At 35.9% G+C, this 118,010-nt stretch overlaps 6 protein-coding genes and 1 pseudogene across 10 annotated transcripts; 2 read left to right on the plus strand and 5 right to left on the minus strand.

Annotated features, from left to right (window-relative positions):
• Positions 1-7,624, minus strand: part of LOC115990669 — a 13,850-nt pseudogene extending 6,226 nt beyond the window's left edge.
• A 3,646-nt stretch (positions 7,625-11,270) lies between these two features.
• Positions 11,271-14,365, minus strand: LOC115991764 (GDSL esterase/lipase At5g45670-like). The gene is made up of 5 exons (XM_031115668.1): positions 14,031-14,365; positions 12,756-12,880; positions 12,411-12,656; positions 11,853-12,108; positions 11,271-11,733 (listed from the first exon to the last, which is right to left on the minus strand). The coding sequence occupies exons 1-5, from the start codon at positions 14,269-14,271 to the stop codon at positions 11,510-11,512; spliced, it is 1,092 nt and encodes a 363-aa protein (XP_030971528.1). The 5' UTR covers positions 14,272-14,365; the 3' UTR covers positions 11,271-11,509.
• A 29,603-nt stretch (positions 14,366-43,968) lies between these two features.
• Positions 43,969-44,996, minus strand: LOC115988812 (momilactone A synthase-like). Its single transcript, XM_031112426.1, has 2 exons — positions 44,959-44,996; positions 43,969-44,737 (listed from the first exon to the last, which is right to left on the minus strand). Exons 1-2 carry the CDS (start codon positions 44,994-44,996, stop codon positions 43,969-43,971), a joined length of 807 nt encoding a protein of 268 aa, XP_030968286.1.
• Positions 44,997-54,794: 9,798 nt separating this feature from the next.
• LOC115992280 lies at positions 54,795-55,923 on the minus strand. The gene is made up of 2 exons (XM_031116430.1): positions 55,309-55,923; positions 54,795-55,170 (listed from the first exon to the last, which is right to left on the minus strand). Exons 1-2 carry the CDS (start codon positions 55,792-55,794, stop codon positions 54,991-54,993), a joined length of 666 nt encoding a protein of 221 aa, XP_030972290.1. The 5' UTR covers positions 55,795-55,923; the 3' UTR covers positions 54,795-54,990.
• Positions 55,924-59,599: 3,676 nt separating this feature from the next.
• LOC115990670 lies at positions 59,600-60,049 on the plus strand. The gene has a single exon (XM_031114478.1). It carries the CDS (start codon positions 59,600-59,602, stop codon positions 60,047-60,049), a length of 450 nt encoding a protein of 149 aa, XP_030970338.1.
• Positions 60,050-65,562: 5,513 nt separating this feature from the next.
• LOC115992426 lies at positions 65,563-66,742 on the minus strand. The gene is made up of 2 exons (XM_031116621.1): positions 66,085-66,742; positions 65,563-65,933 (listed from the first exon to the last, which is right to left on the minus strand). Exons 1-2 carry the CDS (start codon positions 66,568-66,570, stop codon positions 65,754-65,756), a joined length of 666 nt encoding a protein of 221 aa, XP_030972481.1. The 5' UTR covers positions 66,571-66,742; the 3' UTR covers positions 65,563-65,753.
• Positions 66,743-88,755: 22,013 nt separating this feature from the next.
• LOC115989339 (alpha,alpha-trehalose-phosphate synthase [UDP-forming] 1-like) lies at positions 88,756-106,189 on the plus strand. Of its 5 annotated transcripts, none has more exons than XM_031113010.1 (19): positions 88,756-89,197; positions 89,958-90,366; positions 90,610-90,707; positions 90,914-91,302; positions 94,552-94,666; positions 94,837-94,938; positions 95,496-95,646; positions 97,205-97,293; positions 97,989-98,037; positions 98,775-98,875; positions 101,213-101,400; positions 102,390-102,507; positions 102,636-102,809; positions 102,889-103,011; positions 103,119-103,206; positions 103,326-103,456; positions 103,578-103,676; positions 104,699-105,119; positions 105,907-106,189. In XM_031113010.1, the coding sequence occupies exons 1-18, from the start codon at positions 89,147-89,149 to the stop codon at positions 105,077-105,079; spliced, it is 2,856 nt and encodes a 951-aa protein (XP_030968870.1). In that variant the 5' UTR covers positions 88,756-89,146; the 3' UTR covers positions 105,080-105,119; positions 105,907-106,189. The 5 variants fall into 5 exon arrangements, with proteins under 5 accessions (XP_030968870.1, XP_030968868.1, XP_030968869.1 ...); XM_031113008.1 differs by lacking the exon at positions 105,907-106,189 and adding an exon at positions 105,479-105,819; XM_031113009.1 differs by lacking the exon at positions 105,907-106,189 and adding an exon at positions 105,511-105,819.
• Positions 106,190-118,010: the final 11,821 nt, after the last annotated feature.

Here is a 118,010-nt window from a genome sequence, read left to right on the forward strand (position 1 = left end):
CATCATCAGGTCGGCGTTCTGTATGGGGTCAAACCCGGCGACCCGTGCACTGCATAAGCTCACCTCGGTTGGTATAACTGCTTCTGAGCCGTATATGTCAGGGAAAACGGGGTTTCACCCGTGGATCTCCTAGGGGTCGTGCGGTAGGCCCACAATACACTGGGTAGCTCTTCCGCCCATCTTCCCTTCGCTCCGTCCAACCTTCTCTTGAGCCCGTTCAAAATAGTCTTGTTTACCGCTTCAGCTTGGTCGTTGCTTTGTGGGTACGCCGGGGTTGAATACTTGTTCTTGATGCCAAGCTTACTACAAAAGGTCCGGAAAGCATTGCTGTCAAACTGCAGCCCATTGTCCGACACTAGCGAATTCGGCACCCCAAACCGTGTAACTATGTTTTTCCATACGAACTTTTTCACGTCAGAATCCCGGATATTAGCCAAGGCTTCAGCTTCAGCCCACTTTGTGAAGTAATCTACAGCCACCAGTACAAAACGGCGGTTCCCCGTTGCCCGGGGGAAAGGCCCAAGGATGTCAAGCCCCCATTGTGCAAATGGCCACGGGCTGCTGACAGGGTTTAGCTGTCCTGCAGGCTGATGGATCATTGGGGCGTGCTTTTGACACTGCTCGCAACTTCGAACGTATTCGGCGGCATCCTTCTGCATCTGTGGCCACCAAAACCCTTGTGTCATTGCTCTGTGTGCCAAAGATCGTCCCCCGGCATGCCCGCCGCACACTCCCTCATGCAGCTCGGTCAGAAGCTCTTTGACTCTTTCGGGATGTAGGCACAAGAGGTAAGGGCCTGCGAAGGATCTTCGGTACAATTTTCGGTCTGGAGACAGCCAGTACCGGGGAGCCATTCGTCGAATCTTGTTGGCCTCGGCCTCATCCTCCGAAACTTTATCTTCGGCAAGGAAGTCTATGATCGGGCTCATCCAACTCGGACTAGCCACTGCCACCTGCGCAACCTCTACTCCGGCTTGGTCGGGAACATTTTGTACACGGATGCTTGGCTCCCTTACAAGTTCTACAGTGATGAGCCTCGGCGTATCCTCGGTAGCCAATGAGGCTAACGTGGCAAGAGAGTCAGCGTGCTTGTTTTGTGACCGGGCTACCTGGGATATCTTTGCCGTTCCAAACTGACCAATAATCTGCTTTGCCGTACTGAGATAAGCTTTCATTCTGGGGTCCCGAGCTTCGAAATCCCCAGTGATCTGATAAACAACCAGTCGAGAGTCTGAGTAGATCTCTACGTCCTTTGCGCCCAGATGTAATACTGCCCTTAACCCGGCCAACAGTGCTTCGTATTCGGCTTCGTTGTTCGAGGCTTTGAACCCCAATCTGAGGGAGTGTTCCAGTCGTATACCCTCAGGGGTGATTATGACTATACCAGCCCCGGCCCCCATAGCATTCGATGCGCCGTCCACAAATAACCTCCACGGGCGAATCTCCGCACTACAGATTACCTTGCCTTCATTATTGGGTGTAAACTCTGCGATGAAATCAGCGAGAACCTGTCCCTTCACCGAGCTTCTAGGTCGATATCTTATGTTAAACGATCCCAACCGAGTCCCCCATTTGGCAATCCGCCCTGCGAAGTCCGATCTCTTCAATAGTGACTGCAATGGATACTCGGTGAGGACGAACACTGTGTGTGCCTGGAAGTAATGCGGCAACTTTCTCGTGGCGTGCACCAGGGCCAAAACTAACTTCTCAAGAGGCAGGTACCTTGTCTCGGCATCGACCAAGGTTTTGCTCACGTAATACACCGGCATCTGCACTCCCCGGTCTCTTAGCAACACAGCACTTACTGCATGATCGGTGACCGCGAGGTACATAAACAGATCCTCCCCGGGATCCGGGGCCGTCAACCTCGGCGCCTTTGCCAAATATTCCTTTAGCTCTCGAAAGGCTTCATCGCAGCTCTCGTCCCATCGAAACCCCTTCCACTTTTTCAGAAGCTGATAAAACGGCCGGCAACGGTCGGCAGACTTGGAGATAAATCTGTTCAGGGCCGCTAACATTCCAGTGAGCACTTGCACCTCTTTGGGATTGCTTGGTGGTTTGAGGCGGTTCACGGCTTCTATTTGGTCGGGGTTAGCTTCTATTCCCCGAGTAGAGATCAGATATCCCAGGAACTTACCAGCCCCCACTCCGAAAGTGCACTTCTCGGCATTCAAGCGCAATTTGTGCCGACGTAGTATCTCAAACACTCCCCGGAGATCTTCGGTATGCTGCGACTCAATTCTGCTTTTTACCACCATATCATCGATATAAACTTCAACCGTGCATCCAATTTTTTCTCGGAACATTCTCGTCATCATTCGCTGATACGTAGCCCCGGCGTTCTTTAATCCGAACGGCATGACCTCGTAGTGATAATTTGCATTCGGGGAGATAAATGCTGTCTTTTCTCGGTCTTCGGGCGCCAAGGCAATCTGGTGGTAGCCCTGGAAGGCATCTAGGAAGCTCATCCTCGGGTGCCCGTACGTCGCATCTACTAGCTGGTCAATCTTGGGCATCGGGAATGGGTCTTTGGGACATGCCTTGTTCAAGTCTGTGAAATCCACACAAACTCTCCATTTCCCGTTCTTCTTCTTCACCACGACAGTGTTTGCCAACCACTTCGGGAAGAATATCTCCTTTATGGCTCCGGCATCCTTCAGCCGCTGTACCTCCAGATTTACTGCGTCGACGTGTTCCCTCGACGCTCTTCTCGGTTTCTGCTTCTTTGGGGGGAATAACGGATCCACGTTGAGTCTGTGGACAATGAACTCGGGATCTACGCCGGGCACTTCATACGGGCTCCATGCGAAAACATCCACGTTCTGCAATAAGAACAGCAACATATCTACCCTTTCTCGGTCGTTCATGCTTGTACCTATCTGGAAATACTTGTCAGCATCTGGGAGGATTCTTACCTTCAGCACCTCCTCGGCAACGTCCGCCCCAGCTTCCCCCTGGGGTTTCTGTAATTGCTATGAATTTTCTTTCTCGTTCTCCTCAGTTCGACCGAGCTGTTCCTTCTCCCACCGGACCGCGGCGACAAGGCACTGTCTCGCCACCTGTTGATTCCCTCTTACCACGGCAACTCCATTCTCAGTGGGAAATTTTACTTTTACGTGAAGGGTGGACGGGACAGCCCCCATGGCGTGAATCCACGGCCTTCCCAGGATTGCGGTGTACGGTGCGAATGATCGGACCACTATAAATGTAACTATAACTCCCCTTGACTTCCATGTCCACTGGGAGAGAGATTTGCCCCTCGGGAATTACAACCCTCCCATCAAACGAGACCAAGGGCGTGTCATACTTTGCCAAATCCTGGGTCTTTAACCCTAGCCCTTCAAAGAGATCCGGGTACATGACGTCGGCTCCACTTCCTTGATCAATCATTACCCTCTTCACCAGGAATCCGCCTATCCGGGCTGTCACCACCAAAGCATCGTCGTGGGGTTGGACCGTCCCCTCGAAATCGTCTTCTCCGAACGAGATGGTCAGCCGTCCAACTTTCTTCTTCTTCTTGGATGATTCTCCTTCCGCGCAGGCCACTGTCAATATCCTTTTTGCCGCTGCTGCCCTCCTTGGTGCGGCATGTATGACTTCGATTACCCCCAGGGGTGGTGGAAGGGGATTCCTTTTCTGTTGGGCGCCCTGCCCGGTTTCTCGGTCAACGGAATCTGCTACAAACTCTTTCAGGTACCCGGCCCTTGCTAGCTGTCCGAGATGATCTTTTAATACCCGGCACTGCTCGGTTGTGTGCCCCTTGTCTCTGTGATAGGTGCAGTATAGGTTTTGGTTCCTCCGAGATGGGTCGCCCCCCATTTTGTTCGGCCACCTGAAGAATGGCTCGTTTTTGATCCGTTCCAAGATCTTGTGCACTGGCTCTTTAAACACCACATTGACCCCGTCGATTTGCACCTCAGGTCCCTGCATTCTGAAGTCTCGTTTCGGTTTTGTCGGCAAAACGCTTTGCCGAGATCTCCCCACTAAAGGAGCTTTCCCCCTGCTCTGCAGCCGGTCATCTTCCAGCGTTTGTACTCCTCTATGCGTCTCATCAGTTGCCTCATATTCTCGGGGGGTCTTCTCGTCAGTGACTCCCGCAATTCAGAATCCTCAGGGAGCCCCATCCTGAAGGTGCTTGCCGCAATTTTCTCGTTTCCTCCACCAATCTCGTTGTAGAGTTCCCAGTATCGGCTGGCATAACTCCGAAGGGTTTCCCCGACCCTCATCTTCATGGAAAGTAGTGCGTCAACCGGCTGTTGCACCCGGCTACATGTCACGAAACTGCTGCCGAATTCTTGAATCAGCTCGGCAAAGCTGTGTATAGAACCCTTTCCGCAACCCATTGAACCATCTGAGTGCAGTGGAGCCGAGACTAGAGGGGAAAACTTTACACATCAATGCATCGTTGTGCGCATGCAAAGACATCATGTGGATGTAATGACTAACATGCTCCACGGGGTCTGTCCTTCCCTCATACGAATTGAATGGTGGTCGTGTGAATCTGCTCGGCATTGGGGCCCGTTCAATTTCATCGGAGAATGGTGACCGGGCCGCCATCCGCAAGGCCCGGCTCATTGCGTCCATGGAGGCATTGTGGTGCAGTCATTCCTCCGGCGATTCTGATCCTTGGTGATCATAACCATGCGACCGTGAACGGTTCCGCCGATGGCGTGGTTCCCGTGATTGCCGGTGCGACTCTTGGGAACGCGACCGGTCTCGGGATCGATGCGTATTAGACCGGCTGGAGCCCTCGCCCTGGTTTCTCCTTTGCTGGGGGTTGCGATTCCTTTCATCTCGCCGACCCCTTGCTTCCAACTCTAAGTCCATTACCAGTCTGCGTAACCGTTCCAGCTCTCAGTCCCTTTCGTCATGCTGCTGATGCGCCGAGACGTCCGAAACCGTCCAGTGTGTCTAAGCCGACCCTTCTCCCCGTCCGGACCCTTCCTCCCTTCTCGAGTGCTCCCTATCTTCCCGCCGTTTTTGCCTTCTCTCCCTCCATGTTGACCCCCGAGAAGATCCCACGGAGCCGCTTGGTGCACGCTCTCCTGAACGCTCCTCAGACATTCTTGTCGTTTGAGTCTCAGTCGAACCACAGCTTTGTAGGACTGCCCCACGGTGGGCGCCAATTGTAAGAACCAAGTATAAGACCTATGGGTCTTAGATCACTTTGGGCTCACAATCTATTTGTAGTGGGTTTGAAGATTTCCTACTATGGGTCGTTCTCGGCAGAGAGACTCAAAACAACGCCCTGTGGATATTCACTCCTTAACACTTTTCCCTCAAATTTTCTGAACCCCTTTCTTCTCCCAACTTTCTTCTATTTATAGCCAAGGTTAGTGGGGAGATTATGATTACAGCCACCGTTAGTGCTACTGAAGGTCCAATACTTTCTGATTAAAGTGGAGGTTCAGGTGGGAGGGCGGTGCGGCATTTATGATCTTGGAACTTGGCTCCATCTTGCCCGAGTATGTTCAGCAATTCAGTTTCCTATGCAAATCACACCTTCCCGGGGACGGGTTATATACATGGCCGGGAACTTTTGTCCGACCACCACCTGGACCCCAATACCTTACACTTGTTTGTTCATCAAGGAAGCTTCAAGAAGGGCTCAGGAGAATTGGACCTTTCTAATGGGCCCATGCCTAAGGCCGGCATAGGATCGGGCCTAGGGCCTGTATGGGCCTGTGCCCAAGGACGGCATGAGGCTGGGCCCAGGGCCCGTATGGGCCAGGGATCTCGGTGCCGTACAGATACATAGGTGAATTATATGTATATAACACAATATGAAGTCATATTTGCTAGTTAAAAAAGACAGTGCATCAAAATAGTTACCAGTTGCTGCCCAGTTTCCTCCCTAATTCCAGCAGCTGCAGAAGCATAATTCACTCCTTTCAAAATGTCTTGGCCACTTGCACTTACATAGGGAGGTATATAATCATCGAAACCCAAAAGCTGAGCTGTGTAGATATGGAAAAGTATTTTTAGATTCCCAACATGGTGTATACTCAAATATTATGAGTTCAATTACTAAGCTTGGTGTAATTTTTGATTAAAAATATCTTATCCAAATTGCATGGTAGCAACCTTACTCCCAATTCACATAATTATTTCTTAAGTAATGTTTTTGTGTTAACATACGTTAAGGACATTTTTTATGAATCATAATTTAATGAATACAGATCTGGAAGCAAAAACTTTCCCTATCAAAATTTACTTTTTTTTTTTTCCCATAATATTTTTGTGAAGGAAAATAAAAGAGAACATCTATATATAAATATAATCACAAAACATTTGATAAAAAATTTCATAATTGCTGATGTGACCGTTGCTCCAAATAAAACTTTAATTTCATATTTAATGCATGTACAAAAATCATGTGCAACGTAACTAGGCCGGCACACAGCTCAAGATAGGTACAATAAATTACTAATTAATTTGGGACAAAAACTACGATTACAAAGGAAAATAACATATGCTTTTATCAAAGGATTATAATCAATGCACACATGTACCCGAATATTAATTCATATATGGCTGACCATTATTTTCTATTCTAACTAATAGTAATTAGAGTAACTAAAAAAAGACAACCCAAAATCCTCTTCAGGCCAAAAAATAACAATAATAAATAAAAAGGAACCAAATTAGGACTTATGGGAGCAAGATATACTCTATGAAGTCAGTTGAGATACTGGAAAAAAGAAATGAGGAAACAATTTGACTGCTTCACTCGATTAACTCATTGATTTTTTTTTTTTTTTTCTCTTTTAGCAATGAATATAAGCAATCATATATGCCCATGACAATGGTATTTTTTTTCTTGAAAAATATTCAGCATGAAATGAGTTTGAATTGTCACCATGTGTCCCCTAGAACATGACAATCTGCTCTTTACTAAAGACAAGAAAACAAAAATAAATTGCTGTTCTCCTAAAAGGGAACTGTCATTTTTACCAACAATAAACCTAAAAAGACAATTTTTTTCCCAACTAATGAAATGGCATGTTACATTAAGGGTTCGTTTGGATACAACTTATTTTGTAGAAAACTGAAAACTGAAAATAAAAAATAATAATAATTAAAAAGTTACTGCTCATTGGCCGGGTACTGTTTATTGGCCTAAAATGCATTGTTCATATCCCATGAACAGTGCAATAGGCACTAGTTATAAAAAAAAAATAAAAAATAAAAAAAAGGCTAAAACATATACACACTGCGTTTCACCCAAACCCCAAACGCTACCTAAGTACATAAAAATTATGTTAGTAGTAAACCATATAAAAATTGATATTGTTCTAATCACAACTTATCAAGAAGTTGATCGCTTTAGTGGCTAACTAACAAAAACGTTTTCGTTTTTAAGCTAAGTTTAAAGAAAGAGAGGGAGCTCACCAATCACATCAACAATGGTTTTCCCATTGGAAAACCTTCCGGTCGGTCCACTAGGTAAGTAGATCCCATAAGGCAAGTAGTTTGATCTAGCCAACGATTTGAGTTGATTATTATTGCCATTATCCGCTAATGAGTCTCCAAAAATGAAATAACAAGGTACTTGCGGCACTCCATGAACGTGAAGTTGCAGGTTTAAAACCACCACAAGAGCAGCAAATACCAGTTCCCTCATTTTCATCTTGCCCCGCAATTGTGAAAGAAAATGGGAGGGTTTTTTTTTTTTTTTTTTTTTTTTTTTTTTGAGAATCTAAAAAGAAAATGGGAGATGAATATATATGTATAGACAAATCCAGAGTGCATCTAAGGCCGACGGTTTCATTGTAGAAAATGATAAATTTAGAAAGGCATACATTAGGCTGATAATCTGTTTTAATTTTTTTAATTCAAAACAGTGCACGACAACCTAGATTTGGTTCTTGGCAAACTATTGTTAACTTTGACTAAAATTTAATTGAGCCAAAACTTCCTTTCTTTTTTTATTTTTTATTTTTGATCAATGATACATGTACGGTTCTCATCTGAACTCACTAATAATATCACATTTTACTTTCCAATAATTTCCCACTGTATTAGCTATTTGTGTAAAACAATTGGTGTCTTTAGCAATTTCCTTTATTTGTTACCCATATTGAGACTAGCTCTATGCTAATAAAAACGCAAACAAGGAAGCAAGATAATTTTGGTAGTACTATATCTTAGCAAAAGAAGAGAAACATTAATTTTCTACGTTTTTTTTACCGGTCTCACCAGCCAATTGGGGATTTCTATGCGCTACTAGTGTGGATCTATAGGTTTATTTGGTATTCTATACGCGTGTACGGTCACCATGCTTGGTAATGAATGTATGTGGTTGTAGTCGATTGTGCTGGTTATGGCTTTGGGAAATGGCATGGTAGCAACTCTATCTGTGTGCATGGGTGATTAGTGAAAGAGTGGAGTTGTGGTGAGAGATTGAGAGAGAGAGAGAGAAAGAAAGAAATAGTAAAAAGAATATTTAAATGGAATAGTGAAAATAAATAGAGAGTTTGAAGTATGTAAAACAGTAAAAGTGAAGAAGGAGCTTGCAAATAGGGCCTAGTTTGCACCAAATTTGTCAACCTAACCCAATGCTTGAAGTTGGGTTTTGCGTGGATTGATGGGTTGTTTGGAACTTTTTTTTAACCTTGAGTTAGGTTGGGTTTGAGTTAATAACTTTTCCAACTCATCTAACCCAACCAAATTAAACATGTATATGACTTTATTTTATAACACTTATTTTGATAATTTGCTTTAATTTATATTGGTATTTTGATTAATTTAAACTTTTGTAGTATAATTTAGCCATATGAGTAAATTGTAACAAATTATTGAAAAAATTGGCACAAATAGTTAATGAATTTTTTTTTAACAATTTATTTTCACCATCTATGAGTGTTCTAGTTATTGGTTGCTGGGAATCTTTGGAAGTTTAAGCCAAAAATCTAAGTTTCACTTAGTGACTAGCGGTTGGTTGCTCAACTCGATGAAGTTAGATGCTCGCGAGAGCTCAAAAGGCTCAAGTACTTAGGGAGATGTAGGCTTGGAGCATCTACTTCAATATTGTACTACATCTATTCTACAATGGATTTCCAATTGTGTAAGTCGACAAAGAGGTTTTTTTTTTTTTTTTTACTGGGGGCTCCAATTTTCTCTTCTAGAACACACTTTAGTGTTTTTGTGTGGTTTGACCACTTTTTTTTCCTTCACTTTAAATTGCTTTACATTCAATTTTAATTACTTAAATATGTTTGCAATGGAAATTGGTTAATCACTTACATTGGACATCATTTGTTAAGTAGGTTTAAAAGTGGTTAAGCCATAAAATTGTTTGTCGGGGGTCTAAATATTGTGCTAGTTTGTGTTAGCATATCTTTCAATTTCCAAAAAAACCTTCCCTGAATTCTTATATCAAGTCAATCATCAATGTCATGATCAAAAGCATGTCAAGAAAGACGATAAAAACAGATATGCCCCTCTTTTACAAAATAAATATATAAATCTACAGTCACCAACTGGTCATGAAATTATCTGATCTGCTATATCATGGATCGTGCTTCTTCGCGTGCTTTTTTCTTCCTCAGCCTTGTCCATCGAAGCCAGATTTGACGTGTAGCTATATCATATTTCAAGTTGCATTTCATTATTATATCTTCTTTTCTGTCAATATTAGCTTGGAATTACTCTTCACTAGCTAGCAACCTTTTTCACCTAAAACACTTTTTTTTTTCTTGCACAATAGGATAGGCTCAGACCTACATTGGGAAACAAACGAACAAAAGATAGGTACAACCCAAATGAAATAATTGAACATGTTGCATTTTAGTGGGGACAAGTAACTGTTTCATTCATAATCAACTATAAAGTATATCAAGCATATCTTCTGGTATGCCATATTGATGTGGATAGAATTACTTTGGCAGTGGTATATGGCTGAAATTGTTGAAGATTGAAGAGTGAAGCATAATTTGAACATTATTTGAGGACATAAATCTGGACAATGCAGTATGGCCTCTAAACAGTTAAAATTAACAATTGAGGAAGATATTCATATCACTATATCTACATTTTCCAATGTATTTTATTTCCTTCACATTTCAAAATTCTGAGACTAACTAACTAGTAGGAATGATCTGGAGCGCACAAAGAAACAAATTGTGAGACATCAAAAGGTTCATTTCTGAGAATATATAGCATAGTTAATTAAGAGTTAATATAAGACACCAATCCAAAAGTTAACCATTTTTTCTTCACCAGGAAACTAAAAACTCAAATAAAGCATAAGAGAGAAAATTCTGATTTTTTCACTTGGACGAGAGTACAAGTAGACAGCAATTTCGAGGTTTTTTCTTGGGTTTTCTTGGAGAATCAAGGATAATCTGTGAGGCTTGGGTTGTAATTCTCTTCCTCTTCCACAATATCATAACTTCATTGAATCAAAGATAATTTCTTGGACATGATGACTTCATTGAATCAAAGATAATTTTATATAGTGTTTCATGTCATGTGGATCTCAAATATTGGGTATAAACTTGAGAAAATCTATAAATCTGTTTATTATAGAAGATTTATTTGGAGTTGGATCCTTTTTTTTTTTTTTCGTCATTGAAACAATGTTTCATATCAATCTTTGGTATTCTTGTGTGTGATTGATGTGTTTTTTTTTATTGGTGTGACCAATAAGAAAACACATCAATCACACATAAGAATTGGTTCCGAAATTTTTCAAAGAGATAAAAGAATGAGGAAGATTAACAAAACATTAACCCAAAAATACCAAAACTTTTGAGCTAGAGATAAGATGGTATTAGGAGGAGAAAGAGAGAGCAAAGTATAATTTAAAATAATAAAAATAAAAATAAAAAACTCAATGAGGTTTGGATCAATTCAAAACACACACACGTGCTATCAATTTTGTATAGTTGACTGTTGAGGTCTAGGAATTGACTAAATTGTCCCTTCCCTCAAAATTTTCTCATCTATTACTCACAGAAGTGGTCGTGTACGTGCACTACACATGACCATTATATTACTATAAGCAAATCATTTTTTCATTAAAATTTAATATAAGTCAATTTATAATGCATGACATGTGCGTTCAATTGATCCATCTCTGACAACTCCTTTGGCTTCTCCCCATCTCTGACAGCATCATCAGCATCTTCTCACAACAACTAAGGAGTTGGTTCTTTTGTTTTGTTTTTTCTTGTGTTGTAATGGGATTTTAGTTGATTGTGATAGTTCCTATTCTTCTATTTGTAATATTCCAAGGTGTCATTGAAAAGAAAATGTAAACAAAGAGCTTTACTACAGGTCGATATTGAATTCAATCTTTTTAAAAATTTCCATACATTTATATACTCCGCATACAACAAATTGAATGGGGAGATAATGATATTATCATTATAAACATCTTACACTCATAGCAACTTATCAATAAAAAAGAAAAATATTAGACTCATAGCAACAATAATAGTGATACAGAAAAATATAACAAGAACTTTCTATCTTATTGAGCCAGCTGCACCCATTAGATCCATCTCTAAATCTGGGCTAATCGGCGGATATCAACCGGATAAGCATCTGATGCAGCTTGAGCACTATAAGCTCTCTTGCCCACAATTGCATTCCCGGCCTCAGTTGGATGAAAAGCATCCCAAAACAGATATTCATTCCTATTTTGACATGGAGTTTGCAGAGGTAGGCATGTAATTTGCCCATTGTTCCTCCCTACTCCACAGCATCCGGCATTCGTAACCTTGAAACCTAAAATTTACCAAAGAAAGAGAACCATGAATATTTTGTCATATTTTAATGACAATTAAAAGTCGTACTCAGTGCACCAAATTCAAAAAGTTTTAACTAAAAGAGAATTATTTAATTACCATAAGTTAAAGGGGTGTTTATTATATCTTGGAAGATCCCATAAGAGTCTATAAAGATAAATCTTGCATCTGAGAGATTGTTGTTGAGTGTATTGACCAGAGATTTCAACCTGCTGTTGAATATTTGGTTGGCTGAATTGATTCTTTGTACGCATGTCTTACCATCAGGGCTATTTTGAGCCAATTCACTTGGGCTGCAGCCTATTTGACCAATTCCAAACAAGACCATTTTCCTTGCTCCATAATCATACAAAGCCTGTAACATAAACAAACATTTCGGAGTGTTAGATAATTTTCTTAATATATTTTGTGAATTAAAGAAATTTTCTTCTAACAAGAACTATCATAAAGGGTGCACATTGAGGTAGGCCTGAATGAGGCCCATTTCCTCAAAACCCAATAAAATATAAATGGCTGGTGAAGCCTATCTTGGACAACAATAATGGCCTTTTCCATTATTCCCAGCATAAAAATAATCGGCTTTTGATATGTTAATAGAGTATATGGATAAATTAAGGAAAATTATCTAAAATTAAATTAAAGAAATATAGTACTGGCCTTGAGTTGCTGATTATATTGATCAATTAGGACATCAGCATATTGTTCAGGTGTATATTGGCTGCTAGTCGAGTAAAATGTCGGCATGAAATAGTTGTTAAGATAGTCATTGCTGCCCAATCCAATTGAATATATACACTTGCTCAAATAATTTGCAGCTGAGTCTTCATTCCCTAGCAAGTTTACCACTTGTGAGACTGTGTTTTGGTAGTTTTTCACTTGCCCACTGAAGCTAATCCTACCTCCCTACAAAGACAAAAGGGATACATAGGTGAATTATATGTATATAACACAATATGAAGTCATATTTGCTAGTTAAAAAAGAGAGTGCATCAAAATAGTTACCAGTTGCTGCCCAGTTTCCTCTCTAATTCCTGCAGCTGCAGAAGCATAATTCACTCCTTTCAAAATGTCTTGGCCACTTGCACTTACATAGGGAGGTATATAATCATCGAAACCCAAAAGCTGAGCTGTGTAGATATGGAAAAGTATTTTTAGATTTCCAACATGGTGTATACTCAAAATTGCATCCAAATTACTAAGCTTGGTGTAATTTTTTATTAAAAATATCGTATCTTAATTGCATGGTAGCAACCTTATTCCCAATTCACATAACTATTTCTTAAGTAATGTTTTTGTAGATTCTCATAAAAAAAAAAAAAAAAAAGTAATGTTTTTGTGTTAATATACGTTAAGGACATTTTTTATGAGTCATAATTTAATGAATACAGATCTGGAAGCAAAAACTTTCCCTATCAAAATTTTTTTTTCCCCTTAATATTTTTGTGAAGGAAAATAAAAGAGAACGTCTAAATATAAATATAATCACAAGACATTTGATAAAAAATTTCATAATTGCTGATGTGACCATTAGTGCTCCACATAAAAGCTTCAATTTCATATTTAATGCATGTACAAAAATCATGTGCAACGTAACTAGGCCGGCGCACAGCTCAAGATAGGTACAATAAATTACTAACTAATTTGGGACAAAAACTACGATTACGTACAAAGGAAAATAACACATGCATGCTTTTATTAAAGGGTAATAATCAATGCACACATGTACCCAAATATTCATTCATATATGGATGACCATTATTTTCTATTCTAACCAACAGTAATTAGAGTAACTAAAAAAAGACAACCCAAAATCCTCTTCAGGCCAAAAAATAACAATAATAAATAAAAAGGAACCAAATTAGGACTTATGGGAGCAAGTTATACTAATATACTCTATGAAGTCAGTTGAGAAGCTGGAAAAAAGAAATGAAGAAACAATTTGACTGCTTCACTCGATTAACAATTTGACTTTTAGCAATGAATATAATTAATCATATATGTGAATAGTCACCATGTGTCCTCTAGAACATGACAATTTGCTCTTTACTTAAGACAAGAAAACACAAATAAATTGGTGTTCCCCTAAAAGGGAACCGTCATTTTTACAACTAATGAAATGGCATATCATATTAAGTGTATAAAAATTATGTTAGTAGTAACCATAGAAAATTAATGTTGTTCTAATTACAACTTATCAAGAAGTTAATCACTTTAATGGCTAGCTAACTTAAACGTTTTCGTTTTTAAGCTAAGTTTAGAGAAAGAGAGGGAGCTCACCAATCACATCAACAGTGGTTTTTCCATTGGAAAACCTTCCAGTCGGTCCACCAGGGAAATCGATCCCATAAGGCAAGTAGTCTGATCTAGCCAACGATTGGAGTTGATTATTATTGCCATTATCCACCAATGAGTCCCCAAAAATGAAGTAACAAGGTACTTGGGGATCCCCTTCTACCCCATACCATAAACTCGACATCAACACTACTGCACACACAACCCACATTTTGTTATACTCCATTGCAAAATAAGCAAGCACCTAGAAATGTAAAGCAAAAGAATGGAGGAACTTAATAGTTCCCGTGTGTTTGAGCGTGGAATTTAAAAAGCTATGGATAAGTATATATAGAGGGGAGTGACCAAAAAAAAAGTGAACTTGTTTTTGGTATACAGTTAAGAGAGTTGGTTAGAAGCATTTATTTCACGCGGATATAATGTGAGACTACTGTATAGCAAATAATAAGGCCGCGCGGCGCTGACACCTCTCTGCTCTAAATTTTTTGTGGGAAATGAAATATATTGGATTTGGAATTTCAAACTTCGAAGTGTTGTAAATAGTAAAAATGCATTGTCGGTTATCAGTAGTAGTCTTTGCTAATGAACCTTTAATCAATTTATCATTATCTTCTTAATCATGCATTAATAATGGCCAAAGTAATCACTATGAAAATGCATTTTCTTTTATATACAAGCGCATGAGTTCAATGAGGTTTTTCGCAACTGTCATGTTATTAAGTTTTTTTTAGGGGTTTTCTTCTCCAAAAAAAAAATGTGTATATATATATATATATATATATGTATATGGATTTATCATTTCTTTTCATGTGAGATTACTTACTCAGCATTATAACCTCACAAGTGGATTTCAGTTAGTTCAACTGATAAAATCTCTGATAATTAAATAATAAATCTGGGGTTTAATTCTTGCCTACACCTAAAACTGATTAATATTTTGGTTTGATGATAAAGTACTATCATCAAAAGTGGATGTCATAGGTTGAAATTCTTTCAAAAATAAAATTAAACATTACAACCTCACCGGATTCTATATAATTGTGCAAAAAGTTGCATACATTTAGTACCAAAAGCACTGTAAAATTTTCCGTCAGATTACTAGAGTTGTAACATTAGTAAAAGAGTAAGAGAAAGGATACTCTATAAGAGCATTCTCATCAACCATTGTAAAAATTTTAGTATTTATAATCTCAAAACACTTCTTTTACAATTTTAACAACTCATTTTACAATATACCAAACATCAAAACTTCTATTTTTTTTACAACTTCATTTAAATATTATTTCTTTATAATTTTTTATTCCTTTTTTGTTTTTATTTTTTTCATCCTCTCTCTCTGGTCTTTCCCTCTCTCCCTCTTGATCTCACTGTCTCAACCCAACAATCATACCCACTACTGGCCACTAACCACCACAATTCCAACGACCACCACAACGATCAGAGACCAATGCCGATCAAGTCAATGACCCACGCCGATGAGACCGATCAAGTTAACAATCAACGCCGATCAACTCAATGATCCACGCCGATCACGTCGATGATCCACAAACGCAGACCCACAAACCCAGACCCATGAACCTAGACCCACAAACCCAAACCCATGAAATCAGACCCACAAACCCAAACCCACAAAATCACCGGAGCACATCAGACCACCACCCACGACCATCGCCAGAGCACAATCATCAGTAGAACACACTCATTAGCGAACCACATCGACGAAGCATAGAGAGAGAAGAGAGAGAGCCATTGAGGTAAATAAAAAAGAATTTTTCTTTTACAATCCAACTACAGTACATTCTCAAATATGAGATTGTACTGTAGGTAAATCTTAAAAATTTGAAGATTTAGCAGCCTTAATGTAGAGGCATTTTTATCTCAAAAATGCTAAAAAAAATAGCATTTTTAGCATTTGAGAGCTTTATTGTGAACGCTCTAAGGCACAACTGAGTGGTACTGGTAGCAGTGCATGCATTTAGTACCAAAAGCACTGTACAAAACCTTCCGTCAGGTTACTAAAATTGTAACATTAGTAAAAGTGTAAGAGAAAGGATACTTTAGAAAGCAGCAGTGCAAGCATGCCTCCAAAACGTTGAGTCATTTGTCTCAAATTATTCGTTTCCTGATGATGAACCGGGATGATTTTCTAGATATGGCACTCATCAATACTGAGATGGAAAATCTACTATTAATGTTTCTCTAGCTGCTGAAGTGGGGTTGTATGTGTTTACGTACATTTTCACTCTGCTTTGTGTGGATTCAACTTTGCTCTTGTACTAGATCTCCAATATCAATCTAAGTAGAGCCATTGACATGCCCATTACATGAGCAATACGTGAATTAAGTTCAACTCAACCAGTTAATATCACTATTGAACAAGAAAAATTTCCTATTAATGAATTAGGTTAGCACATCCTTAACATTGTTAATTGTATTGATGAATGTGTTGCAAAAACGTCAGCTAAAATCAGCTACCCAATGCCTACGTACAAGAGCTCACACTTTTAGACCAATTGTTTGTATATATCATATATGGGCCCTGGTGATCTGTCTATTGCATGTGAAAAACAGAAACAAAAATTTAGACTGTTCAACCACTTGGACATTTCCCACCAAAAGCAAACACACACCACTTTAGATTCTCAGAAAACAATATCCTTTGGATTATTACTTAAAACCAATTTAATTAGAGTGGAAAAAGAAAAATCAAAAGCCCTCTTTCTCTTTATGTATTTCATTAATTATATAATGATTATGTTTTTCTTGTTTTTCATCTCACTTCACTTCTTTTTCTTTTCCGGTAAAAAGTTTTTAAAAATATCTCCTAATTAAACCAATGCCATTTAGGAGATATTTTATAAACTTTTGTGGAAGGAAAAAAAAATTAGCTTTGATTTTATATTTTCCATGAAAATAATGACAAAACTTTCTTTAAATGACTTATTAATAATTGTTTTAAATACATCAGTTAACATAAAACTTACTAAGAGCATTAGCATTGAGGGTGTAAAAACCCAACAGTTGCTATTTTAGCAATCAAGATACTAAAAGAGGGCTTTACCTTGGTATGGGTAATTAAAATATTTTGCCAACTGTGAACAATAATGTTCTATTTGTATATGTTCAACCCTACTGTTCATGGGTTGTAAAAATAAACACATATTTTAATGGAGTGAGAGCGGAAGAAAGGAAAAGAGGGAAGAGAGAGATGGGAGCAACAGAAGAGAGATAATTGATTTGTTTATATTATTTGTTGGTATAGTTTATATTATTTTAATAAGTTGCATGTAATAGAAATTAGAGTGTTAAAATACTTAGTATTCTCAAAAGAAATTGGAGTGTTAGGTGAGCTGTAAAATGTGATGGTAAAATAGATAAAATAGGTTTTGAGTATGTATAATAGACATTTTTTTGTATTCCCGGGATGTTAATGCTCTAAAATGTCTTGATTAAGACGTTACATGATGATCCACCAATTCAATTGAGCCCTAACAATAGACTGACTATATAACACATTTCACATTTTTTTAGGTCAATGAATATAACGCTTCCTCAACTACCGTAGTCAAGTGGGCGCTGGTCCTAATCCCTTCACTCTTTTTCTATTAAATTTCTCTCTCTCTCTCTCTCTCTCTACAATGAATTTTAGAAAATGGGCTAGGAAACTAAATTATGCCCATTAAAGGGAAAGCTCCAATTATGGCAATTAACCTTGGGGCATGGAGAATTCTACAGTCTAAGCTAGCATCGTTTTGTATCAACGGCTGAGGATCAAAATGGAGGTAGACAAATCCACCAATTAATGTAGAGCTTAAATCTAGCTGGTACGAACCATATACCATAAATGCGAGTTGGTGAAGCAAATTGAATGCTTGGGCTAAGTCAAACACCGAGTAACATGGATCTAAGTGCAGTTAAGGCCCCCAACACGTTTAAGAAGAAGAAATGTGTAAGGTAGTAGTTGAGTCTTATTCAAGCTGTCCTTGACCTCTACGCCTACGCCGCTAAAGCGTCGGTGATTCGCTGGCTACAACTTGTGGGGTTCTTTTGGCTCGATGACTTTGAAAATTATGTGATGCTTCCTTCAATATATTAACGTCGTGATCCCCATACACTGATGTCGATGCTAAAATCAAAGTACTGAAATATAAGTCTCTTTGAACAAATCTTATACATTGATGAAAACAAAGTTCAAGAATTATTATTAGGCTGTCTGTATTCATTGTTGGTGTAATTCCTTTTCATCCATATTCTTGAAAATAGAGAATTTTTTTATTTTTTTATTTTTTTATTTTTTTTAGACAAGATAGAATTCTACTCTAACCTAATCTAAGTGTATATGTGTGTAAAGTTCCCTCCTGAAAACTTAAACTTTAGCCCTTACCCCCCCACACCACAAACACTTATACTTATGGAGTGACTATTGCACCAAGAGTGTGCGGTGGTAAAATAGAGAAATTTTCAACCAAAAACAAATTAACATATCCTATTTATGTAGTTCACATATATTATTTTGACAAATCAAGGCCCTGTTTGGTAGAGCTGTTAAACAACTCATTTTCAGTTTTTAAACAACATTACATATATTTCCACACACTTTTTCATCCACATGTATTTCAAAAATCTACAAACAATATTACTCAAACTCCTCTACCAAACGGAACCTAAATAATTAATATCTTATATTACTTAAATATTTCGGTGATACAGGCAATCCAATAAAATAGTCCTACTTAAAACTCTCCCATATAATAGAGGCAATCATATCTTATATGTCTCACATTTTGGCTCAAATGAGCGTTTAGATTTTTAAGCCCAAATTCTAGTCCATGACCTTAAGTATGTAAATATTCGTATAAGCATGACAAAATAAGTCTAAACCTAGCAGCCCAAATTGATTCAAACAAATCACTTGTGGATTGGTTTAGGTATTGGTTATTTTAGAACTTGCGGATTGTGTTGGATCCGTGGTTTTTCAACTTGATGTGGTCGGTTTCAATTAACAAAATAAAATCCGTCAAGACAAGTTCATGCACATTCCTATATAGATCGATTCAGTTTTGAAACAAGCTAATTAAACAAAACACAAGACCAATTCAAAATTAAAATCAATTTATCGAAGATTAGGTTAGAACCATTTTACTTAACATGCAGCATGTCTAAACTGAGTCCAAAAAATTTTAATTTGTTTAGTTTTAACTTGTGTAGATAGACTATATATTTAGGTGTGCTACATATATTATTGAGTCTAGTCATTAAGTTGGCAAACTGTGAGCAAAACGAGATTTATATGTGGTTTTAGAACCTTCTTGAATGGTCAAGATTGCTGCTTAGGTGCTGCAACTCAGTTTGCAAGAATTCACATTCCAATAGCTTTCAACAATTGTTCCATCAACCAAACATGCATTTTTTCTATAAATCAAGCTTAAGTTGGATTGACCAAACTACAATAGATTGGATTTGTTGATTCAAACCCATTCATCCCATTTTGTCACTAGGGTTTCATTTTTTACTAAACTTGTGATATAAAAGAAAACTCTAAAGGACGTGCCTAAGATTTTTGAGGAGCTTTAGAAAGTAGGTGGAGAGTACATCTCAAGGTTGTTGTGCCACTTACTCTCTATGTCCACTACTGATGATCACACTTGACGTACATCTAGATTTAGAGTGTTTGAAGATGCTGCCAATTTCGGATTACAAGTGCTGGAGTAGAATCTCCAAGTGGATACTTGAACTTATTGATGTGATCATTAGGTTCACGTGTAACATCTTCATACCTAAAAAGAGTCAGTGAATTTTTGGAGTTAGGTTGGGTAACAATAGTAAGTTTTACTAAGAATATGATTACTTAGGTTGTAAAACTTCGATTCAATTAATGGACTTGTTAGAAAGGGTCATTATAGAAAAATGTAAAATGTTTTACCCATTTCTTAAGTGTAAAAACATTTTACAAGATTTTGCATAGCTCTTGTTGTTTGATTGAAAATATTTTTAGTTGGCCAATATTTTACCATGAAACAAATACGGTAAAATGTGTAAAATATTGTAAAATTGTATTCTAAAAATTTTTAAACTAAAACAATGGGAATGTCCAATAAACCTTTCTTTACAAAATAAAACACAGAACAAAAAAAAAAAAAAAAAAAAAAAAAAAAAAAAAAAAAAAAAAAAACAAAAACAAAAACAAAACAAAAACAAAAAAAACAAAAAAAAAAAAACAAAAAACAAAACAAAAAAAAAACAAAAAAAAAACAAAAAACAAACAAAAAAAAACAAAAACAAAACAAAAAAAAAAACAAAAAACAAAAAATAAACAAAAAATAAACAAAAAAAAAAAACAATAAACAAAAAACAAAAAAACAAAACAAAAAAGAAACAAAAACAAAACAAAAAAAAAGTTATTAAACTAACTGCTACCAAAATTTTATGAGAGAGAGAGAGAGAGAGAGAGAGATGGTTTCATTGGGTATACAAAAGGTACAATTTGGTTGTTAGTGATGTTGTTTCGGCCTCCAATGACACCGCATGCCATCATACAGGACAGCTTCACTAAATTAAATAATGTGTAATTATGGTCTTTAAAAGTTTTAACTCTTAACTACTAGGAGCTCTTTTCTCTCTCTAGTAGGTGTCTTTTTCTCTCTGTATGATGTGAGTTTCTTCCTCCCTTATGCCCAAAAGCTTAAGGGTTTCACTTTTCTCTCTTCAAACTAATCCACCTCATTCGCCAAACAAAAAAAAAAAAATCTCACCATATATCTATACCTATATCCGGTATGGAACAAGCCATAGTTGATAGTCTAAATAAATTTCAGCTTACAAAAGAAGAAGAGGAAGATATTTTCATATCAACCAAAAGCATGCCAGATCTGATTAAGGAATGTTCACTTAGTTTATTTGGGAGGCTGCTAGCATATCAGCAGCAAAATCTGAGGGCACTTAAGAGTACTTTGAAAGCTGCCTAGAAGATGGGGTCTGATCTTAAAATAGTAGAGGTTGGTAATAACATACTTCAGTTCAAGTTTAGTTCAATTTGCCAACTAGAGTGGGTTGAGAAGAGCAGCCCATGGATTTTTGACAATAATTTGCTCCTTCTATGTCATTGGAGGCATGGGTTATCAACAGCTAATATAACTTTTTCTCACTCTCCGTTTTGGGTGCAAATCTGGGGTCTACCCTATGAGCATATGACAAAGGAGGCAGGGAAAAATATTGGAAGTAAGCTTAGGAGAGTTATTGAAGTGGATAAGAGGTCAATGCAAGTAGACCATGCAAAGTTCCTAAGGGTAAGGGTTGACTTACCCATTGAAAAGCCTCTTAGGAGGGGGTAGGGGTGGTAATTTTTATCTATATCCATGAACCCACCCATTAACCACCTTATTTGGATAAGTCTTAACCCAACCCATCCCATTTGAATATTTGGGTTAAATGAGTAAAGACTCATTCGGTTATTTAATTAGATGGGTCTAAATGGATAAACCCACTAATACCCATTAAACCCATCTAAAATTTAAATAAACAACATAAAATCTAAATTTCTAGAAAATGACCAAAATGTCCATGAAACTTAAAAAATGACCAAAATACTACCAAAACCCAAAAAATGACCAAAATACCCCCAAAACCAAAAAAATGACCAAAATACCTCTGAAACCTAAAAAATGACCAAAATACCTTCAAAACCCAAAAATGACCAAAATACCTTCAAAACCCAAAAAACGACCAAAATTCCCCCAAAACCCAAAAAATGAGCAAAATACCCCCAAAACCCACAAAATGACCAAAATACCTCCAAAATCTCTAAAATGAGCAAAATACCCCCCAAAACCTCTAAATGTCCAAAATATCCCCAAAACCAAAAATAACCAAAATACCTCCAAAACCCAAAAAATGAGCAAAATACCCCCAAAATCCACAAAATGAGAAAAATACCCCAAAACCCACAAAATGAGCAAAATACCCCCCCAACCTCTAAAATGACCAAAATATCCCCAAAGCCCAAAAATTACCAAAATACCCCCAAAACCCAAAAAATGACCAAAATGCTTCCTAAACCTAAAAAATGACCAAAATACCCCCTAAATCCTAAAAATGACCGAAATACCTCTGAAACCTTAAAATTACCAAAAATACCCCCAAAATCAAAAAAATGACCAAAATACCTCCGAAACCTATAAAATGATTAAAATACCCCCCGAAACTTGAAAAAATTACCAAATTACCCCGTAACCTAAAAAATAGCTAAAATACCCCCGAAACCCATAAAATTACCAAAATACCCCCTAAACCTAAAAAATGACCAAAATACTCCAAAACCTAAAAAAATGACCGAAATACCCTCGAAACCTAAGAATTACCAAAATAAACCCTAAACCTAAAAAATTACCAAAATACCCTTTAAACCTAAAAAATGACTGAAATACCCCTAAAACCTAAAAAATTACCAAAATACCCTAAAACCTAAAAAATGATCGAAATACCCCAAGACCTAAAAAATGACTAAAATACCCCAAAAACCTAAAAAAATTACTGAAATACCCTCAAAACCTAACAATTACCAAAATACTTCCTAAACCTAAAAAATTACCAAAATACTCCCTAAACCTAAAAAATTACCAAAATACTCCATAAACCTAAAAAATGACCGAAATACCTCTAAAACGTAAAAAATAACTAAAATACCCCCGAAACCTAAAAAAATTACCAAAATACCCTAAAACCTAAAAAATGATCAAAATACCCCCTAAAACCTAAAAAATGACCAAAATAACCCCAAAACCTTAAAAAAAATAAAAAAAAATAAATAAATAAATAAATAAAAAAAGATCGATAAAAACCCCTGAAACCGAAATTATGACCAAAATACCCCTAAACATGAAAGATGACCAAAATACACTTGAAACTTCTAAAATTACCGAAATAGAGGTTTAGGGTATTTTGGATGTTTCGAGGATATTTTTGACAAATTAAAGGTTCTAAGAGTCTTTCATTCATTTTATAGGTATCGAGGGAATTTTGGTAATTTTTTAGGTTTCGGGGTTATTTTGATCATCTTTTAGATTCTAAGGGTATTTTAGTCGTTTTTTAGGTTACGAGGGCATTTCTGTCACCTTTTAGTTTTAGGGTTATTTCGGTAAATTTCTAGAGTTCAAAAGTATTTTGGTAATTTTTAGGTTTTGGGGTATTTCTGTAAACTTTTAGGTTTCGATGGTATTTTTGTCATTTTTAGGTTTCGAGGGTATTTTGGTCATTTTTTGGGTTTTGGGGGTATTTTGGACATTTTTTGGGTTTCAAGGGTAATTTAGTCATTTTTAGGTTTCAGGGGTATTTTGGTAATTTTTTGGGTTTCGAGGGGCATTTTGGTCATTTTTTAAGTTTTGGAGGCATTTTGGTCATTTCAAGGTTTTAGGGGTATTTTGGTAATTTTTTGGGTTTCAGGGGTATTTTGGTAATTTTATGAGTTTTGGGGGTATTTTGGTAATTTTCTAGGTTTCAGGGGGTATTTTGGTCATTTTTTAGGTTTTGGAAGTATTTTGGTCATTCTTTGGGTTTCAAGGGTATTTTGGTAATTTTTTTGGGTTTTGGGGGTATTTTGGTCATTTTTTCGGTTTTGGAGGTATTTTGGTCATTTTTTGGGTTTTGGAGGTATTTTGGTCACTTTTTAGGTTTTGGGGGTATTTTGGTCATTTTTAGGTTTTGGGGGTATTTTGGTCATTTTTGAGGTTTTGGGGTATTTTGGTCATTTTTTGGATTTCAGGGGTATTTTGGTCATCTTAGAGATTTTTGAGGTATTTTGGTCATTTTAGTAGTTTTTAAGCATATTTGGTGATTTTAGAGATATCGGGGGTATTTTGGTCATTTTTAAGGTTTCATGGGTATTTTGTTAATTTTAGAAATTTTGGGGATAATTTTGGATGTCTAAGGGTATATTTGTAATTTTGGAAGTGTAGGGATATTTGCATCATTTTAGGTATTTATAGGTATTTTAGAGGTATTTGAGTTAAATGGGTGGGTTACTAATTAAATGGGTTGGTTGGTAATGGATAATTAATTTATATATAAACGGATCATAAATGGATAAATGGGTAATTACACACCCAACCCATTTATGACCCAACCCACCCATTTGCCACTCCTACCAGAGGGGGGGGGGATTATATTACAAATGCTAAAGGTGACAGAGTTTGGGTTACATTTAAATATGAGCGCCTGCCAACTTTTTGCTATGATTGTGGAAAGCTTGGACATGATGGAAAGCATTGTTCTAAGTTGTGTGAAAGCCAACTGCAAGACCGTCAATATGGAGAGTGGCTGAGGGCTAGGAATGTTGCTAAAGGTACAAGTGAAGAGATTAGAGGTGGTGGACGCTGGAGCAAAGAAACATTGAGCGGTGGAGATAGTGGAATAAGGTCTCAGTCTTCGGCGGAGGATGTTGATATTTCCGGCCAAAGTGGTTTGGGCTTTCAAAAGTTTGGCAAGACCTGCAATTCCGAGAACAGGGAAGTGATGATGAAAGAAAGACATGATGGTGGATTAGAGGCTCATGTAGCAAGCTATCAGAGTAGATGGGACAGCTCGGAAAATGTGGAGTTTGAATTAAGAAGCAATACAGAGGCACGTGATGGTCAGGTACGAACTAAGGAAACGTTGGTTAGAGAACTATTCAGAAATGATAAGGAAGGAGTCACAAATGTGGGCCAGACTAAAAAGCCCAACAAAGAAGAGGTAGAAGTCACAAGCCCATTAAAAACTAAAGTGACTGAGGAAAGTAAAGAGAAGGAGGATGGGGAAATCGAGCTTGGCAAAGGAAAGAGTGGGCCTAGCAAAGGTAAGTTAAAAAAGATTGCAAGGGAAATTGGAAAAGCCCATGAGGTTAGTATGAAAGTAGAAGAGCTTAGTGTGGGACAAAAAAGAATAGAGAATATGGATGTATTGCCAGAAAGTGAAGGCAAGGTCTATAAGAGAGTCTGTGAAGGAAGAAATGTTGAAGAAACGACAGTGGCTGTGAGGCAGCACCACCGAGAACAATGATCGCCTTAGGGTGGAACTGTCGGGGGCTTGGGAACCTCCGGATAGTTCGTGTGTTGGGCGAGTTAGTCTAACGATGGGATCCCAATGTTGTGTTTCTGATGGAAACAAAAGTAAAGAAGAAGGCAATGGAAAAGGTTATGGAGAAAATTAAGTTTGTGAATGGGCTTGTTGTGCCTAGTGAAGGTAGAAGTGGAGGCTTAGCAATGTTATGGAAAAGAGAGGTGCAATTCGAAATTATGGGATATTCAAGGAACCATATAGATGCAATTGTCACAGAGCATGTTTCTAGCAATAGGTGGAGAATCATCGGGTTTTGTGGGCACCTCAGAGACAAATGGAGGGTTTTAGGGAGGTAGTTAATATTTGTCGCTTTAAGGATTTAGGGTATAGTGGCCCAGACTTCACGTGGTGTAATATGCAAGAAGGAGACAACCGGGTCTATTTAAGGTTAGACCGAGCTTTTGCCATGGATGAGTGGATACACCAGTTTAAAGGGGTAAGAGTTCCTCATTTGGTTGACTCAACGTCTTACCACTGTGCCTTATTAATTACTGATAAAATTACCCTCAGTCAACCACGGAAGAGAAGATTTCATTTTGAAGCCATGTGGACAAAAAAGGAGGAATGTAGGGAGATCATAAAGTTGGCTTGGGAGGGTTGCCCCAATCAAAACACTCCTGAAGGTATTGTGGCTAGTTTATAGAATTGTACAACAGATTTATTAAGATGGAATGCGTCGGTTTTTGGCTACATCCCAAAGCAAATTCAGAACAAGCAGAAAATGCTCAACGCCTTGGTGTTGCAAGATAGAAATGGAATGATGGGAAAGAGATAAACAAATTGAGGAGTGAGATCAATGATCTTTTGGATAGTGAAGAGATGTTATGGCACCAAAGGTCAAGGGTGCAATGGTATGGGTAAGGGGATCGCAATACTAAGTTTTTTCACTCAAAAGCCACTTAACGGAAAAAGAAGAACACGATTACAAGGCTGTGGGATGAGAGTGGGAAATGGTGTGCGACAAATGAAAGTATTGCTGCAGTAGCCATTAGCTATTTTGAAAAGCTGTACACTACATCCCATCCAAGCCGAATTTCAGAAGTTACTGACACCATTCCAACCAGGGTCACTGATGAGATGAACCAAAGCTTAATTCAAACTTTTACTAGGAGTGAAGTGGAAGCCGTTTTGAAGCAGATGCATCCTACAAAGGCTTCTGGGCCCGATGGTATGTCTGCTATCTTTCTCCAAAAGTATTGAGATGTTGTTGGAAATGATATAACATGCATGGTCCTAAATGTTTTAAATATGAATATGTCTATCTCCAGCATAAACAGAACCAATATTACCCTTGTGCCAAAAATTAACAACCCTTCTAAAATGACTGATTTTAGGCCTATAAGTTTAAGCAATGTAGTTTACAAGCTTGTTGCTAAAGTGCTAGCAAACCGCCTTAAAATTGTACTTCCCCACATTATCTCTGAAAATCAAAGTGTTTTTCTTTCAGAGAGACTCATTACAGCTAATGTGTTAGTAGCGTTTGAATTAATGCACTATTTAGAACATAAAAAGGAGGGTAAGGAAAATTTTATGGCTGTTAAGCTAGATATGAGTAAGACCTATGATCATGTAGAATGGGGTTTTATTGAAAGGGTGATGGAAAAAATGGGATTCCATGAAAAATGGATTAGCCTAATTATGCAGTGCATATCTATAGTATCTTATTCAATGATCATTAATGGTACGGTTAATGGTTGTATCCATCCCACAAAAGGCCTCCATCAAGGAGACCCCTTGTCTCCTTACCTCTTTATCTTATGTGTAGATGGTTTCTCCTCCCTAATAAAGGAAGTGGCAAGGAATCAGTTGTTGAGTGGAATTTCCATTTGCAAAGGAAGTCCCATGGTTACTCATTTATTTTTTGCTGATGATAGCTTGTTGTTCTGCAAAGTTACTGACCGTGAATGTCGAAAATTAGTAGAGATCCTTGAGCTATATGAAGCTGCGTCAGGGCAAAAAGTAAATATGGACAAATCATCTGTATTTTTCAGCCATAATACTCCCCAAGAAAGGAGAAGTGAGGTGATAAGCATTCTTGGTCCTATGTAGAACACTAGACATAACAAATACTTGGGACTTCCTTCTATCATTGGAAGATCAAAGATTGAAGTGTTTGCAGAAGTGAAAGAAAGGGTTGGAAAGAAGCTTGCCGGGTGGAAAGAGAAAATGCTCTCTATAGGAGGAAAGGAGGTTTTGATAAAGGTCGTAGCTCAGGCAGTCCCCACGTATACTATGAGTTGTTTTCTTCTTCCAAAAGGGCTTTGTGAGGAAATTGAAGGAATGATAAGGAGGTTTTGGTGGGGGCAAAGACAATAAGAATCAAAGATAGCATGGGTGAGTTAGGAAAAATTGTGTCAATCAAAACTACGAGGGGGCATGGGTTTTTGTAACTTCCAAGCCTTTAATTTGGCAATGATAGCAAAGCAAGGTTGGAGACTCCTCTCAAACCAAAATTCCCTGTGTGCAAGAGTATACAAAGCGAAGTACTACCCAAATGGGGATGTTTTGAATGCAAAACTAGGCTCAAATCCGTCATATGCTTGGAGGAGTATTTTTAAAGCTTTGGAAGTGATAAGAAGAGGAACCAGGTGGAGGGTAGGCAATGGAAAGCTGATTCATATATGGGTGGATAATTGGCTTCCCACCCCAACAAGCTATAAGGTAATTTCTCCACCTCAACCCTTTGATGATTTTCCTATGGTTTCTGCTCTTATTGATGAGGAAACAAAGAGATGGAAAGTGGATAGGGTGAAGTCATTGTTCCTTCCATTTGAAGCAGAAATGATTTTAAATATTCCACTCAGCTATAACTTACCATAGGATAAAATCATTTGGGTGGGAAGAAAGGGGAATTCACAGTTAAGAGTGCTTACTATTTTGCTCTTACTGTGTTAAACTCTCCAAGGGGTGGGGAATGCTCCCATGATGACCCTAGAACCCCCTTGAGGACGAAGATCTCAAAATCCCACCAAAAATTAGAATTTTCACGTGGAAAGCATGTGAAAATGCTCTCCCCACTATGCTAAATCTAAGGAAGAGGGGAGTGGCCACTGATGGAATATGTCCCATTTGTGGAAATGAAGCTGAGTCCATTTGTCATGCATTGTTTAGATGTAATTTTGCAAAGGAAATCTGGAGCTGGTGGAAGGAGTGTCCTATAAAAATCTGTGCAGAGAACCAAGACTTTGCTGATGTTGCGCTGGGGCTATTATATGCTGGAACAACTAGAGACATGGAGATAATGGTTGTGACTGCGTGGGCAATCTGATACAACAGAAACCAGTGTGTTCATGAGGGTGAAAAACAAGCTGCTGGTCAGATTTGGGACTTTGCTTCGAGCCTTCTTTTGAATTATAAGGAAGCCTCAAAATTTTTCCAACTTGGTCCGGCCTTTTTTGGGATCAGCTGGAAGAAGCCTCCAATGGGGGTCTATAAGATAAATGTGGATGGGGCAATAGCAGAGAAAGGACGGAAGTCAAGTATTGGAATAATCATAAGAGATTACAAGGGGTAGGTGGCAGCTGGCATGTGTAGACTGCTAAATGGAAATTTCTCTGTGCTAGAGACTGAAATGTTGGCGGTGGAAGCTAGTATTTTGTTAGCAAAAGATTTGGGCTTCCAACAAATTATTATTGAATCAGACTCTCTCCAAGTTGTTCAGAGCATCTCAGCAAAGGAAGTCAGTGGCGAAACAGGGCATATTGTTCAAGGAATTCTAAGTAATCTGAACTGTTTTGGCAGTTGGAAAATTCAGCATGTCAAGAGGGATTTCAATAGGGTGGCGCATGAACTTGCCCTCTATGCAAAGTGTAAGGAAGTGTGTCAGGTCTGGGAGGGATGTTACCCGGCCATGGTGAGGCACCTGATCCTTCAGGATCGTCTATGATGTTTGTGTATACTTGTATCCTCTGTTTTCTTGGTTGTTTTAATGAAAGTTGTTCTTATCAAAAAAAAAAACTACTAGTTTCGTTTAGGTTTTCGAATGATATTGGAGGATAACATTTTACCTTTACGCATTAATAAGTTTTTATGACGATAGCTAACCAATTGCGATTTTGGAGATTAATTAAAGGTCTTTTTTTCTTAAGTCAAAAGCTTTGAATTGCATTTAGCTGGGCATTACTGGTTACTACTATGTATTTTAGGAATTTCACATAGCCTTTGTATAATAGATTTGGCTTAGCCTGTGGTGAGCTCGATCGGGTTTCGTTGTTGGTTGAAGTGGCTTTGTGACTTGTGAGGTGGACTTGAATTTTGAAATAGTTTCCTACAAAGAATTGGGTGGGTTTTTTTTTGTCTTTCTCGACTTAATTAGACATGAGAAAATAATTCTTTTTATTTGTAATATGTAAGTTTAATATGAAATCTGTAACTTTTTTTTGTATCTTTTTCTCTTTAGTTTAATATGAAATCCAACTATTTTGTATTTTTTTTTTTTTTTCCTCTCTTTAGTTTAAATTTTAGAGTTATTTTCTTTTCTTTTCTTTTCTTTTCTTTTTATTTTTTATTTTTTTGTGTGGAAAATTTGAGTTATAAAGGATTCAATGGACATTTCCATTACCGTTTAAGGCTCAAAAGTTCCCTTATTGTCTTTACTCTGTAGAGTTGAACAGGAACGGAGCCATTCTTTGGCTTTGGGCGACAATCCCCCTAAAATTTGGGAAAAAAATTATTAGTATATAAGCCCAAGAAAACCCAAGAAAATAAGCCCCATAACAAAATCAACAATAAGGAAGTTACAAAATTTAGCCTAATCTACCAATTTTACCAAAATAAAAAAAGCCCAGCCCTTAAAAATTTTTGAAACAAAACTATTCTGTGAATTTAAAATTTTGATCCTTCCATCAAATTCCCAAAAAAAAAAAAAAAAAAAACCTAAATGAGAGAGACACTGAACTGCAGCACAACTTGGCAGTAGATTAAGCACATTTCTAGCACAACACATATGACAAAGCTGCACTTCAACCTCTAAATCTGGTATTTCTATCTCTCTCTCATTTGAGCAGGAGATAAAAACTTTCACCTACGTTTTTGCAACTATTTAAGTATAGCGATAAATACATGAGGCAGGACCCAATTATGTTAGTAGGTGATTATTATTATTATATAAATTGAATTTGTTTTAGCCACAAATGATACAAAATTGATAAATGGTATAGTTAATAGTGGTGTTTTTGTCTTTGTTGACAGTTTGTTTATACTAATTGAAATTTCATAACTTTCCCAATTTTTTTTCTTGAAATTTCATAATAATTTTCTTTTTATACTACTGCCCCTAACTCGGGATCCTAGCTCCGTCCCTGGAGTTGAACGTCATTGGGGCAAAATAATTCTTGAAGAAATTATAACAAAATGAAGATGACTGGAAATGAACATTTTAATTTGCCACTTATTATAACTCTAGGAGCAAGGACAAGACTGGACAACTTTTGAACCTTCACTTGTCAAATTAACTAAGTACTAATGTTATCCTCTTCATTACAAAGTTTGTTTGTTTGATTTGATTTTTTTTTTTTTTTTTTTGAGGAGTCTTCATTCATTACAAAGTTATAAATGAACAATTGCGACCAATAACATCAAGTTGGCTTTTTGAAAAAAAAAAAATACTGAATACTTCAGTAAAAACTTTAGGCTAGAATGCAAAACACTTCTTCTATTTTTCACCAAAATTCATTTCAATCCTTTAATTTTTCTTTCGTTTTAATCCTCTAAGTTTCAAGTATATTCAATTAAGGATTTTTCATCAACTTTTGTTATATGTTGCGGTTAATTTTCTAATTTTTTAAATTTTTCTTCAAATTTTTTAACTAAAAAAATTTAAATAATGATTGAAAAGTATTTTCCAGAATTTTTTTTTCCAAAAAATTTTAATAAAAGTTGACGAAGAGGCCTTAAATATTGAATAAATCTAAAAGTTAAAGAACTGAAATAAACGAAAGTAAAATTAGAGAACTGAAATGAATTCTGAAAAAATTAAAAATGTCGATTTTGCATTTTAACCAATATATTTGATGTGCTGCATTAATTTAGAAATTAAGAGCATATAGAAGCATGAACTTAAGCATCACCACAAGACTATATACTTTGGTTTTTCTTTCTCTAAATGAGATGGTTTGAGAAGCTAGCAGTAACACTTAAGCCACACCCACCACATGAGCTATTAATGATCAGTGTCATCTATGATATTTCTATGTGCCTCGCCATGTCCTTTTCAGTATCTTATAAGAAACTCTAACGAGGCTCCGAGAGTCTGAGTCATGCTGACCATGCTTAATTAATCTCTCCCTCTTTCCCTTATGTTTTTTTTCCGGCTATGTCTTTTTTCCATCCAGTTATCAAGGAAGTTCTTAACATCTTATGTGCATTATAGAGTCTGGTCAACAATAGTGATTATTGCTAGGAAGAAGGTAAAATGGGTCATCCACCCTTTGCCTCTTCATGAGAATGAGACAGGTCATGGCTTCCAACTAAAAAAAAATTTTGAAAGAGAATGCTAAAATTATTAGCAATTTTACTATAAATTGTTTATAAACTAATGTGATAACAAATGCGATTGATGTTATATTAACAATGTAACAAATAAATTTTTAAATTATTTTTTTGTTGTGTGTTTAAAAATTGACACATCAATTTATTAAATTTAAATAATAAAAGGGGATAATTATAAATTACCCCACCTGAAATTAGGTCCAAATTTCATTTTACCTACTCACAGTTTGAAAGTGTTATTTTATCCACCCAATGTTGCTCTAGTATTATACAGTCGTTACCCATTTCATCACTTTCACCATTTTAAAAAAAAAAGAAAACAAGATTTAAAAGTTAGAATTTTGTTAAAATTGATATCCCAAATTTAAACCCCATCTCCACCTAGCAAAAATCACAAGAATTAAATCATTTAGCAAACTATTAGTCTGAAACTATCGTAAGCTTGGGAAAACAAGTTTGCAGAATTAGTGCGGGCAAAAGATCTCTCTATTGTGTTCATTGCCGAAACATGAACAGATGAAATGTTATGATTGGTGGCTTGAATTATGGTGCATGTAAGTGCACCACATGGGATTATCTCGCATTAATGTTGGACACACTTTTGGAAGCTTACTTGAGATTACAAGTCCTACTAGGACTGCGTAATATTATCTACGTACAAACCCAATCAACTTTGGTATTGATCTCTATCTAGTATCCTAGCCGACTTTGCTCAATATAAATATATATGTTCTACGGCAATTGTGTGTATCAGTGCCGCAATATTAGAATAGGTTTCTTTATTCTCTTTAATTGTATAGAGGTCTAAGGGGTGACTTTGTTCTAGAGATTTTTAGGTTTTTCTAGTCACATGCTACTGGTGATTGAGAGCTCTTTTGGGTGTATTTGGGGTTTGGGTTTTGTGAGAGTGTTTTGGTACCATTTGTAATTTCCTTCTTTTGTTAGTGAAACTTTATCTTCGACACCGCCCATAGACGTAGGCCAAAAGCCGAACCATGTAAATCTTTGTGTTCCCATGTGATTGTTTCTTTTGTCTTTCTATTTCTATTTTGCATAAACCCACTGTTATTTGAATACATACACAACAAATAGATATTTACGCATCCGCTATTCTCAACAAATTGGTATTAAAACTTCCGCTTTTACAACAAACTGGTATCAGAGCCTTGGGTTCTTTGTTTTGGGTTGAGATTGTTCATTAGATCTATTTGGTTGTGTTGTTATTGGTTCACTGGGTTTTTTGGTATGGTAACAAAGGCTTTGTCGACAGCAAGATTTGAGATCGAAAAATTTAACGAGAAGAATGATTTCAGTTTATGGCGTGTCAAGATGCGTGCTTTGTTAGTGCAGCAAGGATTGTGGAAAGCACTAAAGGGCAAGAATGCTTTGCCAGAGACGCTATCAGATGAGAAAAAAGAAGATCTCTTGGAATGGGCACATAGTGCAATTTTGTTGTCTCTTGGAGATGTGGTTCTGAAAAAGGGCTGAGGTTTAGGTCCAGTGCATGTAGTGCACTAGGCCTATTAAGATGGTGACATATGTTCAAAAGTAGACACATGTTATAATCTCAACAGGTCCAGTGCAACTAGATACTGGACCCAAACCTCACCCCTGAGAGAGATTGTAGACAAAGAAACAGCTGCAGGATTGTGGCTTAAGTTGGAGAGTCGGTACATGACTTAGTCTCTTACAAATCACTTGTACATGAAGCAGCGGCTATACACCATTCGGATGAAAGAAGGTACACTTGTTTCTGACCATCTTGATGAATTTAATAGAATTGTTCTTGATTTGAAAAATTTTGAATGCAAAGTAGAAGATGAGGATTAGGCTCTAATTTTGTTATGTTCATTGCCTCCTTCTTTTGAGCACTTTGTCAACACCATGTTGTATGGTTCTAGAAGAGATTCTATCTTGATTGATGATGTCAAAGATGCATTGAATTCTAAGGAATTGAAGAAGGTTTCTAAAAATTGGGGCGATAATTATGCTTATGATCTTGTTGCTAGGAGTAGATCCAATAAAAATGGGTCTAGTAGTAATAGATCAAAATCTAGATCTAGTAAGTGTCACTATTGTAAAAATGAAGGACACTGGAAAAATGAATTCACGCTACTCAAACAAAAAAAGGAGAACGATGGTACTTCAAATACTAGTAATGTAGCAAGTGTTGCGGAGGTTAATTCTGTGGGTGACTATAACGTCCCAATTAAATTTTTTTTTTTTTTAAATGTGATGGTCAGATTTTTACATACTCCACAACACCACTTCCACCATCATTTTTCCGGCAAGATCACCGGAAAATTTTTAAGAACTTATAAGCACCTTCGCATCTTTTTTTGAGGTAAAAATTTCTAATCTTTTTTTGTAGGTTTTACACTTTTACTTGAGGTTATTTTTATCTAAGCTTTAATAATGATACTCATGTGATTTATGAGCATTAGAAGTGATATTTATGTATTTTTATGTATGGGTTTTGTCTTGGTAGATTTATTTGATGAGTGGGTTTATAGTTTTTACAATGGTGGTTATCTAAGTGGTGAAAATTTGGGGGTTTTGGCTTTTTAATGTGAAATAAATGGTGAATATAATTTTTATTAATTATTTGGAGCTAGTTAACTATTCAAATCATTTGTCTTGGAGGATATTATGATATTTGGTATCATGGGTCTCTTGTTGATGTGGTGTAAACCTTGTGGGAAGTACTTAGAAGGTGTTGAGGTTTTGATTTTAGAGATAATACCTTGAATGGGTTAATTTTATAAATTGGAGCCTCCGCCTTATGAATTAATTTGTTGAGAAACTTTGGAAGTGGAATATATTATTGATGAGGTTAAATATTAGGCTTGCCTAATCAAAGTGCTTATTTGGCAATTCCTAATTTGTAGTTAAATACAATTTCCAGTTTTATGCTTATTGTGATAGGTTTGCTTGATATTGTTTAGGTTCTAACTAATCACCTTTGGAGCTTGGAGAATTAGGCTTTTTTTACGGGTTGCAAGGTAAGTAGCTCTTAATGGGATTTTTGGAAAATAATCATGTTGCATAAACTTTGTTTTTGGGTCAAACACATTTTGGAAAATTATTTGTGGAACTATGTTTTCTTAAAAAGTATTGTGTTGTGACCCTATTATATATGATTATATATGTCATGTTTAATATTGCATATGGGGAAATGCATGATTTATTAGTATGGAAGAGATAAGCATCTTTGATATAATTCTTGGGAATGGATTTTATGGATTTATTGCATTAATTGCAAATTCTATAAATGTTTTATCTTAACTTGTGATATTTGGGAAATTGATAGAAAATCTTATTAACAAGAAATGATTTTGGAAAATTTGAGAACCTTGTGAATATATTGGGTATTTCAAAGGTTTTTGTGAAATTACTTGAAATTAAACCATGTTTTGATTTCATGTAAACTGTGAGTTCTTCATGTTTTTACCCTTGGGTTGTGACATGTGATTACTTGGTGATTACCCAACCAAATGTCGTAGTCTTGGTGACATTGGTATCTTGGTACCCCGTCTTTGTAGAATAACTGATGTCTTCATGGCCATAACTTGATATCTTTTTGGCATACCTAACTTCTTTATGGAGGCTTGTCATGTGGCCTTATGTTGGATTTTTAGGTTTTAAATGGGTGTTTTGATAGCTCATAGTAAATAGGACGTAGTTTCATGCTGAAATATTCTGATAAAGTTTGGTGCTACATTCTTTTAATCATTCTTGTCATTTTATTAAGAAAAATGGATTTGCTTGATTTTCATGGAAATTCCCAAATTATAACATGTTTTATAAAATGTTCATTATCATGAAACTTGCATTTCCCCCACCTCCATTAATTATGCTACTTACTGGGCTCTATCTCTTCCCATTATTTTATAAACTTTCAAAGTAGGCAACAATCTTTTGAGACAGTGTTTTGGTGGCTAACAGTAGTTAGACTAACTACTGATGAAGACTGAACTTTTGTGATGAAGATATTAGATGATGTACATCTTAACATAGGCTTGACTCATTCTTTTATATATTATAGTGGTTATGACTTTATTCCCACTAATGGGACAAGCTGATGATATATAACTAGTTATTCAGACCTCTATTCTTTTGTGGCCAATGGTCCTTATAATTATTGCATAGAACTCTGACTTACTTTGGGAGTATCATTAATGAAGTTTTTATGATAATTCTTGATGTTGGTACTTTGATAATGAATTTTGGATTAAATTGTCAAAAAGAAAAAAAAAAATCAACAAGTACCTTTGAGATGTTTTTCTCATGTTTTGGACCCTTTTGGGTTTGGGGCGTGACAATGACGACATAGTTCTATTAGTATCTACTGGTTGCTCCAGTGACGCTTGGGTCCTTGATTCGGTTTGCTCCTGTGAGAGACCGCACCCCCAACCCATTTTTTATGGTGTTGGGCAAAACCCATGTGAATGGACGAAGTCGTGTTGTTGCCTCTCAAAATGGAAGTTTGACTGATTATATTTTCCCCTTTACATTAAGGGTTTTACAATAGAGTCACCACTTATTTAATTATTGGAATAAATAAATAAATAAACAAATATTGAAAAATTTCTCATTTTATTGATTTGCAAATGAATTTACATTGATCATAAGAAATTACATAGTTTTGGTCCTAGATAGAATTTACGATAAAGTACATGGCTTTGTTTCGTAGTTATAATCTAGAAATTAAAAATTACATGGATAACCCTTGATCTAAACTCAGAGGCTATGTTATACAAGGTGGAAATGTGTTAGACACTCACCTTGCCCGATGAAACCGATGTTCTAGACTATGGTGGTAACATTCATATCATATCATCCAATATATCAATCAATTTGCAAGTTGAATTTAATGTGTGTGCATGTGATAAACTATAATTCAATTGATTAAGTATTGCATTTGGATTGAAAATAAATTTAGTGAATGTGTGTGGATGGTGACATCCTAGATTCAATAATTTGAAAGAATTATGAAACAAACAACTTTTTCATATTTTTTTATGTAGATTTAAGATCAAAACTAGTGTTATGCATGAACATGTGAAGAACAACTAAGAACATGTGAAGAACACATAAAAACATTTAAGAATATTCAAACATATTCAAGGAATTTAAATAAACACTAGCATGCTCTAATCTTAAATTAACATTATAACAGCATGAAAAATTAGTTAAGGATAGAGATTATACAGTAGAGGAGGAGACTCTTGGTGGAAGTCCTAAGAGTGAAGGAAAAAAGAAGAACTAGGAGAGAGAGAGAGAGAATGAGTCTCACTCAGTACCTTGAGTCTCAGAAAGACTAAGATATGACAAGACTACTCTACTTCACTAAAACCCAAGAGAAGAGAAGAAAGGGGTTTTTTTTTGTCTTGGAATGAAGGACAGGGGAGGTTTATATAGTAGTGGTAGAGAAAATATGAATAGAATGTCATTTAATAAGGGTTGACAAATGATCAAAAAGAATTATGAACCTAGATCCTATTTTAGACTTTGGGGAAAGCTGGTGCATTAAATGTAGAGATTGGTGGGAGCGATGAGCAAGCAAAATTCGGTTTTCTCGTAACTACTGTAACAGCCTGAAGAGCCAAATTCAAAAAATCATATCTTACTCAATTCTGATCAGAATTGTCTCGTTCTTGTACTTAAATTGAAGCCCCGAATATCTAGTTTCTGGAAAAATTAACATCGTTCATAGATTCAAAATATTCTAAGAGATATCAATAAAATTGTGAGCAGAGGTCATTTGTAAGAAAAAAATTTCAGTACAATTAACATTAATAGGTCCCAAATTAATTTCCAATTAATATTAATAGGCTCCAATCACTACCATTTCAGACTTAATTAGTTCCAAATTTACCCTAATTAAAAAGATAATTACACAAATTACTCGTTGAATAATTAATGTATAACTATCTAATTAATTAAGTGTGTGCAACCTTACCATAAAATGTAGTCCTAGCCAATCAAATTATGACACGTTATTAATCTCAAAATGATTATAATTAGAACCAATTGGAATTAATTGTTCATAATCACACATAGTCGAACTCAATTTGTGATAGTACATCTCAACTATTAAAACTTGATTTGATGATAACTTTCAATGTGATTGTCCGATTAAGACTTATGACCAGTCGATTTGATCATTACAACACCAAGATCATTTTGAGAAAATGAAATTAAGGATCTAATAGCCACAAATAAGATTCCTATTTTCAAGGGGAAATTACCATTTTACCCTCCACGTGAGGTTAAATGCAGGTTACAAAGTGGGGTGTCAATAGCTCCTATCATATGACTCCTAGAAGAGATTGGTTTACTACCTATCAGTCAATTAGTGGTGGTAACGTTCTAATGAGAAATAATATGACCTGTAAGGTCTTGGGGACAAGAATTAAGATGTATGATGGTGTTATTGGGACTTCGTCTAATGTTCGTCACGTGCCAAATTTTAGGAAAAATCTTCTATCTTTGGGTATATTCAATTCTCAAGGGTACAAATACACCAGTGAAGGTGGAGTCTTGAGAATTAGTAAGGGTGGTTTAGTTTTCATCAAGGGAAAATTGGAGAATGGTCTCTATATGCTACAAGGAAGCACAATTAATGTTGGTGCTACAACAATATCTACATCAATAGATCCAAATTCAAACAATAATTGTTTGTGGCATATGCAATTAAGGCATATGAATAAGGTTGGCATGTCAATATTAAGCAAACAAGGTTTGTTTAATGGTCTGAAAATTGAGAAGCTGGACTTTTGTGAACATTGCATCTTTGGTAAGCAGTGTAGGGTCAAGTTCAGTATAGAATTTTTGGTGTATTTTCTGAAATACAAGAGTGATGTTTTTGTCACCTTGAAGCAATATAAGACGCTTATTAAGAAGCAGACTTGTAAAAGGATTAAGCGTCTCTAGGTAGCTAATGGTTTGGATTATTGCTTAGATGAATTTGATGAGTTCTGCAAGAATGAAGATATAGTGAGACACCGCACTATTAGAAGAAACCATAACAGATTGGGGTTGCAGAATGTATAAACAAAATTCTTTTGGAGAGGACTCGTTGTATGCTCTCAAAATTTGGTTTGTCTAAGGACTTTTGGGCTAAAGCAATAAATAAGGCCTACTATTTGGTAAATAGATCTCCATCAACTGTCATTGAATATAAAATACCTTTTGAGGTATAATTTGGTACTCTTGCTTATTATTCTATTTTGAGAGTATTTGGTTGTCCTATTTATACTCATGCGAATAATGGTAAACTTGAGCGGTGGGCTAGTAGGTGCATATTCCTAGGCTATGCATTGGGGACAAAAGGTTATATGTTGTGGTGTATGGATTCAGGATCTCAATGGTTAATTATCAGCGAAAATGTGAAATTTGATAAGTTTGCTATTGTTGACCAGTCAAAATAGAGTATTGAGACAATCAAAGACCACAGTGTTAGTGAGCAAGTGGAGCTTGAGGTTGAAGCCTTGTCGATTGTTGCTTTGGGTGAAGAAATTGTGCCTCTTCAATATTTGAAAGGAATTGCAAAAATTGACTTGGTATATTATAGGGCTTCTACAAAGAGTAATAGCATTGTTGGATTTGTGAATTCTGATTTTACTGGTGATTTGGATAAGAAGAGATTTCTGACAAGTTATGTCTTTACAGTATCTGGTTGTGCTATTAGTTGGGAGGCGATGCTACAATTGACAATTGTTTACTCTTAAATTAGTATATGTTTACAATTATATAAAAAAGTGCTTAGCAATAAATAGAAAACATAAATAAAAATATATTTAATAATTAATAAATAAACATATCTCACCAAACTCATATCCTACTTTTTCAAAAATTACTATGTCCCCGCACCGCACCTGCACCCGCACCCGAACCCGAACCCGAACCCTCACCCGAACCCGAATCCTCACCCATGCTTCCTAGCTCACAACTCAACTCAGCCAAACTTTCGTTGGTCCAGACCAGGTCCTCCAATATTTATCAACTCCAAATTTGCTTCTGCTACTAATGTTGCTTAAGGTACTATTTTGTATTCAATTCTTTATAGTGCTATTTGATTAAACTTTGGATGTCATGGAGTCAAAATTAGTTGACTACAATTTGGTATGTTTGATTCTTCATTCTTTCTCTAACATAACAAAAGCTGTTAATCTATACGTATCAAAGTTGCATCAATGAACTTATAGTTGCAGAGCTTTGTAGTTTATGTTCTTTGATAAATGAGTAATTTTTGGGTTTGTTTGATTAGTTGATTGCACTTGTGCTGAGAAGTAATTGTTCTGAACTTTGAGTGAAGGGTTACTTTGTCCATTGAGTTGTAAATTTGTCTTTCTAGACTTCTGCTCTCTGTGATATTTGACTGCTTTTAGTTCAGTCTTAGAATAGTTTTGATTTTCTTGGCTTTGTTTTGCAGGGAATTACAAAAACAAATACCAATGACCTACACAGAAATCTAAATCAAACTAAATTGTTTTTGCTTCTCTAAGATGTTATAAATTATTAATAACTTACAAATGTAGTAAATCTTAAGTTTTTGTTTGCTTTTATTGTTAGATTAGGTTCATGATCTTCGAGATTGTAGATTAAATTTTTATGTGAAAGGCTATAGCTGTTAAGTTAAATTTTGTCAAGGTTGGATAAATGATTAATATAATCTTAAATAATAAGTCTTGGCATAGTTTCTTCTAATTGTATAAAATGGTAGGGATAATTGTTTTACACATTCAAGAGTAACAGCTTCAATAATTTTATTGTTGTAATGGACTAGGAAAGAATATTCAATGGTTTTATTTTTTTTAAATGAATCGTATTGTTTTTATGTAAAGTAATTTAGAGGATATTACTGGCTTTAAGTCTTCTTCTTGTATGCATTTCCTTATGAGACATTTTGGCTATGTCTTTGTATTTAAGATTGAAGTTAAGGTAGGTAGATTTATTGTTTATTAGTGATCTAGGGATCGAGGTGGATGAAAATTGTAAGTGGCTAAGATAATTGGCAGATACATCAAAGTATGATTTTGATAAATAAACATAACCAAAAAGTAATTACCGGAATTAGAAAATTAAAAAATTTAATAACAACATTGTCTATATAATAGAGAGGCAAATCCAAACCATAATACAGAAACCTAAAAGCAGCAGAATATTAATAACTATTGGGGTACGCGGCAAATGACATTCTGTTTCTCTAAGGGAGAAGAAGGAATGGGAGTTGGCCAAGATGGTAGCACAAAGGTTAAGGTATTGGGGATATTAAAAAAACTGTCCCCACCGTAAGGAATATCACAAATGACTTCGAGGGTTCTACTCTGCAAGTTGCATGAGACAACCTTCGATTGAATCAACAAATACATGATATCCCCATCATTGGGATGAAAAGCTAGCACCGAGATCACATGAGAGCTAGGCCAATTCCGGTTTATATATTCTGTGAGCGAAGGAGATTTTTCTGAAACCATTTGGCTGAAATACAGCTCGTGCTTCAAACACCATTTGCCTCCTGCTCCGCTTCCATTATTTTCATTATCAAAGTCCTTGAGCTCCCAAACGCGTAAACCGGGATGCCCATAACCTGAGACCTGACATATCCTCAGGCAGCCGTGACACAGGCCAAGGCAATCGATTTCATGGAATGGCTCCAATTCTACAGGCTGCTCAATCACACAACATGTGCTGCTGTTGCTGTTGTTGATCTTGAACAGGTCGAACCCGAGAAGACGGCCACCATCAATGGGCCAAAAAAGCAAACCTTTATAGGGGACAGTGTGAATAGGGGTTAAAGACAATCGAAATTCACCCAGGTTGGTTGGACACAAAACCATGGAGTCGCTCCATTCACCGGAGTCAGACGAGAAAACGTGAATGTTAAATTGGCTTAAGTTGTTGCGTGTGCTAAGAATAAGCACCACCCTAAAACTAGAACTGATTTGTGTATCATTACTTTCATCATAGCTGCTGATGATCCCAGCCCGTAGCCGCAATAAACGATGAGGAAGAGGAAGTGGACTTGGAGGGAGCTTGAGACATTGCCTAGTGATTCGATTGATGACAGTGTAAACGACTACACAGTTACTGCTTTCGATCCCTAACAGCAAGTCATTACACGAAGCTTGAATCCAACCACTGTGACGATCGCGTAGATAAGCAGCGACAGGTTCCAATTCACATTCAGACGCAGAAGTTGCCGGTGTTACGATCGTACTGGTGGAGCAAGGTAAAGAGCTGTGGCTGCTGTGAGTTCTGTGCAACAAAGCGGCGAGCAAAATACAGAGTAGAGATAAGAGAAAACCAGCGCTTTGATACCCACTTGCAAGTTAACACAACCGTGCATAATGGCAGTAAAACCAAAATTTCCATCAATACCCAATCCGGAAGGTCGTCCATGGTGCTTGGGCTGCTGCGATTATTCATTAAATGAGACTCAATGGAAGCAAATTCTTCTTTCGCATTCATACAAGTACAAGGATCCATGAGACAACAAACTCTTGAATTATCTCTTCTCTGTTTAGGGTTGGCGGCAGAGAGAAGTGAGAGACTTTGGAACTGCTTACATATTTATATATAGAAGATATATAAGATAAGGTGGTTTACTAAAACCAATCGGACTCAGAGATAGTTCTAGAGTTTGGATTGGAAAAAGCTAATGAAATTGTTTTCAAACACTACTTGTTTTCTAAAACGTTTATTCTTTTTTAGTACCACTTTTTTTCAGATATTTGTTAACTAATGAAATTCCTTTTTTTTTTTAATTATTATTATTAACTTAAACTTTTAAGATAAATTATACTGTTAGAGTTTTTTTTTTTTTCCCCTCATTTTAGTCAATCTAAATTTCTCCTTTGTGGAAAAAGAAAAATATTCATGGTTGATTGATACCTTGCTTCTTCAAATCTTCGTGCATGTGAAATTACATTACGATATTCAATTTTCATCCTTTATGTCGTTTTAACTTGCTTATTTGTATTTATTTAGTTTAACGCTTTTTCTTTTTTTTCATTACATCTCTCTTTTTTTTCTCTTTTTGCATGGCTAAAATTTTCGCCAATGGAAAATACAGAAAAAGATAAGGGTTTGGCTTATACAGAAAAAGTGGGGCGAAATATTTGTTAAATTAAATGCCAACATTTTTTTTCCTTTTTTGGATTGGGATTACATGGCAACATTTGTGTGTGTGTTTTTTTTATGTCGTCTAATTATTTGTAAATTACACAATTGTGTTGTAAATATTTATAACTATAGTTTACCAAGATTTTCATAGCTCAACTATAACTTTTTGGTATTTCCAACGGATATATCTACTTCCTTTGTTAAACTTTCTAAATATTAATAATTTGACAACAGTGAGATCAAGATTGTTAACGATCAACTTTCTACAATGATCTCAATCAGATAATCAATCACTTTGAATTTTGAAAAAATAAATAGAAAAAGGAAACGAACTAAAATGACTTATGTTTATCACTCATTTTCGAAGAAATGTACTACATTTTCTTAGATAATCCACTTAGATTTCTATTTTGTGTTTTCTCAACCCAAAAAAAAAAGTTTCACTACAAACAAAGATACAAATACTACAAGATAAAACTGCTTCTCTGTGAGGCGGTTGGGCGTGTCAAAGTCAAACTAAGATAAAAAATTAAAATCCTTGTTGTTTATAAAAAAAAAAAAAAAGTAAATAACAATAATAATAATAAAAAATATAAGGATTTGGCATACCTTCAATACTTTTTTAACTAGAATCTTCTCTTATTTTAATAAGAGTCTGTCACGTCACTCACTAATTAAATAAAATGTGAAAATTAAAACTCACTACCACTTGTTATTGTGTAATTAAAACAAAAAGACATATCCAATTAAAAAAGTACTGGAGATAAGTCAAACTCAATAATTAACACCAAATTATTCACATTTTAATTATATTTGTGTTTCAAATGTGGCTATATCTTAAGAAAAAGTGTACAACTCATTTTTCCGTTGGGGGTAAGTTGTCAGTTAGAAATATAATGCAGTATATTTGCAACACTTAAAAATGTTTTTTCTTTTTTCTTTTTTTTTGCTAAAAACTAACAAGGATTTTATCTTTTGGGTTTGACTTACCTCAAGTACTTTTTTAACTGGATATGCCATTTTGTTTAAAATAAAAAAAAATTAAAAAAAAAAAAAAAAAAAAACCCCACACTCACATAGTGTGTGTAAAGAGGCTAGTTTTATTTAGAGTCTTTCTACAAGCACGAAACAATACATGGAAAATTTCACGTACCCTCACAAACATTAATTTTCGGTAAAATTCTTTATGCATTTAGAATTCCCATTTTATTCTTTATTGTGGAAAACAAAAGCCCGCATTGTGAATACTGAAGCCTTCGTCTATGAGAAGATTATGTCCACTCACATATTTTGAATCATCACTTGCAAGAAAGAGAGCAGTCTCAGCAACATCCTCTGGCTTGAGAACCTCACCCTTGAGGTTTGAATAAACATAGGAAGCTTCATCAGCATCCATCTTAAAAAATTTCATTGCCAAAGGTGTAGCAACTATATAGGGTGACACACAATTCACACGAATGCCAAAATGTCCAAGCTCCACTGCTGTATTTTTCGTTAATCCATGCATAGCATGTTTTGAGCTTGTGTAGGCAAGCGGTGCACTGCCTGCAGTGGTTGAGGATGCGCTTGCAGTATTGATTATACTGCCTTTGCGAGTCGGGATCATCACACGGGCTGCATGCTTGGTGCCAAGGAAAGCACCTACCAGGTTGACTTTAACCACTTGCTCAAAATCAGCCTGGGTGTTCTCAAGGATGTTGAATTTGGCTTCCCCAATTATACCAGCATTGTTGTACATAATGTCTAGCTTACCATACATGGAAACGGCATGGTTAACAGCATTTTCGACATCAATTTCCTTGGTGACATCACAATGGACAAACGTTGTCGATTGAGGATTTAGTTCTTTGCATATAGAGGGACCCAATTCATCTTGCATGTCTACGATTACAACTTTAGCTCCATGTTTTGAGAATAGTCTTGCAATGGACGCACCAATGCCGCTAGCCGCACCAGTAATTAGTGCCACTTTTCCTTCTAGCCTATCACATTTTTACATTATATTATTTTTCACTTTTATTGGTCAGCAATTTGGAGAGAGGATATTACTCATATAAAGGTTATGTAGCAAAAAAATGTATTAATTATTCCTAACATTACTTACAAAAGAAATTATTTACTCAGAGAGAAGATATTTTTCTTACAATATTGTTCTTTAACAAATTAGACATATAGAGGCAAGATAGCTAAAATTGTTTCAAACCTTCTTGCTTCAGGTGGGAGTACTGAGAAACTTCCCATGGTCGATGAAGTTAGAGTATGTGTTCGAAAAATGAAAATGAAACCCAAAGATTATCACAAAATTGCTTTGTGATCTCTCCTTTAACGTTATAACTAACTTACATAGAGGCAATGTCACACCCCATGCATTCCCAAGTGTGACATAATAGCACTGTTTGCTTACTACAAATAGCATTGCTTCCCACAAGAATTGGTTCAGATCAGGTTAGACTAATTTGGGCCATTTATTTGACTAATTGTATCAAGGTTTGCATCATTATCTATTGAGGAATTCTACTGGATATAAATATAAAAATATATATATATATATATGTGTGTGTGTGTGTGTGTGTGTATATTTTTGTTACAACTCTGACTTAAAATTAAGAGTGGTGGAGAAAATGTTGTGGCACTGGCCCTAGATTAGGACTAATTTTTTTCCAGCTTTTCACAAAATAGTTGCCTATCCATGCGAAAAAGTATTTTATATTAAATGATACCACGTCATCTGTATCAAAATCCTATAAACAAGAAACATATATCCAAAAATAACTACCCACTAATACATGTCTTTCATTTGTTAGTAAGTTATTTATTTTTTATTGACATATCTCACACTTATTGGATTTTGATACCGTTGACATGGTATCATTTGATATCAAATACATTCTCCTATCCATGCTATGCGTGGAAATATATAATTATTTTGTAATGTGTTATAATATAATTTCTTCACTTAAATTTGTTGAAGATAGTTTCTCTCTCTCTCTCGCTCTCTCTCTCTCCATATTTATCATTCTATTATCTTGGGTGTGTTTGATTGATATTATCTTCTTCTTTTTTCTTTTTTTTTCTAACTTCTATGATAGTTTATAATGTTTTTCGAAATCTTTGTTAGTAAATCTATATTTTTTAAGTTTAAAATTTATTATTCAAATTTCTACTTCTCTTAAGGAAATTATCATGAAAATCAAAACTGTTTGTTTTGTTTAGACCCCTTTTTAAAACAGATTAGTTTAACATAATGAATTAGCCAAATAGTTACTTAGGTTAATTATGAGATTTAGGTTAAACACATACAATCATATTATTTAGTGTGAAAAAGTAAAGAATATAGTAATATGATAACCCAAGAAAACCAATGAAACCAACTATTTTATGGTAAAAAAACCTAGGAATGATTTAACCTAGTAATCCTCAAGGTAAACAAAACCACTATGATAGAATGGAAGTTTACAATAGATTTAAATCCTAAATCTAAAGCTACATCTTGTAAAACTTACTAGCACAACCACATGCAATTCCGACTCCATACTCTTCTATCTTGAATTTGCTGAACACAACTCCCACATTTGTGACTTTGAAATCCCACTCAAAGGTTTCAGATCACCATCAATAATACATCTTTATGCAGCAACTTGTTTCCACTAGTTCTTGATTGTAAATCTCATTCCGATAAATGCTTGTACAGATAAAAGGTTACAGAAGCCTCACAGATCTCATAAGAGTAACTATCAAGTCTTCCAAGAGTTTCTAATATGTAATTAAGGTTTTCCTTTTATACCTAATAGTGTTAAACTGAAACCCTAGAAGTTTTCATGGGCTTGGGCCTGATTTAAAATCTATAGAACACGGTTTTCAATCAGTCGAACCTATCTTTCAATCGGTTAAGCTTCATAGTAGCTTGCTTCTTCTTTCTGTAGCTTGAAAATTCTTAAATCTTGACTTGAACAATCTTGAGCAATGTCTAACACCTAATCTAGCCATATTTTTGTTCTCAGTTTGCCAACATATATAAATTTGAAAACTAAACATTTAATCCTAAATATTTAGAACCTAAAAAAAATTCATCACAAAATTACTTTAATTTATTACTCAAACAATTGATAGGTATATTCTGATACATAGCAATCACAACTAATATGAAAATTAACAAACTCATATCAATTTCAAAAAGGTAGAGAAATGTTTTATTTTATTTTTTTTTATAAATCATTTAGAAGTTTTATTGATAAATTTTTTTTTTTTTTTTAAATCAGTATTTTGATTATACAACAGCACTGAGGAATGCTTGGTTGAGTCTCTTCTAACCATATGTGATCATCATTACAATCCCCTACAAACTGTGACTACCATTAGATTTATGAACCATACATAGTTTTTTTGGAGAGAAAAATAAAGTGAGTAGTTGGAAATTTCTACTATACCTATAAATACATTGTTGCGTGGTTATTATGAGAAATTTTCTACTATCCAAAGAAAGGCGAAAATATGTTAGAATAGTTTGGAAAAAATTTTATTACTAATTGACGTAAAAAAGTTAACAATTAACAATCAAAGAAAAAGAGAGAGAGAGAGAGAGAGAGTTAACAATTTAAAACACAAAATTAAATCACATCAACACAAAGTAGTGTTCCAAAGAACATAAAAATTCATCACCCTGAAGTAAATTTAGAAAAGGAGAGAGAAAAAGGGAAAAAAATAACATTTTTGTGTAGAATTAGGAGAGAGAATGACAAATTCATAGTAAGAGGATGAGAATAAGATCATCCAAAATAAAAGATGATAAATGGATAAAGGAATAGTGATATTAAGGTAGACAATAGGGGGTGACGAAAAGGTATACGGGAAGGAGGAATGTTAGAGAAATGAAACAATATTTTAAGAAATTAATAGTAAAAAAAAGAGTTAAAAATAAGAGAGATGTGATATTTTGATTATTAAATAATGGAGTTTTTATTTCACCTTAAATGAATAAATTTCTAAAAAATTATAGGAAAAAAAATCAATTGTCATTTTTTTTAAAAGATTCTCTCTATTGGCAACCTATTATTTTCCCAAATTTGATGATGATTAGCATTGTAAAGTTTTTTTTTTTTTTTTTTTTTCAATTCAGTTCTACTGCCCTTAAGTTAGTATATCCTTAACTATTAGTTTGTTTATGTTATCTCTGGTTTAATATTCTCATTAATTCATTTTTTATAAAAATAAATTAGTCTTCCTAAATTAGCATGTGTTTTGTATTTCATTTTTCTTTTGATGTATTGTAACTTTTCAGAGGACACTTTATGAGAAAATTTTATTTATCTAAATTTAAGTAAAATATTATATGTTTAATTTTTTGAGATAAAAAAATGATAAAAAAATATAAATAATTTAATGATATGGAGAATATGGCTGAATTTAAATGTTGAATAAAATAAGATGAGAAGAAAAAGATTAAAATAAAACATATAGCAATAAACACTAAACTATCTAAGTCATGCTATATAATAGAATAACATTATATTCTTATACACTATCTTTATAAGGCAATAGAATAAATTTTATCAATAAAAAATAACAAAAAATATAACAAATTAAAACACAAAATTAAATCGCATCAACCCAAAGTAAAGTTCAAAAGAACACAAAAATTCATCAACCTAAAGTAAGGATGCAAGGAAAATAAAAATAAAAATAAAAATCCCCAAAAAAATGAAAAAATAAATAAATTTGAGGGAGAAAGAAATAATTTTTTTGTGTGGGAAAACTATGAATAGAATGAGAGGTGAGAGTGACAAATTGATAGTAAAAGGATGAGAATAAGATGAACCAAAATAAAAGAAGAGTAATGTTAACGTATAGATATGTGCTACGTCTATAACATTTTCACAATAAATCATAGGTGGTTAATTGTTATTGGTTCAAATTTGAATCTAAAACTAAGATTACTTTTTTGCCCCAATAATAACAATCAGTAACAACCTGCCACTTAAGATTTGTTGTAAAAATATTGTGAAAATGTTGTGGATATATCATTTTTCTAATGTAAATAGTAGTGGGGAGATAAAAATGCAAAAGGGATGGGGAAAGGTCAAAGAAAATGTGACACTAATTTGGAAAGTTAATAATAAGAAGAGTTAAAAATAAGAGAAAGAAGATATTTTGATTGTTGAATAATAGAGATTTCATGAGACCTTGTCTACAATCTTTTGGAAATCTATATATTCTTTTGGCGGCAGATTATGTATCTAGGATTATAGATGGGTTGAGGTCATAGCATTTAAGGTTAATGACCATAAAATAGTCTTGAAAGTTTTGAGAGAACACATTCTCTCTCTCGCTATTTGGAATGCCTTTGTAATAATGGTAGCCATTTTTGTAACTACCATTTCTAGGCATTGTTGAAAAAGTTTGGAGTGGTGCACCGGTTTTCCACCCTATACCACCCTCAAACTTGTGGGCAAGTTGAGCTTGCCAATAGGAAGATTAAGAAAATTTTAGAGAAAATGGTTAATCCAAACTGTAAAAATCGGTCTCTAAAGCTAGTTGATGCATTATAGACTTACTGTACAACCTATAAGGGACCTTTAGTGTTGGCTTATAGATTAATTCCAATTAATTAATCCAATTACCCAAATTAATTAATTAGTCAAATTACATGCAAATCAAATTAAGGCATAAGCAAATCACCAAACTAAATTAGAGTGTAGCAGAAAATAAGTATGATATGACGATTTTCTTACAATAGGGAAAACCTCACAGGCAAAACCCTACCGGGTGAATTTTAGGTCACCACTCTCGAATAATCCATTAATAAGAAAAAGATGATACAAGCACAAGAAATCTTACCCTACAGGCCTATCTTGAAGTACCTACCTACAGTAGAACCTACTAATCTATATTAGTACTAGCTCCAATTCCCAATTGGATTTGATATTGTAGAGGATTTCTCCTTTGCAAGAATCTCTCATCTGTGACTAACTTCACAACAACCTTTTTTATTGTTGTAGCTTTATAGAGTTCTTCAATCCATGCTCAGATCAAACGAAAGTAGCTTGACACAAACCCCTAGGTGCACAAATGTCACAACAACTTATGTATGCATGTGTCTCTTTATCTCTATGATTAGGGCTATACACAGTGCGGTGAGGCCGGTCTTAGGGGGCTTTTTTGCACCGCACTTACAAGGGCGATTTCCCTCATCCCTAACCGCACCTCACCTGTGAAGGGGTAGGAACTGATCTACATAAGGTGCAGGGCAAAATATTGGTTCAGTGTGGTTAGATCGGTGAATTCCTTATTTTCTCAGAAACCAAACACAATGCAATTAACAACCCCAAACCACATCATACTCATTAAAAAAACCCAAATATTCCAAAAAAAAAATCAAAAGAAAACAAATTCACAATCTTTCTCTCAAACATACCCCATTTCAAATCACAAAAACCTAAATAAAAAAACTAAACCAAACCCATAAAAGATCAAACAAAACCATTGAAAATAAATTACATAAACAAACCTGGTAGAAAGCATTGCATTTGCAAGGAAAAGCATCTGAACTCAGAACCATTACTAGAAACTCTTGAGAATATTGTGGCAAAGAGGAGAGAGTAAAAGGTGAAACTCCAAGAAACGTGGCATCGAGCACTAGATTGCAGTGGCAACAAACGACGGAGGTTGAGGGGAGAGAGAGAGAGAGAGAGAGAGAGAGAGAGATGAAGACTTTTGTTGCTAACTTGCTAGGACAAAGAGGCAGACTAACGAGAGTGAGAGACATAGAGAGGGGTGGGTAAATAAACCTAGGGTTTTAAATTAAAAGGCAAAAAAAAATGTTTTATTTATATATATATATATATATAATTTGTTGATAAAACTACATCATTTTGGAGCTGATATTAAAATTTAATATCAAGTCCTAAAAAGACGTCGTTTTAGTGCCAAACGACGTCGTTTTAGTGCCATATATATATAAAGAAAACCTATCATTGTCCTTAACCCACCAATGTTGTTTTCTTCTTCTTTTTCCTTGCATTTGCTTTCATGTCTTCTCTAGGTTTTCTCCAATCTACTAAAACATAAAAATATAAAATTTTATACATTGATACAATTATTGTGTGTGTGTGTGTGCGCGCGTGCCAATGCGGTGCATTTTCTTGTCGAAGTGTAAAATAGCCACCGCTTGCCACACCGAACATCTTTGGTTTGCTTAGATTGCCGCTGACCACCGTGCCGGACACCTACAGTGGGCTTGGAAGCGCTCAAATCGGTTCAATGCCAACCAATTTCATCGACGCTGGTCGAATCCTAAACAGGACTATCTATGATGACGGCTATAGAATATGTTTTTTATATGCTCTGGAACCCTATTACATAAATTCCTAGAAAGTCAAGTCATGATGAGCCGAAAACAAAACTAAACCTTCAGTTTCTCGAAACTCAATAGATCAAGAGGTGTCAAGCTTGGTATCGAGATTTATTAACTCTCGATAGATCAACAGGTATCGAGCCAAGTATCGAGACTTGCAGATTTAGCTTTTCTTGAGAAATTTATTGAGTAGTCTTAAGTCTTCATTAATAACACTTGTAAGCAACATTATGATAAACTTAAACCTAGACTCAATTACATAAAAAGTTTGTTTTCATCTCAAATATGTCAATACATAAAAATACAACCCTTAAACTTAGGAAAATAATGCTTATTGGGCTATCAAAGCCTTTAACTTTGATATGCAAGGGGCTGAAAATTTTAGGAAAATCCAATTGAATGAGTTAGAGGAGCTTAGAAAAGAGGCCTATGTGAGCACTCGCAATTATAAAAAAATGATGAAATTATTTCATGGTAAAAGCATTGTGTGGAAAACATTTGAGAAAAATCAGCAAGTCCTTAATGATTCAAGACTTCATAAATTTCTAGGTAAGCTAAAGACTAGGTGGGATGCCCCTTTCATTGGAAGGGAAGTGTTTAATCATAGACCTGTAGTAGTTAAGGACCCTAAGGATGGTAAGATTTTGAAAGTTAACGGACAAAGGTTGAAACCATATTTAGGGGGAGTTGTACCAAAGTAGGCAACTATGTCACTTGAGATCCCTACCTATCAAGATGCCATGTAAACTCTCATAGAGTCTTCTGAAGCTATACCATATTTGTTTTGTTTTCCTTTTTCTTCTGAAGCTATACCAAATTTTAAGAAAAATAAAGTGTACAAGTTATTTTCCTTTTTCCACAACGCAAATGTGTACAATCTAGGCAGAACAGGATCTGGTCTGCTCTGCCTCATCGCACCCATTCCTTTAAAAAAGCCATCAATTCAAAACAAAGACCACGTAACGCAAAACTTTATAGTAATCTTTGGCTTATTGTAGAGATTAAAAGGCCTCTTCTCAGTAGATTCCATCCATGATTTCCTGGACCTTGAGACCCTCACCGTAAAGAAACCCATCTAAGGGTTTGTGAAACAATGCTGAAGTGAGGTGTTTTGGGAGAGGATGGCTTTGAGAGAAAGAGGTGGCTCAGGTAATTTGAGATTTTAAAAAAATGGGATTTGATTGCATGCTTGGGAATCCGATGTTCAAGTACTGCTTAATTTATAGTCTTGCTTTGCGTTGTGCTTTGGAGGATCCACATTTTAAATCTACCTTTCACAACTTACAAAGAGGTGAAGGGGATGATGATTGATGGATGTTAATGATATTGCTTGGTTACAACTTACAAGTTTTTGCTCACTAGATTTTAAAATTGTTGGGATGGCATGTCAAGTGTTTAATGATATTGTTTGGTTACAAATGTGTATAACATCTTACATAATTGACTCCAAACTTGTAAGTTGTAACCAAGCAATATCATTAACATCCATCATCCCCTTCACCTCTTCGTAAGTTGTGAAAGGTAGCCACAATCAAATTGATACCCCTAACCTAGTCTGCCCTTTACAAGTAGGACACTAAAAGTGGACAACATTATCTATTTTTTCTTAAAAAATGACCAACGATAGCCACATTTGAAATACAAGCTTCTACAGTAAAAGTGGATAATGTTGTCCACTTATTCTTAAAAGTAGCCAACAATAGTCACATTTGAAATACAAGTTAATTGTGGACAATGAATGCCACCTTAGCAAAAATTAAACACTTGGCATGCCATCCCTATAACTTTAAAATCTCAGCAAAACTTGTAACTAAACATCAATATGCACCATCCCTATTCTCTCTGTGTTGCCCAAATCCCTTCGCCTTAATTTGGCCATCCTTAAATTGCATTCGGTCACTGAATATAAGGTGTTGAGAGTTGTACCTTTTATAAATAGTGACAACTCTATGGAGTTTGAAATTAAGGATTATAGTCTTAAATCAGAGTTCTGAAAAAAAAATTGAAGAAGAAATACAAGGAGTCCTTGGCATGTAACGGGTCTGTGTCATTGAATAGAGAAGTGCACTATTTAGTTTCTGATCGAAATGTCCTGAATCATGAGTTGGCTCTTGCTTTCATTCTTGCCACTAAAAAATTCCGGCTCTATACGACGCCAATTCCACATGAGAGAGATAGGGTGACGAGTTTGGAAGTACTAGGAGACCTCAATTTTATTGTCATTGCTTTCTTGACGTATAGTTAAGTTTGGCTGATGAAAGAATATGGGGGTAGAGAGTTCTTGGACGTGGATTTATAAAATTGAACAAGATGCAATGCCTCAGGGATTTGAATACTCAAGGCCTTTAATGTTTTTCCAAGAATGGTAAGAATGTTTTGCTAAAGGACTTTGAAGACGAGCATGCAAGTCTTATTTGGTATATTTGTTCCCTACCATTTTCTTTTGGGGGAGGTTTGGGTCCAATATCCAATGGCACTAGACCCGTTAGGATTGTGACATGTGTCCATTTTTGGACATGTGTCACCATCCGATCGGGTCCAATGCACTGGAAGCACTGGACCTAATCCGGACCCTTTTCAACATATTTGCTGTCTCACATCTTAAACATTGATTAGCACAGATTTATAGCTACAAAAATGAAATGTTTACTTTTAATGTCTATTCTAGAAAATGAACCATGGAATTTTTGCAAGCCAGCACAAACATATTAGAATTGTGGGGCAATTATGTGGCATGAGAAGAGGGCTGTTAAGTCAAGGTGATCGTCACAACTCACAACCAAAGTTTTCATTGTGATGTTCGAAAGGTGTAGCTATTTTACCTTTGCTGAAATGTGCACCAGCAAAGATTTTTCAGTTACCATGGACCTTTATTGGTGCATTTCCACCATAATCTTCAACTAGATAATACAATATTTGCGCTAACATTTATGGGTGTCAAAATTAATACATATAGTGTAAATAATGGAAAGGGTATTTCGTTAAATGGTGAAAATTATCTTAGGATTGGCTCAAGATTTGTTCAACTTTACGTGTTTAATACAGAGACTGAGGTTAAGAACATGATAAATTATGTTTCATGTGATGAAGAAATGGTGACATTGATCTCAAATTTGTTCTCTCAAACACATATTCTTAACAAAAATTGCCCTTTGTCTAGTAATTAGAGGACCAAATTAGTGATTAACCAAAAATAGAATAAGAACACTAAAGTCATACTTTTTATGCCAAACATTAGTAAAATATAGAGTACTCTTACAATGTCCTTTGTCATTTCTGACATTGAAAAACTACTATTTTGAATATCAAACATATTTATAACTATAGTTTAACAATATCTTCATAGCTCAACTAACAATTTTTGGTATTTCCCTACATTAAACTCTGTAAATATTAATAATTTGACAACAGTGAGATCAAAATTGCTAAAGATCTATATTCTACAATGATCTCAACTAGTCGCTTTGAATCTTGACAAGAATTAAGAGTACAGAGGAAACCAATTAAAATGACTCTGGTTTATCACTCATTTCCTGGGAAATGAATTACATTTTCTTAGTTAAGCCACTTATTAGATTTCCATTTGGTGAAATTGACAAAACTTGATATACTTGCTAGTTGCTACATATCCAAACATATAATAGACTTAAAATTATGAATTTTCCACATTAATCATAACAAGTAAAAAAAGAGTATGGTATACAAATTGCTTGTGATAAATTACTCTTAAAAAACTTGATGTAATTCCTACATAAGAAAAAAAATATAAATTTCTAGAATTAAGACACTAAGAAATTGTTCTATTTTCTACAAAATAACATTAAAAAAAAAAAAATGATGATTACAAACAAAATATTGGTCTTCCTTTGTGTGTAGTAGTGTGTGTCATAGATCACGCCAATCATTAGCATTCGTGTTAGTATTAGCATTAGCGGAGGAAGCCAAGTCTTTGAGAATTTGAAGCAAACCTTTCAAGTCATTGCTCCCCAATTCAAGACAGTCCTTCAGTAAACCTCCCTGCACCACCTCTTTCTCCGCCACCTTCAGAGCTTCCCTCAACGTCCCCTACACCCCACAACCACCACAAAAAAAAAAAAACACTATCAATAACTACCTTAACTAACTTTCTAACTGTACCAAATGAATTGTACCGACTTCAAATTAAAATTACAACTTAAAAAAAGAGAGAGAGAGAAACCGTACCGATTTAGCAAACACTTTGAGGAGCTTTTTAAAGAGCGAGGTAGCGACGCCGAGGATATTTTGGTAATTCCGGCCCGCCCAGGTTACTCTCTCGGCGTCCGAGTTCGCCCGGGTCAACTCACTTACAGATTTAAGCAACTCGTTCACGTCCGAAACGACGCCGTACATCTCAGCGTAGTTTAGATCCCTCCACGCGTAGTTCTTGAGGTAGTCCCAGCCTAAAGACCACGTGAGCCCCAAGAAGCCGAGGTTCAGCCCACTCTCGAGCTTCTCGGCGATGAGATGGGCCCGGCGCGAGCCCGAGACGTCGCCCCTGGAGGCGCGGAGGTTGGCCACGCGCGTCATGAGCGAGTGGGAGAGCGAGACGACGGTTCGGTACTGGGCGAAGGAGAAGGCCAAGGAATGGGTGGGTTCTGGTGCGGTGGCGAGCAGGAGGAAGAGGATGGAGATGACGGAGATTGTGCGTGACGGTGTCGTTTCGGCCATTTTTGCGCAGATGAATCTACCTGAAATCGTGAGTTTTGAGTTCTTCAGAATGAAGAATAGAATTTGGGTAGAGTAGTGTTCCAGCAATTTATGGGCCCCGTATGTTGTGGATTGGCCCAACTACTAGTTTAATTCCTTGCTTTGGATTTGGGCTCACCTTTTTTCAAAATTTTCCAAGATGTTTTTAGACCACAAACTTTTTTTTATTTTACCTACAACTTTGTCATAATTCTGATACGTCATACTCTATGAGCAGTTTTCCATCATTTTCATATAGATCCACCATTTTATTTTTCCATTACTAAAAATTTACAGCATCACAATTGTGACAAAGTTGAAAGCAAAAAACAATTGTGGTAAAGTTGTAAAAAAATAACTGTGGTACTATATTTTCAATTATGCTTGTATCTTAAACAAGTTATTATAGGATTAAAATTTTTACTGCAGCTTTTTTTTACAATAATCTTCTATGGCAGACTATGACTAACTGTTTGTTACTTTCATATGAACTCACAACTATTTTTCCACCACTTGTCGTACTAGGATGGCACAACTATTTTTCCTAGTTTAATTTATCCTTAAAAATAATTTTTGCACACCCTGATTGCATGTATCTTCGACTCTAAGAGTAAAGAGTAAGTATTTGTGAGTAGTAGTAAACAGCCAACTTTTTTTTTTTGTGTTAATAACTCGATATATTCAAGTTCTATTTTTATTAAATTTTGTTTAATTTAAGTTTCTTAATGACCTTGAAAAAAAATCCTTGAACCTTCACTGTTACCAAATGCTAAATAAGAATTGTAACAAAGTTGTAGTACAAAAGATTGTATTATTGAGTTCCTCAGTTGGAACACACTTTTCGCCTTTGAAATTTGACAACTAGGGGTGTTCACGGCGCGGTGCGGTGCGGTTTTAGGTCATTGTTAGCACCGCACTTTGCGGTGTGATTTAACTAAAATCATAACTACACCACACCTTATTTTTGCGGTTACATGTGCGGTGCAGTATGGTGCGGTGCGGTTTAAAGTTTAGCCAAAACCATAACCGCACCGCACCTCATTTTTGCGGACACATATGTGGTGCAGTGTATAAAATGCGATTTGAATGATTTGAAATTGGTATATATTTCAAATTTTGGGCTTTTTCTACCCAGCCCAAAACTAATTTTTTTCCTTTATTTTGATCCAAGGTTTAAACAATTGAGTTAATTTTTCTTTATTTTGGGCTGGTTTTCTTAATCAACACTTGCTAGGGTTATCAAACTTCTTTTTTTTTTTTTTTTGAAAACTAAGATTATTAAACTATTAATAATTTATTTAATATTAAAAACAATTAAATATATTAATATATAGAGGGAGTGCGGTGCGGTGTGGTTTGTGCGGTTTTGTTATTATAAAATCGCAAACTGCACTGCACCATGCGGTGTGGTGCAGTGCAGTGCACTATTACTTGCGGTGCGGTGTAGTTGTGCTATTTTGCGGGCAATTTTAGTACGGTTTATGCGGTTTGGTGAACACCCCTATTGACAACTATGGCTTTGTAGAAAAAAAAATTAGAAAATTAATAGTATATGTAAGGTTAATGGGCCCAATAGCATATATTGGGCTGGGGACCCAGTCCGAGAATGCCTAGTAGCCCAAGGATAGGTAAATGTGGTTATGAAGGACGGTGTTAATAAATAAATGAAAGGATCTTGTCATGATAGCTAGAGAGGATGGTTCGAGGATGGATGCTTCCTCGGCTAAGCAAGGCAGAGGATAGAAAGTGGATAAGAACGCACGTCATGGAGGCATAAGAGCTATAAAATATCTAAGAGAAAACTGCTACCACCACATTAAATACTTTGTAGCTAACTTTCTAGCCACATTAATGATGAAGTGATACCTAAACAATGATTTTTAGCCTTACAGCTACTCCTCGAAGATTTCAGGAAAGTGTTGATGGGACAAGGATCAACACCAGCAATCTAACCTACACGTGGAGGGTAAAGATAAGAGGAAGAAGATAGTATAAAATAGAAAGAAGACCCCGAAGAAAAGGGATCGAAGAATTAAGAGAAAAACATTGTAGCAATAAGAACTGCACTTGTAATCAATTTCAAGAATTATATACAAGAATTGATCTCTTTGGACAATGCCAAGGACGATTTTCATCAAATACAACTAATCCATTTTTACTTTTTTGTCACTTGGATCCATTATAATTGCTACCCAACTCATTAAAACCTAATTTTCCAACACATTCTCTACAAATTCATTGTATTGGGCTTTTTGGGCCTAGATCCTTTTAACTTTTGGGCTTAGGACTCAAACTTAGACCTTATAGTTGGTGTTGTCTGTGGGAAATTCTAGTCATGTGGTGAGTTCAATGTTCAATTATGGTAAGTTCAGGTCTAAATCGGGAGGAATCTATGGGGTCCTAACTTCAATATCATTTTGTTAATCTTGAGCGGAGAAGGGATCGGGAGGTCAGTGTGCATACCACCCATACTAGTAGGAGCTAGTCTCAAAGCGGGAGCCACCTTTCTCATGAGGAGAATACTAAAGCCATGCAATTAGAGATTGATCATCTGAAAAGGAAGTTGCGCCACGAACGGCGAAGGCGAACTCCCTCCAATTCTGATTTCTCTTCTGGCGATAAGGAAGATGGTAGTTATAGACCCAGGTCAAGGACCCCCCAGTGAATCTTTCTCGTGTGAAGAGGACTACCACAATGGGCGTAGGAATGGGAGCCTATCCTGCAAAGGCCTGGAAAATGACGCTATAAGCAAGGTGTTAAATCAAATTTTCAGATCACCTTTCATGCGTAGAATCGAGGGAAGGAGACTTCCTCAGCGATTCACTCAGCCAACGTTCACCACGTACAATGGTCGAACAGATCCTGTGGAGCACGTGAGCCACTTCAACCAGAGAATGGTTGTACACTCCAGGAATGAGGCCCTAATGTGCAAAGTGTTCCCATCCAGTTTGGGGCATGTGGCCATGAGGTGGTTTGATGGCTTGGGAGTAGATTCTATTGATTCTTTTAAAGAACTCGCCTGGCCGTTTAGATCTCGCTTTATTATATGCAGTAGAGTTCCTTAACCCTTGGACTCCCTCTTGTCTATGACCATGCGAGAACGGGAGACCCTGAAAATGTACTTGGATAGGTAGTGGAAGATGTTCAATGAAATAGATGGGAACTTTGATGATGTGGCCATAAGAACCTTCAAGATCAGCCTACCTGTCGAGCATGGCTTGAGGAAATCTTTGACCGAGAAACCCACTAACAGTGTACGTTAACTCATGGACCAAATTGATAAGTATAAGTGGGTCGAAGAGGATCAACAACAAGGGAAAAGAAAGGCTAAGGTTATCCCTCAGGAGAAAAGGGATTCAGGTCAGATCCCTACAATAATAATCGGCCTCGATGAGACTTTGCTGGGCAATTGGAGTCTACCACTACTCAAATGGTTAACACGGTGTTCCAAAAACCAGTACACCAAGTCTTGGAGAAAATTAAGAACGAGCGGTTCTTTAAGTGGCCAAACAAGATGGGAGGTGACCCCATGAAGCGCAATCAAAACCTTCATTGCCAATACCAACAAGACCGAGGGCACACCATAGAAGATTGTAGAACTTTAAGGAGTCATCTGGAGCAACTGGTTAGAGAGGGGAGGCTGAAATAATTTCCACATCAGCCCAATGGACCAAGGGGTCAGACAAGATCAGGATTTCAGGGGAATGCTTTTTCTAGAGCCCCTTTGGGCAACATCAATGTCATCTTCACAGCCTCGAGGAGAACTAGTTCTCACCCTTCCAAGGTGATGTCTGTAGCCTGGCCACCTACCAAGGAATTTAGACTTGAGCCGAAGAGGGCTAGAATGGAGAACCAGCCAGCGATGAGTTTCTCTAAGAAGGACAAGATTGGAACCGTACAGTCACATGATGATGCCCTGGTGGTCACCCTCAGGATAGGAGGATATGATGTTAAGAGGGTGATGGTGGATCAAGGAAGTGGAGTAGAGATTATGTACTCTGATTTGTACAACGGACTGGGCTTGAAACTTGAGGACTTGACAGCTTATGATTCGCTTCTGGTAAGTTTCGATGGGAAAGTTGTTATTCCAACGGGCCAGATTCGACTACCCGTACAAGTAGGATCAGAGATGGTGGAGGTGGATTTCATTGTAATGGATGCTTATTCTCCCTACACGGCCATTGTAGCAAGACCTGGCTTCATGCCTTGGAAGCCGTTTTCTCTACTTTACATTTAAAGGTAAAATATCCGTTTGGGAACCGAATTGATAAGCTAGTTAGGAGCCAGTCCATGGCAAGGCAATGCTTAGTCACTGCAATAATGCATCAACCAAGAGTGGAGTCCTCGGCCTCTACTGAGAGGAGCTTATAGCAATCAAGGACTTTGGTGTTACTCGTGGAGGAGACAACCGAAGGGGCAGAATGTGAGAATTTAGAGAAGTTTGTGGTAGATGATGATTTAGAAAGGTTTTTCAGGTCGGAGCTCAACTGCCTCCTAATGAGAAGGAAGAGCTGATAGAGTTTCTTAGGAGGAACATTGACGTGTTCGCGTGGAGCTCCTAGGGTGGATCTGAATTTCATTTGTCATCATTTGAATATCAATCTATCTGTCACCCCCAAAAAGCAACCACCTCGGCGTTCATCTATGGAATTGTGCAGCTACCATTGCAGGAAAAATGGATTTAGTGATTCTTAGGTGATAATACTTTAATAATTGTTCAAGGAAGATACTTGTTGGATGAACAAAAAAAAAAAAGCAAACAAAAACCATATAGACAGTGCTAGAAAATAAAAAATAAACACATGGCAGAATACTCCTTAGTTACAGCCCCCTACCCCCACACAAAAAGAAAAGAAAATGGACTGATCCATAGATTTTTATGACCACATCCACAGATTTTTATCAATGGTCACTACATTAAGTAAAAAGAGGAAGAGGAAAGAGGGAGGAGGAAGAAAGGAAGGAACAAGAACAAATTTATGATCAAGTAGAAATAAAACAAAATAAAATAAGCTATAATACATTGAAGTTATATTTAATAATTATAACCTCAATCTATCTTATTAAGGGCTCGATATTTGACAGTAACAAATATGATGCATGAATTTTTATGCTTCTTATACAACCTAATCTTTAACCAATATAAGCTATAACATATTGAGGTTATATTTATAAGATATAAATCTGTCTTATTGACTCAATATATGACAGCAACAAAGCTTACAAATTTTTATGCTTCTCTTATTTCCAAAAATATTCTTGCAAGTTAAATGCTTTATGTAGAAATTTTCAAGAAATTGCCACTAAAGAGATAGAGAGGAGTTCTCTAATGGATTACCCTGTAAAGTACTAGGAGACCTCAATTTTATTGTCATTGCTTTCTTGACATATAGCTAAGTTTGGCTGATGAAAGAATATGGGGGTAGAGAGTTCTTGGACGTGGATTTATAAAATTGAACAAGATGCAATGCCTCAGGAATTTGAATATCCAAGGCCTATAATGTTTTTCCAAGAATGGTAAGAATGTTTTGCTAGAGGACTTTGAAGACGAGCATGCAAATCTTATTTGGTATATTTGCTCCCTACCCTTTTCTTTCAGGGGAGGTTTGGGTCCAGTGTCCGGTAGCACTAGACCCGTTGGGATTGTGACACATGTCCATTTTTGGACACATGTCACCATCCGACTGGGTCCAATGCACTGGAAGCACTGGACCTAATCCGGACCCTTTCTTTTCAACAAATATGCTGTCTCACTTCTTATACGTTGATTAGCACAGATTTGTAGCTACAAAAATGAAATATTTACTTTTAATGTCTATTCTAGACAATGAACTATGGAATTTTTGCAAGCCAGCACAAACATATTAGAATTGTGGGGCAATTATGTGGCATGAGAAGAGGGCTGTTAAGTCAAGGTGATCATCACAACTGTAAAATGACAGAGAATTGAAAAGTGCTAGAACTCTCATTAACTGAACTGATATTACAAACTAAATCAAAATCTGTACAAGTAATTGTGACTAAATACCAAAACAGAGCAAAGCAAAATATCCCAAATTACACGGGATCAGTTATAGCACAAGTGTTAGCTAGTTATCTCACGTGTGAACACATCCTACTTAAATACATTACTAAACTACAGGTCTACATTAAAACTACAATACTACAACAACTACACTACACTGCTGTCATTTTATCTTAGACTTCATTTCTTCTCTTCTTTCTTCTTTTGCTTCGTTCCTTTTCTTCCTTTCTGATCTGATTCACAACTTTGATAGTCTTCAACAACAACCAAAGTTTTCATATATTGTGATGTTCGAAATGTGTAGCTAGTTTACCTTTGCTGGAATGTGCACTAGCAATTCTTGAAGATTTTTCAGTTACCATGGACCTTTATTGGTGCATTTCCACCGTAATCTTCAGCGAGATAATACAATATTTGCACTAACGTTTATGGGTGGCAAAATTATAATAGTGTAAATAATGGAAAGGGTTTTTCATTAAATGGTGAAAATCATCATAGGATTGGCTCAAGATTTGTTCAACTTTACATGTTTAATATAGAGATTGAGGTTAAGAACATGGTAAATTATGTTTCATGTGATGAAGAAATGGTGACATTGATCTCAAATTTGTTCTCTCGAACACAAATTCTTAACAAAAATTTCCCTTTGTCTAGTAATTAGAGGACCAAATTAATGATTAACCAAAAATAGAATAAGAACACTAAAGTCATACTTTTTATGCCAAACAGTAGTAAAATATAGAGTACTCTTAGAGCACCCGCAGCAGATGTGCTAAATGTGCCAAATGCCAAATTTTTGGCACATTTAGCACACCAAACACAAAAACAGAGCTTTATCAGATGTTCCAAATGGTAAAAATTATACCACATATGAACAGTACCGTTGCAAATTTGCAACGGTACGAACGAAAATGGTATAAGTTTTATTAATTTTTTATTCTCTTTTCTCTCTCCTCTCTCTCTTCACTTTATTTTTTTCTCTTCTCTCTTTCTCTTTCTCTCCGCCTCTCCATCTCTGTCTGTGTCTCCTCTTTCTCTTTCTTTCTGACTCTCCCTCTCTTTCTTTGATTGTTGATCTTTCTTTGTGGGCCGAGTCGATTTCGTGGGTAGTGGTAGATCGTCCTTGTTCGTGATTTCATGGATCTAGGTTGATTCATGGTTCGGTTCTTCGACAAGTGTGAGTCTGGGTTGATTTCGTGGGTTTGGGTGATGGTGGTTCGGCAAGTGTGTTTGGGTTGTGTGAAATGTGATTTGTGGCTTGGCCGCCACTCAACGCCGCCGATCTCACCAAAGACCACCACTCGACGCCACCGTTCATCTATCTTCTCTATTCCGCTTCGGGTTTTTTTTTTTTCCTTTTTTCTTTTTTCCATTCACTTTTTTTTGCTGTGGTTTGATGGGTGGGTTCTAGTGAATCGGTGGTAGTGGGTGGGTCGACTAGTGGGCGAATCGGTGGTGGGTTATGACGGTGGGCGAATCGGTGGTAGTGGGTGGGTCGACTGATGGGCGAATCGGTGGTGGTGTCGATCTCTGTTCTGATCTGTTTTTGTCTTTGTTTTTCTGCTTTGGTGGTGGATTTGGCGGCAGTTGATTTTGGTGGTTATGGTTTTTTTTTTTTTCTTGGTGATTGTGGCCGCAACAATTTTTCTGGTTGATGGTTGATGATGATGATGATTTCTGATCTGTTTTTGTCTTTGTTTTTCATTTGGCGGCGGTTGTGGGTTGATTTTTGGTTGTTTTTTTTTTTTTTTCCTGGTGATTGTGGCGCAACAATTTTTCTGGTTGTTGTTGATGTCGTTGTTGCGGTGGTAGTTGATGATGATGAGGATGAGGGGAGGAATTTAATATATTATTTTAATGTAGTGTAAATATTATTTTAATGTATAAAATTGAAGTATAAAACATCTGATAAATGAGATGTTGTAAAATGATGTGGTAAAATAATAAAGTAGGTGTTTGATGTTTTAAAATAGCATTTTTTTTACAACGTCTGCTGTGGATGCTCTTACAATGTCCTTTGTCATTTCTGACATTGAAAAACTACTATTTATTTATCATTTTGGATATCAAACTTTTTTTTTTTTTTTGGTAAACGATATCAAACATATTTATAGCTATAGTTTAACAAGATCTTCATAGCTCAACTAACACACTTTTTGGTATTTCCCCACATTGAACTCTGTAAATATTAATAATTTGACAACAGTGAGATCAAAATTGCTAAAGATCTCTTTTCTACAATGATCTCAACCAGTCGCTTTGAATCTTGCCAAGAATTAAGAGTACAAGGGAAACCAATTAAAATGACTTGGGTTTATCACTCATTTCCTGGGAAATGAACTTCATTTTCTTAGTTAAGCCACTTATTAGATTTCCATTTGGTGAAATTGACAAACTTGATATACTTGCTAGTTGCTACATATCTAAACATATAATAGACTTAAAATTATGAATTTGCCACATTAATCATAACAAGTAAAAAAAAAAAACACTTTAACCCAATATCTACTTTTCAAAAAAATCATTAACAAAATACAAAAAGAGTTTCACTACAAACAAAGACAGGGACGGAGTCAGGACTTGGAGTTAGGGGGGGCAACTTTGCTGCTAGCTGTGTGTGGTGGCTACGGTCTTTGAATTTACTACTAAGGATTTTTGTTTAAAATTTTTTAAATGACCAAGTTGCTTGTTTTGGGTAAAATAGATTGATTGGGCTTAACTTTTTTAGTTTTATTATTGGTGATTTTTGTTATTGGGCTAATTTTTTTGGGCTTGTATATTTTGCTTTAGATTTAATCTATTAATTTTTTATGTCCTTAAAAATGTGAAAAATGCTAAAACTGCAAAATTTTTACAAATTGCTAATGTGGTGAGTAGTTATTGATAAGTAAAAAGTGATGCAAGTATACGAACCAATAAGAATTTGCTACCTCAATAGTTTGTGTAAACATTGTAAAAATTAGGGCTGTTCACGGGTCGGTCCGGGTCAAGTTTGTGCCCAACCCGGAACCGACCCCCTGGAATCAAATGACAAAGAAATGCACCCACCGCCAACCGCCGGAGTAATCGAATTGGGCGGATCAAACCATCAACAGGCGGCGGGCAGGTCGATCAGGGTCAAAAATCCAGAAAACGGCGAAAACCGTGTGAAAACGGTGAAAATAAACACATGAAAACGGCGAAAATCAGGCCAAAATCTTTTGAGGTTTCTCCAGATCCGGCCTAATCTAGGTCATTTTCCACAAGATCTTGGCTAGATCCGGCGAAATCTCGCCGAGATCTTGACGAAAATGGTCTAGATCTCATCGGATCTACCAAATAGCACCGGAAATCTTGTGGGTCGGTCGGGTCGGTTTGATCGGATTCTAGAGAGGGAAAACCGACCTCCGACCGACCTCCGACCCACCAAACTCGGGTTTTGGAGAAACAAACCCGTCGCCAACCGCCGGAGAAGTCGGATCGGTTGGTGGCGGGTCGGGTTCGGTCGGCGGCAACGGGTGGGTCAGGTTGGTCGGGTCTCTGGACAGCCCTAGTAAAAATATTTGTGACTATAACATTACTTTCAAAAAAATTGATAGCATTATTAAGGGGGGCAAAGTATAATTTTATTGAACAAAATTACTAAAGTTAATACTTATTAATATAGTAATATTTAAAAAAAAAAAAAATTAGGGGGCATTCCCCCCCCAGTCCAATAACAGCTCCGTCAATGACAAAGAGTATGGTATAGAAATTGCTTGTGATAAATTACACTTAACAACTTGATGTAATTCCTACATAAGAAAAAAAAATATAAATTTCTAGAATTATAACACTACCAAATTTTTCTATTTTCTACAAAATAACATTTTTTTTTTTTTTTTAAACGATGATTACAAATAAAATCTTGGTCTTCCTTTGTGTGTAGTAGTGTGTGTCATGGATCACGCCAATCATTAGCATTCGTGTTAGTATTAGCATTAGCGGAGGAAGCCAAGTCTTTGAGAATTTGAAGCAAACCTTTCAAGTCATTGCTCCCCAATTCAAGACAGTCCTTCAGTAAACCTCCCTGCACCACCTCTTTCTCCGCCACCTTCAGAGCTTCCCTCAACGTCCCCTACACCCCACAACCACCAAAAAAAAAACACTATCAATAACTACCTTAACTAACTTTCTAACTGTACCAAATGAATTGTACCGACTTCAAATTAAAATTACAACAAAAAAAAAAAAAAAAAAAAAAAAAAAGAGAAAGAGAGAAACCGTACCGATTTAGCAAACACTTTGACGAGCTTCTTAAAGAGCGAGGTAGAGACGCCGAGGACATTTTGGTAATTCCGCCCCGCCCAGGTTGCTCTCTCGGCGTCCGAGTACGTCCGGGTCAACTCACTCACAGATTTAAGCAACTCGTTCACGTCCGAAACGACGCCGTACATCTCAGCGTAGTTTATATCCCTCCGCGCGTAGTTCTTGAGGTAGTCCCAGCCTAATGACCAGGTGAGACCCAAGAAGCCGAAGTTCAGCCCACTCTCGAGCTTCTCGGCGATGACATGGGCCCGGCGCGAGCCCGAGACGTCGCCCCTGGAGGCGCGGAGGTTGGCCACGCGCGTCATGAGCGAGTGGGAGAGCGAGACGACGGTTCGGTACTGGACGAAGGAGAAGGACAAGGAATGGGTGGGTTCTGGTGCGGTGGTGAGCAGGAGGAAGAGGATGGAGATGAGGGAGATTGTGCGTGACGGTGTCGTTTCGGCCATTTTTGCGCAGAAGAATCTACCTGTAATCGTGAGTTTTTTTTTTTTTTTTGACAAAATGACATATTAATCGTGAGTTTTGAGTTCTTCAGAATGAAGAAAAGAATCGGGTAGAGTAGAGTTCCAGCAATTTATGGATTTGGCCCAACTACTAGTTTAATTCCTTGCTTTGGATTTGGGCTTACCTTTTTTCAAAATATTCTAAGATGTTTTTAGACCATAAACTTTTTTTTTTTTCCCACAAACTGATATGACATACTCTATGAGCAATTTTCCAGATCCACTATTTTGTTTTCGATCACTAACAATTTACCGTATCACAATTGTGACAAAGTTGAAAGAAAAAAACAGTTGTGGCAAAGTTGTAAAAAAATAATTGTGGTACTATATTTTCAATTATGCTTGTATCTTAAACAAGTTATTATAGGATTACAATTTTTACCCCAGCTTTTTTTAACAATAATCTTCTATGGCAGACTATGACTAACTGTTTGTTACTTTCACATGAACTCACAATTATTTTTCTACCACTTGTCGTACTAGGATGGCACAACTATTTTTCCTAGTTTAATTTATCCTTAAAAATAATTTTTGCACACCCTAATTGCATGTATCTTTGACTCTAAGAGTAAAGAGAAAGTGTTTGTAAGTAGTAAGTATCTCTCTTATATTATAAATTTATATTATATGTGTGTGAGTGTGTGTTTGATACTACTTGTGTGCGTTATTTTTAATTTTTTTGTAATAATATTATTTGTGTGAATTGTGATATGTGTGGATGTGTGCGTCTATAGTATAAATATAATGTAACTTTATATAGACTAGCTTGTAACTCCATGCATATGAATGGATATATTTAAAAATATACTATAAGATGCATAATATAATTCCTATATATATAATTTAAATACTATTGATAGTCATTTTTATATTTTGTTAACTCTTTAAAAAAATTTGTAAGGATATTATTAGGTATAAAATGTAAATTGTCCATATTTAAAATAAAAAAATTATTGTGAAGCATTTTTTTTTTTTTTTTTACAATTCATTTATTCTAGACTCTTTGATTTTTGTACTTAGTAACTCACTTGGATGAATATTTATGATATGGTCCCACATTTAATTCTAAAATTAAGAAATAAAACTCTTTAAGAATAAATAATTTAGGACATATGGCGCAAAATTGGAACTCTAATTTGGAATTCTAATTTAAGTTTATCTCACCTTCACTTATTATTATTATATATATAAAGATTTTATAATTACGATATAGAAAGGATTTGTTACATGTGTTTGTATCATTATCATGTTCTAATAACTTTTTGTGATAAAATTAGTGATTCAAAAAAAATTAGTGAAGCTAGTGAATGTTCAAGCATTTGATTAGTTATATATATGTAGATGAGTGTGGCTGTAGGAGTCAATAATTAATATAGAGCCCGTGGGTTGAGTTTTTGTCATTTAGTTTATAATATTTTTATAAAAACAATGATAAATAGATAATGACAACTACATAAAAATAAAAATGTTATACAATCTTAATAAAATAAAACGGTCACAACTACCCACATTGGCAATAGCTAATGACAACTAATAATGAACTAAAAAAAAATGACAAGTAATAATGAACTATCATATAATAGTTTTAAAATTTGAAAAATCGTAGAAGAAAATTATAAAATTTCATGTATTTGCAGTTTTTTTTTTTTTTTTTTTATTTTGTGTGTTAATAACTCGATATATTCAAGTTCTATTTTTATTAAAATTTTTTTTAATTTAAGTTACTTAATGACCTTGAAAAAAAATCCTAGAACCTTCACTGTTACCAAATGCTAAATAAGAATTGTAACAAAGTTGTGGCTCAAAAGATTGTATTATTGAGTTCCTCAATTGGAACACACTTTTTGCCTTTGAAATTTGACAACTATGGCTTTGTAGGAAAAAAAAAATTAGAAAATTAATAGTATCTGTAGGGTTAATGGGCCCAATAGCATATATTGGGTTGGGGACCCGGTCCGAGAATGCCTAGTAGCCCGAGGATAGGTAAATGTGGTTATGAAGGTCGATGTTAATAAATAAAGGAAAGGATCTGGTTATGATAGCCAGAGGGGATGGTTCGAGGATGGATGCTTCCTCGGCTAAGCAAGGCAGAGGTCAGAAAGTGGATAAGAACGCACATCATGGAGGCATGAGAACTATAAAATATCTAAGAGAAAGCTGTTACCACCACATTAAAGGCTCTGTAACTAACTCTCTGACCGCATTAATGATGAAGTAATACCTGAACAGTGATTTTCAGCCTTACAGCTAATCCTCGAAAATTTCAGGAAAGTGTTAATGAGACAATGATCAATACCAACAATCTAACCTACACGTGGAGGGTGAAGATAAGAGAAAGAAGATAGTATAAAATAGAAAGAAGACCCTGAAGAAAAGGAATCGGAGAATTAAGAGAGAAACACTGTAGCAATAAGAACTGTACTTTTAATCAATTTCAAGAATTATATACAAGAACTGATCTCTTTAGACTGTGTTGAATACGATTTTCATTAGATACAACTAATTCATTTTTGCTTTTTTGTCACTTGGATCCATTATAATTGCTACCCAACTTATTAAAGCCTAGTTTTCCAACTCATTCTCTACAAATTCATTGTATTGGGCTCTTTGGGCCTAGATCCTTTTATCTTTTGGGCTTAGGACTCAAACTCAAACCTTATAATTGGTGCCGTCTATGGGAAATTCTATTGTTGTGGTGAGTTCAATGTTCAATTATGGTAGGTTCAGGTCCAAATCGGGGGAATCTATGAGGTCCCAACGTCAATATCATTTTATTAATTTTGAACGAAGAAGGGATCGGGAGGTCAGTGTGCATACCACCCATACTAGTAGGAGCTAGTCTCAAAGCGGGAGCCACCTTTCTCATGAGGAGAATATCAGAGTCATGCAATTGAAGATTGATCATCTAAAAACAAAGTTGTGCCACGAACGGCAAAGGCGAACTCCCTCCAATTATAATTTCTCTTCTGGCGATGAGGAAGATGGTAGTTATAGACCCAGGGCAAGGACCCCCCAGTGAATCTTTCTTGTGTGAAGGGGACTACCACCATTGGCGTAGGAACGGGAGCCTGTCTTGCAAAGGCCTGGAAAATGACGCTATGAGCAAGGCGTTAAATCAAATTTTCAAATCACCTTTCATGCGTAGAATCGAGGGAAGGAGACTTCCTTGGCGATTCACTCAGCCAACGTTCACCACGTACAATGCTCGAACAAATTCCGTGGAACATGTGAGCCACTTCAACCAGAGAATAGCTTTACACTCCAAGAATGAGGCCCGAATGTGCAAAGTGTTCCCATTCAATTTGGGGCATGTGGCCATAAGGTGGTTTCATGGCTTGGGAGCAGGTTCTATTGATTCTTTTAAAGAACTCGCCCGGGCATTTGGATCTCGCTTTATTACATGCAGTAGAGTTCCTTGGTCCTTGGACTCCCTCTTGTTTATGACCATGCAAGAAGGGGAGATCCTGAAAATGTAGTTGGATAGGTAGTGGGAGATGTTCAATGAAATAAATGGGAACTTTGATGATGTGGCCATAAGAACTTTCAAGGTCGGCCTACATGCCGAGCATGGCTTAAGGAAATCTTTAACCGGGAAACCCGCTAACAGTGTACGTCAACTTATGGTCCGAATTGATAAGTATAAACGGGTCGAAAAGGATCAACAACAAGGAAAAAGGAAGGCTAAGGTTATCCCTCAGGAGATGAGGGATTTCAAGTCGGATCCCTACAACAATAATCGGCCCCGGTGAGACTTTGCTGGGCAATCAGAGTCTACCACTGCTCAAATGGTTAACACGGTGTTCCGAAAACCAATACACCAAGTGTTGGAGAAAATTAAGAACAAGCCATTCTTTAAGTGGCCAAATAAGATGGGAGGTGACCCCATGAAACGCAATCAAAACCTTCATTGCCAATACCACCAAGGCCGAGGGCATACCACAGAAGATTGTAGAACTTTGAGGAGTCATTTAGAGCAACTGGTTAAAAAGGGGAGGTTGAAACAATTTCTACATCAACCCAATGGACCAAGGGGTCAAACAAGATCAGGATTTCAGGGGAATGCTTTTTCCAGAGCCCCTTTGGGCACCATCAATGTCATCTTCGCGGCCTCGAGGAGAACTAGTTCTCACCTTTCCAGGGTGATGTCTATAGCCCGGCCACTTGCTGAGGACTCTAGACTTGAGCTGAAGAGGGCTAGAGTGGAGAACCAGCTAGCGATGAGTTTCTCTGAGAATGATAAGATTTGAACTGTATAGCCACATGATGATGCCCTGGTGGTCACCCTCAGGATAGGGAGATATGATGTTAAGAGGGTGATGGTGGATCAAGGCAGTGGGGCAGAGATTGTGTACCATGATTTGTACAACAGACTAGGCTTGAAATTTGAGGACTTGACAGCTTATGATTCGCCTCTGGTAAGTTTCAATGGGAAAATTGTTATTCCAAGGAGCCAGATTCGACTACTCGTACAAGCAAGATCAGAGGAGGTGGAGGTAGATTTCATTGCAATGGATGCTTATTATCCCTACACGGCCATTGTAGCAAGATCTTGACTTCATGCCCTAGGAGCCGTTTTCTCTACTCTACATTTAAAGGTAAAATATTCGTCTGGGGACTGAATTGAGGAGCTAGTTAGGAGCCAGTCCGTGGCAAGGCAGTGCTTAGTCACTGCAATAATGCATCAACTAGGAGACGGAGTGGAGTCCGAAAAAGCTTTAGTAATCAAGGACTTTGTCATGTGAGAATTTAGAGAAGATTGTGGTAGATGATGATTTAGAAAGGTTTTTTCATTCAGCTGCCTCCCAATGTCAATCATGTTCATCTTACGAAACTCAGGATGGATCCCCATCATTTGAATGTCAAGTCAACCCACCTCGGCATTCATCTAGAAACCATTCTGATGCTGTCAGGGATGAAGTGACAAAACTTAAGCAGGTTAAGGCTATTAAAGAAGTGTTTTATCCCGAGTGGCTAGTCAATATTGTGGTGGTGAAAAAGAAGAGTAGGAAGTGGCGAGTGTGTGTGGACTTCATAGATTTGAATAAGGCCTATCCAAAAGACCCATTCCCTATGCCTCGGATAGACCAGCTAGTGGATGTAACTATAGGCCATCCTCAGATGAGCTTTTTGGATGCCTTCCAAGGATACCATCAAATACCACTGGGCCTAGGTGATCAAGAGAAGGCAGCTTTTATTATTCCTACTAAAAATTATCACTGCAAGGTGATGCCTTTTGGTTTGAAGAATGTAGGATCCACTTATCAGAAGATGATGACTAGAATGTTTGAGCTGCAATTGGGCAAGAATATTGAGGTTTATATAGATGATATGGTGGTAAAGAGTAAGGTGGTATCCGAGCATGTGGGAGACCTTGGGGATATTTTTGAGATACTGAGGAAATACAAACTACGCTTTAATGCTTCAAGTGCTTCTTTGGCGTGGGATTAAGCAAATTTCTGGGCTATATGGTCATTTATCATGGAATTGAGGTCAACCTTGATCATATTAAGGCAATAAACAATCTACAACCACCTCAGAATCCTAAAGAAGTCCTGAAACTAATTGGAATGACTGCTGCCCTAAATCGGTTTATTTCTCGGTCAACGGATAGGTGTAAACCCTTCTTCCAGCTGTTGAATAAGTGGAGGAGATTTAAGTGAATCGAGGAGTGTGCCTTGGCCTTCCAACAACTTAAGGAATACCTTTCTCGGCCGCCTGTCATGTCCATGCCTGAGGTGGACGAGATCCTGTTCGCATACATTGCTGTGGCTTCCCATGCTGTGAGCTTGGTGCTAATACGAATTAACAATGATGTGCAAAGGCCAGTTTACTATGTATGCAAGTCGTTGTATGAAGTAGAAGTTCGTTATCTACCATTGGAGAAGGTCATTTTGGCAGTAGTACATGCTACATGTAAACTCCCTCACTACTTCCAATCCCACATAGTCGTTGTTTTAACCCAAATTCTGCTTTGATCACTACTTTAAAGTGCTGATTTCACAAAGAGGGTTGTCATATGGGGTACAATCCTAGGGGCTTTTAATATCAAATATATGTCCCGTACCTCTATCAAGGGCCAAGTCCTCGTAGATTTGGTGGCCGAGTTTGTTGAATCCTTATTAGAAGAGAAGATAAAGAAGCAAGACATGGATGGAAAATCAGTTGGCGTGGTCTCCTTACAAGAACCTTTATCCTGGAAGGTATACGTTGATGGTGCAGCGAATCACAGAGGATCTAGAGTGGGGCTGGTTTTAATATCTCCTAAGAAAATCACTATTGAGAAATCCTTAAAATTGGGCTTCTTGGCCACAAATAATGAGGCTGAATATGAAGCTCTATTAGTGGGGATGATCATGGTTCAGAAAATGAGAGGAAAAGCAGTGGAGATCTTCTCGGATTCAAGGTTGGTGGTAGGCCAAGTAAAAGGAGAGTTAGAGGCCAGAGATGTGAGAATGCAAGGATATTTAAGTCAGGTTAGGCACTTATGATCGAGGTTTGAGTCTTTTAACTTGCAACAAATCTAGAGAAGTGGAAACACACATGCTGATTCCCTAGCCACTTTTGCAACCTCCTCAACATAGGGCTTGCCTCGGGTTATCCTTGTTGAAGACTTGTACAAGCCTACTGAGATGAAGAGGGAGATAGTTAAAATTCATCAAATTAGGGTGAGACCTAACTGGATGGACCCTATAGTACTATTCTTGAAAAATGATATCTTGCCCGAAGGGAAATCTAAGGTTGACAAAGTGCGAAGGAAAGCTCCTTGGTTTTGGTTGTCTGAGGACCAAAAGTTGTTAAAGCGTTCTTTCTTTGGGCCATATTTTCTATGTATACACCTTGAGGCATTAGAGCTACTCTTGGAGGAGTTACATGAAGGGATTTGGGGTAGCCATACAGGAAGTAGATCCTTATCTCACAAGGCCCTCACTCAAGAATATTGGTGGCCGAACATGCAGGAGGAAGCCTAAGAGTACTTGAAGAAGTGTGACCAATGCCAGAGATTTGCCCCAAACATTCACCAACCAGAGGGTGTCCTTAATCCTCTGTCCAACCCTTGGTCTTTTGCTCAATGGGGCTTGGATATTGTAAGGTCTTTCCCTAAGGCAACAGGAAATAAGAGATGATTGCTGGTTGGCACGGATTACTTCACCAAGCGGGTTGAAACTGAACCATTGGCAAATATCAGGGATGTGGATGCCAAGAGATTTGTTTGAAAAACATTATCACTCAGTTTAGGATCCCCTATACCCTCATCTCGAACAATGGTCTTCATTTTGATAGCAAAGCCGTCAGGAGGTACTGTTGTGACCTGAGAATAACAAATAGGTATTCCACACCGGCTTATCCATAGGGAAATAGACAGGCCGAGGCTATCAATAAGGTCATAGTGAATGGACTCAAGAAGAGGTTGGATGATGTGAAGGGAAAGTGGATAGAAGAGCTGTCACACGTCCTTTGGACATATCAGACTATACCTCGTAGATCAACAAGGAAAACACCTTTTTCAATGACTTATGGAGCCGAGGCTGTTATTCCACTGGAGACTAGATTCCCAACACCAAGAACGAGCTCTTTCACTCCGAGCAACAATGATGGGCTGTTAAGGAAGAGCTTAGACTTAATTGAAGAGCGAAGAGAAAATGTCATGGTCCACCTGGTGTATTACCAACACAAGCTCAAGTAAGGGTATGATGCCAACATAAAACTAAGGCCATTAGCACCTAGAAACTTGGTATTAAGAAAGGTTTTGGGTACTGCAAAGAACCCAACATGGGGAAAGTTAGGGCCCAATTGGGAAGGGTCATATCGCATCACCTCAGTTGCTGGATAGGTGCATATTATCTTGAAGATCTAGATGAAAATGTTGTACTACGCCTTTGGAATGTAAACAACTTGAGAATGTATTATTATTAATGAAAGTTTTCTTTACCATATTTTGGTTTATTACATTATGCGTCCTACGTCCTACTATTTATTTGAATATCAAATAGAATCTTGGTCATGCCTGACTCCTCGAACCACATACCTTGGGTAAATTGATATTTAAAATTATTTTTCTAAGTGTTAAACAGAACTTTAGTTATGTCTGGCTCCTCAGACCACATACTTTGGGTAAATTAATACTTCATATCATTTTTCTAAGTATCAAACAGAACCTTGATCGTGCTTGGCTCCTCGGACCACATATCTTGGGTAAATTGATATTTTAAGTTATTTTTCAAAGTATTAAACAGAACCTTAATTATACCTAGCTCCTCGGACCACATACTTTGGGTAAATTAATACTTCATATCATTTTTCTAAGTATCAAACAAAACCTTGACCATGCTTGACTCCTTGGACCACATACCTTGGGTAAATTGATATTTTAAGTTATTTTTCTAAGTATCAAACAGAACCTTGGACATGTCTGGCTCTTCGGACCATATATCTTGGGTAAATTGATATTTTAAGTTATTTGTCTAAGTATCAAACAGAACCTTGGTCATGCCTGGCTCCTCGAATCACATACTTTGGGTAAATTGATATTTTAAGTTATTTTTCTAAGTATTAAACAAAACCTTAATTATGCTTGACTCCTCGGACCACATACTTAGGGTAAATTAATACTTTATATCATTTTTCTAAGTATCAAATAGAACTTTGGTTATACCTGGCTCTTCAGACCACATACCTTGGGTAAATTGATATTTTAAGCTATTTATCTAAGTGTCAATAGAACCAACTATGCTGAATGGAAGACATCTTTATTGTAATAACATGATAAAATGGACACTCATGAGCACCACTTAAAGCATTTGAAAGTATATCTATGGTCTGTTTAAGAACTGATTATCATCTCTAGTTCCTTAAACTTACTGATAGGTGGAGAATTGGATAGAGCCTGACATGAATGGGTGCTCTACCATTATGTATGTTTTTGAGGTTAAGGATACGCAGTGTTAAGATCATGGATTTACCAGGTTCAACCTATTCTGTGCTACCACTCATGCAGATAACCAGATGGGGGTCGAGGTCACTAGTTGGGGTTTTAGGGGATAAAGGTTTGGTTGAAGACTTCAAAGTTGTCTTCCGAATCAGAAACTTCAATGGCCTCTTCCTCTTCCTTAATCATAGACTGGGACGGGGTTGCCTCTTTCTCGGCAGCACGTTGGAATGGCAATGCTACTTTTGGTATGCCTTCTAGGATAGGATTGGTGGTGAGGAAACCCAGAACGACAACACTTATTTGGTGCAGGCGGGGATCTTTTGCCTTTATCTAGCACTTTGGCGCTTGAAAACTGGACGAGATCGAGGTGTAGTTTAAGATTAGGTGGGCCGCTCTTAATTGGCCGTCCTTGTGAACAAACACCTCGGCCTTCAATATTTTTTCCAAGCTCACCTGGTTGACAAGGTTGAAGTTGGGAATAGTAGCGCGCTTGTCTGCAAAACCATTAAAGGAAAAAAAAAGGCACAAGGGAAAATTCAATTGCAAGCATAACGTAAACTAATGGGAACATAACATATCAAAGGAAGAAGAGGTGATTTTTAAGTAATTAGCCTAGACCTAAAACCCCACCTAGTTGCCCCTCTCTCGTCGGGCAAGGGAGGCCATCGTGTCACTCCCCCGAAACGATCAAGAAATCCTTGTTCATGCCTTTGTTGGAATTAAGAAGGCATGAGATAAGTCTGACCTCAGGGTACCTAGTTTTTAAGTAATATCCCTACCCCTTTAGATGGTGAAGGTTGTAAACCCAGTTAATGTCGTGGTGGATAAGGTTTAAGCCCATTTTTTCGTTAAGGGGGTCTACACTACCTAAGATCCTAAACATATTTGAGGCATATTGGGTGGGAGCTAATTTGTGAGCCCTAAGGAAATCCCTATTGACTTTACCCATTAAGATTCTCATCCCTCCCTCTATAAATACAATTATCGGGATTACTACTTCTCCCTCCTGCCTACAAGTGTGCCAATCTCCTTCCTTACAATACCTAATGGAGACTTCTGGCGAGATTCTATATTGAGCTTTAAAGCTTTCTATATTCTCCGCGAAGTCTACCAAGTAAGCAAATCTACTCATTCCTAAGAGAGGATTGAAGGTACTAAGAAGATAAAGAGAAAATAGAAGGGCCGAGGAGGAAAAAGGCTCTATGAAGAGAAAAATAGAAGGAAAAGTAAATAGAAAGGGTTAAAATGACTTAGGCAAAGAAGAAAACTCTCCTCGGATTGGCTCTTGGTATTTGTAGGGGCACGAGTAAATTGACTAAGTGTGCAAGTTTAGTGTATGAGTGCTAAAGTGAGGAGAATAAAGTGTTTGGGCAGTATTTATATCAGAGAGAGAGTGTGTGACAAGTGGGAAAATTCCCGCCCGAGTTCCAACGAAATCCTTAGCCGTAGGATCAGCATCACGCTGTAGAGCATGGAGAACATGGAGCCGCAGAAATTTAATGAAAGCGCGTCTTGGATGCTGAAGCTTTAGGAGCCTGTGTTGGGCAATTAAAAAGGTGTCTACAATGGCAAAGGTGATGTATGACAAGAACGGGGTACTTGGGGTGGTATCGAAATCCTCCTTTCTTCCTAAGGAGCAGAATAAGAGAATTTCAAGGGGTTATTGTAAGGTTAATGGGCCCAATAGCATATATTGGGCCGGGGACCCAGTCCGAGGACGCCTAGTAGCCCAAGGACAGGTAAATGTGGTTATGAAGGTCGGTGTTAATAAATAAAGGAAAGGATCTGGTCATGATAGCTAGAGAAGATGGTTCGAGGAGGGATGCTTCCTCGACTAAGTAAGGTAGAGGTCAGAAAGTACGGTCTGCCATCCAAGACAACGTTCTGGGAATTTCTGTGGATAAGAACGCACGTCATGGAAGCATGGGAGCTATAAAATATCTAAGAGAAAACTGCTACCACCACATTAAAGACTTTGTAGCTAACTCTCTAGCCGCATTAATGAGGAAGTGATACCTGAACAGTGATTTTTAGCCTTACAGCTACTCCACGAAGACTTCAGGAAAGTGTTGGTGAGATAAAGATCAACACCAGCGATCTAACCTACATATGGAGGGTAAAGATGAAAGGAATAAGATATTATAAAATAGAAAGAAGACCCTGAAGAAAAGGGATCGGAGAATTAAGAGAAAAACATTGTAACAATAAGAACTGTACTTGTAATCAATTTCAAAAATTATATATAAGAATTGATCTCCTCAAACTTTGTCGAGGACGATTTTCATTAGATACAACTAATCCATTTTTGCTTTTTTGTCACTTGGATCCATTATAATTGTTACCAAACTCATTAGAGCCTAGTTTTTCAACCCATTCTCTACAAATTCATTGTATTGAGCTCTTTGGGCATAGATTCTTTTAACTTTTGGGCTTAGGATTCAAACTTAGACCTTACAGTATCCATGTAGGTCCTTTTTTTTTGCTACATGAAAAATGTGGTCTTTGGTGTAAGCTCATCAACTTCACGCCTCATGACTGTAATAAGTAATACCACATGTATCACACTGACCTTATTGAGGCTATCACTCGAACTGCATTTTTCTAAGTGCTAGCTGGGATAAGGACTCTTACCAAGCCACACTTTCGCGTAGTTCCATGTAGGTCCTCACCCTCCAAACTAATGAACTATATATATTTTTGATAACAAACTAACGGAATATATATTTTCCTATAGAATAGTATAATTTTTTTTCACAAATAAAGATTGTAACAAATTTGCACCTATAACATCAGGCTACTACTACAAAAGTTAGGTTTTTTTTGTAGTAATACTCTGATTATATAAAATATATTATAAGCCTATTTAAAAAACTCTATATACTACTTTTGTATTTGTGTGTTTTAATAAATATTGATGTTTCTTTAAAAAAAAAAAAAAAAAAAATCTGCTCCTATTCCAAAGTTTATCTATTGAAATCCCCATGACACCTTTTATGACTTCAAATACGGATGGCAGTGTTCTAGAAAACACATGGACGGGGTTTTTTTTTTTTTCCTTTTTCTCTTCGGTTAAGGAACAAGTACAACTGCGAATAATATAGCAGAAGTATGGGCAGTACGCAATGTCCTTCAAATGTCTTGGGAATTAGGCTACAAACATGAGGTTTTAGAATCAGATTCCACCTTCGTAATTTCCTATCTAAAAAGTCATGGTGGTCCGACTTTGTCTGCTTTGGCTTTGGAATCTTTTTTTTTTTTTTTAAGCAAATGGATGCGCAAATGCATGTACTTTATGTGTAGTAGAATTAATTGGTATTTAACATGCAATATCATTGATTAAACCCATAATACTTCTAGCAACCGAAGAAAAAAATATATGTACTGTATTTTTTTGATGAACAAATATATGCACAAAAGGAAAAAAGTTTACCTTTAAATTGGTTTAGAAAAAAAATTTCTTCAATTCACTATGCAGCAATGGTTAAAATTAGCCACATAAACTTTTTATCATAACATTATCTATTTGATTGTTAGAATTTGAACAGTCAAGTCACCCATTAGTGGGCATAGGTTACATGGAAGTGAGTTACAAAAGAGTGTAACTTCTCTCATTTGTGCAACTCGTGCATGGAAAATAGAACATCTTCTTCCTTTCCACCATTCTTTCATGTCTTTAGGTTCATGAGCAACAACTGTTCAAACTATGGAGGCATGATTTACAACAAGCCGAATGCATGACTGTAGAGAGGTCTGTACTCAATTTTCTTACAAAGTCATGTTACTTGTTTAAAAATACATATAGATAGTTTTATGAATTACTATATAATGGGTTAAAGGAAATTTCTCCATACCAATTTGGAGAAAAACATTGTGAATATGCAAAACATAAAATTTCTTCTGTTTTCAATTTTGACACGCTTAAGGGGTGTGCAGCCAACCCACGAACTCGCCAAAATCGACCCGACCCAACCCAACTTGACCCAACTCAACTAGTCGAGTTGGGTCGGTTTTTAGGGGTTAGTGGGTTGGGTTGGGTTATGCAAATTTTTTTAATAATGGGTCGGGTTGGGTTTGGGTCATAACAATCACAAATTTTCCTAACCCGACCCAACCCACTTATATATTTAAAATTTATATTATATATATTATAATTAATAATTTTTTATTTATTCCTCTCTCTACTGCCTCCCACTCCTACTCTCTCACTCTACTTTTACTTGTTTATAACTGAGTTGGGATACTAGCTAGTTCATGTATATTTTGTTTATCAACTCAGTTGGATATATTTTGTTTAAAATTGAGTTGAAATACTAGTTCATGTATATTTTGTTCATTAACTCAAGTAACAAGTGAGATAAAAAAAAAAATTTCTGCTCAATTTAATAAGAATAGTATTAAAAAAATAAAGATAAGAAAAAGTTGACCAACCCATGATTCAACTAAACTCAATTCGATTCATATGGATTAGATTGGATTTTTTTTAACCTATAATGATTAGTGGGGCCAAAAAATCTCCTCAACTCAATCTAACTCCCATGCTAAAGAATCTTTTCGCAATAAATCCAGCTATTTTTTTCCACTCTAGATAAAGAGGAAAAAAAAAACTTTTTTATTTGACTTATATACCTTTTTCAAACACTTTTCAATAAACACTCAATTTCAAAGCTCGTTGTCCAACGCATATTCACATGTATATACCAAATTTCAAAAGCAGCTATGTTCCAATTTTATCGGATATCCCCGTGGCCGCAGGGACAAAGGCTGCTAGTTCCAAAGATTTCTCACCGTTAAACTTTCTATCCACAAAAAAAAAGAAAAAAGTATTTGCAAATAATGATTTGATGAATTCTTGCTTGAAGCATCTCTTGATTGTGGGTGCCAACTCATATTGAACTCATTGCTCACAAGAGCCATATATAATTAATTATATACTCAAAAGGAGGGCCACATTTTGCTGAATCTTCTTTTCTTATTTTCTCTTTTGTTTTGTTTTTCGTTTCTGAATTAAAGAAATCCTGTCCATATTCCTCTATAAAATTGTTCTATAGTAATTTGTACAAACCTCACGTGTTGTTTTATTCCTGATACAAAATCTCCTGTCGCAATCGTAATCCCACAGCACCGATGCCCTTTTTAATGCATCGAAAATAACATGTCTCGCGTGCGAACCTTTTCTGCCATTGCATTCTTCATGATCATTTTTTTCTTGACCCTGTATGTATGTCCATGACATATTTGAGGGTTCCCCCATCTGAATAAGAACTCAAGTGTCAAGAACAGCCAACAAAACCATGGGAGCACCATCCACCTAGGATGTACAGACACGGATATGGACACAAGTACGGGTACGATACATCGATACAAGTAATTTCTGAAAAATAATAACATGATACGACAAATAAGACATCATTACATCACGGGTATAACACAAATGAGTAATACTACAAGTACAAACTATTTTACAACATTTTTACAAAATGTTGATATAACCAACCTTTTATTAGTTTTCATTTAAGCTTACTATTAATATTACTTTTTTATTTACCTATAATCACTCACCACATTAACAATTTGTAAAACTTTTTGTAAAACATTTTGTATCTCTAGCATTATTGTAACATATCTCTAGCATTATTGTAACACACATATGACACAAGTACAACACCCTAAATGAAGTGTCTGTACATCCTAGCCACCCACCACCTTCTCCTTCCTTCAAAACTAAAACTAGAAAAGAGAAGATGGGAATGGATCCCGAGCAATTACAAGAAAAACATCCTCAATTGGAAAAATTTTATCTCCAAACCAGTTTAGAGGAAATTTCCTCCAACCCACTATATGGTTGTTAAAACAACTATACATGTGTTATAAGGTTTTTAATTAGTCACGTGACTTGTTTAAATAATTCATGTAATGATGTAAATAGTCTTATAAATAGTTAAATGCTACTAGTGAGTTAGAGGTGATTTCTCCCAACTAGTTTGGAGGAAAAACTTGTTCATCTCAATTTATCTAACCGCCTTCAATTATAAATTTATATTAATTCGAGTATGACTTTTGCACATATATACCTGCTCAAGATTTTACACAAAATATATATATATATATATATATATATAATAAAATAAAAATTAGACACAGCAGTCAATTTATGTTATCTTTATATGGATAAAAGAGTCTCATAAACCCAACTGCAAATTAATTTCTTGGCTATTTATGTGCCGCGTATTCTTATTTTTTACACATATATGTAAAAGAAAGTGATTGATTTCGTTGATAAAATTTCCATATAATTACCTATTTAGCTTGTGGTCCTGTGAAAGCTCACCTCATCTAGTTAGCTCCTCAGCGGATGAGAGTTGTTTTCTTTTGATTTTTGTTCTATTCTGTATCTAGAGCTTGTGACCCTAACTTATACAAGGCTAAAACATAATGATAAACAAATACAAATCCCCTTTCCTCATTTTTAATGTTTCATTTTATACTCTACTAAAATCAGTATGTCATATATTTGATTTTAAAAAAAATAATAATAATATGTGATTAACTATAATTAGTGGAACATAAAATGAAACACGTAATGGAGTAGACAATTTTTATTCATGATAAACCAGCTACTTACAATCCATCAAATGGGATCATTCTAGTCCATTCAACTATTATATGATATTTAATCTATTCAGTTCAATGGGTAAAGGTGATTTACCTCGCCATCATGCAGAGCAGTACTCTTGATTAAAGACATAACCTTTTTTAAAAAAATTAAAAAAAAGAAACTTATTTAGCAATCATGTTATGATTGATATAATATCATTTTTTATATATAATGATATAACTATATTATTAACAATATTTTTATTATGCATCAATTATAATTTATTTTTATAAAATTATTAAAAATTTTGTGTCATTAAACCTATTGTATCATACTTGGTGAGAGATATTTGAGGAAGAAATTAGCCACCACTGTTATTTTCACCATGTAAGAAACTGATTTGACTGACATATGACATATGCTAGAATCCAATTCTCTCCCTCAATTTCATACCATCTCTCGTTTTCAATTTTCAAAAAAGACTTCATTTTTCAGTAAAATCTCTAACTTTTTTTTTCCTTAAATTTTATCAACCTCTCATTACCAATTTTCTATAAGTCTTCAATCGTAAATAACTCTCTTCCTCGGAGGAGGTTTGGATGGCCTTCACTATAAAAAAGTTTGAAAAGTACCCCTCTTTGTCCAGAATTGATTTTATTGATAGAGATTAAGTCCTAAAGTACCCCCTCTTTGTCCACAATTGATTTTATTGATAGAGATTAAGTCCAATCTTACAAGAATTCATTCTTCATACACTTGAGATTGGACTAGATTTTTATGGTTAGCACGTGGGTGTGTCTCAAGTCTTGCTTTCATATCATTTGGGTTGATCAGATTTCTTGTTATTTTTGCATTATTCTTCTCATAATAAAACAAAACATTCTTTTTTATGATAGGTCGTACCTAATCTAATACTAAGCAGTAATCAGGGCTGAAGTCATGTACATGCACTATTTTATTATTGAGAAATGTTATGTTGGTAGTATTTTTATAATATTTTCGCATTAAATTTTTTTTAGAGAGTTTTAATCTATGGCGTTTACTTTTGATGATAACTTTTTATTATCAGATCAAGATATCAATCAGTTTTTGGTGTAGGAAGAAATTGAACCCAAAATCTCTTATTCAACTATCAGAAATTTTACTAGTTGAGTTAACTGAACTCACTGCAATAAATCCTAAGTGTTACTAATTCTAATTTGAAGCTATTACTAAATTTTTTTTTTTTCACTAATAACAGTCAATAATAATTTGTCGCTTAAAATTTACTATGAAAGTGTTGTGAAAATGGTGTAAAGAAATCATTTATCTTTATGACTTTATTTTTTATAAACATGGAAAGGTGATAATGATGACCCAAGATCTTTAACTAGTTATTAATATATAACCATCACTTTCACAACATCCCCCCTTTTTCAGGGGTGGTTTCTCAAAAAACATTGTAACAACATAGACAAGTTGGTAAAGCTAAGCGTTAATCAAAAAACAAAAACAAAAAAATTGTCACTTTCACACGTGGAAGTCGTGATACTCTTTGCCTAAAACACGTGAAAACAGATAAACTACATTTTCAGCGATAAAGAAAGCAGCAGGTGAAGCTAAAAAGCCTACAGTTGTTAATTATCTTCATCTAGTCTGATATTTTTTTTTCTTCTCCAAATGCTGGTGATTTAATAGAAGTGCATAATGTGCTTATTAGCCATACTATATATAAATCATAAATTTTGCATGCATGGTTATATGCAATATGCCCATTTACCTAATAGTTAATTAAATGATATTATAATCAAATGAGCCATGAATCAAGTTAAATCTCTTAAGTGGGTTTCAGTTAGATCAACTGGTAAAGTTTTTGATGGTTGAATAAGAGATTTAAGATTCAATCTCTGCTTATATCAAAAACTGATTAGTGTTTTGATATGATGATAAAAAACTATTATCAAAGCAGGCACCAAATGTTGAAACTCTCTTTAAAAAAAAGAAGAAGTTATCTCCTAAAATGATAGTTTAACATTTCCAAATAACACATACAATGCCAAAATAATTATTTCAATTAAATTCTTGTTTTCATGATTTCTCAAGATATTATAGTCTTGTTAATTAAAATGATTTTTTTTTTCAAACATTGAAACTGTTCCAAATATTAGAAGAAGCAAAAGAAAAAAAAAGTTGAAAATCCACAATATATAATCCTTATAAGGTGAATGTAACCATAATAATAATAATAATAATAATATGCCAACACAAAGTAAACATGCTAGCTAGAATAGTGTTAGAATTATAGTTAAATTATTAAATTTATAATTTTTTAATTAATAATGTAAGTTTTTAGGACAATCAATAATTTAGTAAATAATATACTCTATACTTAATTAATTACTTATACCATACATGTATTAATTACTTATCTAATAGTAGTATTTACATTTCTTTTTAACTAAAGTAATTTTTCAAAATAGAAAAGAAGAGAGATGAGATTGTAAGTAAAAGAGGTTGAGAAAGAATGCAGTGAAGCTGTTCGACAGAAGGACAAGTCGAGGAAGAGTGCAAGAAATTGAGTAATCTATGTTAAGAGAAAGAGAAAGAAGAAGAAAGAGAGAAACTCGATCGTAGAATAGTTTTCATTGAGTAATCTGTGTAACACATGCACAAAAAAACTGCATGCAACTACTCTAACTAATTTATAATTGAATATTGTTGAGGCTTTATGTCTAACTGAATCTGTTGACTGTAACTCCGCTACGAACTGTTTCTATTGGCGGTGCAACGGGTTGAACTGCATGCCTCGCAGTTGGGGGGTTGTGATAACTGTGAACAGCTGCAACGTGAGCAGAGTGCATCGTGAATAGTTATATATTGTTAGAGCATTTGTATCCGTTTGTGTAAAAAATTCTATATATTTTAGTATAAAAACTTACTTATTTTTATTTTACATACTCATTTTTTAAAATATCTCATATCAGATTATTTATTATTTTACACTATATTTTATTAAAATATCAAATTTTCTTGATTTTTAAAAATTGTTTTTCTTTCTTTACATACAAAATCCTCCATCCACTATCTTTCTTCATTCTCAAGATATGTAAAGAAAGAATAAAAAACTAAATGTAAAAAGAATAGTGTTAATGTACATTTTCACGATTACTATAGCAACTATATATTTTTACACAACTTTATATGGTCTAAGATGTGAATGAACTTTGGACTTAGTTAGCAAAAACATGGTTATTTTTCTATTGTACAAGCACTGAGTGCTCTTCTCAGAGACCCAATGATTTTGGTGATAGAATATGTAATATAGCACTCTAACTAATTTCCTGGTAACAATTTATTCATTAAGCCTAAAAGAAAAGGCTGTACTTTTTTACATTTCTAATGTTGGGAAAACTAATATTTCAAGCTGTAGGGGTAATAGGCCCAGGAGTACATATCTATGTATATATTGGGTCAGGAGCCCAATCTAAGGACATTAAGTAGTCCGAGGACGAGTAAACACCTTTCTAAGAATCCGTCTTGAAATCTGATCATGATCATCCAAGAAGGCGTTCCGAAGATGAATGCTTCATCAGCTGAGCAAAGTCGAGGTCAGAAGGTGTGGCCTGACACCTAAAGCAACGTTCCAATTAATTCTACTGTTGAGGATAAGTATTATGAAGGAATAAGATAGAGGGAGGTAGTGAAATATCTAAGAGAAAACTGCTACTACCACATCAAATGTTCTGCAATTAACTCTCTGGCTGTATTTATGTGGAGAAGATTCCTGAATAGTATTGCCTTAGTTGCCCCAACTCACAAAGGGCCTGAGAGGGTGTCCGATGGGACAAGCACTCAAGTAGTGGCCTAGAAGATCAACAAATGGAGGGTCAAGATCGTCTAAAATGAGTTATATAATATAAGAGACCCTCCTTGGATAGGGGATTGGAAAATTAAGAGAGAAATACTGTAGCAATCAAGAGTTGAACTTGTAATCAAACTTGAGAAGAAATATATAAGAACTAATCTCCTCGGATTGTGCCGAGGACAATTTTCTTTAGATTAACACAGTCTATCTTTAATTTCTTGTCATTTGGATCCACTTTACTTGTCTGACTCATTCAAGCCCAGATTTCCAACCCATTCTCTATAAATTCATTGTATTGGGCTCTTTGGGCCTAAGTTCATCTATCATTTGGGCTTGGGAGTCAAACTGTGTCCTTACACAAGCAATCCCATCTTTCGTATATATTTTTTTTTTGATAGACAGAATAATATTTCTTTAATATTGCAAAATCACATTACATGCATTGCAAAATATTTATTTTTGTATTGTGATACTTTTTTTTTTTTTTTTGAAGTTGTTATAAAAATGGAAGGTGGAGATTTAAACCTTAGTTTTCTTTAGACCAAATAATGCAATTGAGAAACAATCTTAGCTATCCATTTATTTATATATACACACGAAAGTGGTGTCATAGTCTTGGGCTAAGCTATTCTACCCTTTATCCAAGAGATGCCTCAGAAATCTAATGGTTCAATTATGCGGTAGATTGAACTTAAGATATCTCATAAGTATGCATCACGTCTTAAACTTATAAATCTACCACTCAAGTATCCCCGGGTAGTTTATCCATTTTGGAATAAGGGGATTAGATTTTATCATATCATCAATAATTTACATAGATACCAAAATAATGATACTTGACATTTGTTTAAATATTGATGACTTGATAATTATAATTCACTGATTTTGAAAAATGGTTGGATAAGATTTTAGGATTTCTATGATGGAGTTACCCTAATAAGAACTCTAAAGGATTCTGACCTGAACTAACCAATGAAGTGCTCGCATTGTACGTGCATTCCAACATATAGAGAGTGACATTAATAAACAAAACCGTTATGTCTACATGCATGTTCACAACTACAAACTTCATTTTATACAAAACAAAAAAAAATTAGTACGGATAACACGGCATTGAATATGCGGAAATTCAAATTATCACATAAAAGAAATGTTTTATTCTCTTCTTTGTCGTTATCTTTTATATTTTATTTGTTCTATCAGAATTGTCTTCTTCATTTTTTTTTGCCGAATTAATTGTCTTCTTTATTTAAAAGTGCGTTTAGATTTGCTTTAATGATTACTTGTTTGTTAAAATTACTATAGAAAATAAGGAATGATTTTTCTTTGGGACCCACCAAAATAAGCTTAAAAAGCCAAATAAAGCGAGGGGGGAGAGTATTAAGAGGTTATTTGTTTATTTATCGAAAATTGACAAAGCATAGTCATGCGTAAGAGGAATGAGACTTTAAAAAATTACATACATATATAAATAAAATATAATTTTAAAAAAAGATTTCTTTTCCATTTTGTGAGGGGAGGAGCAAATAAGAGAACATTATACATATCCCATATATCTCATTGTTTTAATAATTTAATTCTTGATCTTATCTTTTTTTTTTTTTTTGGAATAAAAAATGAGGGTGTTTATGGTTAGGGCAGAGCACACACACTTAGGGATGTGATGCCCACCAACGGACTCTTACTGGTAGCGGGAATCAAACCTGAGCGTGTTAGGCAGAGCGAATGAACCATACCCAGCTGAGCCAAGCCCCTGTTGGCAATTCTTGATCTTATCTATACAATAAGAAAATACAGATAATTCTATGGTGTACATTTTGTTATGTACACAACATACTTATTATATTGCATTATTTAATATATATTTTTATAATAATAGGTGAATGGTTAAGATTAAGTAAGTATGATACATACAAAAAAAATAGTAAGTATGCATTTGGATACTCCTTATGTCTGGTGTTTTTTGCGTTTTCAGCTTTTTTTTTTTACCAGCGCCTGGTGCACTGTTCATGGGACATGAACAATGCACCAAGACATATGAGCTATAATCGCAGAATGAACAATAACTTTTTTATTATTATTTTTAATTGTTTTTAGTTTTTAGTTTTCAACAAAATAAACGATTTCCAAACAGACACTAAGTATCACAAAAATGAATATCAAAATGAATAAAGTATATAGTACAATTCAGTTGTACCTATATAATTATTATAGACAAAGACAAAGTGGTTATCCCAATATGGATGGTTAAGGGTTAAATGCAGATATATCATTTTAAAAATTTTGTTTTCACATAGCTATTGGTCAATGGGTGATAAGATTTTATTTGGAACAGATATCTCACTCACATCAATGATTATAAACCAATAGCAAGGTCATAAAAAAAATTAAAAAAAAAAGAAAGAAAAAGAAAAAGAAAAAAGAATTCCAGATTCTGTAGGGGCTATAAAAGAAACATATGAATCTGCCATAATGTAAAGATAGAAACTATTGATAATATCTTTAGTGGGGTCTCCATGTGGGCAGGCAATGTTGGAACTTGGTACAGTACCCCTGCTTTGCACCTATATATATAAACATAAAGTAGCTAACAAATGTCTGAATGACACTATTCGGTGTCAACTGCATGGCCAAAAGAAAATTTATATATATATATATATATATATAGTTTTTTGCAGTGTCCACCCAAAAACCAAAAGCTGAGTTAGTATATATATATATATATATATATATATATATACCGTATACCATTATCGGTTCTTATTATAAATTTGGAGATCCCTCTCTTTTCTGGGCTATTAAATTGTTTCTCATTTTTGGTTTATAGTTTCCATTTTATGTTTGATAATAATAATCATCATTCATCGTAACCAGAAAATTGTTTTGTGTGAAATTTGATTCTGAATAGAGAGATTTTTTCTTTTTTTAAATTAAATTTTTTTTTTTTTTTTATAACTTTCGTGACCACAGCCACAGGCTAAAATATCGGTTGGGCAAGTTGCTTCCTCTCTCGTCACCATATGGGCTCATCAGCCTCTCAGCTTTCAACATATAAAGAGGCTCATGCTCAGGCTCTTACATTCAAAGAAGAAAAAGAGCAAAAGCTTTTTGGATTGGTGAGGGGAGGTGAGGTCAGTGTCACATTTTGGTCATGAACGTCATGGATTCTTCTCAAGAGATCAGCATTGCACAAAACAACCTGGTGAGACTCACAAAGAACCCTTTTGGGTTTCTTTCCTTTTCTTTTTTTAGTTTCTTTAGCTTTATTCCTGTGGTCATTCTTGTTTATGTGTGCACCCCATTGTGAATAATGGGTTTTTTTTTTTTTTTTTTTTTTTTTTTTTTTTTTTTTTTACAAAAAAAAAATTAATTTAATTATTTTGTATTTGTCTTTGATTTTTGTGGTGGTGTTCTTTTTCTCTTTTTTGGGTTTCTAAAGATTGTAACCAATCCTCATTTTGATTTTCCATTGATGGGTTTTTTTTTTTAAATGTTAATTTTAAATTTATTATTGTTTAACCTTTTTTTATTTCTTAAAGATTGGCAGTTTTGGGAAAAAAAAAAAAAAACCCAGATATTTACAATCATTGTTAAGCTTGATATAAGTATGTTTTTTACTCAGTTGATAGGTTAGTGCACAGTATGATTTTTTATTTTTTTTATTTTATAAGTATGGACCATTCTTGGGAAGGTTTGTGGTAGGTTTATTAGGCCTCTTAGTTAGGGAGGTAAAGTATTGACTATTTATTGATTTGAATTTTGAAGTAGAACACAAATTTTGACTATTTGGATTATTATGTGAGCAATGTCTTGGTGTGGTTCATGACACTCTGTAAAGGTTAAGAAATTTGAGTGGATAAGTAGGGACAATTTTGGTTTGTAGTATTGGAGACAATCTAACATTTAAATGAGTGAACGTGTATACTTGTAGGCATGACCTTGAAACCGCGCAAAAATTGCAGGTTATGTTGCAGACTAAACGAATGCCAGCAAACAAGTATAATAATGGCAGTCCCATGACACCAAAAACAACTAGACTAGAAAGGCTTCTGAGGGAAAGGGAGCTAAGGAAATCTAGAGGGAATTTCCAGCAGATTGATGAGGCAAAAGATGGTAACAAAGAGGCAGAGCTGTTGAATGATTCGCGTTTAGCGGAGGGTGACATTTGGGCTGTACCTAAAGAGGAAGATTTCTATGATGCGTATGCATTTGCGAGAGCTTTTGCTGATGGATGTCAATGGCAAGATGGGCGGCCTGCTAAACAACGTTTGTTGGTGGTAGCCAATAGGTTGCCGGTCTCTGCTACTAGAAAGGGCGAGGACTCATGGCAACTTGAGATGAGTGTGGGGGGCCTAGTCACTGCACTTTTAGGTTAGTGATTGATTTCAAACTTTGTGTTATCCCCTATTATTCTGTCTGCATCTTATATTTGAAATTTTAAAAAAATGGCTGTGCAATACATTTACTATTTTCTTTTTACCTTTTTTAATCTTGCTGAGTGATATTATATTTTGCCCTTCACTTACTGTTTATTTGTGTGTGTTTTATTTTTATTTTTTATTCTCCTTTTTCACATAAGTGAAGGCTAAATAAAGCCTTGTAATTGTTTTGAAGGCGTGAAGGAGTTTGACGCTAGATGGATTGGTTGGGCGGGTGTAAATGTACCTGATGATGTTGGACAAAGAGCACTTACTAAAGCTTTAGCTGAAAAGGTTCGAAAATCTTGATTAGAACTTGAAGTTGCTATAAAACAAAAAAACTGAAACAAATTTCATCTATAATCCTGAATCACATCATTGGTTTCAGATGTCTAAGTTTTGCCCCCCCCCCCCCCCCCCCCCGCCCCCCCCCCCCCCCAAATACATAAGCAAATAATGTAGAGTGCTCTCTCCTCCTAACATTTCTTTATTTACTGCAGAGGTGCATCCCCGTATTTCTCGATGAAGAGATTGTTCATCAATATTACAATGGATATTGTAACAACATCTTGTGGCCTCTCTTTCATTATCTTTCGCTACCACAGGAAGACCGCCTTGCAACCACCCGTAGTTTCCAATCTCAATTTGATGCATATAAGAGGGCAAACCAAATGTTTGCTGATGTGGTAAACCAACATTATGAGGAGGGAGATGTTGTTTGGTGCCATGATTACCACCTAATGTTTCTTCCAAAATGTCTAAAAGAATATAACAGCAAAATGAAAGTTGGTTGGTTTCTGCATACTCCATTTCCCTCCTCTGAAATACATAGGACCCTTCCTTCTCGATCAGAGCTGTTAAGATCTGTCATTGCTGCTGATTTAGTTGGGTAAGCTATTAATTTTGCAGCATATTATTTGGACATGTCTAGTTTTTTGCTTCATCATGGTTCATAGGATTAGACTGCTATTTGTAGTTCTCATGTCTAGGAAGGCTTTCAAATGTCATCCAAATTTAGTGGTAGACTTTGGTTCGTGGTAAAGTCTGGTCATGTTTCTGACCTGTGCCTTGGTTGATGTTTCCCAAGGGGATTAAAAATTGGATTCACCTTCTTCTTGGTTACATGTAAAAAATTGCTGCATTTGGATGAGAAACATCAAACATCCTACATGTCATACGCTTATGTTTGGGTGTTGGTTTATATGCTCTATCCTCTTTTATTTATTTATTTACTTTTTATGTTAGTAATACTATAATTTTAAATGATTGACTACTATAGGATCGTTTTTGATGCCAACATATTATATTTGTTAGAAGTATGTGGCTAAATGATTAAATATCCCATATCCCAATATCTTAAACTTTTAGAACAATCGGTAATTTAACATAGTATCATAGTAGAAGGTCCTAAGTTTAATCCCTGCCTCCTCCACTCTACTTTCCATTTAAAATCCCATGTGTTGGGCCTCACCTATTAAAAGAGAGTTTAAGCCCACACATGAGGGGGAATGTTAGAAGTACGAGGATAAATGATTAAATTTATCATGTCCCAATAATTTAAACTTTTGGGATAGTCAATAATTTAACAATATTGGTTGATACATAACATTTGGAAATTTATATTCGATAATAGTTGAACAACAAACAAATGCAAAGTGTTTAATGTTTATAGATCTTGTAGATTTTTTGATAAGTACAGTAGCCAAGCCTTAGTCCCAAAAAAGTTTAGATTGGCTATGAATCCTTAACAAACTAGTCAAATTCGGCCACATGTATTCTTTTACACCATTCTATTCTATCTAAAGTCATATTCTCTGTTACTTTCTTAATTGACGTGTCCTTTTTAGCTATTATTATATTAATGTTATTTTTGGTCTTCCTCTACCTTTTCTCATTTCCCCAATTTGAATCAACTCACCACGTTTTCACTATTGCATTATTCACTCTCATCTAAAGATGACCAAACCATCTCAAGTGACTCTCCCTCATTTTTTTATCAAATAAGGGCCCCATTATCTTAATAGAATTTCCTCATTTCAAATCCTATCTTTTCTTGTATTTCCACTTATTCATCTTAGCACTCTCATTTAAGGTACACTAATTATATAAATATGTTGCTTCTTAACAACCTAATGTGGATTCACTTTGTAATTGATCAATCAAATTTTAGGCCTTCACCTACCTATTTTTGTTCCCTCAACTTGAATCAGTTGCTATAGGAAATCCTGCAACTTTTTTAGCAACACATTTAAAGATATAGAGGTTGCAATCCTACTTTCCAACAAAGATGCCTGGGGTTTACTGTGTGGGAAGATTAACATATCATATGGCAACATATTATACATGTTTATTAAAATATTATTGGATTCGGAAAGCATTTATTTGGGAAAAAGTTTGTGGGTTTGGTGTAGTGAAAGAGAAAAAAGTAGCTTCAGTTTCAGAACAGGGCAAGCATACCTGGGAAATCATATTGGTCTGAAAGAAGTCTAGCCTGCCAAGAAGCAAAGCTTCAGGTATTTCTAAAACAAATGAAATTGGAAATAAGTGCTATAACTTACATGAATGTAAGCAGCAAAGAAAATAGATGCCTGCAACTGGATTTTCATAGTAATCACAGGGTAGAGCAGGCATTCTTTGGTTGTAACATGTAAGAACTTGTATAGACAGAATGATTTCTATCTAGTTGTGCTAATAGTAGCTGGTTTGTCATCAGCACATTGTTGGGGTAGGGTGCAAAGTGTCATGTTTTGAACTTGTCTAAACATATATTTGTGAGATGTCCTGTTAAAATTGATACATTTTTATTATTATTATTATTATTATTTTTTTTTTCTTTTTGAGGGAATAAAACTGATACACATTAGTAACTATATGTTGCTTATTAGGGTTCAGCTACTCAATTTTTCTCCCTTTCATTATGTGAATATTTCAATTCGTGCACAATGTTTGACTGAGGCTTTTACTGTGAATTTGTATCTCTTACAACCCCTCTTTTGGGCTTGGGACTGGCTGCACAGAAGGCAAGGCTCTACATGTAAAACAGGCTGATTGATGAGTGTTGCTCCTAGGAAAGGAACTGTGTAATTAAATGAGAATATTGACTCTATTTGTCTGCTTCACAACAATGATGTAGACCATGTTAATTAAACCAATGGGAAACTTTCTGAACACTCTGCAACTGCAACTGAAATACAGTAGCCTGCTCTTGGGAGCTTTGGTCAGGACTTTAGGAAAATTAACTTAAAAAGAAGCAAGCAAATGTAGGAGTTGACTACATGCCCTGATCCTAATTAATGTCCTCCGTAATCTAACGTAGTTACATCATGTTAACAGAATATTCTAGTTCCGTGGAATATGGAATTATTAAATCTTCCCTTACCATTTGAAAATCTAGGATTTCTGGAAAGTTAAACGTGAGAGGCAAAAGAAAGAGTTTTTGTTTGTTGGGGGATCACAATTCGACTCCTTACAACAGTTCTAAAATAAATAGGTCCATAGGGTGCGATGTCGAATTTTATAAAAGATTTGAGTGTGTCTTGTTCATCACCAATTGGTATTGAGGTGGAGTAACACAGTTCACGGTCTGACAAATGGTATCAGACCCAAGGTCATGGTTCGAGTCGCGAGAGTGTCATTGTGAGGGAGGGATTGTTGGGGAGACCACAATTTGACTCTCTACAACCGCTTTAAAAATGGGTCTGTGGGCCATGATGTCGAATTTCATAAAAAATTTGAGTGTCTTTCTCATTACCAATTGGTTTTGAGGTGAAGTGGTACAACTCATGGTCCAACATTGTTAAACAAAATGAGGCTTACAATGTCACCCAGTTATATCAAATATACTCTTATTGAAAAGAATTTAATATCTGTCCTCAATGTGTAAAGTAAATTTCCTGTTTCTCCCTAGAGATTAGAGTATTTTGGGGCCATTTCCACATACCCCCTTTTGGTGCTTTAATCCTGCCATTAGCAGCCTGTAACCAAAAAGAATGAATAAATCCATCATCAGGCCTCTTTTCTGATGCTTATCTAGTAATTTCAATTACAATTCATTGAACAACTTTCATGTTGTCTGTCTAAATCAGCTCTATATATAGTTCAACACCACTAACATATCAATTTGTGGATCTTTTACCAGTTTCCACACATATGATTATGCAAGGCATTTTGTAAGTGCATGTACTCGTATTCTTGGGCTTGAGGGTACACCTGAAGGAGTAGAGGATCAAGGAAAGCTTACTCGTGTAGCTGCGGTACAAATTAGCTGATTTTCTCTTTCTTTCATTGTTTTATTTGAATCTGCAGTTTTATTTTTTGTATTTCATGGGTTTGTCAGCAGTGATTATATTATCAATATGGAATCCTCCCTAAATTCTTCCTCATGATGCCTATATTTTGTTTTCTTGGGAGCTTGGAACAACAGTTTCCTATTGGGATAGATTCTGAACGATTTGTTCGAGCTATTGACCTCCCTCTAGTTCAGGAACACATGAAAGAACTGAAACAAAGATTTGCTGGCCGAAAGGTAAGAGCTACTTGTTCCATTTGAAGCACCACCATATTTGTAGGTCTTGAATTTGAAAAGGTTCTTCTAAAATTGCTCATTAAAATATAAAACCGAGCATTATAGTTTGTGAAAAGATGGTCAAATTATGCATATATTGTCACTATATAAAATTGTAGGCATTGGATACAATTTGGATTTTTGGCTATTCTTCCAAAATTTAGCCTCTTTTTCTTTATTATAACAAACAAGAAGTCCTCATCATAAGATATCTGTTGAATTTTTTAGATCTCTTCTTTTGAGTAATTCTTTCTGTCTCTTATATTTAAATGAATGATTCCAATTCTGAAATCATTGTCTTCCTCAATAGGTTTTATTATCAAGATGTTTCTGTTTGACTATTGGGGTGGGTGGTGGTGTTATGTGCTGGTTGTCCACACATGGTCCTAGTGAATATGTTCTTGCTTATAGATGAGTCAATGTCTTCATTCTGGAATTTTTAGTCTTGTTTGATAGACTTGCTACTATCTGTTTGTTTTGTTTTAAATTTCCTTTTGTAATTTTTCTTCTATGGGCAGGTAATGTTGGGGGTTGATCGTCTTGATATGATAAAGGGAATTCCACAAAAGATATTGGCATTTGAAAAGTTCCTTGAAGAAAATCCACAGTGGCGTGATAAAGTAGTTTTGCTACAGATTGCTGTGCCAACAAGGACAGATGTTCCTGAGTGTATGTTCCTTCTTATATTTGCTCCATTTACATTCGTATCATTGGAAAGATACTTGGGGTTGGTTACTAGTCAACTTAAGAAGGCCCTAAAATTAATTACATGAGTTTTGCCATGCATGAATCCTATCTTACCATTTAACCCTATCTATACCTCCACTCTGTAGCCACATCCAAAGATTTCTAAAACCGTCTAGCTTTATAGTAAACTAGCTGAATTGCGACTCTTGTGTGGCAAAAGAAAAGATCTTTGTTACTTATATAAAAATATCTTGATTAAGAATCTACGACTTTTTATTTTTTGTTCCCCAGTCCCCCTTCCCCCTTCTTTTCATGTGACACTTTTTAAAGCTACCTATATGCTTTAAATTGGTCAATTAAGATTCATTGTTGACAATTATATTGTAGTTACATGAGAGTGTTTTGGGTGGCTGGTTGATTATGTTATCATCATCAATGTTCATTTTTTCTTGGTTCGCCTTGCCTACAATAGTGTCATGCACAGGGGTGGCCCAACAAATTTGGAGGCCTAAGGCAATATATTTAAATGGGACCTTTTTGTTATCACTTAAATAATATTTAACTGGTATTTAATATCATAATTTTTTTATAACAAAAATCTATTCCTTTTATTTTGTAATATGCTTTTTTTTTTTTGGAAAAATGCTAAAGCTATAACAAATTTTACTAAAAAAAACTTTCAAATGATGTAGAAATGAATGCGATTAGTGACACTTCAAGAAGATAATAAACATGTATTTGAATGAATGATGTTAGGGATATTATAAATTTTACAACATGAGGCTTACAGAGATGTATTATTAATCACAAAAAAAATTCAAAAATGCATTTAATAGGTTATTGACATCCACGTATCATATTAATTGTCAAATCAATTTGTAAAATTTTCAAGTAAAATTAATAATATTTCTAGCATTTTCTTATCAGAATTATTTCTTACAATTAGTGACATATATTTATATGGGAAAATGCTAGAGATACAAATTCTTTTACAAAAAGTTTTACAAACTGATGATGCGGTGAATGATTATAGATAAATAAAAAAAGTGATATTATCGGTGGGCCCTAATGAGAACCAGTAAGAATTTGGCTACAACAACAGTTTGTAAACATGTTGTAAAATAGTTTGTAAAACTATAGCATTACTCTATTTGTAAGACCCATGTATTTAAAGTTGTATTATCTTTAGTATTACTCAATACTTTGGGACTTCTTAAAAGTAGAGGAAAATTATAAAACAAATTTTATTTTCTTCCTATATCTCTATTGTTATTTTAAATATATCAATTTTTACCCCAAAATTTGGGGCCTTCCTCTAGTAGGGGGCCCTAGGTGGTGGCCTAGGCCTAGGGCCGGCCCTGGTCATGCATGCCTTTGTTTGTGGTTATTTTAATAAAGTTAATTTATAGAAGTATCATTCTGAGGGTTTTAATTGGAAGTACTTGCTCTGCTGGCCTGGATATAAAATTCAAAACTTCCAAAATCTTATTTTAATCTTAGAGAAACCACTATCAATACAGTGTACTTGTTTCTTTGATAGATCAAAAGCTTACAAGCCAGGTTCATGAGATTGTTGGACGCATTAATGGAAGATTTGGAACTCTGACTGCAGTTCCAATACATCATCTGGTTTGTCTTTACCTTATCAACTTTTATTTCAATCCAGTTAATTATAAAATGATATACATAGAATTAAACAATAACTTCCTTGAATGGTTAGCAAGGGTTCACATCATATATACGATTTTTGTTATTGTCTATAATTTATTAAGGCCTTTTAGATGGAAATTTACTAGTTTAAGATATAATAAAATATTTATACTAATCAGCAGTCAGAATGTGCTGTTATTGCAACATAAATATTTATTTGAATGCTTAGACATTGGTAATCACCTCAGAATTTCAAAATTATTTTGGTAGGGCTCATTTCTTTCTTTTGTTTTGTTTTGTTTTTGTTTTTGTTTTGTTTTTCTGGGATTGAGTGTAAGGCACAGTTGCACTGCTTTGTTTTAGAAAGAAAGTTATATATAAATTTCATATAATATGAGATCACTTTTGATACTTACCAAAACAAAAATGAACCACTTTTGAGAATTGTAGCTATTATTATTCTTAGTTGTGTGAAATTGGCACATATGGATGATGCAGAAGCTGAAAATTTGGTGAATATCATCACATTGATGGTCTTTCTTGCTTCAATTTTTTATTCTTACTATACCTCAATAAGTCTTTTAGGTACATTTTTACTAAACGTTTTCCCTTGCAACTATTCTTGTTGACTGATAATGTGAAGATATCTAAAGCATTCTCTTCTTTATTTACAGGATCGATCTCTTGACTTTCACGCGTTATGTGCACTATATGCTGTTACTGGTACTCATTTTTGTGCCGTAACAATTAGTCATAATTCTATTGTCTTTATTTCTTAATCATTTGCCTTAAGTTCAACTTTGGTGACAATTAGTTGACCTCTTGTAGCCCCTATTTAACATGGCTGAGGTGTTGAAATAGTAAGAGGACACAAATTAGACCACTAAAATTCCTAATCCATATTGTTTCTGGTGTTCTTGTGCCAGTTAACTTTGCAATAAAATCTTCTGGCAAGCCTGTGTTCTTTATTATTATTTTTTTGGTTCTCGTTGCTTAATTCCTTTATGTGTATTCTGCTCTCCGTATTTTGAGTAGCATGTTCCTTTGCTTGTCCTTAATAAATTAAGACAATTTTCTGGAAATTGGTAATATAGATATTTTTTTTTTCTGGCATACCCATGGAGTACTGTGATCACATTAACCAAATGATAATTGTAAAGGAGATGTTACTGTCACTATGAACAATATTTTAAAATTGTTTTCATTTACTGAATAAAGTGTTGGTATCAGCTTTCTAAAATGGTAAATGCACCGACATGCTTATTGCCCTCCCCAAATTTTAGCAACATTTGTTACATGTTGGGATGCATTCCGCCATTATGGTTAATCAAAATCCAACAGGATAGCCATCAATAGGGAGATGAAATCAACCAATCCTCTTCACTGTTGTATGAATGAAAGGCTGTGTTTAGTTGGAAGTTTGCACTTAAAACGTTTTTTCTTCACTTCTTTTTGTGTAGATGTAGCACTTGTTACATCTTTAAGGGATGGGATGAATCTTGTCAGCTATGAGTTTGTTGCCTGCCAAGCTTCCAAGAAAGGCGTTCTAATTCTAAGTGAGGTAAGCTTTCCAATTACTTGGTTTTATGTATGATTATTGGTTGGTTGGTTACGTTGGTACCAAAGTGTGGCTATTATCAAGTGATATGCTGCAAGCATAGACGTTTTGGCTATAAGTAAAAGGAAAAACTCTAGCTCCAAAGTTTGGAGCTATCTTCCTCCATCCCATAATGTGGCAATTGAAGAGACTATCAGTGTATAGTTTTAGTCAAGTGACTTTTTTAATGAGTCATGTGACTTGTTTGAATAGTACACATGGATGGTCTTATAAATTGTCACCTAGTGGGTTGGGAAAGATAGCCCCAAACCAGTTTGGAGCTAATCTTTGTCCTCAGTAAAAAAAGAAGAAAAAAAGTAGCACTTTGGCTAGAGACCATGATAAAACATAATAGAATGTGGATGATGAAGGAAGTTAACATCTATGAAAGGTTTCTTTTAGTTGTTGATGAACTGGTTGTAAGCGGTGTAGTCAAAGGCAAGCTGGGTACTCATCTACGCACTTGGGCATGGTGAGTCTCCACTATAGTGCCTCTGAAGCCCTGAGATAAAGGATAGTTTTCTAAGGCAAGCACTTGCCTTTAGAGCCTAGGCAAGTGCTTGAGTGCCTCAAACAAATTATAAGGCACTTGAGGCAAGAGCTTTAATGAAATTTAATATAAAAAAACTGAGGGTGATTTTGTGATTTGAAAAAAAAGAGTAGTTTTGTACTTCAATTCAAGTTAGTAGATGTCTCTTTTTCTTGCTTTATGCTCTCTCCCTCCGTCTCACTCTCTTTCTTCATCAATTTAGAAACTGATTTTTTTTAATAAAAAATTTCAACATATAATCTTATAGATTCGATTTTTTTTCTAAAGTTGTTTATATAAGCTTGTTGTAAAGTTTATTATTAGATTAATTAATACAGCCTCCTATTAGTTTGAATTTTTCTAATAAGCATTAGGCATCAGCATTAAATACATATGATTTAGATTTACTTATCAAAAATACATATGATTTAGATTCATTATATGCATAATAACTATATTTAGAACTTGGTGCCTGGCTTCACTTGGGCAAATACAATGGCTTGGGGTGCCTTAAGGTTACCTTTTCCTTTGACTACATTTGTTGTAAGCTTAAAGATGTATTTGGGGCTTAAAGCTTATTGTAATCACTGTTAGGATCCAAATTATTTATTTTTAAGAAATTATGTTTGAATTTTAATTAGAAATTGATGGAGAATGGAAATTTGATAGGGTTAGATTTTTTTTCTAGCTAGGTGCAAACCCTTAAATGCTTTAGGGACTCATTGAATCCACAAGTAAAAACTTATTTTTTTTATATGTAAAATAAACTTTGGACTCCACGAGTAAAAACTTTGGAATCCACCAAATGAGAGAAAATCAACCTTATTGAAATATGAATCGTTATTTTCCAATTTAGAGGTTTTAGGCTTATTCAATGGGTCCAAGAAACTTATTTTCATAGTGAAAATGTTCCTAAATAGATTTTGAGTTGATACATTATAATAATAGGATTTTGATTTGGTTTGGATTTTCTTTTTTAATAAAAAAACCTAAAATCAAGGAAATAAAACTCTAAATCATAAAATTCGGGAAGCTACCCCACCCCCACCAAAAAAAAAGAACCCTATATTTTGCCCTACAACAAACCCCTCGTGAATGATACTCATCCTCAAATTTTACTCTGGAATTTGAGATTTTCCAACTCAAATAAATCGGTACTTAAAATGTTAACTTAATCCTATGAAACTTGTATCATTGAAATGGTGTAACATAAAATATCTTCTCATTGACTTTCAATTGATTTGAAATATCAATTAATAAAGGAATGAAGAAAAATTCAAAATTTTCTATACCAGAATATCAATGGACTTTGATCTGTTCAGTGGAATCCTGAGACTTGATGAACTTTCCTTGAGTACTTTGGTGAACATTTTTCAAGGATATAATCTTTTGGAAACCTGTTTCTGGTATTCTTATCATCAGAAAACATTACCATGAGTAATTTACTATATACTTTTTTGGAAGAATTAGTAGTAATTGAGAAACATGGTGAATGAGAGATTTTAATTCACCAAAGGCAAGCAGCTTTCTATAAGACTGTTTTATAGTTAAGTGGTTGCAGCTGATTTGCTGTACTGCTTCATTATTTTGGAATTTTATGCAGGATGTGAGTAGGAGAATGACTTTTTAGTTATTTAAGGAATTTTGGAATTTCTTTTAAAAAGAAAAAGTTTAGTGATTTGTTTCAGCAAATGCAATTTAAGTCTGCTAATAGTCTGGGTAAGAGATATTATCAAGTTGGACTTTTGTCAAATCTTCCTTTTTGTTTCTAGTTTGCAGGTGCAGCACAGTCTCTTGGCGCTGGAGCTATTTTGGTAAACCCTTGGAACATCACTGATGTTGCTGCTTCCATTAAATACGCGTTGGATATGCCATCTGATGAAAGAGAAAAAAGGCACCAGCATAATTTCAAGCATGTGACAACTCACACATCTCAAGAATGGGCTGCAACCTTTGTAAGGTGTTGATCATATTCTTGGTTCTACAAATCGCTCATTATGCATGGAGTTTGAACTGCAGTCCTGTTTATGTATTTCTCTATTTGTTTGGCATTTACACCCTCTCCGTAATATACATACAAGGAAGGAATTAAGTTCAATTTGCAACAAATGAGCTCTTAAATGGTTACTGATGGAATAAAATAGGTCCTGAGCAGTTTTCTTTACCCCCTATATGTTCCTCTAATGAGAAAAATGTGCACTATTGTTTTCAAGATGTTAATTTCTCAATGGTTTTTCACCTTTCTCATGCAATCTTGGAGGATTCTATGTCACCTGCATGATCTTATCAGACCTCTGTATAGGAAAAGAGTTAATTCTAATTTCTAAAGGGATATAGGTTATACATAAGTATATTTCTGTTGCATAAGATATTATAATAAATAAAATAAAATAGTTTAACTGCAGGGTGGTGTCATTTACGTTTTCTAGTCCTGAATCTAGGTTTGTAGGGAGTGGATACATGGATGTAGAGAAGAAAGTTATATCAATGTCTCCCGCATAGCCTCATTTGTTTTCATTGAAGGAGTTAAAATATAGATGAAGTGACAACAATGACCTTTTGCCACAACAACCCATGTAAATGGCAGCCAAAGAGAGAGAGTGGGAGAGGTGTTTTGGGGGGGGGGGGGGGCATATAAATAGAAAAATGGAAATGATTGAAACAAACTTCTTTCCCAAAGAAGATATTGGCAGTTGCATTGTTTGTAATGGTTCTATTGGCATTGATACTGAAATAGTTTTATTGTTCACTTCCTATGTTGAATTTGCTTAAAGCTCCAAAAAGCTGTTTATGGTTACACGTGACTGTTTGTTTTGTTTTCTCATTCACTAGAATAAAATTTTCTACCATTTTTCTTTTGTTGCATTTTCACCTTTCTTTTCTTTTCTTTCTTTCAACTTAAATCTTTCTCATGCTTTCTTCTAATTCTGTAGTGGTCTTTTTATTTAGTGAACTCAATGATACCATTGTAGAAGCTCAACTTAGGACAAGACAAGTTCCACCTTTACTTCCAACGAACATTGCCGTTGATCGTTATTTGAAATCAAATAATCGATTGCTCATTCTGGTAATTATTTTTTCACTGGACAATCTGTCTGTGTTTTAACAGTTCACTTCATATTTCACTCAATTACATAATTTATTATTCAATACCACATATAATAAATTCCTTATCATTGTGCTTTCACATCACAGGGATTCAATTCTACTTTAACTGAACCAGTGGATGCCCTAGGGAGAAATGGTCAAATAAAAGAACTCGAGTTTAAACTGCACCCAGATATTAAGGAACCTTTAAAGAAGCTTTGTGATGACCCAAAGACAACAATTGTTGTCCTCAGTGGCTGTGACAGAACTGTCTTGGACGATGTACATTCATTTTTCTTGAATTCTCTAATAATACTGTCACATGTAAATTATGCTTTAGGACTAATAACTTCTTGTTCAGAACTTTGGTGAATACAACATGTGGTTGGCAGCAGAAAATGGGATGTTTTTACGTCTTACCAAAGGCAAATGGATGACAACAATGCCAGAAAATTTACACATGGATTGGGTTGACAGTGTTAAGGTTTGTATATTAATTACATGATTTTTTAATAGAAAATTACAAGTAGTACTATTTGCATGAAGGTTTATTGACTTCTATGACTTCTGATGCTTTGTTTATGATTTCAGCATGTTTTTGAGTATTTTACTGAAAGAACACCTCGATCCCATTTTGAGGTTCGTGAAACTTCTCTTGTATGGAACTACAAGTACGCAGGTACCAGAAAATATATATATGCCCATATTTTCTTTTGGTTAAGGTATTTTGACTGTGCTGTGTTTGTTATTTTGTTCATTTGCTGATTAATCTTTGTAAAAATGTAACTACCACATTAGATATTGAATTTGGAAGACTTCAAGCAAGGGATCTGTTGCAGCATCTGTGGACAGGTCCAATTTCCAATGCATCTGTTGATGTCATCCAAGGTGGCCGATCTGTTGAGGTCCGAGCAGTTGGTGTTACGAAGGTAGCTGGGAGTCTTTTCATAACTGTTTTGTGCCTTTTCATATCACATGTTATTCCATTTGCAACCAGGAAAAAAAATCACATGTCAATATTTCATTTTCAATGATTTTATGTGTATACAGGGTGCAGCTATTGATCGTATCTTGGGAGAGATAGTTCATTACAAAGGCATGAAGTCACCTATTGATTATGTCCTGTGTATTGGGCACTTTATAGCAAAGGTGTGTTTTCATTCATTTTTTAATTTTAAGAGGAGCATTCCTGTCATTAGAAGTATTCTTATATATGAATGTTTTGATTTGAAGACAGAGCAGTTGTATCTTTGCTGAATTTTCATTCACAATATTTATTTCTACTTTGACCTTTATGTATAAGAAGATTTTACAAACTGTTAGTAAGCGTACAAAACAATTATTTTTGTTGTCCCAACTTACACTCCATGGCTATGTTTTCACATAGAATACTGATTTAAAATATGAAGTAAAACATACGGGTTATGGAGTGCATTCTAGAGGAGCCAATGGTTTTTGAACTAAATGGCTTATTCTTGTCATAAGCCTGGCTTCGAGTGTGAACTTATCATAAAAAAAAAAGCATGGGTTAGAGTGAGGTCATGAGTTCAATCCTGCATGGGTGCTGGAGTTGCATATACCTCTTAAACTGAAAACCATGATTTATGAACAATAGAGTCCTTAATCAAATTTTAAATGATATGGATTGTTGTGCCATTATTCATAATCTTGTCAACTGATGGAGCTGGATTCTCTGCCTCTGACAATGAGGAAAATGTAAGCAAATTTCATGTTGGGTGGAAGCGCCTTAAAGTATACAGTTTGTGCAAGATGTTTATACAGAATGGATTGGTGTATGGTAACTTGAGACATCTGTCTTACAATGAAAAAAAAAAAGAAAAAAGATTGAGACGTCCTATTATACCAGTAGCTTTGACTCTCATAACTTGTTGAGGAGACTATATTTGTAAGGTTTAATCGTTGTATCTACTATCTACATTCTAAAAAACATAATTATTAATTCCGAGCATTTCTTATTTTGTTTTTAAAAACACTGGTGGCTAATCCTCAGATATTGAACCTTTCTCACCATGCTAGATTTATTTTTAAAGCTTCCATAGTTTTTCAAGATAATTCTAGGATAAGGAACCTGATACACTGAAACATGTTTCTTTGTAATCAGATGTGAATGATGGAAATACTAAGTATTGCATCTGCTTTTGATGCTTCAGGATGAAGATGTCTATACATTTTTTGAGCCAGAGCTTCCTTCTGAATCACCACCTGCATTGAGAGCCATGGTAGCCAATCTTGTCACACCAAAAACTTCAGCCAGTAAAAGTGGGTCTAAAGCAGCTCGCCTAAGGAAACAACGTTCCTTGTCTGCTTTAGAAAAGAAAGCAGCCAATCATGGAAGTGGGACTGCACCAGAACCTATATTGCAAGATAAAACATCACTATATGAGGGTTCTTCAGTACTTGATCTCAAAGGCGACAATTATTTCTCTTGTGCTGTTGGACGAAAGCGATCAAACGCACGATATCTTCTTGGATCATCAGATGATGTTGTCACCCTCCTTAAGGAACTGGCGCAGTGTTCATCATGTAGTTGATTACATTATGCCTACTGCAAATGTTCCTGCCACTCTGAAGGTAGAGGCATGACATGGTTATTTTGTGATGGTTGCCAGATTTCGTTGTACATGTGCATGATGATCTTAGAGTTTGAATAGCTAGATCATACCCCGCCCCCCTTTTTCTTTTTAGATGTCCATAGAAATTTAATTTTTACTGAGTAGCGGCTCAATTTTAGCTTGAACAAATTACATTAGCACATGAAATGTTCAAATCATATTTTTCATAAAACACAAATTATACAAAGAAAGGAAAGGCTAGAGATAAAATCTTATCAATACTTTTCACCCCATTTTGACTTTGATTCTGGTGACCTTAGATTCTGATCTAACTTTTTAGTCATTCAAAATACTGCTAACATAATTTGTTCATCATAGATGCTCATGTTCTGTGCGTGTCTGCAAGCCAGGCCTGGTCAGATCTTTCCATGCCAAGTGAATGGTTCATTTACTTTGTGCCTAGAGCTAGACACAGAAGCCAATTTTTAGCTTTTGGGATGCAGAAAGTCTGTGGACAACTTTTGTGGCACAACTTTGAGTGTGATTGGTGGAGAAAAAGTTATCAGTTTATGTGAAAGTGACAAACAACCATTTATATAATTAACTACATCAGAATTGTGGCACAAAAGTTATGGTCTTAGAAGAAACTGTAATATCTTGTGGAAGGATTCAATCAATTATCCAAAGTGGGGTAGTCCACCTCCACCATGTTTACTATTCTTAACCAGACTGTTTATGTTGTCGTTCTCATGCACTAACACATTCTCTCCCTTTCTCCTTATCATATATGGCCCGTGCATCAAAAGATTCGAGCATCCAGAAAGAGAGATCTTACTGAATGTCAATGCTGACGAAAGCTTTAGTGGGAAAGGTGGCCTAATTTTTGAAAATTGGAAAAGGAGATTCTAGACAAGCAAGTAATTCTAAGAACCTTAAGAGGTGTCGTGAGGCATCGGGTAACTTGTGATGTAGTGACTACTAAATCTTTGGTATGCTCCATGGTCCACTCTCCTTTTCCACTAATGAAAAAGAAAATTGTAGGTGAGAGAGAGAGAGAGAGAGAATTTGGGAAAAACCATCCATGAAATTCATCTTGTCTAGCATTATTTGCAATACAATAATTTCATTCATCTTATGTAAATTTGCAAATTCTTCACTTAAACACTGTTTATGAATCTTCGAGTAAGCAGACCATCCATAAATCTCTGCATTTCATCTAAAAAGGTAAGGGACAAGTATGTTGTACATATGTATTGTGTTCCTACCAGTACTCTCTATACAATTGTAATTCAACTTTCTACATGGTATCCAAGCAAATCACTCTCGGTGATGAATTCCTTAATAAATCATTTTGAGTAAGAAGAATCTATTTAAAAAAAAAAAAAAAAAAAAAAAAAAAAAAAAAAAAAAAACAGAAAGTGTATACGGAGTGCAGCGTAATCATGCAACATAAAAAGCTCGCGTTTAACCAAGAAGAGATAAAAAAAACTCGTTTTTTTTTTTTTTTTTTTTTTTTTTTTTTTTTTTTTTTTTTTTTTTTGGGTGCGCATTAACCCAAGGACAAGAGAGCATGCTAAGGTAGACTCCAGATCAGCAAATCACACAATCCCAACTAAGCCAATTTCACTATATTTTTAACTACCTTAGTGCCCCACTTAGTTACAAACTCAAGTTTCTAAGCTCGCCAGGAGGATTTCTAATTGAGTAGCTTGTTATTGCTCTTGTTTAGAAAACAAGTATACTTATGTGTATTCAATTTTATAAGAACTCTCTCCACAACTAGACAATAGCTAATCTAATGCCTTGGGAAAAAGGCAATTGGCATTGGTACCAGAACGGTCCAGAAGTTGACATTGTGCTTGCGCGCAAACACGCCGAGAGAGATGGTTTGGGGTTTGTTAAACTTGAAAGGTGACTGCATGAGCCGAGAGATATGGTTTGGGGCCACATTAAATTATATGTGACATGCCAATATCAACTCATAAGTATGGGATAATTGAAACATAGAATACACAACTTTGATATACTTTTAAGCATCGTTCATAGTGAATAACGAGAAAATTTAAGAACACAGCAAAATGTCAAATATTTTACAACATCTATGTTTTTAGATGTGGTAAGTTTTTGTATAATATTTTATTATTTTATATAATTTTATTATAATTTATGATGGACTGACACTTTAACTGTTGTAAAAATATTATGACATTTTATTATGGTCGTAAAACAACTATGCAAAACAAATAATTCCGTACATAAGTTAAACTTTTCAAAATCGACAATCTTTGGGCCAATTCTCTTGTGCACGCTGTGGATTTGGTGGTCCATTTGAGCACAAGGGCGGAGCCAAGGGTTTTTTTTTTTTTTGGATAAGTGTTTATGCAGGGGCTAGAACCCCTGAGCTTGAAGTCACTTAGATGACTAGATATCACTTGGGCCAGTAGGCCCGGTGGTGGCGGAGCCAAGGGTTATTAAAAATTAAGATTCTAATTGTTTAATAATATATGAAAAAAACTTTTGACTCTCCTAATGTAGTCAAATAAATAAATAAACCTAATATGTGGCCTTAAAACTAGTACATTATTGACATGATTCCTAACTAAATGCGCTGAATTTTACATTTCATTTTCTATATAAATGAAAGAAAAAAAAAATCTTATACAATGTAATATACTTTTTAAGTGCTCTTGCAATCAACGAATCTTTTGATAGTTGAAAATAAAATCTATAATACTTTTTAGTAATTTTAATAATAAAACCATTGTACAACCTCTTTAAAATGAACATTTAAAATTTTTTAAGTATATAATCTGTGGGGCCCAACAATTCGTGGACTAGGCCCATTTGCCCTTAGAGAGTCCGAAGGCCCAATCCGAGGAGAGCTGTGGCCCAAGCTCTACAACGCAGAGCACAAAAGAATTTTGGGAGGCAGCCGAGGACAGTGTAGTCCTCGGCAGATCCATAGTCCCACAGAACAAAGGGGTGAAACTGGTATAGGGACGAATTCGTAAGGAGATCCAAGATACCTTGGGGAGGTTATCCTTACTACCCCTCCAGATAAGACCCAGCGCCTGACAGAGCCGCACTCTGCAGCTTTATCAAACCATCCCCAACAATTCCGGGATTGGACTGATGGGACAAATGTCAGTGTTTGTAAAGACTGACCCTACACGTGGACGAAGGATAACGAATGTAGACGAGTATAAAAGAAGAAAGTAAGTAAATCGAAAAGGGATCCCATTCCACCTCCAAAAAAGAAATATCACGTGGGGGGAGAACATCTCAACAACACCGGACTTCATAGAAGAAAGTCCGTCGTTGGATAACCGGGGTAAGGCCTCAATGGTCCTCGGATCTACTCCGAGGAGTCCCATCCCATAGGGTGCGACGTCTAAGGGCTTAAATGTTCAAGCCCAATCCCTTTTTTCTACCTGAATTCCTCTAAAGCCAGGATCGGACATCGCCCCGTGACCAGCGGCTAGCTTTTCAAGCCCACTCTCTACAAATCATATTGTGAGGGATCTTTCGTACGCGAGCCCAACATCCTTATTGGGCCGCCAGAGAATTGTGTCCTTACATAATCATACTGTTACTATTAATAACTTAATTTTTTTTTTTTTCCTTTTACTTTTAGGTATTCAAATTATCCGTTTGAATATTTTATATTTGTGTGTAAAGCTTCCTTCTGGAACTTGAACTCAATCCCTTACCAGTTACCCCCCCCATCTCACAAGTACTTATACTTGTAGAGTAACCATTGCACCAAGGGTGTATGATGGTGAATATCTTATATTTAGATTAAGTTTTTAAATTTAAATATTAATGACTATATATTGATTGTTTTTATTTGTATTATATACTTGTTTGAAATATGTAAACACTAGGCTCGAAAAAATAAATTGAAATCCAACCACCAAAAAACAAATTATATAACTTAAATTTATGTTATGTTGTAATGGGCATTTTGGCTGATTAGCTATCTTTAGCGAGAATTTTAGCCAAATAGTCTCCCTTTGAAATATTTTAGGGCGGTAGCCATGTTTTGGAACCCGTGAAACTCAATTTCACACAAATTGAGTTCTAACTAAATTCGGTTGAGATGGCAATGGCTAATGTGGCTATTTCTATAAAAAAAAATTCCAGGTGGAACTCAATAATAGTAAAATCGAGTTCTATGGAAAAATATTCTAAAAGGAACTCAATTTCTAAAAAGCTAGTTCCATGTTATTTTTGAAATAGCCACATCAGCCACTACTACATTAGCTGAATTTAGTTAGAACTCGATTTTAGTATAATCGAGTTCCAAAACAGAGCTACAGTCCTAAATATTATTAAAAGAGGACTAATATATAGGTTAAATTTTTTGCAAATGAGGGCTAATAAGTAATAAGTCAAAGTCGCCCATTGAAATGTAAGTTCAATCTTTTGTTTAATAAATTAAGTAATATTTCCTATATTAATAAAAAAAATTGAATTAATTTTTTAAATATTTTATTTTAATCTTGCTTCCTTAAACCGAAATTCTGGCTTCACCATTGTAAGCACCCCTTCATACTTATTATTTGATATCCCATGCAATGCACGGTGCATTTTAAAACATTTATAGGAAATTATATTATGTCTCTTGTATAATTCTTAATGTGTATAATAATATTAGATGAATCAACTTGACTTACATTATCCCCTCAAAAAAAAAAAAAAAAAAAAAAAACTTGACTTATATTACTTTGTAATTAGAAGGAGATGATAATCAAGAATATGAACCTGTGGGGGCTCGAGGACCGAAGAAGGGATTGTTGGGCTGTAGTGTTGGCAGTGGGGCATTATATGCCTGAGGAGGGAGTTCACTCTAGAAGGGGAGATGAAGAGGTAAAAGGCTTTTAGGAGCTCTAGGTGGGAAGGATTGGCTAAGGTAAGAGAATCATGAGTAGTAGGGGAAGTTTCCAGAGAGAAGTAGCCTGTTGCCTCCGCATTAAATGGTGGGCAACAACTTTATCAACTGCATTGATGAGGAAGTGACTTGAACAGTGTAATTCATAGCTAAGCAAACTCCATCTACCACCTTTTTCAGATGTTTAAAGGGACAAGTGTCATAAAGAGAAATGGGGAGGTAAAGATGGAAGGTCTGGATGCAAAGGAAGGGGGAGTATATAAGAAAAAGATGGTTTGCATAGAAAGGGGGGGGGGTCAGACACAAGTATCAAAGAGAAAGAGAAAAGAAACAAGAAGAACATTAAGAGAAGAGAGTGAACAGTGTATTTTTCTATATAACATTGGCCTCCTCAGGCAGGCTTGTAGGGAGATATTTGCTCATCTATTCTATAATTTTGGCCCTTTCTTCCTTATTTTCATCCTCGGGCAGGGCCCTCTCTTACTATTTGTTTTCCTCTCTTACAAATTTTATTGATTTGGGCCAAGGTTGAACTGTACAACCCACTATTCTAAGTGGGCTTACAATTGGCACCATCTGTGGGAATATCAAGGTGCTGTGGATTTTTCTTGAGTAGTTATGGCTAATGTAGGCCAGGCTAGGGAAGAATCGGTTGGCTCACAAAGGGAGAACCAATTTCTTAACTTGGAGAGAAGGAGGGATAGGCAACATACCCCAAGCGTTATGGTGGAGTCTTACCATACTGAATGTACTGAGCGGAGTCACTCAGGAATTAGGAGTCATGTTTCACATGTTCAAGAGACATGAAAGTTGCAACAGGAAGTAGATTGCCTGCGTAGGAAGTTAAGGCGTAGGGAGCATGATAGAAGGAGTCCATCTTCCTCATCAAGTGAGGGTTCAAGGGGAAGTATGGATCGCTCATATCGACATAGGTCTAGAACTCCATCTAGTGAGTCCTATTCGGCTTCTTCACGCCAGGACAAGTTGGAGAAAAGTAATAACAAACATGAAAATGGGCCTTCTCAACATACCATGGGGAATGATGCTATGAGTAAAGCCCTACAACAAATTTTCAAGTCTTCTTTTGTTAGGAGGATTAACAAGGCCAAGCTTCCTCATTGGTTTTCTCAGCCAACGTTTACCATTTATAATGGGAGGACTGATCCCGTGGAGCACGCTAGTCACTTTAATCAAAAGATGGCAATGCATTCCAATAACGAAGCTCTCATGTGCAAAGTGTTCCCTCCCAGTCTTGGGTCGATAGTTATGCGTTGGTTTGATGCCTTTAAGGAGGGGTCAATTGGGTCCTTTGAGGAGCTGACGAGAGCGTTTGGCTCTAGATTTGTAATGTCCCGTCAGTTTAATAAAAAAGAAAAAGTGTAAGGTCATATTTTTTATGGTTCCCACGTGCCCCACCTAACCCCACTACCCACCACTCCTTTTTCACTCATCTTTTCATTCCTTTGGCCGGCTCACTCCCTCACTTCTCTTTTCTTTCTTTTTCTTCTTTTTCATTTTCGGAAGAACACTCTCTTCACTCCTTCAAACTCTCCACTGGCACTTCCACACCACCATCATCACCATTTCCACCATCATTTTTCCGGCAAGATCACCGGAAAATTCTTGGGAACCCATAAACACCTTCACATCCTTTTTTTTGAGATAAAAATTTCTCATCTTTTTGGTGGGTTTTGCACTTTTGCTTGAGGTTATTTTTATCTAAACTTTGATAATGATACCCATGTGATTTATGAGCATTGGAAGTGATATTTATGTGTTTTTATGTATGGGTTTTGTATTGGTGGAATTATTTGATGAGTGGGTATATATTTTGTGCTATTGATGACTACTTAAGGTTTATGTATGGTGGAAAAATTTAAGGGTTTTAAGTTATAACATGTGATGGTTGGTGAATTTAATTTTTCCATTGACATTGGGTTTATTTGGAGTTAGTTGAAGTTCTAAATTTCTTATCTTAGATGATATTTTGATTTTTCTTTCATGGGTCTCTTAATGATGTAGTGTAAATTTTATGGAAACTAGTCATAATATTGTAGATGATATTAAATGGGTCAACTTTATAAATTGGAGTTGATGTCTTGTGAATCAATTTGTTGAGAAACTATGGAAGTGGAATATATTATTATTGATGAGGTTAAATACTAGGCTTGCCTAATTAAGTGATTATTTGGCAATTCCTAAATTATGGCTAGATGCAATTTCAAGCTCTATACTTATTGTGATAGGTTTACTTGATATTGCTTAGGTTCTAGCTAATCTCCTTGGAGCTTGGAGAATTAGGATTTTGCAGTTGCGAGGTAAGTAACTTTTTAAAGGGATTTTTGGAAAATAACCATGTTTTATAAATGTTGTTTTTGGTCAAACACATTTTGGAAAATTATATATGGATATATGTTTTCTTAAAAGTATTGTGTTGTGACCCTATTGTATATTATTATATATGAAAAGTGCATCATATTTGGTATTACATTTGGGGAAATGCATGAATTGTTGATATGGAAAAATGAGCATCTTTTGTTTAATCTTTAATAAGGAAATCATGAACTTTATGGTATGTTAGAAAATTCAAAGATGCTTATCTTGTCTTGTATTATTTGGGAAATTGATAGAAATCTCTTGACAAAAATGAAGTTGAAAACTTTACAAACTTTGTAGAAGTTGAAAACTTTACAGATTATAAGGTTTTTCTGAAACTACCTGGATATGAACTACGTGTTTCAAAGTAATGTAACCTGCGAGTTTATGTGGTTTTAACACCATGCCATCTATGATTTCCCGGTGATCACCCGATTTGGTCTCCGTAGTCTTTGTGACAATGGAATCAAATCTAGGTCAATGCCCTTTCACTTTGGATGACGCGTTCTTCCCTGTTACCCATGGGGGAAGAGGTTCCTTGATTGTGTGTGGGTGAGGCTGCTGTCCATGGGGCCAAGAGACCACATGCAAGAGAGGTCCTATTTAATGCGCTCTCTCTGCTGCCCATGGGGGGAGAGAAAAACCTTGAGGGTATGGGTGGGGCTGCTGTCCATGGAGCCAAGAGTCTGCATACCAGAGAGGACAATATCATGCCAGTTGTGAATGGGTGGATCTCCTGACCGGTCTATGTGGTAGTTTGGTATATTTGTGATAATTTACCTTACGTTAGATATTATGGTTTTGGAAATTGTATTGTTGGTGCTTACAGATTATAGTATATAGTTTTAAGGTATTTACTTTGAGAAACTTTGTGTTTCATTATTAGATTATTCTTGTCAGATTATTATTATTGAAGATGAAACTTGCATTTCCCCCACCCCTATTAAATATACTACTTATTGGGTTTTGTCTCATCCCATTATTTTATAAACTTTTCAGAGTAGGTAACAATCTTTTGAGACAAATTTTTGGTGGCTAACAGTAGTTAGACTAACTACTGATGGAGGCTGAACTTTTGTAATGGAGATATTAGATGTTGTACATCTTAGAATAGACTTGACTCATTTTTTTGTATATTATAGTGGTTGTGACTTTATTCCCATTGATGGGACAAGCTGTTGATATGTAATTATTTATTCAGACCTCTATTATTTTGTGGCCAATGGTCATTGTAATTAATACTTAGAGCTCTGACTTACTTTGAGAGTATATTCAATAAAATTATTATGATAATTCTTAATATTAGTACTTGATATAATTTTTGTGGATTGGATTGTCAAAAAGGAAAAAGAATAAAAAATTTACAGGTACTTTGAGATATCTTTCTTATGCTTTGGACCCTTAGGGGTTTGGGGCGTGACAAGATTCATAACTTACAATAAAGTCCCCAAGCTAGTGGATTCTTTGCTGTCATGGCCATGAGGGAGGGAAAGACCCTCAAGACTTATTCAGATAGATATTGGGAAACATATAATGAGATAGATGGGAACTTTGAGGATGTGGCCGTGAGAACCTTTAAGGTTGGGCTCCCTGCCAAGCATAAATTAAAGAAGTCGTTAATGATGAAGTCAGTTTTGAACATGTGCCAACTTATAAATCGCATAGATAAGTATAAGCGGGTAGAGGGGGACTAGATACAGGGAAATGGTAAGGCTAAAATGCTTCCAGTGAAGAGGGATCCTCTAGAATGAGGATACCAAGGTAATCTCCCCATAAGGGATTTTTCTAACCAAATGTCATCCACGGGGGTTCAATTGGTCAACTTGTTGTTTAAAGAGCCAGTATATCAGATACTGGAGAAAATAAAGAATGAACCTTATTTCAAATGGCCCAATAAGATCGGTGGAGACCCATCTTGGAGGAACCAAAGCCTCTTTTGCCATTACCATCAGGACAAAGGACATAATACAGAGGATTGCAGGACATTGTGTGAACTAATTGGTGAAGGCAGGGAAGCTTAATCGGTTCTTACATCAGCCCACAAGGCAGTTTGGGCACTTAGGAGCTGAATTCCATAGGGATGGTGCTCCTCGGCCGGCATTGGGTACTATTAATGGGATCTTTGCCAAGCTGGGGAATGATGTGGGGTCAGGTACCAGAGTCATCTCCGTGGGTGGGGGTTCTAACTTGGAGGCCAGAGACCAGGCCCCTAAAAGGGCTAAGGTCTTGGTCACCCCTATCTTGGGTTTCTCTAAGGAGGATAAGGAGGGAACTTTCTAGCCACATGATGATGCTTTGATAGTTACCATTAGGATTGGCGGATATGATGTAAAGAGGGTTCTAGTTGATCAAGTAAGCGGGGTGGAGATCATGTACCCTGATCTGTACAAGGGGTTAAATCTAAAACCTAAAGAATTGGAAAAGTATGATTCACCCTTAATGGGTTTTGATGGGAGGATGCTGGTTCCCCAAGGAATGATAAGGTTACCGGTACAAGTGGGGGACGAGGAGGTACAGGTCAACTTCATCATTATAAAGCCTATTCCCCCTATATAGCTATCTTGGCCAGAACTTGGCTTCATGCTTTGGGTGCGGTGTCTTCAACCCTGCATCTAAAAGTCAAGTATCCCACTCAGGAAAGAGTGAGAGAGTTGATTGGTAGCCAGGCAATGGCTAGGCAATGTTTGGTGTCTGCAATTACATAACATCTTGCAAATCCTGTTGTGGTAGCAAAGGATTAGGTCCTGTAGCAACCAAAGGGGGCCTTGTAGAGGGGCAGCAGGCTGAGGCACGTGGATAGTTGGCCGAGGAGTTGGAGAAGGTGGTAATAGCGTAGGATGAGAAGCAATATTTTCAAGTGGGATCCCAGTTACCATCATTGGAAAAGGCAGAGTTGGTGAAGTTTTAGAAGTCAACATCGATGTGTTCGCTTGGAGCACTTACGATATACCAGGGATTGATCCCAAGTTTATATGTCATCAATTAAATGTGAATCCTAAGGCCACACCACGTAAGCAACCTCCTCGGTGCTCATCCAAGGAGCATGCTGAAGCAGTAAGGGTGGAAGTAAACAAGTTGAAACAAGCTGGAGCAATTAAAGAGATCTTCTACCCTGAGTGGTTGGCTACTGTGGTAGTAAAGAAGAAAAATAGGAAGTGGCATATGTGTGTGGACTTCACTGATCTAAATAAAGTTTGCTCGAAGGACCCCTTTCCCCTTCCTAGGATTGATCAGTTGGTGGATGCGATAGTGGGGCATCCTCGGATGAGTTTTTTGGATGCCTTCCAGGGGTCCCATTAGATACCCTTATCATTGTTTAATCAGGAAAGACAGCTTTTCGTGCTCCTAATGGGAACTACCACTATCGAGTGATGCCCTTTGGCCTTAAGAATGTAGGATTCACGTATCAGAGAATGGTGATGCGGATGTTTGAGTCACAAATTGGGAGGAATATGGAGGCTTACATTGATGACATGGTGATAACGAACCAGTAGATAGAATAGCATTTGGTGGATTTGGGAGAAGTATTCTTGGTGTTGAAAGAACATAAGCTACGCTTGAATGCATCTAAGTATTCTTTTGGGGTTAGCTTGGGAAAGTTTCTAGGCTACATGATAACGCACCGAGGGATTGAGGTCAACCTATTAGATTAGGGATATTAACGGTTTGCACCCTCCTTGGAATCCCAAAGAAGTACAAAAAAGTTATCGAGATAGCAGCAGCTCTTAATAGGTTCATTTCTCGGTCTGCAGACATGTGTCATCCTTTTTTCCAGCTTTTTCACAAGTGGAAGGGCTTTCGTTGGACCGAGGAGTGTATAGCAGCTTTTGAGGAGCTCAAGTAGTATTTTTCAAGTCCCCTAATCCTATCCAGGCCCGAGAAGGAGGAAGTGTTGTATGCATACCCGGCAGTTATCAATTATACTGTTAGTTTGGTCCTAGTCAGAAACGAGGATGAGGTTCAACGACTAATCTACTATGTTAGTAAATCCTTGTAGGAGGCTAGGCACGTTATCTACCTTTGGAAAAGGCAGTATTGGCCATTGTGCATGCCACTAAGAAGCTTCCCCATTATTTTCAGGCTCACACTATGGTGGTGCTCACCCAACTCCCTTTGCAAGCTCTTTTACGAAAATTAGACTATACGGTAGAATTGCTAAGTGGGGAACAATGTTGGGTGCCTATGATATCAAGTACATGCCTCAGACTACTATAAAAGGGCAAGTCTTAGCAAACTTTGTGGCAGAATTCACCAAAGGTATGATTGATTAGGAGGAGAAAGCAGTAGGGGTTGTGCTCACCTCGGCCATTGTTGTTCCCCCCTAGGAAGTTTACATTGACGGAGTAGCTAACCGAAAAGGAGTAGGGATAGGGATTGTGTTGATCATTCCTGAGAAACTGATAATGGAGAAGTCATTGTGGTTGGGCCTCTTGGCTACTAACAACGAGGTTGAGTATGAAGCCCTGCTAGCTGGAGTGGCTATGGTCAGTCATCTAGTAGGAGATGTGGTGGAGTTGTATGCAGATTCTCGGTTGGTGGTGGGCCAGGTCAATGGAGAGTTTAAAGCCTAAAACGAAAGGATGCATGGGTATCTTGCTAAAGTGAAATGGGCTCAGGCCCAGTTTATCCCTAGGAGACATAACTCCCATGTGAACTCTTTGGCAATGCTCGCCACTTATCTGGGATCAATTCTTCCTCGGGTTGTTATTGTTGAGGATATGGATAGCTTTAGTCTCACAAGGGGGGCCTTTGGTGGGGGTACATAGCATCCAAGTGGGGCCAAGTTGGATGGACCCTATAATAATTTTCTTAAAGCAGGGATTGTTGTACAAGGACAAGGGTGAGGCAGAGAAGGTGCACAGGAGTGCTCCTCGTTATTGGCTGTTCAAAGAGCAGAAGTTGTACAAGCGCTCTTATTCTAGGCCGTATTTATTGTATGTGCATCTTGAAGCAGTGGAATCCTTGCTGGAAGAGTTACATGAAGGCATATGTGGAAGTCACACGGGGGGTAGGTTTTTGGCTCATAGAGCCCTCACCTAGGGATATTGGTGGTCGAGTAAGCAGAGAACCTCCCATGCGAAGAAGTGTGACCAATGTCAGAGATATGCCCTGAATATTCATTAACCAGGGGGAGTCCTAAATCCACTATCCAACCCCTGGCCATTTGCCCAGTGGGGTTTGGATATAGTGGGACCATTTCCCCGAGCTATGGGGAATCGAAGGTGGTTTCTTGTTGGGACAGATTACTTTACCAAGTGGGTGGAAGCTGAGCCACTAGCTAATATCAGGGATGTGGATGCTAAGAAGTTTATTTGGAGGAATATTGTCACAAGGTTTGGAGTTCCTCACACATTGATCTCCGATAATGGTCTTCAATTTGATAGTAAAGCCTTCCGAAGATATTGTGGGGAGTTGGGGATCAGGAACAGGTATTCTACACTTGCCTATCCTCAAGGGAATGATCAGGCTAAGACCACCAACAGGTTATAGTGTCAAGGCTGAAGAAAAGATTAGATGATGCTAAAGGTAAATGGGTGGATGAACTGCCCCATGTACTGTTGACTTATCGAACTACACCCAGAAGAACAATAGGGAAAACTCCTTTTTCAATGACTTATGGGGCAGAAGAGGTAATTTTTCTTG

This window comes from Quercus lobata, chromosome 5 (genome assembly GCF_001633185.2).
Source record: "Quercus lobata isolate SW786 chromosome 5, ValleyOak3.0 Primary Assembly, whole genome shotgun sequence".
NCBI lineage: Eukaryota > Viridiplantae > Streptophyta > Magnoliopsida > Fagales > Fagaceae > Quercus > Quercus lobata.

Coding starts and splice junctions, on each gene's coding strand:
- LOC115991764 (XM_031115668.1), bottom strand. CDS start 14,271: ATGGAGTATAACAAAATGTGGGTTGTGTGTGCAGTAGTGTTGATGTCG. Junction 12,881..14,030: donor AACCACTGTTGATGTGATTG/GTGAGCTCCCTC, acceptor ATATCTACACAG/CTCAGCTTTTGGGTTTCGAT. Junction 12,109..12,410: donor AATATAATCAGCAACTCAAG/GCCAGTACTATA, acceptor TTTATGTTACAG/GCTTTGTATGATTATGGAGC.
- LOC115988812 (XM_031112426.1), bottom strand. CDS start 44,996: ATGGGAAGTTTCTCAGTACTCCCACCTGAAGCAAGAAG. Junction 44,738..44,958: donor CTCCCACCTGAAGCAAGAAG/GTTTGAAACAAT, acceptor AAAATGTGATAG/GCTAGAAGGAAAAGTGGCAC.
- LOC115992280 (XM_031116430.1), bottom strand. CDS start 55,794: ATGGCCGAAACGACACCGTCACGCACAATCTCCGTCATCTCCATCCTC. Junction 55,171..55,308: donor TCAAAGTGTTTGCTAAATCG/GTACGGTTTCTC, acceptor TGTGGGGTGTAG/GGGACGTTGAGGGAAGCTCT.
- LOC115990670 (XM_031114478.1), top strand. CDS start 59,600: ATGTCTGTAGCCTGGCCACCTACCAAGGAATTTAGACTTGAGCCGAAG.
- LOC115992426 (XM_031116621.1), bottom strand. CDS start 66,570: ATGGCCGAAACGACACCGTCACGCACAATCTCCCTCATCTCCATCCTC. Junction 65,934..66,084: donor TCAAAGTGTTTGCTAAATCG/GTACGGTTTCTC, acceptor TGTGGGGTGTAG/GGGACGTTGAGGGAAGCTCT.
- LOC115989339 (XM_031113010.1), top strand. CDS start 89,147: ATGAACGTCATGGATTCTTCTCAAGAGATCAGCATTGCACAAAACAAC. Junction 102,810..102,888: donor ACAGAACTGTCTTGGACGAT/GTACATTCATTT, acceptor CTTCTTGTTCAG/AACTTTGGTGAATACAACAT. Junction 103,207..103,325: donor ATGGAACTACAAGTACGCAG/GTACCAGAAAAT, acceptor CTACCACATTAG/ATATTGAATTTGGAAGACTT.